Raw genomic sequence first — 144,179 nt, 5'->3', positions numbered from 1 at the left:
CAACATGTTGAGAAGTTGCTATTTTAGTGCTGCAAATCCACTTTGCATGGACTTCAAAAGAATGAGGACACACTGAAACATTGATACTGAAAAGTCGTCCATTGTTCCTGTTCGTAACACTGTGATGCCAAGTGGAAGCCTCTAAAGATGGTAAAAAATATGGTAAAAGGCATTTAGTTTCTGACATACACTGTAAGCGGAAGACCAATCACAACAGACTGCGCCATCTGACCAATCAGAGCCTATAAGCTCGGGGGAATGAAGGAGTTTAGAGGACATTGCGTTACAAAAAAGTGTTCATAGCTTCACTACTTAATAGGCAACCATCACCTTTTTGAGCATATATTATTGTAAATTCTTAAATGCTCTTTTATATTCACACATTATTTCACTTTAATACAGACCTTTGGTCTCTTTTTAAAGAAAATCCTCAATATTATTTAATATTATTGGACAAGGAAAACAATTTGTGTTCCAAATTTGAAGTTAAAATCACCTTAAGCCCGCTTAATTCAATTATGTAAAATACTGTTTCCTTTACGCACAGAGCCAGACAGTATGGAGTACATTTACTTGAGTACAGTACTTAAGTACAATTTTGAGGGATCTGTACTTTACTCGAGTATCCTTTTTGGGGATAGTTCTCATGACTTTACTCAAGTGCATTTGAGAGGTGAAATATTGTACTCTTTACCGTTTTCCCGCCAAAGTCAACTTCATGGTCAGATTTAGATAAGAGACGAAACAATGGATTAATCAATGGATGAAGACGCAGCAGGTCCATTTGGGGAATGTGCCGACCCATGGCCCCACCTCGCCAGACTATTTCAATTTTATAAATTTTTGGAAATTTTCTTAAAGCAACATGGTAAAAAGATGAAAATGACTTGATTTTATTTTCAATTCCTTTTACATTCTCTAAGGTATTAACATTTTTCATAACTCCATGTACGTTTCTGTGCAATAATGTAAGCACTGTGGCAGTAGTAATGAAATATTTAGAAATTGTACTTTTGATACACAAGTACTTTTAAAAACAAGTACTTCAGTACTTTTACTCAAGAAGACATCTGACTGTAGTACTTTTACTTGTACTAGTAAAATTTAGCAAGGGGTTTCTGTACTTTTACTCAAGTAATAAAGCTGTGTCCGCAATGTCCAATTTCAAAACGTTTTTTATTTTATTTTAATAACTAATTTATGATGATTGCTATAGTCACGTGAAAAAGAAAGCACACCCTTCTGTTTTATGTATCGAAACATAGTCAAAAATATTCTTCAATTTGTTTGTAAAAGGCCGTACAACCCTTCCCAGATTGATGTCTAAGATCATTGCTGATTCTCCCTGGCATTGTTAACACACATTTGAATGCTCCAGACCAGCAAACTGCCAAAACCTCTGCTTTTATAGAGTTGGTCACACTTGCCGATGATCAATTAATCAAAGGCATTTGTTTAGAATGGCCTGACTGCTACTTACCCTCTTAATTCCAATGGAAGCAGTAAGGGTGTACTTAGTTTGTCACACATGGCTTTTCCATTTTGACATAGTGTTTGTTAAACAAATAATGACACTGTGTAATATGTCATGTTTTGTTGTTGTTAATCTGAGGTTGTATTTACCTCATTGTAAGACCTGGCAAAGACCAGATGATTTTGTTTTATGCCCTCCTTACGTAAAACCATAGAATTCAAAAGGGTGTCTTTTTTTTTTTTTTTTTACACACTGTAGATGTGATTGGGCAAAAATGCAATAAAAAAAAAAGCATGCCAAGTGGGCATTATTGTAGGCCTACTTCTACTCAATAATAAATAGGCTATAACTTTCAGGAGAATATAAGGTCATTATTAGGTCAGTTTTGTGACTGTTTCGAGTAACACAGTCTCATCCCAAAAAGTCATATAACTGACGTTTTGGGACGTATTTTGACCATACGTCAATATCAGCCTTTTTAGGGCCCCCTTAAACGTCGGTAGATGGCGATCCCGGGCCGTCATACAACTGACGCTTTACCTTTAACGTCAGTTAGGTGACGGGTTAGGTTTAGGGTTAGGTTTAGGTATGGGGTAGAGTTAGGATCCCATAACCTCATCTACCGACGTTTAAGGGGGCCCTAAAAAGGCGAATATTGACGTATGGTCAAAAGACGTCCCAAAACGTCAGTTATATGACGTCTTGGGGTGAGACCGGGTTGTTTCGAGCGCATTCAACCATGAACGTACGAAAGCAATCCAGACCTGTATTAGAGTTTTCCACTTGTGATCGGCGTCTTGATACCAGGTATGTTGACTGCTTTTGTGATATTTTTCATCTCAACATCACTGAACAATTGTGGGGAAGAATACAACAACGTAGAGCTTCACTGCAGGACAATCCAGTGACGGATAAATAGTCATTTCATATTTGATAATCACAAAGGCATACAAAAATCAAGACCAAGGGTATATACAGTTTTGGTTCAAAGAGCCATGGTTTAAACCAACTGGGCCATTGGTTTGATTGATCTTGCATGCAAAAATCCTGAGCATCAAATACGATACAACTATGTTAATATGATGTAAATCGACGGAGAACAACCCAAACAAACAAGTGTCTCATGAGACATATCCTCTAACAGGCCGTGAGGGCTCTTTGTTAGAGTTCGAAGAAAAAGCAAACACTAGACTGTCTCTCAGCAGTCCAACAAATAAAGCAACACACACTTTCTCACACTTCCCCACTAGTCCAAGTCTCTCTCTGACTCAGCTGATCAAACATCAGCCCAGGCACATGTTCTAAAACAACAATAACATCACCTAATACCCTACAAATACATCATTTACCATCCCTGACTCCTTAAAGAACCGCGTAGGGCCGATCACTGGATGGATCAGGAACCATAAACACCTCCTCGTAATCCCCTACAGACTCAGCAGAGGAAGCTCATCAGCACCATTGTGGGCAAGCTCGTGCGGGCCACCCGCGACACGGATGGGAGGAGAGACATAAACGAAAGCTAGGGTGGGGTGAAACACACCATCACACACTCTCAGACATTCAAAGAGGGTTCATTAACACTCCCTGTTTGAACAGATGTCTCCCTGACAAGATATATGTCTGGAGATAATAAAGACTGTATAAAAAAATATCATCTTGCACCTGCAAAAAGCGACGATTTCACCCAGATTTTGTTTTTTGAATCCATCTTGTATATATTTTCAATGATACCCAATGTTGTTCTTTAAATCCCGTATTACTTTAAAAGAGAGAGCAATGAACTTACTGGATACGGATTCTTTCCGAAAACAAATAATTCAGTGTCCTGCAATGTGTGTGTTTTCTATGCAAACGGGATAAGTCAGTTGAAGGACATGAATACAGGTTATGACTGACGTTAGACCTGTGTATCCACTGAGGCATCCAAGGATAGAAAGGTGCACTCCAGACCTGATTTCCATGTCAGGTTCGTATTCAAATTTAATAAGTTCTTAGAAATGGCAGAATGAAGTCGACACCACCTTGACATTCTGTGGTTAGTCCCAGAATTGGTTTCAATACAACACTGACTGTGCAAGAGCATCCAGATTAATAATAATCTACAGTTTACAGTTGTGTTGAAACCAAGTACAAAATTTCATTGAGATCATTTGACTGTTTTCCCCTTGCCTTGGGCATTTGAATCAGGTCTAGCTCTCAGTGACACCCATGCACGTCTCCATTACAGTCCAGCTCTTTCCCCTGGCACACTGACAGTCAAGTTCACGTTCAGCCGGCTCAGCCTGCGGCTCTCAGGAGCGGGACTGATGGTTCTTCGTCTGTCATCTGCTCTCTCTCTCTCGTTGCTTTAGAGAAAAGGGAGGATTTTTTGAAACCCATCTACCCGTTACATCATTAGGACATTATTGTGACAGGTTTTAACATAATATATAGCCTACACTTAAAAAAAAAAATCATTATTGCATTATATGTAAAATATCAAACCAATAACGATTTTAAACATTTTCAAGGAAAGACCATATATATATATATAATTTATTCCTGTGATGTCAAAGCTGTATCTCCAGTCTTCAGTGTCACATAATCCTTCTAATAATTCTAATATGGTGATTTGGAGCTCAATTATTAATAATGCTTCTGATTGTCAATGTTGGAAATAGTTTTTGCTGATTAATATTTTGGCGTAGTATCAAATTTAAAACAAAATGTGGTGCCTTTATTTGAAATAGAGGTTTTGTAACCTTATAAATGTATTTTTTGTCTCTGGATTATATATAAATACAAAATTCTAACACACACTTTGTGATTGTCAAAAGTTAGCGGTTAATATGATATACCGGTAATTAATAAATAAATTACACCTGTGCAAACTTGAGAGGAACTGACTTCATGCATCTTGACAGCAAAACACTGAGAAACTGTGTTGATTAAGTTTCCAAATACTTTTAGCGCCACATCAGAGGCTGTCTCATAAAAAAGAGAAACATTTAACCCTCTTGTCCAGACATTAGCATGCAGGTAAAGTGAGAGCTCCTCCATGTACTCCCCTGGCAATTGTTCGGAAACTTGAAGTCAAAGGTCACATGTGCACCTGCGTCTTAGACCAAACACTGAATTTGCCACCAACAGAGATCTTTCAACTCTTACTGCTTAAGGGGTGCTGCTCCTTCATTCCCGAGGACACCGGCAGAGGAATTCCACAATCCAACCGAGGAATTCCAAGTCATGTATCTAAATATACTGAATAGCTTTTCAGAAGGTAATGACTAACTTATGAGCATTCAAGTAGGAAAGTTAACATATGAAACAAGTATTAAATCTGAATATATATGGTAACCGTGATGTGAGTGTGTGTGTATATATATATATATATATATATATATATATATATGAAGAGTTCAGATGCAAAAGCCTCTAAGTGCCATTTGAAATTTTCTTCTAGAATTATCATTTTTATCAAGCTTGTATATTTAAGTTCAGTAATTTCACTTAAATGGCAATTCATAGGTAATCTTCATTGTCATTTAAGTGAAATTACTGAACTTAAATATATAAGCTTGATAAAAATTATCATTTTAGAAGAAAATTTTAAATGGCACTTAGAGGCTTTTGCATCTGAACTCTTCATATATATATATATATATATATACATATATTATTTTTTTGTTGGTTTAACTTAAAAAAAAGTAAGTAACCTAGTTGCCTTAAAATTTTAAGTTTATTGAAACGGAAAAATTGAGTTAATACAATGAAGGAGATTGATTTAATCACCAGAAACTCAAAATATGATGTTATCTGAACTACATAAATTATTTAAGTTGATTTGACAAAAGAAAAAAATGTTGTGATTACAAATCAGGAAAACAGTGGAGACTATTGTACTAGATATCTAGATGTGTTACCATTGTAATCACTGTGGATTGATGTTTTACAATATATATGCTTCTTGATATCTTGAGCAGCAAATCAGTATATTAGAATGATTTCTGAAAGATCATGAAGATTACAAATTTAAAAACAAAAAACATTAATTTAGTTAGCAAATGTAACTGTATTTCCATCTAATAAATGTAGCCTCGTTGAGCATAAGAGACTTGTATAAAACATCCCCAAACATCTGAATGATATAGTGAGAGTGCAATTTTTTATATAAACCAGTCAAAAAAAAAAAAAAAAAAAAAATCCTGCTAACCCAGACCATTCATTTAACTCCCACCTTAAATAAGAGTTTAGAGATAAATAATTGAAATCACACAGACATCAGCGTTATGCATGCCAAGGAATTTCCTGCACTGCAAATTTATTGGAAGCTGAGGAACAAAATGGACCGGGGCAGTCAGACTGCTGTCGATCAAACTCCATACGTGTTCAGGTGCGTTTCAGCAGAAACTTACAAAAACAAGAGCTCAAATTCAGTTAAGAGCAAACCAAAATACATTCTAGTGTCCATCAAGAAATAACTCAAACCAACTCATACTCATTTAATTACTCAGAATAGAATCTGATTTAAATAACCCTCAGGCCATGTGATCTGCAAGTGTAAGGCATTGTTGACTAGATAATGCTGAGCAAAAAAAGGACTGGATGTCTTTCTAAAGCTCTCATACAGATCTATGCGGCGTCCCCTAGAGACCCCAAAACTATTTCTAGAAGATGTGGAGGGGCAGTGATCTCCAACCTCCAAAACTTTGGAACAACTGCAGGAATATTTCCCACAAGTGCTGACGAAAAGCCTCTGCCAAATCTTACAAAAATACCTCTAAAGATCTCCTTCATTATCTCTGAGTGCTATTCATTTAGAGAAGCCAATAAATTACTGTACATGTCTACATTCTGCCATAAACAATGATTTAAATGACATTTAAAATCACAATTTGAATGTACAGATACGTCGTCAATTGTGTGCGTTGTTTTCGGCTGGGCGTATTAAAAATTTGGTTTCAGGTTTGCTCTTCTGGGTACTATTTAGATGGGGAGGGAAAAAAAAAAAAAAAGGAAATGGAATCGGAGAAGTCTAGACTCTAATGCCCACCCACACATTTAAAAGACAGCCCCCTCATTAGCATATTAAGTCTGAAGAGGCCTCTGATGCCCTCTTGTGGGACTCACGGAGATGTTTTCTGTCACAGTGAAAACTTAGGTCATGATTATTAGCTGAATTATACAGGAAAGTATTAAATGCTGAATGAAAAGAAGTAAACAGACGTGAGTTTTCCGACTCTATATGTGCGTATCGTTTATTGAATCAGTCCATTTGCAGCTCGGGTTGGTGACGCCAGGGTCTCACTTCTCTCCGTCCCTCTGGATCCTGCGCTTCTCGTGCTGGTGTTTGGTGATAATGTACTTGAAGAACTCGTAGACGGACCAGCTGATGGCGGTTGAGGGCATCTGGTATATGACCCTGGCCTGAACGCCTTTGAAGTAAGCGGGCAGGCCGCCAAGCCTGTAGACAGTCCGGAAGGCATGGCCGAGGCCCGAGATGTGTCTTCCGCTCTGGCTGACGGAATCGAGAGCCAGAGACTCCTGCGTGTTCAGCAGCGTCTTGCAAACGTCCAGTGGTGTGGTGGCGGCGGCGGCGATCGCTCCCGCCAGCGCGCCCGACACCATGTGGGACGAGGGGTGGTATTGTCTTTGGGGGTTCAGCAGCTCTTGCAGGTATTCGTAGGTCATGAAGTGCAAAGCCTGGAAGGGCACGTTCATGGTGAGCTGCGTAGTGTAACTGCGATAAAAGGCCAACATCCCCTCCCGCTGCCACACACAGCGCATACAGTCCAGGACGCCACGGTATGGCGAGTTGTACATCTGCATCCTCTGCTTCACCACTGAACAAGGGGAGGTCGTCGGAGTCCGTCAGACAGGAAACAAAAGAGGACAGGAAGGGGGACGTTAATCACAAGTCATGATTGAAATACAGTAAGGCCCATCAAAGGAGAAATGTCCCGTTTCATCCGGACGCGAGCGGATCAAACGAGGCTCCTGTGTGAGCTACGGTCGAGCGGTCTGCTGGGAACAGACCAGAAGGAGACAGGTGTCTACGCAAGGTCTTAGTCTGGCACCTGCGCTGTTGACCTTGAGCCTCAAGAGCGCAGAAACAGACACTGCGCGGTCTGACTGAGACTCGGGACACTGGGGGATTACGGCTAATGCTGCCGTTTCAACAGCGCACAGCTGTTCATTAGAGCAAGGCCAATCTGCTCTCACAAGGATGTCTTTTGGAAATGAACTTTCTTTTTTGTTGTTAATTTAGATCTTTTCTGCCATCTCCTGGCTGGGAGTGCACAGATACCTTCCAGACCAAGGGGGTTTAGGTTTGCGGATCAGTTTGTGCATTATTTGGAGGGGAATTTTGCACAGGATGTGGAATAAAGTTTTTTTTTTTTTTAATAAAATACAGAAAACCGTTTTTTTTTTTCCTTCTTTTTTTCTTAACCAAACAAAACAAAATAATAGACTAGTTGATTACCAAGTAAGGGTTAATGCCCGACGAGGTGTCCATTGTCAGGTTTTAATGGACGACGGCGAGGCGTAAACCGGCCGACCATAAGTCCATTAAAACCTGACAATGGACACCTCGGAGGGCATTAACCCGCTTATACCATGGTCACTTGCCAAATAAAACATTAGTTTATATTTTAATTAGGCTAAATCTAGTTTTTACAAATAATAACTTGCCTTGCCTGCCTGACTGTTTATTTAGCAACCGGAGATATATATAGTCCGCTTAGCTCGTATCCCTTCAGGTTCACAAATGCATTTTTTTTTTCATGAAACACAAAGGTAGGCATAGTTTTTTTTTTATTACACATAAAACAATTAATCAAACAACAATAAAAAAACAATTAGCTCTGAGCTCCAGCGATTTGCGCTTAACGTTATAGAGGGCAATAAATTAATCAGATCAAAGAGAGGGTCATTTGCCTCAGGCTCCTTAGGCTTGAAACGCTGTAACGTTCAGCCTTCTCCTGCCTTGGTTGTCTGGACAGCTGAGTAAAACTCCCGCAGGGTCTCATTCAGGGGTGCGTGGATAAAGCATCGTTATCCAACTATGGTCGCAAGTTACGTCGTTACCAATAGAGTTCAATGGAGCAAAGCAGCAGCGGTGTAATTTTCTCCGTTTTATTTACATTTTTTCTTTCTTCAGCAGCATACCAGTCGTCAAAGTTGCCATATTCTCCATAAATGTTAAAAGAAATAGCACGAAGTCGCTCATTGTTGTATTAGGCTATAATATCTAACGTTAGATGATAGAGCATGTGACTGCCTGTTGCTATGGTTACTCACAGCTGTTGTAGGCAGCGCATTTATTTATTAATTTCGAATGGTAAACAGGCAGTTTCACCAGAACTACTTTACTAGGTGTCCTCTATCACTTTTTAACGGACACCCTGCAGCCAATCAGAATCGAGTATTCACCCAGACCATGGTATAAATTAATAATAATCCACAATCCTAATAATTAGAATGGGACAGCTACGTTATCTGGTTGAAAAATCGGTACGTGCCCCAAAAATGTTATTGCCATGACATAAAATAAATCAAACCAAATAAATCAAATCAAATCAAATCATAGATTTCAAGTATAGAATCAAACAAGTAAATGACATACCCATACAAGTAAAAAAAAGCCTTCATGTAAAGTAGAGACATATGCAAAGTAGAAAAATAAACATACAACCATTCAAAAGTTTGGGGTCATTAGTCACTTTCAAAAACATTTAAAAATGTTAAAGTATGCCTGTTGAGGCTGCATTTATCTGGAAAAAACAGTAATATTATGAAACATCACATAATATATATATATATATAGGGATGCACCAATAGGATTATTTGTGCTGATACCGATTTGGCTGAACAATTGGCTGATTACGATATTCGTCACTTGCTTTCTTAATTTAAACTTTCGACATTAACCTGTTAACTGTCACCCCCCCTTTTTTGAATAGACATGAAAATGCACATTTCGAACTTAAATGGTTGTAATTCAAGAATGCTTTGGAATATAGACATATGATTGGTCTTGTTTTAAAGAAGACATTTGGCAGATTTTTGTAGAAGTGAAATAAATTAAGTAAGTGAAACAGAAAAAAAGTTATAGAAGTTTGAGTTTATGGAAATGTACAATGTAAAAATATTAATTATTCATATTTTACATAAAATATATATTTTCAAAACCTGGGCTACTCTAAAATGACAGAAAGATCAAAGCCAAAAATCTGAACAAGTTGTGTTTCAAATTTTAGGTTGATATCTCAAAAAATGAGCTTTCAGTAAGATTTTGTTTGAGCGCAGTACCAAACTTTTTCACTAGGGCACAATCAGACTCCATTACTGCCCATATAAGGGCGCCTGCATTTCCATTCCTGTTTTGAGTGATATGAACCATTATTTTCACAATTTTCATACAATTTCTGAAGTAGAGATCCTATTCAGAAGTAGCATGGGAAGTTTGGCAGATTTTGATATGAATTGAACCTCTAAGAAACACATACAAAGAACACGCATGTAAGTCATAGCTAGCTGCCACGTCACAAATGGTGAATTTATTATTTTTTTCTTGATATTTCAAACTTTTCAGACCTTTTTTTTCCAAAATAATTGAATGGATTCTATCTTTTGAACTTTTGGCATGAAAACAAACTGAGGTATCTACCATTTTTTCATGATTTTTAATGTTTACTGCTATTTTAAAATAAAGGTCTGAACACGCCTTATGAGTATGAAAATATTCTTGTTTTATATTGATAAATTATGGCTCATCTGTAATATATTTTGAAAATCAGTCACCAAATATGGAAACTAGAGATTGTAAGCTTTCAAATGATATATAGTTTGTCAATATTATTTAAGGTATTTACTAAGATATTATTGTTTTAAAAATATAGTGGCAAACGTCCCACCTGTGGGACGGTGACAGTTACCGATGGAAATTAGCATTGTGCTAAATCTGGTGCAGCCATCTTTTTAATGTAACTGCACATTGTCCTGATATAAATAAATTATATATATATATATATATATATATATATATATATATATATATATATACATATGAAGAGTTCAGATGTAAAAGCCTCTAAATGCCATTTGAAATTTTCTTCTTTAATGATGATTTTTATCAAACTTGTATATTTAAGTTCAGTAATTTGACTTAAATGGCAATGATAATTACCTATTAATTGTTATAAGTGAAATTAATGAAATAAAATATACAAGTTTGATAAAAATCATCATTAAAGAAGAAAATTTCAAATGGCATTTAGAGGCTTTTGCATCTGAACTCTTCATATATATATATATATATATATATATATATATATATATAAATATATATATATATATATATATAGATTAGTGTTTTGATCATGTTTTAAATTAGCATGCATTAAGGAGTACTAGCTAGTTTATTGCTGCATCATAAATTTCTATTTGATTTCTGATAATTTCTATTGAACATTTATTGGATCAATTTAACATTCATCAGGCCAACAAAAACTCATAAATAAAACAGAACAAAGTGGCATATGAAATAAATTTTCAGGTACAGAAATTAAGTAATCAAATCCAAAATATATTATTCATCATATAGATTAAATATTATACATTAATCTTACAGTTATTTAGGTAATAGTGAGTGTATTTTTTGTCTTTTGCATTGGATGTGCAGACACAAAAAGTAGAATTATGTGCTCTTTTACATATCTTGCATTTGAATATTTATATTTACAAGGCTTAAAAACATGTACAAAGGATACATTTTCATGAAAAAAACCCCAAAAACTTTTGTTATTTTACCCAGAGAAAAATGTTGGATTATGCAACAGATATTATACAACTTATTGCCTTCACACAGTTAATTAATAAAAAAAATCGGTTTGTTTTATGGCCATTTTTCATGTTATAGCCGATGGTTCTAAATTGTTAAAAAAAAAAAAACAGTTGTCCTGCATAATATTTTTGTGGAAACCCTTTTTCCATTCTTTGATGAAGTTAATAAGAACAGTATTTATTTGAAATACAAATATAAACTACCAGAAAATACAATCTTACCGACCCAAACTTTTGAATGGCAGTATATATAGTATAGCCGTTTTTAATAGAAAGTGAAGATTAAAGCTAATATACCTTCAGCTGGATTCATGGCAGCATCATGAAGCAATGTGGCAACACATCCAGCAGTCCCTGTAACACAGACCCTCAGACATTAGCACCAACATTAGGGCATGGTCACAGTGGACAGTCACTGGAATCAAAATACAACAATCAGATAATATACAGATGGATCAGATCGCAGTCAAACAAAAACTGTTAAAAAAAAACCCCGAATAGCCACCAAACACCCCCCACGATTTAACAGAGAGATTAGGGATTGACTGGATAAACTGGAGAATGTGGAGTTAGGAGAGAAAGAGTCTTTTGTTCAGAATACTGGCAACTACTTCACTCATCGTGACCGTTTTACGGTAACAATCTAATCAATCAAAATACAGAGATGCTAACAGGACATGAGTCATTTTCTGGCAAATCATGATCAAAAAAAAATTATAATATGATGGCAAATAATTATTTTTATCCCCTTTCTGTGTATTCTACTGGTAAACGGTAATATGCCAGCAGTTACTTACCACCCTTTCACCCTGACCTGGAGGAAAGAGAAAGAAAAGAGACACTACACAGCAACACCAACAATGACTTTTACCATGAGCTCCGCAATGTTGAGTCAAAGGCCGAGATTTACTAAAAGCTTGAGCCAGCACAAATCCTCTTCTGGCGTTAAAAAAACTACTGTCAGGATTTACTAAAGACACGCTGTGAGAAATTAGCGATGAAAAGCAGTGGACACAGTTATACCTGTGCTTGACCTTATAGCATATGCATTTGTAGGAGTTTCCATGTCAGACCACTACATGGCAGAGAGTATTTAAAGGGATACTCCCCTTTTTTTGGAAATAGGCTCATTTTACAACTCCCTCAGAGTTAAACAGTTGAGTTTTACCATTTTCAAATCCATTCAGCCAATTTTCAGCCATAGTAGGATGGAAGTCAATGGGACCAGAAACTGTCTGGTTACTGATATTCTTCTAAATATCAGCAAATCGGCTGAATGGATTCGAAAATGGTAAAACTCAACTGTTTAACTCTGAGGGAGTTGTAAAATGATCCTATTGTCAAAAAAGTGGAGTATCCCTTTAAATACTCTCTGCTTATAAATGTAGTGGTCTGACATGGAAACTCCTACAAATGCATATTCTATAAGGTCAAGCACAAGTATAACTGTGTCCACTCCTTTTCATCGATAATTTCTCACAGTGTGTCTTTGAGTTGTAAAATATGCCTATTTCCAAAAAAAGAGGAGTATTCTTTTAAAAGAATCATGCAATGTGATTTACAAAGGTTTGCAGTAGTCAATTGTATTTGAAACATTTGAAACGTATTTATTCACGCTTATGTAGTTCAAATTTTCCTTTATCTTTGGAACACAAATGAAGATCTTTTTGATGAAATCTGAGAGCTTTCTGTCCCTCGATTGACAGCTACGCAACTCCCATTTGACTCTTTAAAAAGTTAAGAAAGAGATTGTAAAACTAATCCATATGAATTGAGCGATTTAGTTAAAATTTTCAGAAGAGACTCGCGATCCCTTTATGAACTGATTGATTTAGGCTTTTATTAACATTTAAACATTCATCAACTCATCATCAGTTGTGGTTAATGGTAGTACAAGCATGTTCGCTTGACATGCAAGAACCAATGAGGTTCATTCTCGTGTTACGCATCACGTTTGAGCTGCCAAAAGAACCAATGAGGTTCATTCTCGTGTTACGCATCACGTTTGAGCTGCCACAAGAACCAATGAGGTTTGTTCTCAAGTGTCAAGCAAGTATGGTTCAGCTTGTTTATGTTTGCTAATCAACAATGTTTATATGTGAATAAAAGCCTAAATTCGATCTGTTCTGTTCATCATATACAGCGATTGTCGAAACTAACCCTCTCGAATAATATAGATTAGTTTTACAATCTTTTAGTAAAATTTCTTCATTTGAATTTCGAAGATGAACGAAAGTTTTATGGGTTTGGAGCGACATGAGGGTGAATACTGATGGCAAGTTCAGCGAGTACTGAACCGAAGTGGTCGAAATTGAGCGAGCTCAAAAAGTTTTAGACCCCCTTTACACCTGTATTAAACGGTCCGATCGACCAAAATGCATCTTGATACCAGATGTAAACAGGGCCTTATTTACTTTAGTATGTTTAGTTACTTTGGACAGTATCAATGTATCTAATATGTATATATTTAATTTGAAAGGGCCTTATGAAAAAGCAAAAAAGACCTCAACATTTACTGACTTTCCTATGTAGAAATGCATGCCAACAAAGGGTCTAGAATTGTGGGTGTGCTGGTGAGAGGAAATCAGCAGTGCTGATGGGCAGGGAAACTGGTACCGTTCGCCAAATGACTGTTTGCTCCTGGATGGATGATATCACTGAGGACCTTTTTCAACCTTTCATAACAGGCAAAGTAAAGTGCGTGGGCAGGCCCCGCCCCTACAGCTGTAATATTCAGGCCCCTGATTGGCCTCCAGATTCCCTCTGTCCTCACGATTTGCCGCAAAGCGTCCATCACGTTACGGTAGCGGGCAGCTGGCTCTGGCTGAAGGCTCTGCATGCGTGTCTGCAACAAAAAACAACAACAATTGTTTACTTACAAGCCCCGGAATGTAGATTAAAGTTTTAGTTCACCCAAAAAATGAAAATTATGTCATTAACCCTCCTGTTGTTCCAAGCCCGTAAGACCTCCGTTCATCTTCGGGAACACAGTTTAAGATATTTTAGATTTAGTCTGGGAGCTTTTTTGTCCCTCCATTGAAAATGTATGGTATACTGTCCTTGTCCAGAAAGGTAATAAAGACATCATCAAAGTAGTCCATGTGACATCAATGGGTTAGTTCGAATGTTTTGAAGCATCGAAAATACATTTTGGTACAAAAATAACAAAAAATACGACTTTATTCAGCATTTTATCGTCTTACGATTCTGTTGTCAATCGGCGTTCACGAGTCCGCAGTGCCACTGATGACGTAAGGTGCTGATGACGTGTATCTGGTGCATCCGTGTATTCGGGTTCAAATAAATATGGCTGGGCTATATTTAAATCCTTAGACATGTTTGCGAAGATTGTTTTGTTTAAATCATGTGTCTCCCTCAGACTGTGAACGAAGCTCGGGTGCACTGATAACACGACATCGGCGTCACAGAACGCGGATTGACAACAGAACCGGAAGAGAATATATTGCTGAATAAAGTCGTAGTTTTTGCTATTTTTGGACCAAAATGTATTTTCGATGCATCAAAACATTTGAACTAACCCACTGATGTCACATGGACTACTTTGATGATGTCTTTATTACCTTTCTGGACAAGGACAGTATACCATATATACATTTTAAATGGAGGGACAGAAAGCTCTCGGACAAAATCTAAAATATCTTAAACTGGGTTCCGAAGATGAACGGAGGTCTTACGGGCTTGGAACGACATGAGGGCGAGTCATTAATGACATCATTTTCATTTTTGGGTGAACCAACCCTTTAAGGTATTAGTATAAATACAAATATTAGAAATGTAGATTTTGAATTCAGACCTGTTGATACTTTCTTTGTCCCACAGACCCACACAAAAGCAAAAAGACAAGTTTTAAGTAACTTTTCATATTTTTCATCTCAGCTACAACAAAATATACATTACATATTTAATCAGTGAAAATAGCTGGAAATAATACATCTCAATCTTCTCAATCCACGGCCCTGAGGGCAAGTGTCCCAAAATGTACTTACTTATTTTTTATTTATTATCTAAAGCCCGCAAAAAAGTTGGTAACACTTTACAATAAGGTTCATTAGTTAACATTAGTAAATGCATTAACTAACATGAACTAACGATGAGCAATGCATTAGTTACAGTGTGTATTAATCTTTGTTAATGTTAGTTAATACAAATACAGCTGTTCATTGTGCGTTCATGTTAGCTCACAGTCCATTAACTAATGTTAACTAATACAACCTTTGATTTTAATAACGTATTAGTAAATGTTGGAATTAATATTAACTAAGATTAATAAATGCTGAAGAAGTATTGTTCACATATTGTACATGTTAACTAATATAGTTAACTAATGAACCTTATTGTAAAGTGTCACCAAAAAGTGATATCAATGCAACACAATTTTTTTGTTAAGTACGTATAAGGTTTACAATTAATGTAAATCAATTTAAAAAAAGACCATAAAAACAGTAGACCGCAAAAAATAAAACAAACATGATTGAATAAAGCCTCGCAAACATGCATTACAACGAGTCATTGGATCTGTAGATCAGAACCGAAGTTTGTAGCAATAAGGTCACACAGGAACTTAATCTAACCTAATCCTCTTTTCCTGCAGCGCTACTGTATCACCTGATGTACATCCGAAACATGGATGCAAAGCACTGACTGAAACACTGGCTTTCAACAGGAAGAAAACAAAATGTTGGAAACAGCCAGTAATGTACATGTTCAGCAGGTTTACTTTGTGAACTTTAGACTACCACAGAAGTCATGTTTGTATAGACATGGTCAGATTTCGAGTAGCTGAACATATTAGTTCAGAACAGTAGCTGCAATGTGGTGAAATTTGAGATAATGGCAGCAGTGGTGCATGAATAGTATTATACCTGTGAGGAAACAGTACTGCCATTATAAAAGGCCCGGGAAATAATTATATTTGCCAATTAATGTGCGTAAATCATATCTAAAACCAGTTTCTTGTGACAGCAGAGTGAGGAACTGAAACCTCCGACAGGAAGTTCAAAGATTGCTCTTGAAATGCTCAGGATTGCAAAATAGACTAAAGTACAGAGATTAGAACTGTAACAGTGCAAAACAGAGAACTGATCTTTTATTACAGCAAAAGAAATTATTTCATTTCCATAAAGAAACAGCGTACTAAGATTAAGTAAAAAGAGAATTCCCTTTCACACATTTTTATTCATTTGTGATTACTGAATTTTATGTTTCTATAGTGAAGTATTGTCAAAAAAAAAAAAATAGATTCACACCTCACATTTGATGAACAAATGCACTTTCAAAAAAAGGAAAAGGTGAAATACATAATATTGGTTTAAAGGAATAGTTCCCTTTAAAAAAATAAAATAAACTTTTGCTGATAATTTCCCCATGTCATCCAAGATGTCCAGGTCTTACTTTCTTTAGTCGAAAAGATAATAATGTTTTTGATGAAAACATTCCAGGATTTTCTCCATATAATGGACTTCATTGGGAACCAAATGGTTCACGGTCCAAATGAGAGTTTAAGTGCAAACTGTTCAAAGGGCTTTAAACGACACCAGACGATGAATAAGGGTCTTATCAAGAGAAACGATCGGTCATTTAAAAAAATAAATAAAAAAGTTTAAGTTTTATAAGCTCAAATGCTCACCTTGCTCTGTTCTGTGATGAGCGTTCGTGACTCTCTTGTTCAAACTCGTTCATCAAAATGAACAAATCTATTTTCGAGTCATGACTCGAAGGGTCCTAGACAAGACCCTTATTCATCGTCTAGTGTCATTTAAAGCTGCACTGAAACTGTCATTTGGACCATGAACCGTTTGGTTCCCAATGAAGTCCATTTATATGGAGACAATCCTGGAATGTTTTCATCAAAAACCTTAAATTTCTTTTCGACTGAAGAAAGAAAGACGTGGACATCTTGGAAGACATGGGGGCGAGCAAAAGTTTTTTTTTTAAGTAAATCTCTGTACTAATTAAAGTAACTAACCAATTTAATGTTGAGGGGGGAAGCCTGTGCTATAATACATCATTCATTTTTAGATTCTTGTGCTGAAATCCTGTTTTTTTGTTTGTTTATTTAAATAAAAAGTCAATGATGGACTGAACAGGTGCTGTAGTTCCTTCAATGTTCTACACTATGTTGTAATTCTCTCTTCTAAACAGGGGCAATGTGCAGTGTGCCACCCTGTGTGTTCAGTGATTTAAACTTAACCTTTTCCTGAAGTGTGCTGTTAACCTTCCCCAATGACTCATACTGGTGTGAATCAACCTCAGCTTGGAATTTACATGTTTTGCAAAGATACACACACCAAAAAAAATTTAACAGGAAAATACTACAACCAATTTTACTACTAACATATGTCGAAATTAACCTATTCATCCAACATGAAAAAACGTGGTGTGAACTTGATTTGATGGATTGATATATTAAAAACTGACTGCACCATAATACGTGATCTCTGATCGGTAGATGAAGAGGTGACGAGAATTTTACATTTTTGTAAAATATGTGGCAGTTGGAGGAGCATTGTTGCATATGAAAATTTGAGGAAAAAAGCCCAACATGTAGGCTATTTAGGGTTAAAAAAAATACATATATACAAAACAGATTTGTGTTTGATTCACAATCTGGACTGGCTTACTTAGGAGAGAACAGTTGCAAAAGACATGACAAAGTGTCTTTGTCTGTAAAGAACCCTTCACATTATCCAGATAAGAGCAGCTGAACACTCAAAGCAACTGCCTTACAGTTTGCCAAAGCCATTCTGATCAGTGCATTCACAGGCTGCTCACTTAGAATTCAGTTTGCAGGTAAATGAGGCCCAAGCCCCCTAAATCAAAGTTTTTTGCTCATTTGTGACTCATATCTGCTTTTCTCATAACATTGTAAATGGCACAAACCACATAAAGTGTCATCTTTTCAATTCCGGTTTTGGATCACTAAGTTCACAGACTGTCAGTCGAAATCTGATTATTAGTCTACCTGGTCTAAATTATTGACTGTGTATCAAAACTGTTTGGGTCTGATTTGCATGTCCCATGGCACACTTTCATTTTCCAGAATATCTGCATTGTTTTCTACAGCAATGACCTTGCGTTAGTAGGCATATGCCATAAACAAGCTTATTTCTGCAGTGACTTTCAGCACGTTTACTATAACAACGTCTGACGTGTACGCTTCACGTGGCGTCATAAAGTGACAAACCACGCTGAATCCCTTTAGAGCGCTCAGACTGAAACTTGAAACCAGAAATGCAATTTGAATAAGATTTCAAACCAAATGTGAATGTAGCTTGAAACAGATTTGTAAATATCGCATTTTGTGTGATTTTTTTTTTACATTTCTAAATAGGGATGCACCGATATGAAAATTTTGGCCGATAACCGATAATTCTTTAAATTTGAAAGCCGATAACCGATATATCGGCCGATAAACTTAAATCCAAATTTTTATCTAATTTTGAGATCCTGATTACAAAAACAAAAGTCTTACAATTAAATCCATGTCCATGTTATAGTGTTGTATAGCCGATATGACAGATTTGCGCTGCATTTTCATTACCGAACTGTATTTTCATTTTTTGAAGAGATTTCAATCATATTTCAAGAAATTCAAAAACATAAACGGTGCTCAACAAGTGTCTCAGCTGAAGGGAATAATACATTATTTATCGGCTTTAATATATCGGCCACATTTTCTTACCAGGCCGATAACGATAACTTTAAAAATGAACATATATCGGCCGATACCGATATGCTGGCCGATATATCGTGCGTCCCTATTGCTAAATATGATCAGATTCCAATCAGATATGCACAAAAATCAGATTTGGACTGACAGTTGGAACAGGTCTTTAGTAGTCCTAGTAACTCTGATACAGGTCAGATGTTTTGCAACGTGACCTCAGCCTGAAGTTCTGAACGGTCAAATCAGAATTCATGCAACTTTTACATCACTCTAGATCAACATTCATCACAATTCATGAGTCAGATTTTACCCACCCAGTCAGACCAGGAACATGATCTGTTCACACTGGAATTTAAAACATTTTAACCACATTTAAAACAATGTCAACAACAGATACAAAAAGCTGGCAGTGTGAATGTAGCCTTATAGCATATGATGTGACAAATTAAACTGTCCTGTTCAGGGAAACAATGGTTTTTAAGTAGGAATTAGCACTGGGTATTGAAACAAATTTCATGACTTTTGATTCCCGAACTTTTGATTCAATACAATTCTGGGTACAATTGAATTTGATATAGATTCATGTAGATAGGCCTGTACGTCATCAGGTACAGTAAGGGTTTTTAAGTTAGAATAGGGTAATACATTTAATGACATAATTATGTTTCTACTCCAATAATTTTTTTTATATATATAAACATTTAATTGATGGCTGTCATAAAAACTTTTTTGATTTTCAAACATACATTTAGGCTATATAGAACAAGTTAGGTAAAAATATAATGAATATATAATACATATATTGAAAAATAATGTTTCTCTCCTCCAGACATTCATTTCTCTAGCTGACTATCAAGTTAATAGACATAAATGGGCTTTTCTGAGGTAAATGTAAAGTCAAATGACCCTGTTTTACATGAGTTTTTTAAAAATATTTTTATTGATGTCTCTTTGATTGAAACACTGACTGAGCGATTATATTAGATATAAAACGAAATGTATTTCGGCAAGCTAATTAATTTCATGCTATAACTAGTAGTAAATGATCAGTTTTCCACTTGAACTGAGGCTCTACAGCGATCTGCTACGCCACGTTAAAGGTGCATTGTGCAAGTCTCTAAGTTTTTGCAAAACTACGCCCCCTCTGGCGACAAGCGAAACTGCACATAAAACTGCACTGTTCATAACCAAAGGACCATGATCCGCACAAATATTTTGTTTACAGTAATGTCTTCTGTGTTAATAAAGTTATAAATCTGCAAGTCATTCTAAATATATGAAAGGAAAGGCATTTGAGTAAATTACACACTTATGTGTGTGTGAAGGGAAAACGGCGGTAGTAGAAAACTATTTTGGTTTCCACCTATCTCCATGTTGAACTGTTTTATGTGTTTACTTTATCCACTTATGATTGTATTATTATGGAAACAAGTTCATGAACAATATAAATTATTACTTTGTATAGGATCCCGTTTGAGCATTAGAGCAGCCCGGAGATCTCTCCATTTGTTGAAAGTCTTCCCGATGTTGACTCTCGTCTTATTCCGACCACTATCTGACTCCAATTTGGCCCTTTTGGTGGCACAAGACAAAAGTTTTATTTTCTTTGTCTTACGTGGGGTTTGGAATGAACTACAAGCCGGCCTCTTCCTGAATCTATCGTGTACTTTTGTCGAAAGTTGACTAAAGTTTTGTCGCTCAGGTTGTCTTCGCTGATATGGATAATGGCGGCGAATACACAAACCTGCCAGACATAGCCAGGGGAGCGTTATCGCGCATGACGTCACACCCAGTCTCAATTGCTCTTATTTGGTTTACAGTAAAGGATTATAGAGGCAATCGAAGTGATTAGAAAAGGGCTCATCAGCCCATCAGGCAATTGTTTAAGCATGCAGGGTTAGAACATTTTTTATTTTTAACATAAAATGTTGCGCAATGCAACTTTAAAGAGGGCCACACAATAGTTACTGTTTAAATTTTGTAATAAAATTGACAAAATTTGAAAGCTGAGACTTTGTTTCATTGCAAAATTAACAAAGCTTACTGCGATGCATTGAATGGAAGGTACGCTACAAAGTTGTGTACATTCATTTATCAAGTGAAAACAGCTATTCCACATCATGGGATCATCAAAATCTGAATTTATTAAAATCGAGAAACCCAGCCCAATGCAATCTGATATCGGGCTAGTCATTGAACTAAAGCATATCACAGATCCTGTGGTGCATAAAAAAACAGTTATATTTAGTTAGTGTACTGTCTCTATGGTAACCTTTAACTTAAAAGACAAACAAATCTAAATACAGACCAAGCACAGCGTAATCAATGCGCATGCGCAGTAGCCCAGAGCAGCGTCAACATGGTCATGTGGTTCAAGTGCGGAGCCACGTGTGACCTTCTAATCTCATGTACGTGTTTCATAATGACACCTCGCAGAAAGAAAGGTACTACAAACACTCCCAACGACAGGATGCAATTGCATTACACACACACACAAAAGGCAAGTTGCTGCTGGAATTACATACTAGGGACTTTAGTTAGTTATTACCAGATTAGCCAAGACAGATCTTGATGTTTACGAGATTACAGAACTACAAATGAGCATTACCAGCAATAACCGCAAGGACGGTGAAGTGCCGTAGTAAAGTTTATAAGTTCAAAAACTAAATTCTAAGAAAGGACGTGAGGGAAGTTACTGACTGAAATGTATGTAGTCTATAAAATACAGAGGAGATCACAGAGGGGAAACTAACTCGACCTTGCCATCTTGCTGGATCTTTCAAGGGCCCGCTGAACACATCAGTCCTATTAATGAATTATTTTAAGATTCTTTACAAAACGCTTATCTCTCATTTATTTACCTTCACACAATCAATAGGGAACATCAGGCAATGCTCCATGATTCCAGCCACTGCTCCAGCAAGCATGTGCGTGCTGGTGGAGGCGCCCTGGGGCAAACCCTCATAGTCCGGTTCCGAGAGATCAGTGGCCTCTTGAGAGCCATAGAAGTGTCCAACGTGAAGCTCCGGTTCTGCTGCTAACCGAGGTGCCAATGTGCCAACGAGACTATCCGAAACACCCCAGAACCTGCCGCCGAGCCAGTGTATCTCCGCGCCCGCGGAAGCACCGGCCACCGCGGCATCGCCGCCCGATGTGTCCGCTGTCATCCGCCGCCTGCGCACAAAACCATCCGCTTCCATTTGTTGCACCCTTTCCTTTAAAATCATGCGTCCCGCACTCGATGTTTACACGTTCCGTTCAGGCCTCTCCCGCCTGCGCACCGGGGAGAGGACGCGTCTCGTTCAGCGAGAACTGCGCAGCAGGAGGTGACCGACAGAACAGGCCGCGGAGGGAAACGGAAACGCCCTCTCACTCTGTCCTACTCTGTGATTGGAAGAAGCCGCTGTCATTCAAAACAGAACGCGCGCAGTGACATAAGCGAAAGCAACACACACACCACACATACGCACACAGTATACATAAGCATAGGCTATGCATATATATATATATATATATATATATATATATATATATATATATATATATATATATATATATATTTATATATAGTATACATGTATACACACACACACTATACAGGCTATCACTGATTCTTGAGATAAGCGACAAAACATGTTTTAGAAGTTAGTTTTTACTATTTAATGATACATTACCCTACCTTAAAAACTAATATTTGTAGACACGTCTGAGCTAAACCTTGCAAGGGAACAGGTTTTTTTCTGGTATTTTTTTCCAAAAATGTAGCTACATTAATTCTCTTCATACCTTAATCTATGTCAACTCCTTTAAGACACATTAAAAACAGTGCTATTTTAATTTGATTCACCCAACAACAGCATTACGTCTTAAATGATGTTATATGGTGTTCAGTAAAGGTGCTAAGTGGCAACAAATATATTTTCTACAATTTTTATTTTTCTGGGTTAGGGTTATCATCAATCCAGTTCCTAAATTCATTGAATCTTTACCAGACATAATATCATGTAGTTCAGTTGATGTTTTAATATTTTAACACAATAAATAAAAAAATAAATAAATAAAAATAAATAAATAAAAAAACTGACGGTGTTAAATACTGAGGCAGTTGACAAAAACTGAAGGAGTTGACAAAGGTCAACTGAAGCAACAACTGATTGACAAGACAACACATTAAGACAAACTAATTTTTGAACTAATATTTAATTTATTACATCATTCCATTGGTTTGTTTTTCTCCTTATAAAAGATAGGCCTACAGCTCATTCTGGGTAGCTCGCAATGTTAGGTTGAGTATAATGCTAGCAGAAATACTCCCACTGAGAATCTAAAGGTGCCTGTCTTTAAACTGCATCAATTACATTGATTTGTGCTGACCTGCATGACTTAAGCTGTGTTCACTTGTGAAGTCCATTACATCATGGTTAGCTATTGCTGTTATCTTGTGAGTGACAGGTTGCTAAAAAAAAAAAGAAAAAAGAAAGATGTGTATAAATTATTTATTTATAATAAGAACTGCAGTAGATGTAAAGATGTATATAAGGCATGTAAATATAAGGCAATATATATATATATATATATATGTAAATAAAATCATGATACAAAGATTATTTCCCCATATGCAAAAATAAAATAAAATCACAATGTAAAGAGTTTTGTGAGCACTTGTCAACTCTGTCAGCTTTCGGGTGAACTCCATCAAAACAGAATATTTGTCCAACTTAGCCACGTGTTCTTTGTTTTTACCGTAAAAAAATACCAAGATTTATTCCAGAAATCTACAGAAACTAGGCTATATTACACCGGGATGACACAGTTTTCTATTATATTTTATTATTGGCTATTATAAAAAAAGGGTGTTTTATAGTGTTGCAGCACTGATTCATTTCTTAAAATTCAATCAGACTCAAATGTAATTTGCATTTACTAAAAAAATATTAAAAATTAATTTACATGTCTTTGCTGAAAAAAAAAGGTATTTATTAACTCTATTTCTTATGAATGTCAATAAAACCGATCAAGTTAATTCGGATACTTTTAGATCATTCATCGGTTCTTCATCAGTTTTCTGCTCGGACTGATTCGTTGTTCAGAACAGTTGAATGAAAAGATTTGACTCACAAGAAAAAAAAGCAATTGTCAGGTTATAAACAAAAAAGTTGGGAAATGTACTTAACGTCAACCATCTTAAAGGGATAGTTCACTTTGAAATTAATTTTTGGTATGTTTTAGCTTACCTCAAGGGCATCCAAGATGTAGGTGTCTTTGTTTCCTTTCAATTTTGATATTTTTAGGTCAAACCATTCTTGTCTGTCAGTCATATAATGCAGGTCTATGGTCACCACCTTAAAGAGCATGAAGTCTAAAGTAAACATGATTTAATGACTCGTAAATGTAAGTACACATTGATGGCCTAAGACCTGAAACAAAGTATTTATATCATTTTTTCAAGTGATATGAGGGCGTGGGCGCTTCTGTCTCCGCAAGCGTCGGAAAGCAACAGATGTGATCTTCCACGCGGTTGCGAAAAAAAAAAAGTTGTCTGTTGATATATCAAAATCGTCTTCCATTGCGATTTCCTGTATATCTAAAGCCACTTTCACACAACCCGTAAATATTCCGGAAAGGCACATGACGTCAGGATGAGACGTATAACGTACGCGTCGAAAACATGTACACGCGCATACCGTTCCACAAAGCTGGTGAACGATCTCAGCTTCAGTACGGATAGTGAGGAGCTCCTGGTCTCTGCTTCGTTCCAGTTTGCAGACATTTGTTCGTTCTTTCTTTGTTGATGTCGAACACAAACTTTCTTCTAATAGCAACAGAGTCGCGCGATGGCACAAGCGTCATCACTATGACACACCCCTTATGGCATTGGTCCTGGCTTTTGTTCACACAGCGCGCGTTCCGGGACTGATTCCGGCAATGTTACTAGGTCCCCAACCCGGGATCGATGCTGGTATCAATCTGGCTTGTGTTTGCTTTCACACAGAAGGCGTTCTGGAAATTTCCCGGCAATTTTCCGGGATCAACGCGCTGTGTGAAAGGGGCTTGAATATGTTTAGAGTACATCTTCACAGTGAAAGGTAGCGCTTCTGAAATCTCTGTGTAAACAATGAGTGACGTACACGCGTGAGAGATCGCTTCTGGCGCTTGCGCAGACCGAAGCGGCCGCGCCCTCAGATCACTTGGAAAAACAATATAAATACTGTTCGTTTTCTCACACAAACCTCTCGTTTCGTGTCTTAGGCCATCAATGTGTACTTACATTTACGAGTTATTAAATCATGTTTAATTTGAACTTCTCTGTGCATGCTCTTTGAGGTGGTGACCATAGACCTGCATTATATTACTGACAGACAACAACGGTTTGACCTAAAAATATCAAAATTGAAACTACTGCGGAAACAAAGACATCTACATCTTGGATGCCCTTGAGGTAAGCTAAAACATACCAACAATTAATTTCAAAGTGAACTATCCCTTTAAGATAGCTTGCTGGTCCTAGCTGGTCTTTATTTTGTTTTAGAGGCGTCTTGGGATGAGACTAACTGGCCTGATAATAATAGTTCTGCCAGGTTCATAGACCAACATTAAGGGATCGTTCATCAAAAATGTTATATTCTGTCAATCAAAGAGTTAATGGACCCAATCGGCATCCATATTTCTTTCTGTTCAAGTCAATGGCTACCGTCAAGTGTTTGAAAACCAATACTCTTCAAAATATCTTACAAAGAAATTCATACAGGTTTGGAACAATGAGGGTGAGAAAATGAAATTTCATTTTTGGTTACCGTTATAGCCCTCTTTTCAGAAGAACTCCAAGACCGTTGATCTGATTTTCTCAAAAATTGTCTCAGATCATCTTCAGACCATGCTGACAAGGTGTGCCAGAATTCAAGTTGATAAGTAAACCGTTCCTGCATAAACACGTGAAATTATTTAACAAAGAGCAAAAACTTCTCCAAATGGTTTTTTTTTTAGATATCGATACAGTTATTCTTCTACATGCAGTTTTTATAATGAGATTTTGTATGCCAGCCTGTTTTATAGCACTCATTAGGCTATAAAAATATCAAAAATCTGATCAGCCTTCAGAGACTCAACAGTAAACATCAAAAACATCATTATTATCTTGACCCAAAGGTTCAAAATCATCTCTTTGGAAGAGAATTAATAAAGTTACTTAACAATGAGCTAATTATACTTTAAAGCAGGACCATTTTCAGCTAATTTCATTTCGGACGCGAGCCCAAGGTGTAGAATTTCTGCCGACGAAGGGAATGAAGTGTTAATTTTCGCTTACAAGAACAAAATTCCCTGGCCTTGATCAAATTAACGTTGACTGTGTGTCGACCAGATGTTCCTTCAAGGAAAGCCAAGCTGGCGTGCCTGTAGAGTATCTCTCAGTCTTGACCATAATTCCCTGATGATAGAGGTGTCGGGAAACCTTAGATTGTCTAATAGCAGCCTACTTTATTCCTTTTCCTTCTGAGAACCAGAATCAATAGGAGTTGTTTTTCACAGCATAAGCAAAACAAATAGAGATTCAATGATATCGCGTACCGAGTCACAGCAATTACACACCATACAGGCTCGAATCGAGTTTATAATTCGTTTAAGGCCTAAGCTTTGGTTATCTTCTGTTACTTGAGTGGAATGCACAAAGCCACACACTTCCTGGTTTTTATACTCTGAAAGCTGTCTGCAGTCCCATCGGCATGACGTCGATGCATCATCTCGTACGATATTCAACACTTATGATCTGAAGAGACGGGCTCTTCAGTCAAGATGATTTCTCTTAGCTGAAGAGAACTTTCTTAAGTATTCTTCCGATGGAATGGCCTTTATTTGATGCGTCTTATAATGTGAGGAGACAGTTTTCGAAAGGCTTTGAATTAACTATGACGTCTCAAATGGTCTAGGTCAAGTGAACAAGAATTAATAGAAAAGGCTGATACTGAAACAGTGAATCTCAGCTAACTCTTTATTTTATTGTTGCCATTATGCACTAGCTAACGTGAACTAACAACGAGCAATATTTTTAAAAGCATTTATTAATCTGGCAATGTTAGTTAATAAAATACAATCTTTATATTAGCGCATTAACCGGTGTCAACAGATATTGATTTTAAAACTGGTAAATGTTAAAAATGACATTAAGATTAAGAAATGTTAGAAGTGTTGTTCGTTGTTAGTTATGTTAACAAATTAAACCTTATTGTAAGGTGTTAAAGTTCACTTTGAAATTAATTTTTGGTATGTTTTAGCTTACCCCAAGGGCATCCAAGATGTAGGTGTCTTTGTTTCCGCAGTATTTTCAATTTTGATATTTTTAGATCAAACCATTATTGTCTGTCAGTCATATAAGGGAGGTCTATGGTCACCACCTCAAATCTGTAAGAATAAACCCCATTTCACAGACAAGGCTTAAGATAGTCTTAAGAGAGCCATTTTAACCCAAAGTAACTTTGGCATACCTTAAAGGGATACTCCACTTTTTTTGGAAATAGGCTCATTTTACAACTCCCCTAGAGTTAAACTGTTGAGTTTTACTGTTTTTGAATCCATTCAGGTCCATCTCCGGTTCTGGCGGTATACCACTTTTAGCATAGCTTATAGCTTACATCATTGAAGTGGACAAGACCATCATTTCTCAAACAAAAAAAGAAAAAGAAAAGTGTTTTGATATTTTTCCTATTTAAAACTTGACTCTTCTGCAGTTAATCTCATTCCTGCGTAATAATCAAGAAACTTTACTGCCGTACCATAATAACATACCATACTGCGTAATGATATGACACAGCACCTGAAAATAGTCCCCAGCTCGGTAACGGTAACTTCTAATGTGACCGGGACTAAGTTTGTGCAGTTATTTTGGCGGAAGGTAGCCTATTTCCAGGCGCTGCGTCATATCATTACGCCTGCTGCACTCATGGTACGGCAGTAAAGTGTCTTGATTATTACGCAGGAATTAGAGTAGTTCCTAGACATATCAGCCTAGAAAATCGCAACTTTACATTTTCCGTCGGTCTTAGTGCACGATGTAACTACAGAAGAGTCAAGTTTTAAATAGGAAAAATATCGAATCAATTTTTTATTTTATTTTTTGAAAAATGCTAATGGTCTTGTCCACTTGAAGGATGTATGCTAAGCTATGCTAAAAGTGGTATCGCCATGAACCGGAGATCGGCTGAAAGGATTCAATAACGGTAAAACTCAACAGTTTAACTGGGGAGTTGTAAAATGAGCCTATTTCCCCCCAAAAAGTGGAGTATCCCTTTAAAATAGCCTATGTCAGTGCCATTGTCTCAAGATCACATCAGTAATGTTTGTTTCTAAAGCATGTTTATAAAAGCTTCTCTTTACTGCCCAAATTTCTCTAAGGTCTAATCCTGGCTTAATCTAAACCCTGGCCTAAATTATCTGAATTCTAAATGAAGGATCCCGAGGACAAGAGTCCTGGCCCTGACATCTCAAAGTATTTGCTGCCACCTACTGGAATACAATAATGTGGCTTTGTGAAAATCTCATCTCTTGTCCTCCTCCTTCTTTTTCTTCTAAATACTCTTTTTTTAACTGCTAAGTCTTTAAGTGGACGAATGCGTCTGTACAACATGCAAAGATATTCCTGTTTCCAAATAATTTTGTTCATATTATGTTAAATAATTAGGCTATTATTTTATTTAAAAAAAATATAATAACATTTATCCATTTGTTTGAATGTTAATAAAAAAATGATAAATTCTACATAAACATACGAAATAATATATATATATATATATATAAAAAAATTGAATGCTATAATTCAAATTAAACATGTGCCCATGGTCGTTTATATAATCATATGAAGAGTTCAGATGCAAAAGCCTCTAAGTGCCATTTGAAATTTTCTTCTATAATGATAATTTTTATCAAGCTTGTATATTTAAGTTCAGTGATTTCACTTAAATGGCAATGATAATTACCTATTAATTGTTATTCAAGTGAAATTACTGAACTTAAATATACAAGTTTGATAAAAATCATCATTAAAGAAGAAAATTTCAAATGGCATTTAGAGGCTTTTGCATCTGAACTCTTCATATATAAAAGGGAGTTATGTATGAAAGTGAATTGATAAAAAGCTTGTTTTTGTTTCTTTTGTATGTCATTTCACCTCTCATTTTGGATGGTTCACCCAAAAATGAAAACTTCATTACTTATACTCACCCTCATGTTGTTCCAAACCTGTTTGAGTTTCTTTCTTCTGTTGAACACAAAAGAAAGAAATTATGAAGAATGTTGGTATAGAGTGGGCGGCAACAAATGCTATGGAAGTCGTTTGGTGCCGTCAAACTGTCTGGTTACCAACATTCTTAAAAATTTGTGTCCAAAACAAGAAAGAAACTCAAAACAGGTTTAGAACAACAAGAGGGTGAGAAAATAATGACAAAATGTTCATATTTGGTTGCACTATCTTCTTAAATGAGATGAGTCAAAGAACACAAGACTTCTAATATATAACCATGCGCTTCTAATTTTGTTTGCAAAGTTTTATTATTGTTGATCATCACATGGGTTGGTCAGACAGCAAGCTCTGAGAAAGCAGGCCTAGGTGATATATCTGTTTATCTTATAATCAGTTGTCACACTGCTCTCATATTTGGTTTAAGAAGCAGCAGATCAAGACAATGGAGCTTCTGTGGCTCTGATCTGAGATCATTTGGCTCCGTCTTGTGATTTTCCCTTGTGCCTGGAGTACCAGGGTATTAAAGGACAAAGCTCTTTCAAATAACTAATTATTATGTGCTTCAATGAATGAGCAAACACTCTCTCACTTTATGTTCATATTGAGGCAGCCATTAGTAGATTATAAAACATGGTTAATGCAATCTAAGGTTAATGTAAAGACCTCACCCTTTGGCCATCAACATTTCTATTGGACCTTGAACTAACACTATCAACAAGTTAGATGTTCAGTGTGTGAATAGTTATCCAGACACGCATGCAGTTAACAATGAATAACGATTTACCACGTTGAGAGATTGGCGATTTTACAATGAATGCAACTGACTTTTCGCTTCACTTTTGTAGTCTATCCATTTATTAAATTAAAAATATTCTGCACATTTTTAGACCTTTGAATAATTTGAGTGAAACAATAAAAGTGCCAGCAAAAGAAATGCTTTACAGCAGAATCAATTCAAGGACTGCATGTAGAAAAAAAAAAATCTGATTTTGCTTGGAAAAAAGTATTGTGGACTGTTAGAAGTTATATGAACAATGAGTTGTGACAACATTGCTTTAACTCATCAAAATAAGTTAAGCAATTTATACTAGATTCAACTAATTTTTAAGCCAGTTTTATGTAATTTAAGTGGAAATGACTTAAACATCCAAGTTGACTGTACTTAAATATTTAAAGCAGCAACTTTTTTTTTTTTTTTTTTTTTTTTTTTTACAGTAAAGTAAAGTCACCATGCACCAAACTTGAATGTGATTGCAGCTCTGGTTCAAAAAAACATGGTGCATGGTATTATGTCCAAAAACATGATATTTGTTTATTTCCAAATAGCCAAATGTGACCATCCTTGTTTTTTTACATGCTAAAATGTAAAAAATAGAGATATATAACATTATAATAAAAAATGTATTATTCAAATATTAAATATCATTGGCTACAATTTGGAAAATAGCCTAATATTTATTAGGCCAACATTATTTAATTATTACTGTTATATCATAACCGTTATTTAATTATTATTATTATTATTATTTGTTATTAAACAATTTAATACTAGCCTATTTAATTTAATGTCATTTATTTTTATAATTGATTATTTTTACATTTTTACCCTGCTCTTGTACAGATCCCCATAGAGCGGGCCACTGATCTTTAGCCTCTGATTGTTCTTGAGAATGTTTTACATGTGGGGGGCGGGATGTTCTCGGAGAAGCAAAACAAAACCTTGCACTTGAGGAGTTCTTCGGGTTCGGGTTTGAGGGCTGTCAGGAGTCGTCATGGCTGCGGCTCTCGGGGCATGCCGCGCGCAGAGAGGGGTTCTTTCAGTGACACGGCGCGGTAACCACAGCTGCACTGCCCTCAAACCTCAATATGATGCGATTGTTATCGGCGGAGGTAGGCTATGACATTCATGCACGGCCTAAAAAAACAAACAAAAAAATAAACCAAAAACAATAAAAATCTAGCATGGCATTGTGCACGAAATTGAGTGCTTAAGTGGGCGGGGCTTATGCGCGTTTTTCCGATTGGTCACATGTGAAATAATTATTATTTTATGTGCTCCTCATTGTGTATTTGTTTTATTTTAGATATTCCAATGTCTTTGGCTAAATTAACATAAATTTACTATTTATTGACTATTTTGATGATTCTGTCTGTAATGGAAGTAACCCATAGTCACATGGGACCTTTTACTTTTCTCATCGCTCCTCAGAATGGGCCAATCACCGTCGTGTTTGAGTTGTTGTGAGGATTGTTTTTGTTAAAATAATTTCACAGAAACTTGAGGGAATTTAAATGTGTATGCCATATGCTAATCTTTGGGATCGACATTTTTAAACGATTAAGGGTTTCTGTTTACAAACGTCCCCAGTGAGACAAAAAAAACGTCCAAAGATTTTAATGTGCTTTAATATGGATTTCGCCTTGCTGAGCCCCCATGCTCCTCCTGCAGGAAAACAAGTTTGTGTAGGCTACTACTGTTAAACATGAAGTGTTCTACTTTTTTTCAATCATTTCTAAAAATGTTTTGTTCTAAAAACCCATACTTGCATACTTGAACCACACTCACACTCTGTTTCACAATCATCATGTTTCAGGAGAAAATAATGCTACATTCATTGTAACACTATAGCTACGGAATCTCTATTGTCTCAAATGCAAAACTTTCAAGCATTCAAAACATATAGTGAAGGATTGTAGAATCTTTTGAACAGCCTAAAACCCTTTTTTTTCCTTTCAGGTCACAATGGCCTTATCGCTGTAAGTAGTATAGCTACACGAGATATGTTCTCAATATGTTGCTGACCAATGATTGCACAACAGTTTAATCTCAAGAAACGTTCTGTTTTAATTTGCCCAGTCAGCATATCTGCAGAAGGGAGGGTTGAAAACAGCAGTCCTGGAGCGCAGAGGTGTCCTTGGAGGAGCTGCCGTATCTGAAGAGATTGTTCCAGGTGTGAGTTTGTTCCACACAGACCAAGGTTGCCTGAATCCCTTAGGTCTACATACTGGTGGCCAAAGTTCTGGTTCTCAAAACACTTTTGTTTTCATCAGTAATTACAAACTCAGAACTCATACAGTATGTAGTCTAAACATTTTAGGTTTAAGTTGATGATTGACCCTAAAGAAATATTAAAGAGTGTCTGTTTTGGATCACTGTAGTTTGCGTGACTGTATGAGCTGTTTATTTTTATGTTCAGGGTTCCACTTTTCCAGGGCCTCGTATCTGCTCAGTTTGCTGCGTCCACACATCTACCAGGACCTGGAGCTCAAGGTGTTACATGCCCCATTCTCTTCTTCCTTTTTTGATCATCTCTAGTGTTGCGCTTTACACAGACCTGACAAACCTTGTAAAAAAGAAGTACACTTTAGCACACTTTTAAATGGAATAGCCTACAGATTACAAAAATAATATAGCCTGCTTTAAAATATTAAACTTAAATGTGAACTTAATGTAATGTTTTAATTGTAAAGATTGCAATTAGATGAACTCAAGTTTGCAAGTTTACTGAAGTAGGACTTAAAGTCTCCAAGAAATCCAAATTGACAATTCTGGTTTCTTTATGGAATATTGCAGTATTTACTATAAATGGTTTATCTGTGAACATAATTATTATTATTGTTATTTTTTAATTAATGTGTTCTGGAAATCTTTAATGAAATAACTTCCGCTACCCTTGCAGTGACTTCTCTTCTGTGATGATGTGTTTCTGGCATATGTGCGTGGCAGCATGTCACTCACATGACATCACAGCAATAGCAAACCACAACCATCCATTCAATTCCCAAAGGACAAAATCAAGTCCCATCTTACATTTTTTCTTGTTCGAAAAGCAGCTTCACTCGGATATACGTCACAATAGGGAAGTAAAGACTATCACAACTTCGGATGTATGCGGATAATTTCATAATTTCTCCTGGTTTCTTTGACATATGATTTTATTGTATTGTTGAATAAATCGACAAGCATTTATGGTAAACTAAAATATACTTTAATGCTATTTCTATTGAAACTTGTAATTAAATACATTTGTAATGATGAAGTTGCAATTTAATACATTTAAAATGTATTATCTTTAAATGTAACATCAAATAACATACTACTGTTCAAATTTAGTTTAGTATGTTTGCCAATATGTCAAATAAGCGTACTTAAAGAATGATAAACAATGATTTAAAATGTACTTTAAAAATAATACTTAAGTGAGTTAAGAAACGGTCCAAAAATTGGGTAACACTTTATTTTACAGTGTCATTGTTACATGCTACATGCAATTACTATAGTAATAACTGCTAAGTATGCATAATTACAAAACTAAACCTAAACCACACCAAACCCTAATCATAACCCTATGGTAAGTACGTATAGTTACTTAATATTACTCCGTACTTAAATATATAATTACAAGTGTAACAAAGACACCTTAAATTGTAACCTAAAATTGTGACCTTTTATTTCATTATTTTTTTTAAAACATACTTTGAAGATTTAAAGCAGACTACAAGTGCAAAATTCAATTTAATATGCACACTTCTTTTTCACAAGGCGAAGAAACGAATGTCCCACTTTATATGAGGTGTCTTTAAATATGGACTAACATTTAAATTAATAATTTGATACATTGCACTTATTGTGTACATATTTTACATTGTACTTACATTAAAAAAAAAAAAAAAACACCTGCATGCCATTACAGCTGTAAACAATTTCTGTAATTACATACATAATTACACTGTCTTCCCTTAAAGGGATAGTTCACTTTGAAATTAATTTTTGATATGTTTTAGCTTACCTCAAGGGCATCCAAGATGTGGGTGTCTTTGTTTCCACAGTATCTTCAATTTTGACATTTTTCAGTCAAACCGTTGTTGTCTATCAGTCATACACTGGAGCCTAAGGGGGTCCACCAAAAAGCATGCACAGAGAAGTCAAAATTAAACATGATTTAATGATTCGTAAATGTAAGTACACATTGATGGCCTAAGACACGAAACAAGCGGTTTGTGTGAGAAAACGAACAGTATTTATATCGTTTTTACCTCTTGTAATCACAGTGACGTCCAAGTGATCTGAATCAGTTGTGCAATGTCCAACTGAACTGAACTGAATCAGTTCAATGTTACGCCGGAAGTGATCGCTTGCGTGTGACGTCACTCAATATTTACACAGAGATTTCGGAAGTTTTACCTTTTACTAAACATATTTAGATATACCGAAATTGTCTTCCATTGCGGTTTCCCGTACATCTAAATATGTTTAGTGAAAGGTAAAACTTCCGAAATCTCTTTATAAACAAAGAGTGACGTAGGCACGCAAGCGATCACTTTCGGCGCATGCGCACACCGAAGCGCCCGTGCCGTCAGATCATTTTGTCATGGCTATGATTACACGAGGTAAAAACGATATAAATACTGTTAGTTTTCTCACACAAACCGCTCGTTTCGAGGCGCTGAGTCATTAAATCATGTTTAATTTGGACTTCTCTGTGCATGCTTTTTGGTGGACCCCCTTAGGCTCCAGTGTATGACTGATAGACAACAACGGTTTGACTGAAAAATGTCAAAATTGAAAATACTGTGGAAACAAAGACACCCACATCTTGGATGCCCTTGAGGTAAGCTAAAACATATCAAAAATTAATTTCAAAGTGAACTACCCCTTTAAACCTTCCCGTTCCACTAAAGAGGGACTTTAATAATAGCACACTTATTTTTCGAATAATTGCTTTTTTCTTTTAATCTAAGATGACAGCAGTGTGTCTTTCTGTGCAGAAACACGGCCTGAAGGTGTACATGAGGGACCCCTATTCATTTACACCCATGCTGGAGGAGGGTGTAGGAGGCCGGCCTCCACGGTCTTTACTGCTTGGAGCTGACATGGCAATGACCCAGAAAGAGATTGGCAAATTCTCAGAGAAAGATGCCAAGGTTTTTATGTCATTGTCAAGAGGACTTAGATTTTAGTCTACACTTGCGTGTCATAGTAAAAAGCAAAAACTCAATATGGATTTTATATGTATTTTTTCTCTCTTTCCTATCACTAAAGGTGTATCCTGAGTTTTTAACCTATTTGGAAACACTGGCCTGTGCCATCCACCCTCTTTTAGATTCTCCACCCGTTGACATTCCAGGACTGACTCAGGGCTCTTTGAAAAAGAAAATATCTGCCCTGAGGAGCTTGAAACCTTTGGTGAAGTCTGGTAATGATGCTTCGTGCTTATATAACAGACAATAAACCAGATTTTCCCCTTTTTTCTGCTTCTACTGCTGAAATAAGTCAGAAAGTCTTGTAAAACTAGGGCTTATAAAACTGAAGCAATAAAGTAGAATGCATGTGCTTCTGTGTTTAAAGGGTTGAAGTTGGGAAAGAATATACCAGATTTCTATGAACTTGTTACAGCTCCAGTTATGAAGGTGGGTTATGTCAGGTCTGTTGTCCTTGTCTTCAGATTGTTGAGATTGTTCTCAGGTTAAAATATGTGTGTGTCTGTGTGTGTGTATATATATATATATATATACATATATACTAAGTAAGTATGCATTTTCCCAAACTTGAAAATACATACAAAAAATACAGATCAAAATATGCATCATTTATTTTGAGCATTGTCTGATAAATTAGTTACAATTCAAGGATGTTTCCTGAAATGAAAACAGCTTTTTTTTTGTTGAAATTTCAGTTTTTGTGTGTGTAGGTCCTCAATCGCTGGTTTGAATCAGAGCCGTTGATAGCCACATTAGCCACTGACTCTGTGATTGGTGCAAACACAAGCCCAAATAATCCTGGAAGTGGGTGAGGAGGATAGTTTGACATTTATGTGTTTGAACTGACTCAGAATATCCTGTAATTGACGTTGTGCTTAATCTTGTAGATATGTCCTGCTACACCATGTGATGGGTGAGCTGGAGAAGGAGAAAGGTGCCTGGGGTTACGTGGAGGGAGGAATGGGTGGGGTGTCTCGATCAATCGCCAGCTCCGCCCGATCTCTCGGAGCAGATATTTTTACAGACAGAGTAAGTATTCAGGTAGAATGTGTAACCATTTCCTTGAGCTATTGTTTCCGGACAAGCCATATTGATTCAAAGGAACCGGTTGTCCCACGGATATTAATCTGTCACTTTTCTTGGGGCCTGTAGGATGTTGAACGAGTCCTTATCGGTCAGGGCGGTTCTGCCAAGGGTGTTGTGCTGACAGATGGAACTGAAGTCCGGAGTAAAGTGGTTCTATCCAACGCCACTCCCTACGTCACCTTCAAAAAGCTCACCCCACAGGTACAGCCCTGATGGTATGTCCCGAGATCATGCCAGTAAAAGTAATGAAGAACATTGGTTTTTACATCTGTGCATTTAGATATGGTCATGACCTCATAACTATAGAAATTTCTAGGTCATTCCTTCCACAGTTACTGTCATCCCATTCTGTAATCTTCTGTTGTTGCCTTGTGTGAGTCACTTTATCTGTTTACTCAAGGAGTGACCTTATTCTTTAACTGACAACACTGTGTCCACATGCAAGTGTTAGTTCGGTTTACAATAGAAAAAACAAAAAGAGAAAGAAAAAAAAAGAATATATATATATATATATATATATATACACTAACCTAAAGTATTATTAGGAACACCTATTCAATTTCTTATTTATGCAGTTATCTAATCAACCAATCACATGGCAGTTGCTTCAATGCATTTAGGGGTGCGGTCCTGGTCAAGACAATCTCCTTAACTCCAAATTGAATGTCAGAATGGGAAAGAAAGGTGATTTAAGCAATTTTGAGCATGGCATGGTTGTTTGTGCCAGACGGGCCGGTCTGAGTATTTCACAAAAGTTACTGGGATTTTCACGCACAACCATTTTTAGGGTTATGCGTGGTCTGATGAGTCTCGATTTCTGTTGAGACATTCAGATGGTAGAGTCAGAATTTGGTGTAAACAGAATGAGAACATGGATCCATCATGCCTTGTTACCACTGTGCAGGCTGGTGGTGGTGGTGTAATGGTGTGGGGATTTTTTTCTTGGCACACTTTAGGCCCCTTAGTGCCAATTGAGCATCGTTTAAATGCCACGGCCTACCTGAGCATTGTTTCTGACCATGTCCATCCCTTTATGGCCACCATGTACCCATCCCCTGATGGCTACTTCCAGCAGGATAATGCACCATATCACAAAGCCCGAACATTACAATGAGTTCACTGTACTAAAATGGCCCCCACAGTCACCAGATCTCAACCCAATAGAGCATCTTTGGGATGTGGTGGAACGGGAGCTACGTGCCTTGGATGTGCATCCCACAAATCTCCATCAACTGCAAGTCAAGATGCTATCCTATCAATATGGGCCAACATATCTAAAGAATGCTTTCAGCACCTTGTTGAATCAATGCCATGTAGAATTAAGGCAGTTCTGGAGGTGAAAGGGGGGGTCAAACACAGTATTAGTATGGTGTTCCTTCTAATCCTTTGAGTGTCTATAGGCAAAAATAGGCAAAAGAATCCCATTGAATCTAGTTTTTATTAATCCAATGTAAAAATAATATTAATTATAATGTAACAACTGTTTTACTTAAATCTTAATGAAAATTCTGAATAATTGATGTCTGTGGTTGTCCTGGTAAAGGGTGCCCTGCCAGAGGCATTCATCAGAGCCGTAGATCAGATCGACTACACCTCTCCTGTTACCAAGATAAACGGTATGATTACAGATAATTTAACGCCTCATTTCACTGAACTAAATGTGCATTTTCTCATTTAAAAAAACCCTGTTTGCAAGGCAGCAAAAGAAGAGTGTTGGTTCTGTGTAAATACTCCAGAAAGCTTTGTCGTTATCTTGACTTAGCAAGCAAGCAAGACAAGACCAAAGATACTTCATTATCCAATAGAAGCATGAACGAAAACCAGCTGGAATTCATTGTTGTTTAATTTTTAATGGTGATTATTCAGTCACTAATTTAATTTAAATAATTATTAATTAAATAAGCAGAGCCGGACAGTAACGAAGTACATTTACTTGAGTACAGTACTTAAGAACAATTTTGAGGGATCTGTACTTTACTCGAGTATCATTTTTGGGTAGTACTCATGACTTTACTCAAGTACATTTGAGAGGGCAACATGACATCATGACTTTTGCGTAAACATACAGGCCACTTTCGAGTCAAGTGGCGTGTTATCTCTACGCATTTTGAGCTATCCGCGTGTATGTCTACGCCATTAACATCCGAGTGATTCCGCGTGTCTGTACACGCCGTCAAATGTCCGCGCGAAACGAAGCAAAATGTAGATCTACATCTGGGGAGCGATCTTTTCCTAGGATGGTAAGGGAACAGTCATAAATGCCATTAACCCCAGTGACGGTTAGGTTTAGGGACGGGGTTGAGGTAAGTCATAGATTTATATATACAGTAATAACGTTAAGTCAACAGCGTTCATAAACACGCTGAAAAGCGATTATGCATGTTGATAGCACGCCAAAAATGGAAATACGAATTGGCGTGTCATACACACGCTACTTCATGAGATCAGTCTGGAGAGGGAAATATTGTACTCTTTACTCCAGTACATTTCTATCCATAACCCTGAGTACCCGTTACTTCTTCTAAAAAAAACTAAAAAAAAAAACTTTTTATTTGTTATTTCCCTCTGAAAAGTGATTGGATTGTGCAGGTGCCACTGATTGGGACAGCCTATCAGCAATCACTTTCAGCTTTCTCGCCAAAGTCAACTCCATTGTCAGATTTAGATAAGAGATGAAACCATGGGCGAAACAATGGATGAAAAAAGCAGGTCCATCCCGGGAATGTGCCGACCCGTGGCCCCACTGAAATTTCTGAAATTATATATTCAAATTAAATATTCATATTCAAATTAATATTATTCAAAATTAAATGACCGGATATTCAAATTAAATGACCCATCATGCCATTGATCAGCTCTACCAAACATGATTGTCTTTTTTCATGAATAAACAAACACTGTGATGTTGTCTTGATTGAGACTGTGAAGCAGCTTTCACAGATACAATCTGTATTGTGAAAAGCCCTATATAAATATATTTGACTTGACTTGAAATTTTCTTAAATGTTAAATAAAGCAACAACAGGGGCATCTGTACTTTTACTCAAGTAACGAAGCTGTGTAATCTGTCTGCCTTACATACTTGTATGTTAAGCATTTGGGTCTAAATAAGTTGCAGTTTGAAATGTAGAACACATTTCTAAGCAGAATATTTTAGGAATATAAACAGCGCTGCCTTGCAAAAGCTGTCGATTCCTTACAAGATATTGTTGATTGGGATTATCTGACCTTTGTTTTTGCAATTGCACAGTGGCTTTGGACAAGCTGCCTAATTTCTTGGCTGCTCCGAATAGTGCGGATGGCAAACCAGGTCCACATCATCAGTGTTCAATCCATCTGAACTGTGAGAGTGTGCAGGTTCTGGAGGAGGCCTACATGGAGGGCCAGCAGGGACGCCCATCCTCCAGGTCAGAAAAACCTGCAGTGCTGCGTATAATGGAAAAACTAATATTTGCACATTACACACACATGAAGGCTTCAGGATATGTGAATTTGCAAGTCATGACCAGGGTTTCACAGACAGCAAATCTGTTGCTCTGGGTTCGGGGTTTATAGTGATGGTTTTCCATTAATTTCACTAAACCAGAGCAATTTACATTATATCCTGATCGTCTTCTGGTGTTTTTGTTTAGGCCTATGATAGAAATGACCATTCCCTCAGTGCTAGATCCGACTCTAGCGCCCCCCGGCTGTCATGTGGCATCTCTCTTCATCCAGTTTACGCCATATTTGATGGAGGGTCGCCGCTCTTGGACCGAAGAGGACAGGGAGAGATTTGCTGAAACAAGTACTTATTTGCATTCTTGTTTGCCGTTTGCTGGCACAGGCATGATACGGATTGTGTATGTAAAAGGTCTTGAATGTCTTACATAGTGTTGGAGAAAGTTACCTTTACAGTAATGTAGTACATTATTGTAGCCTGGTCCCACCAGACTTTCGTACATTTCATTTGTACAGAGAGTCTGGCCTCGCTCCATTCACAAGCGTTAACTTCTTTATAGTCGGATACTCTGTTGAAGTCTAAAACTGCTGGATCTGCCCAGAGCCACTCTGATCTGCCATAACCAATCGCTAACGTTTGGCCGTGACGTATGGCGACTCAAACTAGCGCACACTATGAGCGCACAACATCAACGTCATCGTTCTCAGCCACACCCTCTGTTCGCTGATTGGACCTGTAAAAATTGACTGGAGAAAACCAAAGAATACACCACAAGTTCAGACGTAGTGCTGAAGGAAAATGAAAATTGAGCGGCAGTACGTTACGTAGGTGGGCGGAGCCTGGCTAACAATATTGCGCTGCACCTTAAAAAAATTACTAATTATGTTATTAAGTCCACATTCACACAGCTGCAGAATACAGTTGTCAATCCTGTATTTAAGTCCTTAATATGGTTATTTTCACACAGCTATATACAAGAGTGATAATAACTGCATTATATAACTGAATTCACACCTGTAAATTTTAAACTAGTAGTCTGTCATACAGAGTTTTCCGTACAGCGACTTTACATGCTGCTTAACTTCTATAGTACGATGCATCGTTATTTGTTAAAGAAATCAACTAGCTTGTCATGACTGTTTTTCGAAACCGTATTGTCGCAATACTCTAACCCAGACAGCAACACAGTGTTGGCCCAGATCCGGCCTACTGTACATCTGGTATGTGTGCAGGATTTCATGTGTACCACATGTGGGCCGGATGTGGACCGACACTATGTTGCTGTCTGGGTGGTTGAGTAATAACTTCTTTCAATCGATCCATTTAAGAATTTAAAATTAAATTACAGACATGACTACTTCTTTTTCTCTTCTATTTTGCTTCATTTCCAGATTCAATCATAGACTCATTTTTACGTACTAGAGCACATACGCATATGCGCACTCCTCAGAAACGGTGCTTCTTTCGGCATACTAAAAGACGCAAAAGACATTTGTATGTTCGAAGTGAAAGATGTAGATTGTACTGAAAGTCAGCGTTCTTATTTTGCGCAAGATAAGTATTTATTAAAGGATTAGTTCACTTTTGAAAAAAACTTTTGCTGATAATTTACTCACCCCCATGTCATCCAAGATGTCCATGTCTTTCTTTCCTCAGTCGAAAAGAAATTAAGGTTTTTGATGAAAACTTTCCAGGATTTCTCCATATAATGGACTTACATGGGAACCAGATGGTCCAAGTTCGAAAAGACAGTTAATAACAGTGTCAGATGCAGCTTCAAATGTCTTTAAACGACACCAGACGATGAATAAGAGTCTTATCATGCGAAACGATCGGTTATTTCAAAACTTATTCCAAAAATGTAACTTTTCTAAGGACAAATGCTAGCCTTGCTCTATTCTGTGAGGCGCGTTTGTAACGTCACGTAATACGTAATTACGTTCAAAAGGTCACGGGCGACGTAGCCGTAAGTACAGAGTCAGTGTTTACAAGTTGAACGCATAGGTTGAACGTGCAAACTAACTCAAACGTCGTTTACAAAAAAGGATTTAAAAGGTAAAACAACGATGTCGGACGATTTAGATTCTACGTCGCCCGTGACCTTTTGAACGTAATTACGTATTACGTGACATTACAAACGCGCCTCACAGAATAGAGCAAGGCTAGCATTTGTTTCTAAGATTCTAAGAAATGATTATTTTTACCATATCATTTAAAAAAAAAAAAAAAAATCAAAATATTAAGTGAACAGAAAATCTTGACTAGATTCTTATGTGATATTTTCTGCATTTTAAAGACCGCCCCAACTTTCCCACTCTAATAGGCGGGCATGAATTACCTACTTTTTAAATGCAGTGACACAGCTTGTGCTACCACAGTGATATCACATGCCTATGCCTTGAAGTGTAGTAATAGGTTCTTTGTTTCCTGTTTCGCAGCATTCGACTGGGTTGAACGTTACGCACCTGGATTTAAAAAGTCAATAGTGGGCAAAGACATCCTGACCCCTCCTGATCTTGAGAGGGTCTTTGGTCTCACTGGAGGGGTATAAACATATTTAATTTAAATTGACATGGACTTTTTATAAATGTATTGTTTTGTTAGTCATTTTCACACTCATACAGAATCTAATATATAATATTGTCTTTAAATCTCAGTTAATTGTTGTAAATGTGCTTGTCATAGCATTAATTACATGCGTTTTTATTTTTATTTTTATGCAACAGAATATATTTCATGGCTCAATGTCTTTGGATCAACTTTACCTGGCGAGACCTTTGCCCTCTGTCGCAGACTACCGCTCACCCGTCAAAGGATTGTACTTATGTGGCAGTGGCAGCCATCCAGGTATGTGCCTGAATAAATAAAAGCTTAAACAGTACGTATTGGGTTTAGAAATGTCATCTGTGTGATATCACGTATCATAAAACCAGGTCAGGTAAATGTGGAGCTTGACGTGCATGACCTCCCCTGTGTTCTCCAGCATTTATCTGAGCTTGTCTCATTCAGGTGGAGGTGTTATGGGTGCAGCCGGCTGGAATTCAGCTCTCAATGTTCTGGCAGATTTCAAGCGACTGTGATCTCGGCCTTCGATGGATGGGGAATATCACTTTTCAATGGGATATTTCAATGAAAAGAGAGATGAAGACAAATAGTAAAGGGATAGTTTACCCAAAAAAATGAAAAGTCTGTCATCATTTACTCACCCTCATGTTGTTTCAAATCTGTATGAATTTAAAGGTTCTCTAAGCGATCCTGGGTGTTGACGTTCGGAATATTTTTAAACAAATCGGAGGCTAGCTAGACCCTCCCTCCTCCGCATCTCATCTCCTCCCCCTCCCTTCCGTGCTTCCTGAAATAATTGTGAACGTGTATTTCTAGCTAATTATATCCTTGTGTGGGTTTGGCGAACATAAGCGTCAATTTAGAAGAAAAAAACAATTTAACGTTACCCACCTGTCCAGCAAAAACAGAGCAACCTGAATGTCGGACTGGAAGCCCTTCTGCCGCCGGAGTTCTCACCATCGTTCAAAAGCTTTGCTACCGATGTAAATTCGGAACTTCGCACGTTCTTTATCCGACTCCTTCTTCTTTTTAATTTGTTCTTCAGAACGACGTTTCTTTGGTCGTGTCGGCCATTATTCAAACTTCCCTCTGATGCTTCTATCTCCTTCACACACACACCCCCTTCATGTGCACGCGCACTAACCCCTCCAGACCCACCCTTAAATACTTCTTGCCAGTGATTGGCTGGAACACTGTTTGTTAGGTTTCGTGGTCCGGGTGAGACATGATTGTTTTTGTTGCCGTTTTTGGAGCCTGTGGTGTCTACAGAGACCACGTTTTTTTTACAGTGTGTTTAGGGGACAGGCAGCTAGCCGATAGTGAGGAGACATTTGATGTATGTGACAAAAAATTTTTTTGGCCCCACATCGCTTAGAGAACCTTTAAAGAAGATATTTTAGAGAATGTTGGTAACTAGACAGTTGAACGCCAGCCATTGACTTCCATAGTATTTTTTTTTTCCTACTGAAGTCAATGGGTGCCGTCAACTCTTTGGTTGCAAACATTCTACAAAATATCTTATTTTTACTGCAGTACAGGTTTGGAACACCTTGAGGGTGAGTATGATGACAGAATTTTCATTTTTGGGTGAACTGACCCTTTTAGCGTTGTTGACATTGTGTGATTTTTTGTCTTGCAGTTTTAATACACTCCCAAAATGTTGCCCTATTCCATCTATTTTTTTTTTTTTTTTTGTAAAATTTGAGATCATGTAGTCAATTATAATAAATATAACTGAATCCATTGGCCATGTGTTTTTTATGACCTGAGATAGGACATGTGAGTAGGTTCACATTGAATATTTCTGACAAAAAGCTATGACATTGTTTTATAATAAATTCAATTATATCATTTAGATAATTGATAATAATGGAGGTTCTATGAAAGCAAAAGGTCTTTGAACCTTTGAAGAGGCTTTATTGTTTACCTCTAAATTCTTATTTTTTGCTGTGAAGCCAGTGATGCAGGACTGTACTTCATCTCAAATAAAGTAATTACATAAAATAATCCAAAATTATTTATTTAAAGGGTTATTTCACCTTAAAATTAAAATGATGCCATTAATGACTCACCCTCATGTCGTTCCAAGTTCTGTAAGACCTGTGTTCATCTTCAGAACACAGTTCAAGATATTTTAGATTTAGTCAGAGAGCTTTCTGTCCCTCCATTGGAAATGTATGTACTGTAGACTGTCCTTGTCCTGAAAGGTAAAAAAGACATAATCAAACAGACAATAAATAAAGTATATGCTGAATAAAGTCTTAGTTTTTTGTTATTTTTGGACCAAAATGTATTTTCGATGCTTCAAAAAATTTGAACTAACCCACTGATGTCACATGGACTACTTTGATGATGTCTTTATTACCTTTCTGGACAAGGACAGTATACAGTGCATACAGTTTCAATGGAGGGACAGAAAGCTCTCAGACTAAAGCTAAAATATCTTAATATATTTTTGGGTCAACTATCCCTTTAATGCATGTCATTTCTCAGTGTACATCACAGAACATTGGCAAGACTTTAGGAAAACAAATATTCATTTAAGGCTATGTTCGTTATAACTTTCTAGCATGAGTACAACTCTTCCTATTTCTACAGTTTATATAGTATGCAAACTAAAAAACAGTATGGAAATGTCCTGTATGCTTGAAAATCCAAACAGTACACATGCATGATCACGAAGCACGAAAGTAATTCAAGTGTGATTAAAATTTAACCTGTTTAATTGATTTGGCAAAATCCAAATCTCTCTCGCTCTCTCTCTCTCTCTCTCTCTCTCTCTCTCTCTCTCTTTTTTTTTTTTTTTAAATGGTAACTGGATTAAAGTCAGCATAAAATGCATGATGCAAAATTGTCTTCTTTCCTATTGTGACATAGAGTGAAACTGCTTCTTGAACCAGAAAAAAAAGTAGTCTGGAACTTGATTTTGTCCATTGGTAATTGATTGTATGGTAGTAGATTGTTATTGAGACTTCTACCTCAGTAGCCTATAGGCCTATTCGTACTCGTATTCTTATTATTATTTTTTTTTTACCCGCCACTTTGTTTATTTGTGGTTAGGTACTAAATTTGTGTATGGTCCTGTATTACTGTAAGTCTGAGCATCGTCACAAGCATTTCGGTGCCTAGTGTAATTGTGCAAATGACAAATAAAAATGCTCTTGACTGGATGTGAAGTGTGGCTCCAGGGCACATGGCCCCTGCGGCCCTTTAAGACGCTTGTTCTGGGAGGCGCCTGAGTGCAGTTCAACTCACCCGCCTGACGTTCCGCTCGACGCCCAGGAAGAGAAACAGCTGCATATCGCCACAAGTTTAAAGATGTCGACTCATTTGTTGTTTTAACATGTATTCGGTCGTGTATTTGTTCCTGTGGTGTTATTGAGGGTAATAATGCTGGATGGTTGGTCTAATGAAGTTCAGTTTGGATTTCGGCCGGTTACTGGGGCTCAGCGGTGAGTTTCACGACTGCATGGAAACTTTGCTTCTGCCTGTCCGAGTTATAAAGTTAGTTTTCCATGAATCGGAGCGTAAAACGAAGTAAGGCACAATCCGTTTATCTCGCCGTAACGCACGTCAGTGACCGCGATAAGTTATCTAATGTGAGTCAGATTTATAAAAGCGTAACATTAAACAAATCATGATGCCGCTTATGCGATTGTTTTGTAACTGCGGTTGTCACCCGGCTATCTTTTTATTTGTCGAGGGTAATTATGTCTAAAGCTTAATAGTCAAATCCTTATTTAATGTTAACTTTTAATATGCCTATTACAAAGACTAGCCAAAGAACTGTAGTTAAACGTTGTTAGCTTAATCTCTCACATAATCTGTAATTTAGTTACATTAATTTAAAGAAATTAAATGCATCCTATTTACCACATTATTTTGGCTTTTATTTAATACTAATTCAAATGCTAGAAATCACATGCAACAGGCCTGTGAATCACAGGCACATAAATGTGATTTCAACTGCTGATGATTTCCTGTTTGAATGTTTTTTTTTTTTTTTTTACGAATGAACATTTTCAGACAAACCCATTAAGATGCATGATGATTTAGTTATAATTTGTAATGGTTTTAGCCTTCTTGTAAATGTAGGCACACAGGAGTTAAAGGCTGCCTCAAGTCTAATGGCAAAAATTGCCTTTTCATACAATATAATACACATAAAGGTTCTTCAATGTTTCTTTAGGATAACCAAAAATCTTAGTTACCCATGATTCTTTAGAGATTTAAACAACAGTTCTTGATCTATGTTGGAAAACCCTAGCTGGTAGCTGCAATCGGAACATGATCTCTGGTTCCTAGTTTTTGGAATGTGGTAGCTGGTTGACCCATAGTGTGTGTATATGTGTGTGTGTATATATATATATATATATATATATATATGCCTCTTTAGTGGCTGTTGGCCGATATACGTAAGCCGTTCTCCATATTGGAACGGCCAAGCCGGTTTGTGAAGATTTAAGAGCAAGTTGACTGTAACCATAGTTGCATGTATTAATATCTAAATCTGTAATAGACTTCACCAAATGAATTTCACATCCAATTTCAAATCTCAGTGGTTTTTACAACCAGAGGGTTAGAAATTTTGTGGCAACTGTGAGTGATGACAGCATCTGAAAAGATGGCTGCCATGTCGATGACATGTCTGGAACGGTGGCATCTACATGGGAAGGAAGGCCAGCCAATGATCTGATAGAAACATCTTAATGTTTCAAAACAGAGCTACCAGTTTTAAGGGTTAGTTCACCTAAAATTGACAATTCTGTCATTGATTACTAACCCTCATGTCATTCCAAACCCGTAAGACTTTCGTTCGTCTTCAGAACACAAATAAATATCTTTTTGACGAAATCTGAGAGCTTTCTGGCCCGTGCGTTGACAGCCACGCAACTGAAACTTTTCTCATTTTACGCATCACGTTTGAGGTTCAAGAACCAACGAGGTTAATTCTTGTGTTACACATAACATTTGAGCTTCTTTGAGAACCAATGAGGTTAATTCTTGTGTTACACATAACATTTGAGCTTCTTCAAGAAACAATGAGGTTCATTCTTGTGTTGCGTATTACATTTGAGCTTCAAGAACCAATGAGATTCATTCTTGTTACGCATTACATTTGAGCGCTTCTTCAAGAACCAATGAGGTTCATTCTGGTGTTACGCATTACATTTGAGATTCTTCAAGAACCAATGAGGTTCATTCTGGTGTTACGCATTACATTTTGTGCTTCTTCAAGAACCAATGAGGTTCATTCTTGTTACGCATTACATTTTGAGCTTCAAGAACCAATGAGGTTCATTCTTGTTACGCATTACATTTGAGTGCTTCTTCAAAAACCAATGAGTTTCATTCTTGTGTTCCGCATTACATTTTGTGCTTCTTCAAGAACCAATGAGGTTCATTCTTGTTACGCATTACATTTGAGTGCTTCTTCAACAACCAATGAGGTTCATTTTTGTGATCCGCATTACATTTTGTGCTTCTTCAAGAACCAATGAGGTTCATTCTTTTTACGCATTACATTTGAGTGCTTCTTCAAGAACCAATGAGTTTCATTCTTGTGTTCATTTCATTTTTGGGTGAACTAACCCTTTAAACTGGATTCTTCAGACCAGAGTTCTGGTGGCTCTTTAAAGAACGAATACATGGATGGTTTTATAAAAAGCTACAGAAAGAAAATTCTTTAGGGAACTTGAAAAGGTTCCCCAATGACATCAGACTGTAAAGCCCCTTTAGATTTTAATTGGAACCGTTTTTCATTGAGGTTTGTGTGTGTGTGTGTGGGCGCGCGCATTGTCATTACATGAAGTACTGCTAGTTTGAATTGTCTAATGTTGGGCTCTACTCAAAGTGTGTGGTAGAAATGTAAATATGCTTAAGAGCATGATCCATCATTAAATGCATAAATGTATAGTTTGTTTTCCCTACCAGCGCTGTTGCTATATTTGCCTGTCAGTTGCATTCACAGTAAAATGTTCGGAGATGTGGAAGTTTGACAGGGTATCGCAGTTTGACAAGTAGCGTAAATAAACATCTTTGTTAACATTGTGACACTTGATCCTTACAGTCCTTTTCTGCATGCAAGTCCACTGCTGTTTTAATCAAACGGATTCAGCATTCTGAATGGTGTCAGTAAAAACCGTATCAGTTGGGATCTTTTGCATGGAACAGTTTGCATGATCCAAGGAAGACGTGACTAGCCAGGGGCCACCTGCGGTTTCTGTATCTTACCAAGGTAAAATTGTCACAAGGCCATCGACGTGTGAGATGAGTCACTAAAGGGGAAGTCTGCTGGTCGATATACATCACTTCTCTGCAACCGCAGGACTCGTCTCAGATCATGGCCTGCTTCATTTGCATTTGCCTGAGATTTGTGGTGCTACTTAGCTGTGATTTATAACTGAAATCAAACTGTGTGCATCTCTTTGCTGTGTGAGACAACTTATGTGAGATATTAAGAGTGTTGCAACAATTAATAGGAGTGGTTGAAGGAGTGGTTTTTTTTTTGAACGCCTAATGTGTCTTCATTTCAATGTACCAAAGGAATCAGTTAACAAGCTTGTAAAGTTCTGTCTCTTTCTGAAACAGGAATGTTATTTTTTGGAATGTGTTTATGTAGGTTTCCGCCCGGACATTGTGTAGATGGTTGCGTATTATTATCATCACAACCCTGAGCTGAATCAAGGATAAAACCATCTCTGAGCTATCATGAATCCCATAAAAGAAAACAAAGCCTGAAAAATGAGTCTGAAAACCATTTGCTTAGATTAGCTAATGGAAGAATCCAAAAATCTGTTGTTGGACGGTCTTCAGAGCAAGTATTGTTTTACTAGGACGTTGTTTAAATGGCTTTCTTGTGGAATATTTTGAGCTGTGTAGTTTAAGTTTATGTGAGGCTGTGTAGCTTGGAGAAATGTCTGCAAGGTCTAATTTTACCATTGCAGCAAGGGAATTTTAAGATAGCTGACAAATGAATTGCAATCCTGCAGGGCTTTAGGTCCCATGTTTGTTGAGGGAGTGTGTCGTTTTTTTTTTTTGCTGATAACTTTTTTTTTTTTTTTTTTTTTCCCATGGGTTTAGGTGGCTTTTCTGTGGCAGACATGATGTGAAATTCTTTGCACAGCTTTATCCTTCAAATGGCAATTGAACAAAACCATCTGCTGTCAAGGTTAAAAATATATTTGACATGGTTTTTAGTGGCTAATGCAATTAGAGAAGTAAAAACCAAGACTTTATTGTGAGGAAAGTTGTTATGTGTTTGACTGAAATGCCATTGCATAGTCACAAATGAATGGGATTTTCTTATTGAGAGCATTTGGAGTGAATGAAGAATTAGGAAAGGGTAAATATTGGGATTTGACAACATGATACAAAACAAGTGGCTTGTGTTGATTCTCTTTCCTGCATTATTAAACGTTTTAATTCTTAAAAAGTATGATTTGGCTAAGGCTATATGGATTCTCTTTCTTCGAATTGGGACTTTGGACTTATGGATTGTTTTCTCTGGATTTTTCCACAGGCTCCAGTGATGAAAGGCCAGAGGAGATGGACACCGGTGCTCTCCCCGGGCAGAATGACCACATGCTGACACAGGTACAAGAACACTGGGTTTTTTTCACGAGTCGTTACATTAAATCAGAAATGAGGTCAAAAGACCTGCATGTTCTCCTGTTGTTTTTGAATACTGCTTGGCTTGCATATGTTTTCTGACCATTAGTTTGTCTGAAATTGAAACTGAAATTGAAATTGCTATCTTTTTAACTATTCCTGATCGATTCCCGCATAGCGACATGTATAGTGGCCTTAAAAGTGTATAGTTCAGATGCAAAAGCCTCTAAGTGCCATTTGAAATTTTCTTCTAGAATGATCATTTTTATCAAGCTTGTATATTTAAGTTCAGTGATTTCACTTAAATGGCAATGATAATTAGGCGTAAAAAAAAAATTGTTTGTTTCCGGTTTCCGACCGACCCTGTCAATTTATGTGCGACCCAAAATTATTTTATGAGCTTGGGGAAGAAATAATAAAAATTAAATAAATACACAAATAAAAAACTCTGAGGCGAACTATTAATTTACGTTTTTGTACAGCTCCGTCTTTTTATAGCACGCGATGTAAGATGCATCTTGTCCTCCAGCAATCTATTAACAAACGAGGCAGATATCGTTCGTCAAACTGAACTATAATACATATTATACAAGTCTTTTTTTGTAATTTAGGATATTTTTATTCATATTCGCACACATACAAATACATGCATTCATAGGCATGCACACACCACATACTAATACCTCCATCCGCCTAGTTTTATTAAAAAATCATCCTATCATGATCCATCCAATCATGATCCCAATCCTATCTTCTGCTGTCTAGCACTTCTTTCGCCATGTATTTGTTCGTTTCTAATGCAATCCAAAAAACACTCTAACCTGCCGCGGTTCGTATCTCTAGAGCCCGTCTAACTTGTCCGCTTTTCCGGGACAAATGGATTTTTGAAGGACAAGTAAAAGAGAATTTTACTCACCCCAACGGACAAGTAGCCTGATTAGAACATCAATAACAAACAAAAAAATAACTAGGGAATCACTAAACCGAGGGAATGATTCTGATTTTAATACATTTATTGCAAGTTGCGATCGATTGTGGATAATAAATGTAGCAGGCCTACTGTATTACTGATGGTAAGGTTGCGCTGTTGACGCTCGCGCAGAGAAATCTACACACATGAGCGGAGCACACACACACAGTTAACAACATACTCTGCCTATAAAAAAATCTAAATATGGAGTTTTTATATTTTAACATATGTTAAGCACTAAGCAGCCTCAATTATTTTTCCTGAATACCATGACGATTGAAAAAGTGACATTGATTTCCTACAACAGTTCAATAAACAGTTAAGATTAAGTCACTTACTGTTTATAAGCAATATTGGGTGTTTTTGTTCCATTTCAGCAGCGAAAATAGTTCCAAAGAAAAGTCACAGCAGAACCACGACGCATCTCACAGGAACTCATCCTGTTTTCATTACTGAATGATTCAGCATTTTGAACGAATCGGTTGAGTCAAGGATTCAATGACCCATTCATAAACATCAACATCTGTCTCATTCTTGAATAAATCAACCATTTGAACGAATCGTTTGAATTAATGAATCAATAACATTTATACGGCCTCCTGCAGCCACCTATTGGCAGTTTAGTGTTATGTTTATAAGTAGCCTAGTATAATTCTTTCCAATATTTCTTATTTGCACATTTAAATCAATTTCATAACATTTATTTTATGAAATTGTAATTTTTCAGTGTAAATGATTTAATTTCATCAGCCCTACCTAGGGTAACAGTATGCTTCATCTTTCATTTTAAATTCCTAAATTTGATCAATAAATTAAATTATTTAGAATAATAAGACACTATAGGGCATTTAAAGGAACACTCCGACTTTTTGGGACTTTAGCCTATTCACCTTACCCCCCAGAGTTAGATAAGTCCATACATACCTTTTTCATCTCCGTGCGTGCTATAAGTCTGTTTGACGCACCCACCGCTAGCCTAGCTTAGCACAAAGACTGGATGTGAATGGTTGCAGCTTTCATACTAATCCAAATGAGTGACAAAATAACGCAAACGTTTTCCTATTTACATGTTGTGGTTTGTATAGTCACAGAGTGTGCAAATATCAAGGCCATATGAGACACAGACATCTTTTGACCGTATAAATACTATATTTTCTGAAGGGGAAGCACTGCTACTTGGGCAGAGTGATAACAATCACCTGAGACGCACCGTGACGAGGAGCAGAGAGTTCGCTTCGCTCAGCGTTGGAATAAAGAGTCAGCAATTACTAACGTTAGATAGAAAAGCATAGTTTATCATGGGTGTTTGCTTTATTGTATGAGCTGTGACAATAAACAGGGGAGACCAGGTTAATACAGTACCATGTTTCATTGATTTCCAACCAAAAACGCACCCAGATTTATAAATATCACATGAATAAATAATTATTATTACAGGAATCAATATATTTTAAATGCAATTTATTAGCTGAACCAAATGTATTCAACAGTAGCCTATATAATATACAGTATTGCATTACTAGGATAGAATAAGGGGAAAGTAATAGCACAAATTGTTTTTGCACAATGAACTCACAGCCTATCGTACCCTTTTGCACGCTCAAGTTCGTTATTTCCATGGTTATTTCAAATTTAGGCTACTAGGCGCACCGCGCGCAGGGTGCAAGTTCAACGCGGTGAACGCGCTCATTTTTTTTTTCCCAAGCGCGTCCGCACCGCATCAAGATAAAAACATATTCATACCCTAATCATATAATAGTGTCACTAACGTTACATTAGCTCTGGCTAAAGGCACTGTTACAGTAGGTCATCTAAAAACATAACGGAACACTTACCTCAGCCGCAGGTGATCCACTTGTCCTGTCTGTGCTATAGATGGGATGGCCGTATCCTTCAGCACATTATGGTCCGTGTGGCAAATTCCATTTTTTCAAAATAGTCGTCCTCATTGAAATGTACCGAGCAAACATAATGTCCCTTGATAATCTTATGGTGTGTTTGGATAAATATCCAGAGTAAGTTAGCCATTTCTTCATCCAGTCAGCGTTTTTAATTGGAATTCTGTGAAACATGGTATTACCTCCCCTGTTTACAGTCGCAGCTATTTACAATAGAGCGAAAACCCATGACTCTAAACTACGCTTTTACTATTTATAAATTGCTGACTCTATTACCCAAACACCGAGCGAACTCTCCGCTCCTCACCACAGCGTGTCTCCGGTGATGCGGTTATTACGCCGTCAAAGTAGCAGTGCTTCGCCTTCAGAGAATAGTTCCCAGGTTTTATACGGTTAAAAGATGTCTGTGTCTCATTTGACTTTGTTATTTGTACATTATGTGACTATACAAATCACAACATGTAAATAGGAAAACGTTTGCGTTATTTTGCCACTCATTTGGATTAGTATGAAAGCTGCAACCAGTCACATCGAGTCTTTGTGCTAAGCTAGGCTAGCGGTGGGTGCGTCAAACAGACTTATAGCACGCACGGAGATGAAAAAGGTATGTATGGACTTATCTAACTCTGGGGGGTAAGGTGAATAGGCTAAAGTCCCAAAAAGTCGGAGTGTTCCTTTAATAATATTGGTGGAGGGGATGCCCTTAAAGGTGCAGATATTACAATTTGCCTTTTTAAATATCAAAGCTGATTGAACACTGATGAGAATATTGCTTCAGAATAAAAAATAAATAAATTTAAAAAATCCGGACAAGCAACTTTTTTACTCGGACAAGTGATTGACAGATTTACTTACTTGTCCGGAGGACAAGCACGTGAAAAGGCTTAAGGGGATAGTTCACTTTGAAATTAATTTTTGATATGTTTTAGCTTACCTCAAGGGCATCCAAGATGTAGGTGTCTTTGTTTCCACAGTAGTTTCAATTTTGATATTTTTAGGTTTGACTATCCCTTTAATGTCGAGCCCTGAATAATTTCCTACCCATCCCTTGCTGCCACTGAAAAAAAAAAAAAAATTCCCGACCGACCCATGACCTCAACTGACAACCAACCGGAACCAAACTTTTTTTTTTTTAGGCCTTACCTATTAATTGTTATTTAAGTGAAATTACTGAACTTAAATGTACAAGTTTGATAAAAATCATCATTAAAGAAGAAAATTTCAAATGGCATTTAGAGGCTTTTGCATCTGAACTCTTCATATGTAAAGTTTAAGTGTGTGTGTTTTATATTCTATATATTTATGTATACAATATATTGCAATGGGAATATTTTTTGGGAAAGTTTACTGAAAGTTTTACTAGTTCAAAGTTCAGTTTATACATTTTAAAATGTACTTGTTCAGTTCATAATTCATACTTCAAAAAATGAACTAATTCATACATAGTTCTTTTTTCCATATGTTGCAAGCTTTTTTTTTTTTTCTAATTATTATTGCCACAGCCCATATACAAACACAGCCAACATTCGGATGCCCAACATGCAACCCGAAAATAGTCATATAACCATTGCAATAACTCCGAAGCTATTCCGTTAAGGTAATAAAACTGCATAGTGGTGCTTTAAATAGAATATCAAAAGGACAAACAATGCAGATTTATTTTTTACAGCCATCTTTGATCATATTTACCAAGGGGGCAAATAATTATGACCAGCACTGTGTTTTTATTGCTCTCTCTTTATTTTAAATTAACTTATTCAGCAAGGACTCTTTAAATTGGTCAAATCTGACGGCAAATACATTTTATGATACATTAGAATGTAAAAAAAATAAATAAATCTGTTCCTTGTATTTAAAGAATAATTAAAAGTTTTTTTTCTTCAATGTTTTCTACAAATAAACAAGCAGCACTACTGTTATCAACATTGATTATAGATGCTTATTGAGCAGCAAATCAGCATATGATATATATTGATACAATTATATATATATTGGTACAATTATATGATATTATATGATTTCTGAAGGATCATTCTGACACTAAAGACTGGAGTAATGATGCTGAAAAATCAGCTTTGCATCACAGGAATGAATTGAATTGTAAAATATATGAAATTAGAAAAATTATTTTAGATTGTAATAATATTTCAATACAATATTACTGTTTTTATTGTATTTTTGGCCAAATAAATGCGGCCTTTATGTGCAAAAGAGACGTTTTATGTGCAAAAGTGTGCGTTTTTTTTTTTTTTTTTTTTTTTTTTTTCAAAAACGTAGAAAGGAGTGAATGAACTTTATCTAGTCATGTCTCAACAAATCAGTTGGGTCAAGGTCGGGTTGGTGTGCTCCAAAAACAGTTACTCCCAGCATTGCAGTGTGTTAACAATGTGTTATTTTGGTGAATGAGTCACATTCATTGCTGAACATTTCAAATGGTCTTATCTACCCATGATAGTGTGCATTCTGATACAGACATTGTAAGAGTTGTCTGCTCACACAAAACTGTTACCCTGCAGTCATCTTTAACAATTTAAGCTTTGAGTTCCATTTTATTTGGTTAACCACTCATAGTGAGCGCAACAATGGCTTCAAACATTTATATTGAGGCCAAAGTCCTCCACTGTGTTTTTTTTTTTTTTTTTAACATTTTCAAGCTTGTTTTAGCGCCTACAACTAAAGAAGTCTTTCTCAAATAGGGTACAATTCCTTTCTTAAACCTCTTTGATGAAGGACATGCAGTACTCTGAAACAGACCTCTGTTTGTGGCTGTTTTTCTGAAACAAAGTAAGTACCTGCATGTCTGTCTTTTCCTGATACCCTGTGTGATTCGGGTTTGTGTATGTTCTACAGGATGTCTTAAATGGTGAGGAGGGTCTTAGCGAGGAAGAGAAGGCCAGACGGAAAGCAGAGAGACGCAAAGCCAAGAGGAAGGTGAGAGGAGATAAACTTTGCCACACTAAGTATAAGAATGAATCACCTTTAACATATTTTACTGTCAGGGCAGCTCTATTATGCATTGTTTTTTTTACGTTTTGTTCTTATTGTGAACGGAGCCATAAATAAGATGGATTTTATTGCCTGCATTGTGTTGCTGGCCAAAAAAAAAAAAAAGATTTATTTTTCTTTTTAGCGTCAACGGCAGCGGAAGAAACTAGAACGGGTTAAAAAGGATGAAAGTACTGAACAGGTAAATTGAAACTAGTTTAATGGCTAGGATGGTGTGAGAGGGCTTTGACAAAGGATGTGCTCCTTTTGCACTGTTTTTTTTAAACATTTCTGCAGATCGGTGCATCTCATCTTTTCCTCACTTTTAACCACGGTTATTGGGTATTAATAAATGCATGTTAAAAGTAGTTTTTGTATGTTAAAAAAAAAAAGTATGTTTTTATTATGCAGTATATTACTATCGGTTTTAAAGGGGTGATGAACTGAGAAATCAATTTTCCTTGAGCTTTTGACTTTTGAGCTTCTGTAAGTTTCTGAACTAAAAACCTCCTTGTTTGTCCAATAAAAGCTTTTATTGACACCAGCCTCTGCAAAAGAATTGTTTTTAAAAGTAGGGAACTAAGACGTCAAAGAGGATAAAACACCACCCCCGCAGAAGATCAACGCCTACTTCAACACGGCCGGTTTAGCCCCGCCCACCGATTCGCATTACATGCATAGCTAAATAACATAGGCCTACCTCATGATGACAAACCGTATCGAGCTACCGAGCAATACAAAATATTGCAGTGCCTGGTTGTGGAAGAAGACAGTCGCTGCATAAGCTTCCTTTGGATTCCAATAGGACTGCATGGATAAACTTTAGTTCCCTTTCGAAGGGAACTCAACAATACGTCGAATGACGCTATGGGGAACGCCTCAGGCGTGACAGGTGTCTGAAATCAAATATCAACTCACAGTAATCAGGTTGACCGGCGACAGCCCGTGCATCATCAGCTTGAATGATGAGCGCGTCAATCTGGATGTATAAGAAGGGCGCCTTGAAACCGTGACAACATCTTTTCGTCTTCAGGGACTGTTTGTCTGTGTGATAGTATCAACGATTAAACGCGCAGAGACGTGGAGAAACACTTTGCGCGAGTGTGCCGACTTGTGTCCAGATATTTGACACCGGAGGATTCACACGATCTGTGCGTGTTCTGCCTGAGAGAAGAGCATTCGCGGGAAGCTCTCGAGGGAGTTTTTTGCGCGAACTGAGAGTTTTTCCTTTCAGAACTCTCTGCTCTCGTCTGACCCACTTCTCGAGGGAAGTGGGCGCGGAATCTGAACCCCGCGGTTCCGGTTCCCGCTCGGGCTGAGGCTCAGTGGCGGTTGAGCTCGTGGAGCTTTCAGATGGAGCTGGCAGATTATCGGGAGAGGGGCGTTAACCTCGCGGATGATCTACCAGCTGACGAGGGTGAGTTACAGATTAATGTTGAACATCTAAGAAGAGAGAAAATGAGCGCTCTCTCTCTTTGGTGAATCTGTAACTGTTCTCTTTGGGCAGGGCAGGAGTTGGCTGTAATATATATATATATATATATATATATAGAAAAGGATGTCAGTTTGGTTGAGACCGAATCATTTCAGCCCTCCTGCCCAGTGTACGCTGAGCTGGTTGACATTATGGGGCGCGCCTCAGACAGATTGCTGTTGCAGTGGAGGCGCGTCTGGGAGGAACCCGCTCATGGTATTTTGGATGGCTGGTTCCTCCCCACCCATAAGCCACCAGCCCGGATGAGCCTTCCATTCGTTTCCGATCTCCACGCTGGGATCGAGAGGGTATGGAAGAATCCGTTCTCCTCACGTCTCTATCTGCATCAGCGGGCTAGTTTCGCTGCTGTGGAGGGAGCCGTGGAGAACGGATAAGTGTCGAGGCCGCCAGTGGACGAGACGTTGGCTAACTATCTCGTCTCTGGTTGGTCCTCTTCACTAAGAGCTCTGACCCTGTCATCCAAGCTGCTCAAGACATCTTCATGCTTGAATGACAGAGCGTACACGGCAGCAGGTCAGGCAGGTGCGGTTCTGCACGCCCTTGTGGTCCTCAGGCCTACCAGACCGATCTGTTGCGGGACTCCGGGCCACCAAGCAAGCTGCTGTTCTGTCGGTGCTATGGTGGCCACGGAGAGACATCTGTGGGAGCTCCCACATACTGTGGTTGCCAGGTTACAGGCCTCACCAGGCCTTCCTGGTTATGAGCTCCCACTGATTGTGGTCACCGGGTTACAGGCCTCACCAGGCCTTCCTGGTTATGAGCTCCCACATGCTGTGGTCGCTGGGTTACAGGCTTCACCAGGCCTTCCTGGTTATGAGCTCCCACATACTGTGGTTGCCAGGTTAAAGGCCTCACCAGGCCTTCCTGGTTATGAGCTCCCACACATTGTGGTCGCCAGGTTACAGGCCTCACCAGGCCTTCCTGGTTATGAGCTCCCACATACTGTGGTCGCCAGGTTACAGGCCTCACCAGGCCTTCCTGGTTATGAGCTCCCACATACTGTGGTCGCCAGGTTACAGGCCTCACCAGGCCTTCCTGGTTATGAGCTCCCACATACTGTGGTCACCAGGATACGAGCTCTCACGTACTGTGGTCGCCAGGTTAAAGGCCTCACCAGGCCTTCCTGGTTATGAGCTCCCACACATTGTGGTCGCCAGGTTACAGGCCTCACCAGGCCTTCCTGGTTATGAGCTCCCACACATTGTGGTTGCTAGGTTACAGGCCTCAAAGGGGCCTTCCTGGTTATGAGTTCCCACTTTCTGTGGTGGTCAGGTTATAGGCCTCACCAGGCCTTCCTGGTGATGAGCTCCCACACATGGTGGTTGCTAGGTTACAGGCCTCAAAGGGGCCTTCCTGGTTATGAGTTCCCATATACTGTGGTAGTCAGTTTACAGGCCTCACCCAGCCTTCCTGAATGTGGGCTCCCACATGATGCGGTAGCCAGACTACAGCCTCACCACCTTCCCTGAGCACTTTGCTCCCACTCTGTGGTCACCAGGCTTCAGGCTTCATTGGCCTTCCTGGTTGTGAGTTGTCACATGTCAGGTTGCAGGCTTCACCAGGCCTTCCTGAATGTGAAACCCCCACTTTTCGTGGTCGCTAAGTTGTAGTGGTGAGTCTTCACATGTCAGGCTGAAGGCCTCAGCGGCCTTCCTGAATGTGAGCTCCCCATGCATTGGGACTATCGGGTGTTAGGCCTTGTCAGGCCTTCCTGATTATGGGTTCCCACTTGTTGTGGCTGCCAGGTTACAGGCCTCAAGTTCGGCCTTTCTGAATTCAGAGTGAAGTACACTAACCCCTACTTCACCTATTATTGTGGTAAATCACATGACGGGATGTCTTGTGTACTTTCTAAAATCCATTTTGTATGGTAAGGGTCACGCGTGGTATGCTTCGGTCCCTTCTTATGTGGCTCAGACCCCGGTCTTCCCTTGGGTCCCACTTTAAGTGGCGTCCTGTCACTGGCTACAGGGACGCCCTTCTCTGGCTAACTTCTGGAAGAAGTAGCTTCCACTTGGTGGAGTAAGCTCCCACAGGTTGTGGTCACCAGGCTGGGTCTCACTGACCTTCCTGAGTACGAGCTCCCACCCAATGTGGTCGCCAGGTTACAGGCCTTACCAGGCCTTCCTGGTCATGAGCTCCCACACACTGTGGTCGCCAGGTTACAGGCCTCAACAGGCCTTCCTGGTTATGAGCTCCCACATATTGTGGTTGCTGGGTTACAGGCCTCACCAGGCCTTCCTGAATTCAGAGTGAAGTACACAAACCCATACTTCACCTATTATTGTGGTAAGTCACCCGACGAGATGTCCTGTGCACTTTTTAAAATCCATTTCTTATGGTGAGGGTCACGCGCAGTATGCTTCGGTCCCTTCTTATGTGGCTCAGACCCCGGTCTTTCCTCGGGTCCCACTTTAAGAGTTCTTAAGAGCTAACTTCTGGAAGTAGCTCCCACTTGGTGTGGTTTTTCAGGTACACCAGGCTGGGTCTCACTGACCTTCCTGAGTACGAGCTCCCACCGGATGTGGTCGCCAGGTTACAGGCCTCACTAGGCCTTCCTGGTTATGAGCTCCCACATACTGTGGTCGCCAGGTTACGAGCTCCCGCATACTGTGGTCGCCAGGTTACAGGCCTTACCAGGCCTTCCTGGCCATGAGCTCCCACACACTGTGGACGCCAGGTTACAGGCCTCAACAGGCCTTCCTGAATTCAGAGTGAAGTACACAAACCCATACTTCACCTATTATTGTGGTAAGTCACCTGACGAGATGTCTTGTGCAGTTTTTAAAATCCATTTCATATGGTGAGGGTCACGCGCGGTATGCTTCGGTCCCTTCTTATGTGGTTCAGACTCCGGTTCTTCACTTTGGGTCCCACTGTAGATGTGTCTTTGTCGCAATACATTACGACAGGCACTTCCCTTGTTCAAGCTATCTCCCACAACTGTGGTTTTAGGTCTGACTAGACCTTTTTCGAGGTAGCCCAACATTGTGGGTCTGTCAGGTTTCTAGCCTCTGGCTTTCCTGAAGGATGAGCTTCCACATGCTGTGGTCGTTGGGTTTCAGGCCGCACAACGTACGGCCTTCCTGACATGAGCCCTCATGTATCGGAGCTCCCCACACATGGGGTCATCAGGTCTTAGGTCTCTTTGACCTTCCTGATTTTTGATCCCTCTCTTACTTCCTCAGTGCTCAAAAGCGAGCACTGGGTGGAAACTCGTGGATTGAGTGTACGATTCCCATTGGTTCGAGGTTGAGTCACACTCTCCGGAGGATCCCGTCTCTGTGATCCGAAACTCGATGGTTTCCGCCAGCTTCGCGGGCCTTCAGTTTTTGGATGCCTTTTCTAGGCAATTTCCAGAGGCTCTGTCTTGGACGGACAGGCTATGGCCAGACTGTGTGTCTTAGTACAGATCACCAGGCCAGCCTGGGGGCATTTCAGGAGGAGTGTTCTCCTGAATAGTGACTGGCTGGGGGTCTCTTTGGCCCCCTAGCCACACTCCCTAGAAGGGACCCCTTCTATTTTGAAGTTGTGGTCCTAAAGCCTTTGAGCTGGCCCTGATTTACTCACGTTATTACGTTCTGGTTTTTCTTGGTTCATTAGCTTGGGCTATGACCGGTAGGGAGTGCTGTCACTGACAGCCCGATGTAACATAGGGTGAGTGGTTTCAGTGTTTCTTGGAATTACTGGTTCTGACAGTTGTCACTGCCTTTCGGCATGCACTCCCCTCAGCATGGCGGAGTGGGTATTTCGTTCCCCATAGCGTCATTCGACGTATTGTTGAGTTCCCTTCGAAAGGGAACGTCTCAGGTTACAACTGTAACCTATGTTCCCTGAGAACAGGGAACGAGACAATACGTCTCGTTGCCATGCCTCGGGGCCTGCCTGCAACAGTCCCTTCAGACGATAGGATGTTGTCACGGTTTCAAGGCGCCCTTCTTATACATCCAGATTGACGCGCTCATCATTCAAGCTGATGATGCACGGGCTGTCGCCGGTCAACCTGATTACTGTGAGTTGATATTTGATTTCAGACACCTGTCACGCCTGAGGCGTTCCCCATAGCGTCATTCGACGTATTGTCTCGTTCCCTGTTCTCAGGGAACATAGGTTACAGTTGTAACCTGAGACGTTTTAATGACGTTCCAGCTGATGAGGTAAAACATTGTCCGTCTGTTCGCTTCTTTTCACTGAGGATTGTTTTGTAAACAAAACTGGATTTGCAGACCGATTAAGGTTAAAGAACGGTGCTATGCCATCTATATTGGACCTGAGGAATTTTGCAACACACGGACTCTGGGTTGAATCATTTCGGTTGCCATTTTACAACATTGGACGTTTTCAAAACAATTTCCTCCAAGTGAGTTGAAACTCATTATAATATGCAAAACTGTTATCCACTTACAGCAGTGGGCGTTTACTTCCAAGTCTTCAGTGCGAGACGGCCGTAAAAACCGAGCGTTTTTCAGCTAGGCTCAAAACATGGGTGCAAAATAGCCTACTACTTATTCATTTTGATGTTTTTGAATGCCAAAACCAAGCGAACATCATAAGTTGACCTCAGACAACAATATAATACAATTTATAAAGCCAGTTTATGACCTCTTTAAAACAATGGACCAATCAGAATTAACTGGGGATGACACGGTAACTTCGTTATAAACTAATTTCCTTACACATACACACACTCTGATTCTCATCAAGTCTGAATCAAAAATACAGTAAAATAATATTACCATTTAAAATAGCTCTTTACTATTTTAAGATTTTGCGATGTAATTTATTCCTGTGATTTATAAAGCTGAATTTTCAGTGTCGCATTGTCCTTCAGTAATCTTTCTAATATGCTGATCCTCAAGATGAATTTCTTATCATCACTGTTGTGCTGCTTAACATTTTAGTGGAAAATGCTACTTTTTTTTTTTCAAGATTCTTAAATCAAGCTTTAAAATGCATTCAAATTGTATTGAACTTTAGCCGTTGGCTGAAACGGGATATTTTAGAAGGCCAGACATTTGCATGACACTGATGCCTTTGAATGCAGATTGCTAGTTCTATAACAGAGGTACTTTGTCTATTCTTTCATTTTTGAAACTTGAACACACACTTTTAAAAATGTGATGTGATATTTCTTTTCTTTCAGGAGGAGGATGAGAACGCTGGAGCTGATTCTGAACTCGACGAGTCTGAGGAGTCTGAGCCAGAGGAGGTGGACGATATTAGCCTTTCAAAGGTGGAAGAGAAGCCAGTCGCTCCTCCTAGTAAAAGTCTTTCTGAACCTCCGCTGGCTTCAGGGAACAAAAGCAACCGGCAGCCGACGGCGCGTTCTAGTGAGGAGGTATGAAAATGGAGATAACCATACTGCCATAGCTGATGGACTTCCAGAATTTGCTCTTTGAATGTTTTATTGTTTAAATTGCTGACTTTGCCACACTGTTTCCTCATGTTCAGGACCCAGGGTGGGATGTGAACAGTGCTTTTGTCGCCAATGCTGTCAATCACATTCGACCCAAAGCTAAAAGTAAAGGAGCTCACAAATCGAAAGAGAACAAGGAAAATGAGAGCAGGACTGGAGAAGTGAGTTTAACTGTTTATTCAGTGTCCTCTGGTTTGTTGCCATCTGTGGGACTTACATGCTCTTGTGTTTTAAAGGTGGACCTGGGCGTTGGGATTATTGGGTATTAATGTAGTTTACAAATCTGTAAGGTGCTGTCACTGTGGACTTATATGACAGCTTTTATTGTTTCAGCTGATAGAGCTGCCACTTTTATGACGGATTGCATGTTTCACCATACTGTGCGTCTACCCAGAAAGCCCAGTTCATATGCTGGATTCACACTGCTCTCGCACTGCTTTTCACATGCTACAATATAGTCTAGTGTCTGTTTAGTTTCTGCTGTGTGCACATTACACGACAGATCGGCGACAGTGGTCTCACAATACACAACATTTCAATTGGAAGAATCGCAGAAAACTCTGTCTGGTCTACAAACTATGTTTCATAACCACACATACAAATAAGAATTGACACATGAAATAGCATTAAATCATGTGTGGGACAGGTTCTTGTGCTGGATTTCTTCTTGTTGAAATGAATTGAAAAAAATAATTCTTTGAACATACGTATACTACACAATTGTCACTCACATGAACAATTTTGCACATTTGTTTATTTCCACAAAACTGTCACTAAAATGGGGGCTAAAATCGTGCAGTCTCTTCTTGTCATCAGTCTCATTTCTTTCATTTGCGTTGTGTTCTTAAGACATTGAAGACATTGTTGAAAATAACCCCTAATTAATGTATTATCCTTGTATATTATTGTAATATCATTAACCTGCAATTAATATATACTTTTTTTTAGCAGGTCATTGGCTTATCAGATGCTAAAACTAAAAGAAGTGCCTTACTAGTAGGTGTGTAATTCTTTTCTTTCTCACACACAAAAAACAAATTACTTCAAGTTGTCAGATTAGACAAAGCAGGTATTTCCAATGTGAATATATATATATATATATTTTTTTTTTGTAGTTCAGCACAAAATTAAAATGGTAATTATTTGCTTACTGTTATTTTGTTTCAAACTTCTATGGTTTCTTTCTTCCATTGAGCATAGAACGTGAGAATTCGAAAAAGTCCTGGACAGTCTTTGGAATTAAATTTCAATTGGCTTCAGAAGACTTTTGCATTCTCCTGAGAAACTTTGGGTTTCCTATGAAAAACCTTGTCGTTCTCCCGAGAAACTTTTGGTTTCCTCAAAACCTTTGCATTCTCCTGAGAAACTAATCAGTTACCTAACGTAACCTCAGTTCTTTCTAGATGAGGGAACGAGTATTGCGTAAGTTTAGCTCACGCTACGAGAAAGATTCATTTTCTCGAGTTATTGAAGCCAAAAAATTATCCTTAATTTTGTATTCATTGTCAACGCAGTGTAGCAGCTAGCAGGCCGTCTAGCGTGCTCATATGCTCCACTGCGGGAACTGCACAGCCTACCAGCGAGCCCAATGTGACGTTACGTCCAATCATGGGCGCTCGCGCCCTGACCGCGTCCTAGGCCGCCAGAATGGGTGTGGCTTAGTGTATATAAGCAGGACTCGGAGGCTGTTTCTCTGGTTTTTATCGACTGAAGCGAAATGGCGCTCGTGGCACGATACACAATAGGCAATACACGTTCCCTCATCTAGCGAGAACCAAGGTTACATTAGGTAACCGGATTCGTTCTCTTACGAGAGGTTCTCTCTTATTGCACAAGTTTAGCTTACGCTAAGGGGAACCCTTTGTCAACACCATACGTGCCGACATCCACTTCATGAGTCCCGGAAACGTTCTGGGAACCCAGATAAGTGGGAATAAGCGAATGAGAGCTGTGTCCTTTCTCAGCGGCGCCGTCCACTTGGGAGAATGAAGCCTCATGGAGAAAGGAGTGTTCAACGATTTAGCAAGCTCAGCATGCAGCTCTTGGAGAAAGGGTGGAGGTCTGGTAGCGGGCGCTTGACGGCGGCGTCTTTGAAGGAAGCCGCCGTCGAGTCTGTTAGGCCCGGGCTCCTTAGGCGGCGTCCACTCGAGGCCGAGGTGGTCAACGGCCTCTGAGAGGAGGCACATCAGCCCGGCATCCACTACAGCGTGGGTACTGCCGGTCTCCTGGATCGACGAGGAGGCGGAGCGTTGAGAGCTTGACCACTCCTCACTATCAGAAGCTAGGATTGAGCAGCTGTCTCCTGCGGCGGGTCCTTCCGCCTCATTCTCAAACTTGACGGCAGGGCGGGCCGTAGCCGGCAGCTGCACGTCGGTGAGAGGGGGCGGAGAGGGAGGTAGAGAATTCGGCAAGTGCGTCGCAGTGGCCACAGGTACCGGCGGCTTTTGAGAACGGGGTTTTTTTTTCTCTCTGTCCAGTCCTGGAAAGGGCGGAGAGAGCTTCATCGAGGAATGCTTCCGCCTCATTCTCAAACTTGACGGCAGGGCGGGCCGTAGCCGGCAGCTGCACGTCGGTGAGAGGGGGTGGAGAGGAAGGGAATCAGGCAAGCGTGTCACGGCGGCTTTTGAGAATGGCGTTTTTTTTTCTTTCTGTGCAGTCCTGCAAATGGGCGGAGAGAGCTTCACCGAGGAATGCTTCGAGTAAAGCCCGCAGGGTCGACATCGGAAGCTCCTCACAGTGCTCACATCCTCCTGAAGAGAGCAGAGAGAGTGCAGATAACGTGGCGGTCGCCGACACTGAGCGGGGCTCTGCACGAGCCACAAGTGAAATGAGGCATCCATAAAAAGACACTCGTACTCTTTTAGATGCTAAGATATGCAATAGTAAAAAGGATAGGTCTCCGGATAGCGTAGCTCGCTTCGGAAGGCTGAAGGTGGCGAAGACGGCCGGTTTCCTCAGTCACTATCCTAGCTGGCTTGTGGCTGTTTTGTGCAGCTTCGCTGAAGAGATGGAAATCAGAGAAACATCCTCCGAGTCCTGCTTATAGACTAAGCCACGCCTATTCTGGCAGGCTTGGATACGGTGACGGCATGAGCGCCCTTAATTGGACGTGACGTCACTCCCACAAAGCAGCCTATGAGCACGCTAAACGGCCTGCTCTAGGTCTGCTAGCTGCTGCACTGTGTTGACAATGAATGCAAAATTAAGGATATTTGGCTTCATTATCTCGAGAAGATGAATCTTTCCCGTAGCATAAGCTAAACTTATGCAATACGAGAGAACCTCTCGTAAAAGAACTTTGTGTTTCCTTGCAAAATCTTTGCGTTCTCCCAAAAAACTTTGGGTTTCCTTGCAAAACCTCTGTGTTCTCCTGAGAAACTTTGGTTTACTTTGCAAAACTTTTGCTCCTGAGAAACTTTGGGTTTCCTTGCAAAACTTTGCTTTCTCTAGAGAAACTTTGGGTTTTCTTGGGAGACAACTTTTTCAAGGAATTCAAAGACTTTCTGAGAAACACAAAATTTATCAGGGGGGAATGCGAAGGTTTTGCAAGAAACTCTGGCTTTTCTTGTTCTCCTGAGAAACATGGCGTTTGTTCGCCAAACCTTTGCGTTCCCCCAAGAAACTTTGTGTTTTTCAGAAAGTCTCACAAAGTTTTCTTGGGCAACACAAAACTTTTGCAAGGAAATTCAAAATTTCTCTGGTAAACGCAAAACATTTCACCCCCACCATCACCATGTCCCTTTAGGGGCTCCTTACTTGACAGCACCTTGACAGCACCAGTCCTCATTCACTTTCATTATATGAAAAATATATTCTAGGATGATCTGAAATACACTCTGTTCCATGGAAGAAAGTCAGTTACAGTCAGTACAGATTTGGAATGACATGAGGTTAAGTTAATGACCTACTTTTAGTTTTTAGTTAAACTCACTTTATTTTTTTACTAATCCAGTCTCCTCCATATAAGTCTGTCTGTCTTTTCACTCCAGAAAAAGGGATTCGATTCGTTCAGGAGGGCCAGTACGCAGAAGCCGTTAGTCTGTTTACAGAGGCCATCAAATGTGACCCGAAAGATCACAGGTGACGCTTTGAGTTGACTGAAACCAAATTGCATGTATTTTCATTTTTGTTGGTTTCATGAATTCACTCTTATATTTTGATAACAGGTTTTTTGGGAATCGCTCCTACTGCTACTGTTGCCTAGAGCAGTATACTCTGGCCCTCGCAGATGCTGAGAAGTCGATCCACATGGCTCCTGATTGGCCCAAAGGCTATTACCGTAGGGGAAGTGCACTTATGGGGCTTAAGGTGCGACCCAATGGCGTATTTGTTTGTTTTTCTCCCTGTATATGGAGTTAATCTGCATTTAGGTGAGTATCAATAACTTTGCATGTGGTTTTGTTTGTAATAGAGGTACAGTGAAGCTGAGAAAGCCATGGAACAGGTGCTAAAACTAGATCAAGATTGTGAAGAAGCCGTCAATGACCTCTTGTACTCTAAAGTGCAACAACTTACGGTAAGGACTGGATCTTCTATTGTTGAACTATTGAACCATTAGTAAAGGTTTTGGATCAATTCCCATGTAACACTACCTAACGTACTGATAAAATGTGATCCATAAAAGCGCAAGATATTTATTCCTAAATCATTTACTTATTTTTGGTTCTTTAAGTGGAACACAAATAGAAAAAAATATTTTGTCTGTATGACTAATCCAAATGTAATTTTTAGAGCTGCATACCTTTGGTTGAAATAAAAACAACTTTTCTTCCAATGAAAGAAAATGAGTCAAACAGGTTTTGAATAACAATAGGATGAGTAAATCATTTTCATTTTTGATGGAATTATTCTGTTTACAATGGGATTAGCTTTAAAAATTCTAGTTTGAAAGCAAAAATTATGCAATCCAGGGCAGGAATAGTGCATAAGAAACAAATATAATTTCAGGATTTTCTTTCCTTTCTTCTTATTAGGATCTTGGATATGATGAGGAGCAGAGTATTCAGTTGCTGGAAAAATACAATACAGTGCAGGCTGTTGTTGCAGCAAAGGGTGAGAGCTCATTGTCTTCCTTCGTTGAAATGAACCACTTGAGGGTGCTATTGCTACAAGCCAATTTAGTTTAAAAGTAATGGGCCATGAATGACCAGAATTCACAGTACTTGAAAGTCATTTTATCAAAGTACTGTAGAAACTGTTCTATTATATTACAATTTAAAAATATCTCTGTTTTAAAATATTTTAAAAGGTAATTTATTTCTGTAATAATCTCATTATTAATGTTAAATAGTTGTGGTGCTTATTTTTTTTGTGTGTGTGTGGAAACCATTATATATATTTTTTTTTCAGGGTTCTTTGAATCGATTCTTAAGTCTTTTGATCAATTCAATGTGTCCATGCTAAATAATAGTATTCATTTCATTAAAACATAACATATTATGTTTTACACAGTACTGTGTATGGTCTTATATACAAGTTATTTAGCCTGTAAATAATAATAAAAATCTTAACAAATAAATTCTCTTTATTTCAAACCTGAAGGATATAAACCAAAAGACAATAATTATTCATAACAAATGATTAATTAGTCTGGCTTTATTGCAAAAGAAGCTTAGCTTTGTGCAACTTGGTACAACTAAAATGGTCAAAACAATTGTTTTTTAAATCGTTCTATATTATGAACAAGTCGCCATGTTGCTTCACATTATACATAACACCCCTCTAATAACTCGGCAGTTAAACAGTTAATTTATCAAAGCTAATTTGTCATGTTGTAATAAAAACAAAAATCCATATTTTACAGCTTCAAATCAGGACTGTGCTCTCCTCCTGCCGGGGTAAGCTGATTGCAGTATTTATTTTTCATATTTTTTAAATGTTTTTCTTTCCCTCTTATCCTATCTCTGTATTTCTCTTTGCCTTTCTCTCACTCGCCTCCACAAGTCCTTGTAATTCCCTGTGGGTGGGCAACGTGACCACAGAACTGACAGAGAAACATCTGCGGGACCTGTTCAAATCGTGAGATCTGACGCTTTTGCAATCTTTTAGTTCTAAAATGATTTCCCATGAATTTGTTTGTAATTTTTGATGATGTTTGCCAGTTACGGAGAAATTGACAGCATTCGGGTTCTGCATGAACGTTTCTGTGCATTTGTTAACTTTAAGAATGCCAACATGGCCTCCCGTGCAATGGAGAACCTCAATGTGAGTGAAACACTTATAATTCATTATTATTTATTCTGTGTTGTTAGTATTATATTGTTTGTAGTTGTTGTAGTAAAGACATTTGTGATCCTGAATTTGTTTAAAATACTATTACAATTGTAAACAAGCCTTTTTTTTTGCTGTATATTTTATAAAAAATATTGTATTATAATAGATGGAATGCTTTGATCTGCTGCGTGACTGGATTTGATAGGGGAAACTGCGAAAATGCGACTAAAACTAACAATTTTATCAATTTAAACTAAATGTTGGACTCAATATAGTGTTCCTTACAACTTACTAAAGATCCAGTGATCCATGGATATTGACATGCAGCCAGGAATCGTGTTGCATGACATTTATGTTTGCCTGATTTCGATACTGGGGAAATAAAAGCAATATAGACCTAAACACAAAGCAAATTTGCCTGTGAACGCTTTATAGAAATACAATATAGGTAGGTCTAAATCTGGGTGATCACTTATATCAGTGTTATATCTAGCCTATATATACCATCATATCGTCCAGCCCCAAAACTTTATAGTTTTTTTTTTTTTTGGTCAGTGTTTATTAAAAAAACATCCAATAATGCAGAATATGCAATGATAAATATTTAATTGGTGAGTTGTTAATATATATATATATATATATATATATATATATATATATAACAATACAAAATATATGGGTATGGACACAAAATGATAACTGCAAATCCACCTTTCGCTGACTGGAGTCCAGTTGTTTCTGTGAATTGCAGTGATCCATTTGCTCCTCTTTCTATAGCAGTCTGTAAATATATACCTCCGATTTTTTTTTTTTGTCAAATCTAGTTGTACAGTCAATCGCAAAGCTCTTTCCCACTTTATATGTGTCGTCTTTGTTTTCGCGGCATTAATACAGCAGCTCAGTCTTTTTGCCACTCACTGTGAGTAATTGCAGGCACTCCGGCCGACGGTGATGTCACGCGCATTCCCTCTATTATTATTAGTATTTTAAACAAGCTATTTTTGAGCCCTATGTATTGTTTATATACCTGAATGCAAATCCTTTTGTAAAACAGGGACATTTTATTGAGAATACCCGGCTAGTGGTTAGATATCCAGATCGACGGATTCAGAAAGTCCTCCCGACACCTACCATTCAACAACCTGCAGGGGCTGCTGGGTAATTTAGTCTCCGTGCTATTAAAGGGATAGTTCACCCTAAAATGAAAATTTTTAACCCTCATGTTATTGCACGCCTGACAATTTTCTTTCTTCTGCTGAACACAAAATAATATATTCATAATGTGTAACCAAACAGTTGATCGTTCACTTTGACTTCCATAGGATTTTTTGTTTTCTCTCCATACTAAGAAAGTCAATGGGGCCCAATAATTGTTTGGTTACACATAATATTTTTTTTTTTGCGTGTGTCCAGCAGAAGAAAGAAATCCATACAGGTTTTTAACAACTTGAGGGTGAGAAAATGATGACAATTTTCATTTGTTGGTGAGCTATCCATTTAATGAGAAAAGTAATTGAGGTTTTAATGTATAATTGTTTTAATGTGTTAATATTTTCTTCTTCAAGAAGATTTGAAAGAAATGTCCACACCAATCTGTACTACTTCCAGGCCAAGACGCAGAGGTCCTGTCAACGGAGATGAGTGTTACTTCTGGAGGACCACCGGCTGTCATTTTGGAGATAGGTGTCGCTACAAGCACATTCCCGATCATCGAGGCAAAGACTGGCAACCTTGAGTCAACACTAGCCTCTCTTCCTCTCCCTAAGAACTCTGGGAGTTGACTGCATGACTGTAGGGACTCTAATCTTCACTTTGATTATCTGTAGGATTGTGGATCAGCATTTTACGAACGCTCTCTTGAGGCCAGAGTGATTCGAACCTCACTGGATTTCAAAGCAGACGGGACTATGGGAAAAGTGTCTCTTTTGAGGTGAGGTTTGGGTGGTGCAGAGTGCCAGAGATCCGCTGCACCGCATCACCGTCTGCTGAGGTTTCTCTTCTCTCTTCCTGTGCCAACACCACCAACCCCAAAGAAGAGCCGTAGATCTGGTCTGACATTTTGAGTTCATCCTGAGAGAATTGACCGTCACACTGCATTTGAGGTCACAAACCCCTCAAAATGAGGAGAATCGTACCAAAGAATAATACTATGCCATATGTGGATTTAACGTTGAGAGAAAGAGCGGGAGAGAGAAGGGCATTCAAGGGAAATTAGTTTTGCGTGTGTGTTTTGATTTGATTCCACCACCTCAAACACACTCTAGCTGTTCATTCGTCATGTTTGTAGTCATTTCTGATTGGACTAAAGATGTTTTCCCGGATTCTTCTCTCAAAACGGCCCTAAATTCAAGACCTGTGAGGGCATATCAGTATTGCAATTTTTTTTGAATCTTTCACAAACTTTTCAGTTCTCCTTTTTGTTTTTCTTGCAGTCTTGCACTTTACTATGGTGGATGTTGTCCCCCCTCCCCAAGAGTAGATGTTTGAGTAGAGTCAGTCACGTTGCTAAAGTATTGACGATTTGTGGTATTTTCTGATGGTGTGTCATCGTCATATAGATATTATTTGCATTTATCTATAAATGTGTACATGGTTTTACATTCATGTGATCACAAACGCCGGTTTCAGTTGTAGATTGTGTCATGCTGCTCCACACAATGCAGAAAATCATGTGGTTTTCTGTGTATATTATGCAAGAGCTCTGAGACACAGGAAACTCTTGCCTTGGATTTGGCACTTTTCATGCCGTCAGCTGAAAGTTGATCGGACAGTTTTCATCATTTCCTCTTTTTTTAATTTTACGTTTTTGCTCTTGGTTCAGTGGAAGAGAAGGAAGTTGGCTATTTGAGACGGTTCGTCATGTCTTCCACCTCATGACATTTTCTTGTAGAACAGCCTGCACATTTCTGTTTATAATATTATTATAAGTATGATAATGATTTCATCAAGCAATATTCTCGTTGCAATGCATTTGTAAACTCGTATGACCTCCTTGTGCTGTTCTGACACACTTAACCAAAGAAACACTAATGTTTACCTAGTGGACCCCAGACAAACACATCTGCTACCTTTGTACATTACTCTATTTAGGACTTTTTCCTCAGTTTTAAGTTAAGACTGTTTAGGCTTTTATGCAGTCTGTAGTCACACTAGTGCTGTATTGGGCTTTAAACGTCATTACTTTTGGTACCTTGACAGTCCAGAGTGCCTTAAAAGCATTTGCTTTCTTATCAGACGGGTTATTTTAGCATTAATATTTAAGCGGAGGTCCCCCATTAACAAAAAGTCATGTTTTTATTTCATTTTTAGGCTGTGAAATGGGGGACAAACTGAATAATAGCGAAGTTATGTGTGTGTGTGTGTGTGTCGCATGTTGATTTGGGGTTGAAGATTACAGCTGTGGTTGTCATTTATTCTTGTTTTTATTTTAGTTTTAATACCTTGTTTAAATGAATTTGCCTGGCAGTCACAATTCCTCATTTTTGTGCTGCTCAAAGAGCAGTTAATAACTCAGTCGTGCGTTAAAGGACATTTATCACTCAAATAGAGGATTTTCTGTCATTTTGCTTGATTTGAGTTTTGCTGATCTTCACATTCTCTTCGGTCCTATTTTTAAGTCACACTCATGCTCCATATTCTAATCATGTTTTCTTTTTACCCCTATTTAGCATGGCAATGGAAAGAAAGGTATTGTAATAAATGTATTGAAAGCTGATTTTCTTCATCCTCTGTTTGTGCAATTCAATGAGTTTGTAGCTTGCTCCATAGTACAGTAGCATGTGGAAAGAAATGCCATGTTCATGTTTAATTCAGCAATTGCTGTCCAGTTGTGATAGACATAAAGTACAGTTTAACTTGTAGCAGTCTGAAGCTTCCATTACATTCGCCTTTTACAGTATGCCTTGTTTACACTATATCTGTTTGGCCACTGGGATTCCCCTGCAGAATTGTACTAGCATCATGAACTAGCAATGAACAATAACTGTACAACACTTACCACTCTTAATGTTAAAAGTACACTTTTACTTGTGGTTCTCTAGCGGTTAAAAAGAACATTTCCAGAAGAACGTTGTTTTGGTTGTGCTTTGGCTCAGTCTGACTGGGCCTTTGGTTCCTTTGGTTCAACATTTGGTTCACGGCACCTGTGAAAACATTGAAAACCAAACATTAATTTTAGCATAAGTGCAATATTTTATGCTGTTTTGACTAATTGGAAACACTGATATTAAAGGGTTAGGTCACCCAAAAATGAAAATTATCTCGTAATTTTCTCACCCTCAAGCAATCCTAGGTGTGCATGACTTTCTTTTCTTTGGCCAAACACAATCTGTAATAGAATATATATATATATATATATATATATATATATATATATATATATATATATACTGGCTCTTCCAAGCTTTAAAATGGGAGTGACATTACTATTAAAAAAAAAAAAAAAAAAAAGATAACCATGGTTTTAGTAGAAATAAACCCCCAAAAAGTAACCTGGTTGCCTTAATTTTAAGTTGATTGAACTGGAAAAAGTGAGTTAATACAATGAAGGAGATTAATTTAATCATTAGAAACTCAAAATAATAAGTTATCTCAACTAAATGAATTATTTAAGTTGATTTGACAAAAGAAAAAATGTTGTGATAAATCTTGAAAACATTTTTTACAGTGATGTGTACGTGAAACATTAAAAACGCATCACTGTAAAAAAAATCTTTTCATGATTAGTAATCACATTTTTTCTTTTGTCAAATCAACTTAAATAATTTAATTAGTTCAGATAACATATAATTTTGAGTTTCTGATGATTAAATCAATCTCATTCATTGTATTAACTCACCTTTTCCATTTCAATGAACTTAAAGTAAGTAACCTGGTTGCCTTAATTTTAAGTTAAACCAACAATATTTTTTACAGTGTGGTATTTGGAGTAAAAATACATGCAAATGGCAATCTATCCACCCAAAAAAAAAAAGAACATGGTTACTACACTTTTACTATAAACCAAGGTTAATTGTTACTTAAAAGTTGTATCTGTTTTAACATTGTTTATGTTAGTTTACAGTGCATTAATGAACAAAGATTAATTAATGCTGTAAAAAAAATATGGACTAATCTGTTCAAATGTTTTGGAGTCTGTTAGATTGTTCAACAAAGGATGCATTAAATTGATAAGTTACAGAAAAGACATACAAAGATTTATATTTCAAATAAATTGTTCTTTTGAGAATGCTGGGGAAAAAATATCATGTAAGAGTCATAAATAATAATAAGAAAAAATATTTCATGAGTAACAAAACACCAAATAGGATGATTTCTGAATGATCACGATTCATTTGACACTGGAGTAAATGGCTGCTGAAATTGTAGCCATGTCATCACTGCAATAAATTACATTGTTAAATATTTTTTTGGTCAAATGAATGCAGCTTTTGTGAGCTTCAGAGACTTACCAAAATATTACCAACGTCAAACTGTTGAACGGTAGTCGGTGTAAATGCAGGGTCCTCTTCCACCTTTGAATAATAACTCCAAAATCACGTCTATATATCAGTTGGCACTAGGGGGCGTTCTTGTGCAGGATTCACAATACATTTTAAGTACACTCAAAAACAAATAAGCTCCAATATCCAACTTAAATGTTGATATAATATGACTGAATATTACTGTCTTAATTTCTGTAAATATCTAGTATCTCTAGAGCGTCAGACTATAAATATCCAAAACAACTGTAGCATCACAAAATGCTTTTCTTTCATCAGCAGATCTTGAAAGTGACCTGTGGTTTGAGTGATCACAGGCGTTCCATATGAGCACATTGCAAATCAGAACCATTGGAATCAGGCAAAATTCTTCTGTGTCTAAAAGTAAGTCTGTCAGGGAAAATAAAAGATTTATGCGACCTACAGCATATAACCAACCACCAGCCTGCTGTTGTGGCCTGGAGCGTTTGTGGTCTGTATGTATTGTTTATGAAAGTCTTCTGATAATACAGTTGTTGGTTAGAGGCCTCCCTTAAACCAAGTCAGACCTTTCCAGGAAATTTGTGTTTCTTATGTCTGAGCATTATAAAGCATTTAATCAGTTAACTTACATTTCAACTGCATTGAGCAACAACCTCAATGAATACACATTATTTCAATTTATTCATTTTTTTTTTTTATGTGTTGCTCTTCTCAATACAATTAAATGCATTGTTTTAATTAAAGGCATCATGAAAACAAAATTTACATTATTTACCCAATTATATTTTTTTCACATTTGCTCTTAATTGTCCTGTTATTACATGGTTTGTCAGCCTCAATCAAGCACAATTAAAAAAAAAAAATAGCTTGTCATAATCTTTAATCAAAATAACTTCCAGTCCTGCGGCTGCCTCACATTTTTTCTTGTGAAATGCGTTTCTCTCTGAAATGCAATAGATTATTGGATTATGGAAGTAAAATGGCTTGTGGATATGTCAGCTCAGATTAGTTTTTGAACGAATTGTATGAAAAATATTTGGGTTCTTCTTGAGATTTCAGAATTGTGATTTGCAGGCTTTAGAATCCTTACAAACTTGAGAGAAGATATTGTTAAGATTTTTATTTTTATTTTTATTTTTTAGCCGAATCAGTCATCTAAGTTTTGAGAGTGAAACCCGCATTTATATGCGGCTGGGACTATGTATGGTCTCTTGTCAAGCATGGCAAACAAAAGAAAAAAAAACAATTAATTATTATCTTATGGCCTAGACAGTGCAGAAATTATGCTCCTTTATAGTCACTAAAAAGCTGTGACTCATTCAATGACCAAAGCTTCGTTATACACTCACCTAAAGGATTATTAGGAACACCATACTAACACTGTGGTTGATCCCCTTTCGCCTTCAGAACTGCCTTAATTCTACGTGGCATTGATTCAACAAGGTGCTGAAATCATTCTTTAGAAATATTGGCCTATATTAATATTATAGCATCTTGCAGTTGATGGAGATTTGTGGGATGCACATCCAGGGCATGAAGCTCCCATTTCACCACATCCCACAGATGCTCTTGGGTTGAGATTTGGTGACTGTGTGGGCCATTAGTACAGTGAACTCATTGTCATGTTCAAGAAACCAATTCGAGCTTTGTGACATGGTGCATTATCCTGCTGGAAGTAGCCATCAGGGGATGGGAACATGGTGGCCATAAAGGGATGGACATGTTCAGAAACAATGCTCAGGTAGGCCGTGGCATTTAAACGATGCCCAATTGGCACTAAAGGGGCCTAAAGTGTGCCAAGGAAACATCCACCATTACACCACCAGCAGCAGCCTGCACAGCGGTAACAAGGCATGATGGATCCATGTTCTCATTCTGTTTATGCCAAATTCTGACTCTACCATCTGAAAGACCACGCACAACCCTAAAAATGGTTGTGTGTGAAAATCCCTGAACAGATAGTGAAATACTCAGACCGGCCCGTCTGGCACCAACAACCATGCCACGCTGAAAATTGATTAAATCACCTTTCTTTCCCATTCTGATGTTCAGTTTAGAGTTTGTAGAGATTGTCTTGACCAGGACCACACCCCTAAATGCATTGAAGCAACTGCCATGTGATTGGTTGATTAGATAATTGCATTAATGAGAAATTGAACAGGTTTTCCTAATATTCCTTTTGGTGAGTGTATTTTTCAAAGAAATGCACCCTTTAGCGTCAATATGAGACGCAGATATATCTGGGCCAGAAGGCGCCTCCTAGTGGTCTAACCCTAAACCTACCCTACAACTAAAACCTACTACCGAACAAAACTCTGTGCGTGTTATATTGACGCTAAATGGTGCCATGTGCGTTGGATTTAGACGAAATTTCACTATATGACGCCCTGGGATGAGAACGCGTTGGAATCTTTTATTTGTGTAATGTCGACACTTTGTTTGAGATGATTGTCCGTTGTCTTATGCCCTTTAAGCATCACTGCCAAAAACGAGAGTAGGGGATGAGCATGCATTAATAAAGCTCTATTTGCTCAAAATGTGGTTTCCATTAGGGTCGTCTGTCATAGGCATAATGTCCGCTTGAATGAATTTAACATGGCAGCTGAGAAACCATGCCGCAAAATGGGCTGATGAAGCAATTCTTCATAGTTAAATGGTGGTGATGAACAAAGGAAAATAGGTTATAGTATTAGGTTTTATAAACTGGAAATTGTAACCCATGTTACCATAGTTTTTTGTTATTTATTTATTATTATTATTATTTTATTTTTTTTTATTTTTTTTATTTTTTAAGTACTATACATTCTAAACATTCTTCCAAATATCTCCAATATCTTCAGCAGAACAAATATATTTATGGTTTGGAAAAATTTGAGAGTGAGTAAATGATGGCAATAAATTCTTATTTTTAGGTGAACGATCCCTTTAAAGGCCTACTGAAGTGCCTTGAAACAGCAACATAATTCAATGTGTTGACCTAACTTCCACTAAAACAGAAAGACAGGGCGGGACACATCGAACAGCTCCTCCCCTTTTTACTAGTGTTTAGTCTATATCACAGACAGCTCGCCAGAGCCGTTCTCTAACCGTTTCTCCTCCTAATCTCATATCGCTTTACAATAAAATTATGTGCAAAATTCAAATGGGTTCGATAGGTTTTCTGGTCCGTACCGAATCTATCCTCTTTTTGAAGTCACATGTTTTAGACCGGAGCAGACTGTGTACACATGACACTAAACCAGACTTCATTCGCCCCAATGAAAAGCATATTTACACTGTCTGAATCGTTCCCTATCCCCTATGTAGTGCACTATGTACCAGTCACCATAGTAAAATAGTAAATGTGTTAAGAGACCAATTGTAACCTTCAGCGTCTATTAATAATGTTGGGGGCGGGACACTTTAGATTCTAGAGAGCATTTAATTGGACAGAAAATCTGATGAGAAAAGCTGAAGTGCAGAGTGATGTCATCAAAATATTGATCCATATTGGTGGAGGTGAGAATTTTGAATGCTTATATCTTCTAAGTGTGAATTTTGTCATTGTTGTGGAGAACACAAGCTTATAGATAACAGTAAAGCCAAACAACTTTAATTTTGATTTCATGGGGGCTTTAAATGCGCAACTTCGAAGAGAAACTTCGAAAGAAATATTTTAAAGTAGTGAAGATCTTAAACAACTAAAATTGTGCTCTAGATTTGTCACATCAGCAATATTGTAATTTACCACTTTGCTCTGAAAGGCAGTACATTTACAAGACAAACTCCAGTGCTTTATGCAGCGTTTCGTGAAAACCATGGCAGTATTTTCTCAGACAGTGGTGCCCTTCATGGACGTGCGAGGCCTGCGTTATGAAACTTGCGACTCATGAGAAGAGAGAGAAAACAGGAGGTGACGGTGGGGGTAAACCGGAGGAGGTGCTATAATTTGAAAAGGCAGTTGTTTATTGTTGAAGAGCATGTATTTATTTCATGACACCGCAAATTGTGGCTAAGGGCAGAGCCGGGTCTCGGTGGGTAATTACAGAGCTTGAGGCAGCGCCCCACCACAGCAGCGTCTCTTAAGAGCCTCTGCTTTCCCTTCACAGGCTCTCACACACACACACACACACACACACACACACACGCAGAGTCAACAAGGACTTGCCATCTATGTCCATTAGACATTCTTCACAGTGCACACACTTGCTGAGGAGACTCAAATCAGATAATGATGCTTCTACTAGCATTGTCTTATATTATAGGTGAAGTATGCTAACAGTCAACGTTTGGATGCATTTGTCTGAATTTGTTTCTCATGGTCATATAAACATCAAAACGGTTTATATAAATGCTTGAAAGTTCACTGTAAAAATGAATATGATTTATCTAATCAATAAAATTGTGGCAACAGATTACAAGCAATATTATTAATTAAATTGAACAAATTAGAATTGAGTAATACTTAATCAAAATATTCCTTAAAATATCAATCTTTATTTGATATTGGCAACATTGAAGACACCTGATGTTAACAAGCAGAATCACTGAAGGAGAAAACCGTTATTTTAAAACAACCAAAAACAAACACTGATCACCATAATGGTGACTTAAACATACTTTCTAAAAAAAGTTTTACTCATTTTCAATGGTTAACTTTTAATGAATTAATTTGATTAATTATTACTCAATTCTATTGATAAATTTAATTAATAATATTGCTTGTAATCTGTTGCCAAAATTTTTTTATTAGATAAAGCGCATTCATTTTTACAGTGTACATAGCAGACAAACCTTCAGTAAGATTTTTAATAATACAATAAATGTGACTGTCATCTCTTATGCTCATCAAGGCTACATTTAGTTGATCATAAATACAGTAAAACAGTAATATTGTAAAATATGAAACCGTTTCTAACTTCATATATTTTATAATGTAATTTATTCCTGTGAATGCAAAACTGAATTTTCAGCATAATTACTCCAGTTGTGTCACATGATCCTTCAGAAATATTTCTAATACGCTGATTTTCTGCTCAATAAATATTTCTGATTATTATCATTATTGAAAACAGTTGTGCTGCTTAAAGTTTTTGCAGATATTTTTCAGGATGTTTTATTTGAAATATCATTTTTGTCACTTTTGGTCAAGTAACTGCACACCTGCTTAAATTTAAAAACAAAATTAATTTCTTTAGATTGTTAATTATTTTCTTAGTTAGTTGATCCATATGACTTTTAATTAGAGTAAAAAAAAATTGCCACTTAATGTTACAATTGCCATTTTATATTATGTTATATATATATATATATATATATATATATTTATATATGTATGTATGTTTTAATAGCGAATCTATATCTCAATTTTACTAAAGTCACAGTTGGGACTTTGTAAACTTGTTTGCTCGATGTACTCGTTGTAACAAAATTAACTCGTTGTTAATTTTGTAAATTCTCACAAAGTTGATTAAGTGAGTACAGCTATAATCTACAGTATGAATATATATATATAAATCAATATCTTATTCAGTTTGTGCTATTTTATAGTTTGTACGACTTTGCCATTATTATAAAATGTGGAAAAAAATAGTAATAATAAGGATTGCTGGGTGTGTCCAAACTTTTGGCTGCCAGTGTGTCACATACAGTATGCCACCCATGATGAGTCACATATAATGTATATGTATATAGGTAGAAATAGCAATCTTGTTGATTTGAGGTGCTGATGTATATTTTTGGCTCTTTTTCTCTCTCTTCCAGTCAGTTGGCAAGATTTCTCTTTGATTCGCTATACCCCCCCTCTTCCTCTCTTGGTTTACCCAGTGGGAAGGACCTGCATTCAAGCACTCACACCAACTTTGGCACAAAAACAACTAAATTGCTACTTTTCAATTGACAGCAAATATGTGAACAGAGGTTAGGTAATTAAGGAAATTGTTAAATATTTCCTCTTGATGGTAGGCCATTTTTTCCCCTGTGGGTGTTTTAAAATTTCTCTTGTTTGTTTCTAAATCTGTGGAAGTTACGGTAATTGTTTCTGAGGTGCAGCCCACCTTGCGCACAGTTATGGATGTGATTTGCTAGAAATATGCCTGTGAATCTAAAACAGTCCTTCTGAGGTTTGTTAAAAACTGAAATACTCTATCAACAGAACAGGCTAATTTTGTCACAAACTTTACACTCATAAAGCTCACAGACATGTAAACATTTAAAGCATGCACAAATAAAAACAAGTAGCTGTCCGGTTTATCTACAGAGTGACCAGACGAAGTGTGGATGAGGTGAAAATGCGTCTTGAGATATTTAAGACAATCCTTGCTGTGGTTTTAAAGAGAAGGATGTCTTGCTTTTTTGGGAGTGAGGTTTGTGGTCAGCTCACTGAAGAAACATCTACTATGTGGTTATGCAGCTTCTTTTAGTTCCTTGGAATCGTGACATGTGGAGTTATTCAGGACACGAGATCTTCCTGTGGCTTTGTGTTACAAAGTTGGCCATAAAAAGTTGTGAAATGATAAAAGATTGTCAAACGATAGCAACTTCTAATTTAATGTGTTATAAAACCCTTTCTTAAATGTAATAGAATGAAGTTCAGATGAGTCTCCTTGACCTAAAAAGCAACATTACAAGCATAAACGTTATAGTCAAATAATTACAAATGCCATGGTTTATTTAGTAAATCATAAGTTATTTAAAAGAAAATGATCACACACGTGTATATATGTAAACACTCAAAAAAAAGGTTCAAAAGCTGCAGGGGTGGTACACATATTAAATATTAGAACCTATGAATGTATGTATAAAATTGAGTGCAAATATACTACAAAGCGAACAACTGCTAAAAAAAATTCTGCTGTAGAGCCATTGATGTGAAACACATTGAGATATAGATGGAGACATCTGTGGGAGGGATGTAGAAGTGATGGAGAGAGAGAGAGAGAGAGAGAGAGAGAGAGAGAGAGAGAGAGAGAGAGAGGGAGGGAGGAGAGGGACAGAGTGTATGTTCAACTTTCTCCTTCATTCATTTTCCTCCAGTCCGTGACTGACGTGACTTACGCGTGGCTGCCAGGTGAGTGAAATTTGACTTTTAACTCTTTGGTGCGTCTGCTTGGGCTGCTAATGATGTGATTGAATAGGTTTATTCTTCTTCTTTTAGTACATGCTTTATGTTATAGTGTGTTTTATTGATTGATTCATGAATTAAGCCCATAATTTCTGGCCACTTACCTGGATGAGGTTGAAATGTTATGTGCATCTGATATACATTGATATCGATTTGTATCTCTAATAATGTGTCTCCATAATGAAATTGAGAAATAATAGCTTATTATTCCTGTTTGCTGTTTGGATACTTATAAAATCATGTTGCTTCTTAGGCCTACATAGACAAGGTTACTGTTATCACACCTCTAATTGAAATTTCCGTCCATCTAACCATCTAACACACCCAAAGCAACATGTACAAATCGGTTATTTCAACCTCACTAAACCTGAGCATGTCTGAGTCATAATTAACTCCAAAATAATAATAATAATAAAAAAAATAAATAAAGAATAATATATAAAATATAATATTTGGGATATTAAAGGTGCGTCCCAATTCACTACTAATATGCTATATGACGTTTTGTAGTATAAATAGTGCGAGTAGTGTTTGCTCAGAGAAAATCCCCAAAAGAAAAAGTGCACTTTAAATATCTTGAAGATGCACTTAATTAATTGAAAAAGCAATGTTGGAATGTTGGGCGCTTCACGCATTCAGTTGACGCAGCTTTAGTTACGTAGCGGAGGGGGAGGGGCTACACTCTAAAAAATGCTGGGTTGTTTTAACCCAATTTTGGGTAAAATATGGACAAACCCAGCCATTGGGTTAAAAATGTAATTTAAAAATATAACCCAATGGCTGGGTTTGTCCATAGTTTACCCAAAATTGGGTTTAAACAACCCAGCATTTTTTAGAGTGTATCAGACCTGATGTTGATTGACAAGAAAACCTTATAAAAATTCATACAATACACGGTTGAGTACATAGTTGCAGAACATTTCCAACTTCCCACTTCATGAAGTTGTGATTACGAGCTTGTCACATTAAGCTTTGTTGTCGGAAAGAACAGAAATCATGGAGAACATTATTGCCTATTTATTGGGAAAATGACAAGCAATTTCAGTCAATGGTTATTTATATATGTAAATATGCACTACTCTAACGACATGACAATGCGATGTAGCTGTTGAAGAAAAAACTAATATATAATTCCAGTCACAGCTGCAAAGGTTCTCCCCTCCGCCATGTTTAAAGTTTGTGGCCCGCCCAACTTGTGAATTTGGGTGTTAAAATTATTCCCAAGCTTCCCAGTGATAAATATGATTAAGAGAGTGTAATGTTTTTTGGACTTGAAGACTTGTATTTACGATAATTCTGATTGCACATGAAGACAGCATAAATTCACAGTGTGTAAGTGCATAGTGTTTAGTGTGTCATTTGGGATGCAACCTAAGATTTAAAAATGTGAAATAAAATGTATTTTAGTTTAGTTGAAAACAATGAAAAAAAATCAAATTGATTTGTCTTAAAAACTCTTTATACAAAATATATTATGTTACATTTTAGTTTTGACGTTGAAGTGAAAGGTGGCCTAGCACACTAAGTCTAAAATTCATGCATTTTGTCGTTTTCGTCATTCGGTGGCTCTGTATTGTCAACACGCCTCTCAAAATGCTTGCTAGTTGTTACGAACACAAAAAAAAAAACACATGTATGAAAGTTTCAGAGGCAGTCATAATTAACAACAAAATAAAAAAAGAAAGAAATCAGAAATAATATTTACACACGGAGGCAGTGTGTAAATGTGATTGACACAATGTGAGGTCGTATTTATTTTTTAACGTGTGAGAATTTCAGACTCAAAAATTAAAAAAATTGCTTTTGCAAAACATGTTTAGACAAAGAATCATTTTACATGTAGTGGGTCACCTCATGGAGGCTGCCATATTGAGATCACGTGACCAGCCGATAGTTACAACTCAATTTATTTCTATCACTCACTATTACTGTTAATTTAATTTAGTAATTAATTTACTAACATGGACCCTTATTGTTTTCTATTCCAGAAGCCTCATCTGTGTGTAGTCATGATTCGGGCCATCTTTCCCTTGTGTGTTTTTACCTTCACACTCCTCTTTTTGAGGACGGATGCACGTCCTGAATCGCCTGTCCGGTCAAGGCGTGCTCCCGCTGCCAAAGTGCGACTGGCCGGTATCAACCACGGAGAAAATGAGGGACGAGTTGAAGTCCTGCACAACGGGACGTGGGGCACAGTTTGTGACGACGAGGTTGACATTAAACTCGCTAATGTGGTTTGCAGGGAACTGGGTTTCCAAAGTGGCATAACATGGGCACACAGTGCCAAGTATGGAGAGGGAGAGGGTGAGTGAATTTCTCTATTAAAATACATGTGGGTTATGAATCTCTTTTGACTCTAAAATTAAGATTTTGTCATCATTTACTCACCTTCATTGTTGTCCCAAACATATAAGATGTTTAGCAGCCGCCATGCTCCAAATTTGAGTTTATGGGTGAACTATCCCATCATTTTAAACACTTGCTGTCTGAATAGCTGAGGTTTAAGAGTTTTAACTGTGGATTATGTGAAAGGCTTGAGTGCAATTGCATATGAAGGTGCATTGCTGTTTTAAATAGCTGTTTCACACTAGTGCAAGTGCACAGAGCTACTGTTCTTTACATCGCCCAAATCGCTCCCTGTAATTTCACTTTAAGGCAGCTATAAAGACAGCCACTAACCCAAAGCATGTATAACATTTAGTTGGCAGGACAACGTTGTCATTAAAACTAAAACAAACCCTTCAGACAGCTTCACCAGAGCTCTTTTGTAATGCTTTTGTTGGTGAAACTTCTCCCATATTAAAGAAGTATTGTGTAAATGAAGTCTGCAGACTTTTGCTGTATACTTGTGTACCTTTTCTTAAAAAAATATTTTATGACAATAAGTGAGCTATTGGTTGTGTCTCGCTTAAAAGTACAGTTAATCCAAAACTTGTCAGTATTTACTCATCCTCATGTCGTTCCAAACATTTATGACTTTCTTTTGAAGACAAAATAAGTTTTAATAGTGATTGCTTTATTGATTTAAGACCGAATCTTTAAACTTAAAAAAAAAAAAAATGTGTCAAAAGAACCATACAGGTCTCACAGAAGTGGTCGGTGCAACTTGTATGTTGTATTTCAAGTCTTCCAAGCAGATATTATGAACTTTCAAATATCAGGGTTTCCAGTGAATAACAACTTCAATTTTGATCTGTTTGTCACACAAAACGTATATGACTTCAGAAGTAATATATGAGTTGTATGGACTAATTTTGTCATATTTTTATTTTTCAAATTCACCTTTTGTGTTGAAACAAGAGCTATTCATGTTTGGAATTATTAAATTTTTAATTTGGGTGAGCTGTTCCTTTAAAGTGCCTATATTATTCCTACTTTTGTTTCTGGGGTCCCATATTATAGGTTTACATGCATCCATATTTTTCTCTTAATATACATTGCAGCATCACCTTTTGTCTCACAGTGTCTGAAATGGTTCGATGTTCAAGAGTCTGGTGTCTCTAAACCCCTCCTTTCCAAGAGATTAGATTGGCTCTGGCTCTGATTGGTCAGATGGCCCAGTCTGTTGTGATTGGTCTACAACTTACAGTGCATTTTGGAAACAAAACGTCCTTCACCATATAATGATACCAGTAGTGATGCCATCGATTTTACCATATCAATTTGAGTCCACATATTTTGGAAGGGCATGCAAAGTGGTTTGCTTTTGCAGTGCAGAAAACTTTTTTTTTTGACATGTTGACAACACGAACCAAACTTTTGACGCTTTTGACAATGCGTATACACATTCAATGCACACGGCACCCTTTAGCGCCAATATAACATGCTTCGATTATAAGTAGGTAGGTTTAGGTCTGGGGTAGGGTTAGGGTTATACCACTAGGAGGCGCCTTCTGGCACATACATATCTGCGTCTCATATTGACGCTAAAGGGTGCCATGTGCGTTGGATGTATACGCATTGTCAAAAGCGTCACTATATGACGCCTTGGGATGAGTATACGTTGTTTGTGGCAGCCAATGAGGACCAACAGATGGCATTCTGCAAATGTGTTACAAACGTACAGTTCGTAGGTTCAAGTAGGAAGTAAGGTCCTGCTCACACCTGAGATTAAGATGCGTTTTGGTTGATCACAAGTGGATATAAACAGGGTCTAAAACATTTTGAGCTTATCCACTTCAACCACTTCCTGTGGTAGTCGAAAACGCATTCACTTTCATATAGTCTAAACGCTCATGTGGTTGAATGCGTTCGAACAGCCACAAAAGACAGCCTTCTGACCTAATGCGTAAACATGGTAAGCACACTAGACAGATAGGATTGAAACTTTGTCGGATGAAGACCCAAGTTGGGTTTGAAGCCGAAAAATGTACCAAGCACAATGTTCTCTCACCATTTCTGATTTCTAACACACACTCGCTGCGTTCGGTGTGGGCTTGTGGCTATCTAATCAGAGCAGAAATGAAATTGGCTGCTCTCCATGTTTTTTTACGTCATCTCTTGTCACATTATTATATAAATTGCGCAAGCTTATTTTGTCCATTGGATTGAAAGATCTGAAAAAACCAACGCATAATAAGGTCACTTTAAGACCCATAAACTGATGTTTTATTCATCTAGTGCTTTTGTAACCTGTAACATCTGTCACAGGCCCCATTTGGATGGATAATGTGAGGTGTGAAGGAACAGAGAATACTCTGAAAGACTGCAAGTCGAACGGATGGGGTGTTCATGACTGCAAACACACTGAGGATCTCGGGGTGGTCTGTAGTCCAGAGAGAAGGCTGGATCAAGTGCATCCTGGAGTCACCAGAAGAGGGCACACCATCGCTCTCAGACCAAACGCAGTCACCTCCAACCGTTGGCAGGACATTTACTCCAGTTCAAGAACGCATGCACACCTCAGGCAAGGCAATGGACACTCCCAGGATCATACCGGATGGGATCAATTCTCCAGACAGCAGCTTCATAATCCGGTAAACAGAGAATGAAGTAGATCTGAAATGCTTCTGATTAACTCTAAACCGAATCCTGACCTTGACGTTTTAATCCATGAGTAATCTCATCTGCAATTTTTAGATTTAGTTGAAAATTAAAAAAAAAAAAACATTTATTCATGTTCAAGTTGCTCCAAACTCATCTTACTTTCCATCCTCGTTGGAACGCAAAATAATACTTTTTAAAGGGGTCATAAACTGGCTTTTTAAATTTTATTATATTGTTTCTGAGGTGAACTTATGACGTTCGCATGGTTTTTGCATTCAAAAACATCAAAATGAATAACTAATAAGCTATTTTCTACCCTAGCTTTGAGACCAGCTCAGAAACACATGGTTTTTATGGGCGTTTCGCACTGAAGACTTGTAGATAACAGTTTTGCATATTATAATGAGTTTTTGAACTTACCTCGTCGTTGTACATGGGGAAAATTGTTTTGAAAACGTCCAATGTTGTAAAATGGCAACCGGAATGATTCACCCATACATGTTCGACCCAGAGTCCGTGTGTTGCACCATTCCTGTCAGATCCAATATAGACGACACAGCACTGTTTACTCTTAATCGGTCTGCAAATCCAGTCTTGTTTACAATCCTCAGTGAAATGAAGCGAACAGACGGACTGTGCCGCCCATTGATTGATTGCGAGACTCCGGTTTCCTTAACAGATGTTTATTAACACCGTAGAACTAAAAGTTCAGATAAACAAACAAAAGACAACATAAAACATTGCAATCAATTGCATGGATCACATGGCTTGCACTGAAGCTAAAGAATACAGAAAAATACTGACCACTTTAGCCTGCTTCTCAATCAACAGCAGAGTCATTCCCCAGAAGCAATCTTCATAGTCAAAATATGATTCTTCAACTTGTACACATTTACAGCAAACACCATGAAAAATTAAGCAACAATAAAGAAAAACTAGAAGATGCCATCACCGACACATGTGCGCGCTAACCTCGTCTGCCGCACACTGCGTTTTCTTCGTCTGTAGCTCACTGTGCAACAGACCTTCCTTCCGGTTTTACTCATGTCAAAATAAAAGTAAGTATTTTTAAAATAAATACAAAAAAAAACAAGACGGCTGCATTTACACTCCAACCATCACACCTTGTGATTCACATTACAACATTGTCAACAGAATCTTGTAAAACATTGATGTAAATACACATACACCTTCAATTATAAACAAAACGATATTGAAGAACTAACCTACTTACTCAGCCTCAAGCAATAATACTGTTTTGTGTATTGACCTTTCTAAGTAAAGTGGCTTATTTGAGCGTGTGCCTTTACTGTCTAGCGTTGTGTCACTAAGTAACAGCTTGAGTTTTCGGACTCTTCCGTCAGCTCCTTGGAAGACTTCAACTACCTTCGCAAGCTTCCACTGAGTTCTTGGTGAGCCATCATCTTGCAACAGGACAATGTCATTCACTTTAGCATTTCTCCTTTCCTTGTTCCATTTGCTCCTCTGCTGCAGATTCAGCAAATACTCCTTTCTCCACCTGGTCCAAAATTCATTGCACAAGAACTGTACTCTCTTCCATCTTTTCTGAAGATAGAGATCTTCCCTTACAAACTCACCAGGTGGTGGAGCGATTATTGACGATTTCATCGTCAATATGTGGTTTGGCGTTAGGGGTTCAGGTCCTGAAGGATCATTGAGATGTTCTGTGGTCAATGGTCGACTATTCACTATAGCCATCACTTCGTACAGGAATGTTCTTAATGAAGAGCTGTCTAATCTTCCAGCAGACTGGTCTAGGATAGATGTGAGGACACTTCTCACGGTCCGAATCTGCCTCTCCCAGACGCCGCCCATGTGACTGGAAGCAGGTGGGTTCATGACAAAGTTGCATCCTAGCTCTTTCACATGTTCTCGCTCCATCCCTTTCATTAATTCTTGGAATTCATTGCGTGCTCCCACGAAGTTTGTGCCTTGATCACTTTGAAGCTGACTTACATTGCCTCTTATGGCAATAAAACAGCGCAACGCATTTAGGAAGGCATCAGTGGAAAGGTCATCCAGCACCTCAATGTGGATGGCACGTGAACACATGCAGGTGAATAGAAGCCCATATCTCTTCAGGTCTTTTCTTCCATCTTTAACATAAAATGGTCCGAAGCAATCCATACCACTATAAGTAAATGGAGGAGTAGCTTCCATCCTCTCTGGTGGAAGGTCGGCCATTTTTTGTTCTTGACTACACCTTCTGAGCTTTCTGCATTTGATGCACTTGAAAATGAGTGATGACACTTCACTACTACATCCAAGGATCCAAATCCCACTGGAGCGTAGTTCATTGATGGTCATTCCACGACCCTGATGCTTCACCTTCTCATGATAGTGTTTTATCAACAACCGAGACACATGGTGTCCTTTGGGAAGGATAGCTGGGTGTTTGACATGAGGGTGAAGCGTTGCTTGTGTCAATCTACCTCCCACCCTCAGGATATCTTGGCTGTCCATAAAGGGGTTCAACTTATGCAGTTCGGTTGACTTGCTCCTTTGTACATCATCCTTTTGTTTAAGAGCCTTGATTTCATCCTTGAACGCTTCTTCTTGAACTGCACGGAATATGAATTTTTCAGCATCCATTCTCTCATCAAGTGCCGTAACTTCATTGGATCTTATTTTAAGACCTTTCACCTCCTTTGCAAGACGCTTAAGTCTTGCTATGGCTCTTATTACCCTCTTCCAGTCTGAAAACTTCTGAAGTCGGTCTGATAGGGACCTTTCCTTATTTGCTATGGTTGTGTGAACATGTGCTCTTCTGATTTCTGGGTCATCCTCATTGAGTTCTTCCACCTTAATCTCTTCTTTATGGAGGTCCTTTTGCCACAAGAAACTAGGTCCAGTGAACCAGTTAGACTCTACAAGCTCCTTTGCGTTGAGCCCGCGCGAGGCATGGTCAGCCGGGTTACTGTCAGATGCAACATATTGCCATTGACTTGGATCCGTGCTCGACTTAATCTGCTGAATCCGATTGGCTACAAATACATGAAATCGCCTTTCATCATTGTTAATATAACCAAGAACGACCTTTGAATCAGTCCAAAAGTATTCTTGCAGATCTTTAATCTCCATTTCTCTCCTTAGCAGATCACTTGTCCTTGTGGCCACGACCGCAGCTGAGAGTTCCAGCCTTGGGATAGTTGTTATCTTAGTTGGTGCAACCCTTGCCTTGCCCATAACAAGAGCGCAATGGACTTCTTCAGACTTCGAAACAACTCTAAGGTAAGAACACATTCCATAGCCAGAGACACTGGCATCGGAGAAATGGTGAAGTTCACACTGACGAACATCCTTGGCTGCCAATGGTATGTAATGCCGTGGTATCTCTACCGAGGACAGACTATGAAGGTCTTGGAGCCATGCTTCCCAATGTGGCCTAAGGTCGTCAGGAAGTGGGTCATCCCATCCTACCTTTTCCTGGCACATCCTTTGTAGTATCTGTTTACCCTTCAAAAGAATAGGTGCCACAAATCCAAGTGGATCAAAAATTGAGGCCACTGTTGACAGTACTCCTCTTCTGGTAAAAGGATGCTCTTTTACCTTCACTTTGAACTGGAACTTATCCGAGCTAATGCACCATTGGACCCCGAGAGCCCGTTCCATCTTGTGCTCACCCAAGGCCATGTCCAGGTCCGCTACAACTTCAGCAAGTTCTTGCTTTGGAATTGTGGCAAGAACCTTCTTGTTATTGCTGATGAACTTGTGTAAGCGGAGTTTACCGGTGCTGCAGAGGTCTCTTGCTTCTCGAACAAGCTTGATAGCTTCTTCTTCACTGTCCAAACTTGTTAGTCCATCGTCAACATAAAAGTTGCGTTGTATAAACCTTACAGTAGCTTCACTGAACTTGCCTTCTCCTTCTGCAGCAAGGTGTTTGAGCCCAAAGTTTGCGCATCCAGGTGACGATGCAGCGCCGAACAAGTGAACTTTCATGCGGAACACTGACGGTGGAGCTTCCATATTGCCTCTTTCCCACCACAAAAACCTGAGATAGTCTTGATCCATTGGTGCAACATGAAATTGATGGAACATCCGCTCTACATCACACATGATGGCTACTTGTCCTTTGCGGAAACGACACAAGACCCCTACAAGGGTATTTGTAAGGTCTGGGCCGGTGAGTAGATGCTCATTCAATGATGTATTCTGAAACTTAGCTGAACAATCAAATACCACACGAATCTTTCCTGGCTTTTGGGGGTGGTAAACCCCATGGTGAGGGATATACCACGTGTTCTGATTGATCACCTCTGACTCTGGAACCTTTTCAGCGTCACCTCTTGCTATTACGTCCTCCATAAAGGCCACATAATCCTTGTGATATTGACTGTCTTTCTTAAGACGCTTCCCCAGACATTTGAGTCTATGTTCTGCACACACCTTGTTGTTTGGCAGACTTGGCCTCTCTTCCTTGAAAGGCAATGGCATTTCGTAATGCCCATTTGCCTTCTGCTTGATTCTCTCCTTTAGCTTCACCAAGAACTTAATATCTTCTTGTGAGATTAGAGATTCTTCACTGAACTTCTCAGTAAAATCTGACTCAAAGACCTTGAGTATATCTGCTGGAGTGATCATTTCCTTCACTTGAGTCCTATAAACAAAATGAACCTCAGACTTGAGCTCAGAAGAGGGCTTAGTGGCTGGCTGAACTTTCTTTATGATGATCCGGTGACTCACACCAATTTCATCTTCATCAGCATAGTCAATTACAGGTCTGCTGTAGCCAATAATGCTCCAACCCAACACAGACCTTTGTGCATATGGCTGGGTTTCATTGCCCATGATGACCTCTCTGGGAAGTAAGGCTTGTGGACAGTTATAGCCGATTAACAATCCCACTTCACACTCAAGCTCAGGAGACATCTCATCCGCCAAATGCTCTAAGTGAGGCCAGGATCTTGCAGTTGTACTTGTGGGTATATGGGATCTGTTTGCTGGTATGTAATCTCTGGTATAAGTTGTTGGGAGTTTGATTTTAGTGTCAGAGCTGATGCCTCTTACCTGTAGTCCTTGCACCTTTTGGCTATTCACCACCTTTGTTTTTGATGTTATCGTGGACACTTTGAGTTTTACTGGCTCTCTCTTGGCACCCAATGTTACAGCTGCCTCCTTCAGAATGAACGTGGTGTCGCTCTGACTATCAAGTAAAGCATACACTAAAACTTCCTTGTCTGGTTCCATTGTCGTGGAGACATAGACTGGAACGATAGATGAAGTATAGGTGGTGCTCTTCTCTTGCACAACTCGATTAGAAGTAGCTTGTTGTAGTTCAATCGGTTCAGACTGTTGGTACTTGTTTCCTTGCTCTTGGTCTTTCTTCTCACGATCTTGATGCAAGCAAGTGGGGTGACGTTTTCCACATAGGTCACATACACTCCTGGATGTACAAGCTCTGGAGTTATGGCCAATCCCAAGGCAGCCAAAACATAATTTCTCCAATTGTACAAACTTAACTCTTTCTTCAACTGGTTTTTCCCGAATCTTGAGACACCTATGGAGAGTATGGCCTTTCCTTTTGCAAAACATGCACGTGCTGCTTGTCTTCTCACTTGTATTAATGGTAAAAGTCTTAGCACTCAAGTTTTGATTTCGTTGATACTTAAACTGTTCTCGTTCGGTTGGCTTTGATCTTTCTTGTTCAGTAGGCTTGACAGCATATAATGATGTGATGGGGTTACATGCAATTCGAGCCTCCATGTTGAGAAATCTTACGAAGTATTTGAAGTCAGGGAACATTTGGTGTCCATCTTGATAAATCGTGGCTTCTCTATTCCAGCGTGAGCTCAGCCAATCCGGGAGCTTGACAGTAATCCTTTGGTTTTCCACACAGTCGTTGAGAGATTGTAGACCTTGAACATATGGCATAGCTGCTTCAACACTGATCAAGAAATCAACAAACTCACGAAGATTTTCACTGTCTTTGGGGGCGATTTTATGCCATGCATGTATCTTGTCCCGATATGACTTGGCAACTATGAATGGATTACCAAATCTTTCTTCAAGTACATTCCAGGCAGCACGATAAGCTGCTTCTGTTCCTACAAGGAAATGGCCTTCAATAGCTCTCTTGGCTGAGCCGCCGACATACCTGCGTAGAAAGAAGAGCTTTTCTTGAGTTAGCAGGTTCTTGCGATCAATCAGAGTAGCAAAGGAAAGCTTCCAATCGTTGTACTTGAGAGGATCTCCTTTGAAAACTTCAGGTTCTGGAATAGGAAATCGATTAGCTGTGATTGCTTCAGCTAGAGTTCTCACAAGATCATTGGAAGTTTCATGAGAAGTAAACAGAGCCTGAGTGGTTGGTGCTTGTTGCATAAGTGGAAGTGCAGTTGGAGTGATGACTTGACTTACAGGGACTTGAGAAAATGTGTCTGGCTGTGGAGCAGAACATGAGGTATACATGGAGGGATATGGGATTGGGTTTTTAGCGGCTGTGACCTCATGTGGGTGATGGACTTGACTGGACTTGGCTTGTTGCACAGGAAGAGCTTGGGAGACTGGTGCTTGATAGGAGGGGAAAAATGGATCCATTAAAGGGTTAAGTGCAAGTGGTGGATCGACAGATTCTGAATAAACCTGCAGTCTTGCTTGAGCTGCAACATGCCCTTTAAGTTCTTCTAGCCGCTCTACTTCTCTTCTTTTCCCTTCCAGCTTTATTTTTCTATCAGCACTTTCTGCTATAAACTGAGCTCTTTTTTTAGCACTTTCTGCTTCAATTTCCCTTTCTTTAGCTTCTCTTTCAGCCTTCAAGATTTGGTCTTCCACCTCAAGTCTTTGAATTTCTTCTTTCTGCTGACGTTGTGCATTTGTTATCTTTATCACCTCTTGCGTAGCTACAACTTCAGCTGCCGCTTGTTTTGCATTAAGGGACAGGATGGAAGAGTGTCTGGATACTTTGGAAGAAGCCTTTGACTTAGCGGTTTGAACTGAGGAAACACTAGATACGGTGCTGTCAAACACTGACTTAGCATCAGGCCAAGATATGAATTCTGAATCATCACCACTGCGGAAATGTTGAACATTTGTATTTGCAATCCTAGTGAATGCCTGGCATGTATCATTCATTCTTCGAATGTCAGGTTCAGGACTTGAAATGGCTCTTATTTTGAGGTAAGTATTGTCCATGTCAACTTGGATGGTATTGATTGCATTTATAATCTCATCAATCAGATCATCAGCATCATTATTCTTAATGGACCGTTTTAAGCCATTGATGTGATACTTCCACCTTCTGTACATCTTTACAAAACTCGCATTTAGATCCTTCGTTTTTTCATCTAACAGAGCCTTTCCCTTTTCAGTTAGCCTTTGTGTACGTCCAGATTTCCTAATTACAGGAGGCAGTTGTGTGTCATCTTCACCAACCTGAGATTGTATGTCCTGCACTGTGTCTTCAACTTGCTTAACAGCGTCAGCTTGCTGTGATAGGGTCGTTTGCTCTGCTTCACTGTCCTCTTGAAGGTCTCCATGACTGACCTTTTCAGTTGGAGGAAAAGTGTATTCTTTTGAGCGCGACATATTGAATGTACAGCTTTAAATGTGTCAAAATTTGAATAAATGTATTCTAAACTCTAATGTGTGCAACTATAAAATAGCATAAAATGTTGAAAAATAAAATATAAATCTCTTTGATTACCTTAACTTTACCTCTGAAAACTGCACAATAAACACTACAGTTTCATAATAACACACTTCAATGACCGAGTAATAAAGAGGCAATTAACAGTGTAAAAATAAATACCTCTTGGCAAAGTCTACATATGAAAACTCACTTGTATGCAAAATACTTTGATATTAACTTAAACCATCTTAGATTCAACTGGGGGAAGGTTACATTTACTTATCTACTTAGTTTCTTGGATTCTTATTAGATAACCAACTGCAGGAAAAGGAATGTCCAATGCCACTTTAAGAAAAAAAAAACCCACATTAAATGTCCGTGAGCAATTATGGCAGTACTTGCGCTACTATCGAGACAGTTCTCGTCGACGTGCTCGCTTGTGTAGCCTTGTCTGCTTGCCCTTTGAAGTCACACGAACAGTTCACGTGGCCTCTCCATTACCGCACGTGGCCTGCAGCTAGTCCGTCTTCATCCGCTCGGAGCCTTTCCCGAAACAGTAGTGTTCTACTGTGCCGCCCATTGATTGATTGCGAGACTCCGGTTTCCTTAACAGATGTTTATTAACACCGTAGAACTAAAAGTTCAGATAAACAAACAAAAGACAACATAAAACATTGCAATCAATTGCATGGATCACATGGCTTGCACTGAAGCTAAAGAATACAGAAAAATACTGACCACTTTAGCCTGCTTCTCAATCAACAGCAGAGTCATTCCCCAGAAGCAATCTTCATAGTCAAAATATGATTCTTCAACTTGTACACATTTACAGCAAACACCATGAAAAATTAAGCAACAATAAAGAAAAACTAGAAGATGCCATCACCGACACATGTGCGCGCTAACCTCGTCTGCCGCACACTGCGTTTTCTTCGTCTGTAGCTCACTGTGCAACAGACCTTCCTTCCGGTTTTACTCATGTCAAAATAAAAGTAAGTATTTTTAAAATAAATACAAAAAAAAACACGGCTGCATTTACACGGACAATGTTTTACCTCATCAGCTGGAATGTCATTAAAAATAAAGTTTATCCATGCAGTCCTATTGGAATCCAGAGGAAGCTTGTCTTCTTCCACAACCAGGCACTGCAAAATATTTTGTATTGCTCGGTAGCTCGACCTGGTTTGTTATCACGAGGTAGGCCTATATTATTAGCTATGCGTGTAATGCGCGAATCGGTGGGCGGGGCTAAACCACCCGTGTTGAAGTAGGCGTTGATCTTCTTCTGCGGGGGGGGGGGGGGGGTTATCCTCTTTGGCGTTATAGTTCCCCATTTTTAAAAACAAGTCGTTTGCTGGGGCTGGTGTCAATAAAAGCTTATATTGTACTAACAAGGACATTTTCAGTTCTGAAACTTACAGAATATTCTTATAATATGACCTCTTAGATGTCAATTGAAAATATGAAAATTTGAACATTTGATTCCTCAGTTCATCACCCCTTTAAAGAATATCCTACTTTGAATCTTGTGCACTTGTTGCGATTGTCCAATACTTTTATAGTACATTTCTGCCATTTTTATGCATGACGCATGAAAGAATACAGGGTTTGGAATATGAGGTAAACTATTGGGAAAACTTGGAGGTATGCTCATGAGAAAATGTCGTGTTTTCAATCTTCCTCTAGTCTGCCAGTAGGGTGAGGATTGAGGAAGTCCGTCTCAAGCCAGTCTTGATGGTCACAAAGAGGCGCACTCTTGTCACGGAGGGTGTGGTGGAAGTAAAGCATGCTGGGAGGTGGAGACAGGTGTGTGATAAAGGCTGGAGTTTGAATAGCAGCAGAGTTGTGTGTGGGATGCTTGGCTTTCCTGACGCGGAGCAGCCCAACATGAACACCTACAAGTAAGTCTTGCACTTCTAATGAAAAACACAACATGTGCACTGGCTTTATTCTCTGAGGTTTTGGTCCTGAGATAATTAGTATTATATTAAAATCCAACATTTAGTGCTAATTCACTGTTATTGGATGATATTAGTTTTGTGAATTTCATTGTGTTAGGGTTTCCCAGACTTTTGACTAATAACATTAAATCTAGTCCAGACTGCAGCATATTCTGTCCAAAAACTGCCCACTTGGACAGGAAAAGACTGTCTGGTTCACATGTAGCAGAACTGTATCAGCCAGCAACAGTTTTATTTTTACATGCTGTTTAAAGTTAGGGTAAATACAGGTACAATTTGGTTAAATATTGATGTTGAATAAAACATTTTAGGGTTTTGTTTTTGTTTTTGAACTTTTTTGAAATCTCTTATGCCTGGTTCAGATTACACGATTTTAGCCTGATTTTGGCACGATCCATTTGACGTAAGGTGTCGTGGGGATGCGTAAACAAAAATGGGCGTTGGAACGCAAGATTCGATCGTATCATCTCGTATAGTGTGTCATAGTAGGCTACAACATACGCTGTGTCTGCGATGCCTCACGACATCACGATAAAAAGACTAGCATGTTTAATTTTTTCAACGGTCGTCCACGACGGTTCCGTCACATGTATGAGGTTGACCAATAGAAGCACAGAAGCCTTTCCGTGCACAACTTTAAAAAAAAGTTGGTGCTAACGTTAAATGCTAACGTTAACGACGATGGTGCTAACGTTAAAACTAAAAGTAAAAATATAAAAGAAAACAATATTTTACCTCAAGTTCTCTTTGGAGGATTGACAGCCCATACTGTCCCAGACAGCAAACTGACATTGAATCAACGTGGAAATGACATCTCTCATGACATTGAAACAACGTCGATTTTGCTCATCGAATTAACGTTGAACCAACGTCAGACGCGGCATTCTTCAAAGCTAAATGAAAATCGAAAATTGGTTTGCTTTCATAACGTTGAAACAACGCGTTGATTTCAAGTTGATTTTGCGTTCGTTTTGAAAGAATGACGCGTCTGACGTTGGTTCAACGTTAATTCGATGAGCAAAACAATGTCAGATCAACGTTGTTTCAATGTCATATTTCCACGTTGATTCAATGTCAGTTTGCTATCTGGGTGTCCTCTTCGAGCAATCTAGGAACATGTCCATGTCGGGTTTTCTTTCTTTTTTTTTTTTTTTTTACATTTTTCTGAACACAGGACAGCCAATACAACACTTAGCGCTTCATCCATTGTTTGTTTACGTTCATTTCCAGAAGTCACTCGTTTATTCTTCTTGATGACATCATGTGCACCGTTAAAAATGGCATGCGATGATGACTGGTCAGGAAGCAACGTGTAGTCTGACATGTGTCTTGTCCACGACACGACAATATTTTAGGAGTCAAAATTGTGTAATCTGACACAGTGACTATCGTAACAGACAAAAAAAAAAAGTGTAATCTGAACCAGGCATTATGCTCACCAAGGCTGCATTTATTTAATAAAACAATTCAATAAAAAAATTCAATAAAAAGAATAACATTGTGAAATATTATTAATTGTAACTACAATCCCTTGAATAACAGGTACCAGTCTTTCTATGTTTTTTCATTTCTTAAAATATACAGACATTTTTTCCCATTGTTTTGTTTGTTTTTTTGGATTTGCTTTGTTGGACCACACAGGATGATGCGATATTGCAAGTAGAAAAGGTTCATTTCTAAGCACAAAAAGATGTTTGTCTCTGCATGTAGTGTAAAGTGAAAGATTCGCCTTCGCTGTTGGTTGGAATAGCCCGTCTGTTTCCCTTATCTCTGTTCCCCAGGCACCTTTCACAAACTTGAGCACTTAAGCAATGATTAAAAGATCTTTCAAACGTACTGATGCTATCTTAGACCCCAGTGCTAGTGAAATGAACGGTCGGTTCCGAACGCTTAGATTTAAGTAAGAAGTCTAATATTCCTGCTGATTGTTATTGGAAAAGGACATCAATTTAAAGCCTTCAAAGTGTCTGTTGTTGGAGAAAGAGTTTCAAGTTTGTTTAATGATTTTATTGACATTGTCACCCTTGACTTTCTCCTGCCTCCTCACAGAGTGTTTCCAACCAAGCTGTACTTTCAAGCTGTCTTGACTTTATTGATCATTATTTGTAAAGAGCAGATTACTGTTGGGAGTTTCTGGGTTATATTTCACCTTTAGCTCTTATTCTAAAAGGACATTTATACAGGTTGTCTATGTGAATAATGGGTTTATACACATGGATCTTGATTCCTACAGTCAGGATACAGGATGATATATTGATATGGAGCATAAATACTGAATCAGTCCATTACGGATCTTTTTAGAAAACATTAATTTCTTGGAGCAATTATGTTCTCATGTTTGTCTTTACCTACATATCTACCCATCAACATACCTACCTTTTTACCAACATATACTACTTATCCACCTATCTATTGTATATCCATCCATCCATCCATCATTAGTTTACTCGCATTGGGTTAGACCTACCTACCTACATAGGCCTACCGTCACTTTCACAGTTTAGTTTGTCTTAGTTATTATAGACTTTTAGTTTGTTTTCATTAATTCTCATGTCCCTTTGTTTGATTTTCCCGCCGCTCCTTTGTTACCATCGTCACCATCATTATGAGTTTCTTTGGTTCAGCTGTATTCTATTAATCATCTTGTTTGCATCACTATTTAAATTGTTTCCTCGCGTTCATTCTCCATCTGGTCTGTCGATTATGTGTGATGCCACCTTCTGTTCACCTTTTGGATATTTGGATACTTCTTATCCTTTGGGGTGTGGACTGTTGGGGTTGTGAACCTAAGCTTACCCCTTGAGTCAGTCCTAGAGCTCCTCCTGTCCGATTTTAGGGATAAATCGGATCTATTGGACACATATTTATTAGGCGCGCCAAAAGAATACCATAGACACACTGTGATCACCATGGGAAAATCTCAGAGTAAAATTGGGAGCTGAGAAAAATATTATACACTGGTGTTTATGCCAGATGAGAAGTCTATCTATGTATCATCTTTTTACTCTTTTGATTCCTTTTATAACTGTATCATCTTTATATCTCTAATTCCTTTTATAACCGGTTTAATTTCCCTTGCTTTTATTTTGATTCCTTTCTGTGTAAAGCTCTTTGAATAATGACATGCTATATAGCCTAAATAAACTTGCCTTGTCTTCATCTGTCTCCCTGCAACCACTTGTGACAGTCAGCCTATAATTCACCTACTCGCCCACCTATCTTTTCACCTTCCAATCCCCTCGCCTACCTACTTTTTTAACCAACTTTACTTCTCCATATATCCACCAATCAACTCTCTGTACTTGCCCATCTAAAATATCTATCTACCTTCCTAATCCTATATATCTTCTTCCCCTGATACCTGCTTACTTGGATAACCTATCATTTACCTAATTGCCTACATATACCTATTTTTTTTTTACCTTCCTTTGTACTTACCTTCCTACCTACGTATTTACTTGCTTCTATAAACCTATCAACATTATCCATCTGCCTGCCTACATATTTTTGTCTCTTTTTTAGATTAGTTACCTACTTTTACCTACTAGTTACCTACTATCTTTTTACCATCCAGTACTTAGTCAACTACCTATCTTTAACTATACCTACCTGCCTACTTAGGCAACTGCCTACTTACCCATCTATGTACCTACCTTTCTACCTATTTTTTACACTCCTACCAAACTGCCTACCTACATTTTTACCTACCTAAGTAAATACTTATCCTCCTATCTACCTTACTACTTACACTTACCTAAAGAATTATTAGGAAAACCATACTAATACTGTGTTTGACCCCCTTTCGCCTTCAGAACTGCCTTAATTCTATGTGGCATTGATTCAACAAGGTGCTGAAAGCATTTTTTTTAGAAATGTTGGCCTATATTAATAGGATAGTGTGGCGAGCAGGACGAGGCCGTGAGAGCGGTGCGAGGCCAGTGGCATTGAGTTGTAATGAGCGACACCTGTGAGACGCACCGGTCTCGCATCTCTCACGGAGGAGCGGAAACATAAACAAGGAGTGACGACAGTGCAGAGAGAGAGGAACAGGTCTGATTTTATGTTGTGTTTTGTTTCTGTGGCCAGCAGTCGCCCGTAAGGGGCTGCTGACTTTACTTTCATTTTGTATTTATTTATTTTATTATTAAAGTCTTGGATGTTCCCCGGTTCCCGCCTCCTTCTTCTCATTACAACGAACGGCGTTACAGGTAGCATCTTGCAGTTGATGGAGATTTCTGGGATGCACATCCAGGCAACGAAGCTCCTGTTCCACCACATCCCAAAGATGCTCTATTTGGTTGAGATCTGGTAACTGTGGGGGCCATTTTAGTACAGTGAACTCATTGTCATGTTCAAGAAACCAATTTGAAATGATTCGAGCTTTGTGACATGGTGCATTGTCCTGCTGGAAGTAGCCATCAGAGGATGGGTACATTGGCCATAAAGGGATGGACATGGTCAGAAACAATGCTCAGGTAGGCCATGGCATTTAAACGATGCCCAAATTGGCACTAAGGGGCCTAAAGTGTGCCAAGAAAACATCCCCCACACCATTACACCACCACCAGCAGCCTGCACAGTGGTAACAAGGCATGATGGATCCATGTTCTCATTCTGTTTATGCCAAATTCTGACTCTAGACCAGGCAACATTTTTCCAGTCTTCAACTGTCCATTTTTGATGAGCTCCTATTTGTATTGGAGATGCATGATACCCGGTGGGGTGTTCTGCTGTTGTAGCCCATCTCCCTCAAGGTTGTGCGTGTTGTGGCTTCACAAATGCTTTGCTGCATACCTCGGTTGTAACGAGTGGTTATTTCAGTCAAAGTTGTCTTCTATCAGCTTGAATCAGTCGGACCATTCTCCTCTGACCTCAAGCATCAACAAGGCATTTTCGCCTACAGGACTGCCACATACTGGATGTTCTTTCCCTTTTCACACCAGTCTTTGTAAACCCTAGAAATGGTTGTGTGTGAAAATCCTTATGAATTATAACAGCACAATCATTGTAGAACATACCATTTCTAGCCTTTTCAATTAAATACAAATGATCAAATCAATTAAAAAAAACCTTCTAAAGAACAATTGTAAGCAGGCACACACAGACATCATTTACCGAATTAACGTATGAATCTCAGCAATGGTGACAAACAGATCACCTAAGCTCATTATTTATTCATGCAGCAATGCATGATGGGAGCCATGAATGAGTTTTGATTGGTGGCAGCCAGAATGCACTGCAACATGCTTTATAAGTTTCACCATTGTTGAGATTCACAGGCTGATTCTTGATGTCTGTGTGTGCCTACATATTATTTTATTTTATTTTATTTTAGAAGTTCTTCTTTGTTTACTTTTTATTGATTTGATCATTTTGATTTCATTGAAAAGGCTAAAAAGGGTATTTTCTACAATGGTAGTACTGCTACAATCCATAAGGTAAACTTAAGTCACAAATTTGGTTCTATATGAGTGTGATATAATGATTATATTAAAACACAACCAATACCATCAGATCACCTGTTCTATTTGATCATCTGGCTGTTATAACTTGAGTACAGCAGCCAACCATAATCTAAAGTTAATAATGTGAGGGTCAGGAGCCCAGCTAAACCAAAACACTGATCACCATAATGGTGACCTAATATTATTTTTTCTTCTCCTTCAGTGATTCTGCTTGTTAACACCAGGTGTCTTCAAAAATGCTCAATCTTCACTAAATTATTCACTTAATTATCTCATTAACTTTAACACTGTTTCAGTGTTCATTTAACACTCTGCTCAGAGTTTAATTGGGTTGCTTAAAATGACTTAATTCCATGATGTTGAAGTTACATGAACAAATTATGTTTGTTTAACGTAACCCAGTTATGTGGAACCTGTGGACATAAAAAAAGTTATTTAAAGCCAAGATATCAGAACCTGTTGACATTAAGTTAATTAAAGCCAACATGTCATTTTTTTTGAGTGTACCTCCCTTTTTATTTTCTTCCCCTCCTTCCTACCTACCAACCACCCTTCTTATTTGTCTGTTGCACACGCACATTTTTATTTCATGACCATGCTCATTCTTTCAGCATGGTCATGAAATAAAAACGTGCTTGTTTGATAATTCATAATTTGGTTTGAAATAGGTTTCCTAACAGTTACCACTTTTTGTTCTTCTCACTTCATTTTCATTGTTGCCTTATTTTGCTCTTCTTATAGAATCCTGTAGTGGTTCAGAGGCATTTTTTTCTTGTTTTTTTGAGTTACCACACTCGCAGCACAAATATTTTATTCCCATCGTGTGAATAGACTTTGGCCGTGCTGGCATGCCATCCCATGTGCTCATTATAAAAAGCAGCACCTTAATCTTATGGGTCTGCGGCCTCCAAGTTTTTTTAGGTTTATGCTGGGGCGTTATAAGTGTTGTACGTGCTTTCTGCTGAGAATTCTTCTAAGGTCTGTCTGCTGCTGCTTTACAAAATGCCCCAATAAATGTGCTTGAGCGTTGAGGAATTTGAAACGTTTTATGCTCTAAAAAAATCTCACCTAGCAGATAAGTTCACTGACAGGTTTTTATCTTTTTTTTTAAGGCTTTGTACCTTTTTTTTCCCTGAGAATCCTAATCTTGAGGTCACAGGAACACCTAAGCAAGCTTTTGTTTATGCATGACTCAAAGACATGCCGCAAACAGTGCCTTGAAGATGCTGTTTGAACTTAAATTAGAGCTTATAAAGCTAGCTGTGGCTTTCGTGGCTTAAGTCCTAGAAAATCTCCATTTGGCTCTTCCTCGTCTGTGAGTGTGCCCAGTACCTGACCTCACCATGTATTACGTGCATTTTGTTAAGTCTCCAAAGAGCACCAGACTTGGCAGATGTACTGAAGAGCACTCCCTCACGTTCCCACTCAGCGTCTCAGAGATCGCGAGCCACCCCACCCTGACACTGCTTCTTCTGGATCCTCAGCTAAAGATGCTGTAATTAAATGTTGGGTCCCTCAGAAGATTTCCACGTTTTTGGCGAGTAAGGGAAAGGCAGATTACAATTATAGCTGCGCCCCAGAGGCTGCTGTGTCAGCAGGACACAATCTGTCACCGAGGAAACTGCAACACTTAAACCACAATAAGGATCAAATATCTTTAGACGAGCATCTCAAGAAATGAAATACAATGTTTTAATGGTTTGGATTCTGTGCTTTCAGTCTAAAGCAGTGCCCCAGTCAGACTGTGTTCAGAAAGAAAAATCACCTTCTATATTTATGGAGTTTGTACTGTAATATTTGTCTCAGTGTCAATTAATTTCAGGATTTAAACTTATTTTAAACTAATTGTCAGTGCATTGAGAATCACCTTTGAGGGTCAAGCACAGCGGTGTTGTGGTGTGAGAGACTTTTCACTATTTTCAATATTCATATGTTGTATTTTATCACATACATTGCACAGGATGAGGCACAATTATTTTTCTTCTAATCAAAGGCGATGGCCAAATGTATGACCTGCACTTTGGAAATAATTGCTAGTTTTCATGTTTTACACAAGTTTTACACTTTTTATATATATAAAAGTGGATTTTTAAGAACAATCAACCCTGGGGACATAAAAGTGGCTGGTGTTATAGAAACCTTTTCATGAAAACATGCGTCCATGTATTCCCAGACAGCAAACTGACATTGAATCAACATGGAAACAACGTCTCTCATGACATTGAAACAACGTTGATTTGCTCATCGAATTAACGTTGAACCAACGTCAGACGCGGCATTCTTCAAAGCTAAATGAAATCGAAAATTAGTTTGCTTTCATAACGTTGAAACAACGCGTTGATTTCATGTTGATTTTCCGTTAGTTTTGAAAGAATGACGCGTCTGACGTTGGTTCAACGTTAATTCGATGAGCAAAACAATGTCAGATCAACGTTGTTTCGATGTCATATTTCCACGTTGATTCAATGTCAGTTTGCTATCTGGGTTGTTTTATATCATGACTGTAGAGATTGGTCTTTAATTATTTGAGTGCCCTATTGCTTAAATAAATGCTTAAACAGCATTTCTAATATGGAGAGAGAGAGAGAGAGAGAGAGAGAGAGAGAGAGAGAGAGAGAGTTTTGTGTGTATGTGTATAGACTAATGCTTAAAACAGTGGCATGATTGTTGTCTCCAAACAGACCAGTTCTCTCTATCATTAAGTTTTCTTGGTTCAGCAGTAAACCAAGGGTGGAACTCTTGGGCTAATTACATGAGCAGGTGGGTATTTCAGTGCCAGCCACTGTAAGACTGAATATGTATATTAGTTATTGTAAAGTGTCTCTTCATGTTCAGAGAACTACATCTTATAGCCTATATAAAAGCACAACGTATCATATAAATAATATGAAATTGTTTATGTGAATTCCAGCTGTAAATGATCATTTTTGAGATTTACGAGTTACTAGAATGTTACTCTGCTACAGAATGTCATGTGGTAGAAACATCCAGAATATTTGATGAGGTCATTAAACTGGAGATTCCACACAGCAGTTGACATGTTTCTTTTCTGTTGACTGATATTATCTCTCTAGTTTTATTCGTTAAGACGCTTCTGTCAGGAAAACGAGTTTATTAAATCTGTATTGAATTTACATATTTTGAAAGTCCGCATTAAAGTAGATATTTGATAAACTATTTTGTGTGTGTAGTCAGAAAAACAGATTCAGCTAAATCAGAGTGAAATACTTTGGGTTTTGCCAGCACAAATCTTTAATAGCTACCACATTTAGTTGGACAGACGGTGTATGATGACAGTGATTATATAATGTGTCACTGTGATGACAGGTGCATTAGAGGGCAGGTGTTCATTAGTGGATCTCTCTCTCTCTCTCTCTCTCTCTCTCTCTCTCTCTCTCTCTCTCTCTCTCTCTCTCTCTTGCTCTCTCGAGTTTGTCTCAGTTTGTTTTTTGGGAAGTCTTACTGTGCCCATTCCGGGATACCAACACACCAGTGGAAATATCTGTTTATAGAATGTACATATTTCAAAGCCAGTTTAGTGGTAGATTAAGTTAAAACATATGTTCTTTGATGTCTGTTTCTGTGGGCCATACATTTTATTATTATAACAGCAATGTAAACAGATGAATCTTTATTTGAAAGTGATTTGAATAAAGACACATTGGTAATGAACCGGTCAAGACTTGGAATAGGCCTATGTGAGGTTTTACTCACTAAAACGGTCTCTTAACGGCAAAATCTCATGTGGTTTATGGCTTTCTGTACATTTATTGTGCCTTATTTCCAGTGATGTTTTATATTATTAAAGGAGTAGTTCACTTTAAAAAAAAAACAACAACAACAACAACAACAAAAAAACTTTTGCTGATAATTTACTCACCCCCATGTCATCCAAGATGTCCATATCATTCTTTCTTAAGTCGAAAATAAATTAAGGTTTTTGATGAAAACATTCCAGCATTTTTCTCCATATAATGGACTTTAATGGTAACCAAACGGTTCAAGGTCCAAAAGACAACGATTCCAGACGAGGGTCTTATCAAGCGAAACGATTGCTCATTTAATAAATAAATAACAAAGTTTAAGTTTTATAAGCTCAAATGGTTCTTTTCGACTGAAGAAAGAAAGACATGGACATCTCGGATGACATGGGGGTGAGTAAATTATCAGCAAACGTTTTTTGAAAAGTGAACTACACCTTTAATAATATGTTCATATTATTAACAGCATCATGAATTGCATCACTTGTCAGATTTTTTTTCAACATTTCTTTTTCCATTTACAGAAAAATATGGGATACAAAGGTCAAGGATTCAACAACAAGGTGAATTCAGTTTACTCTTCTTTGCCGAATATCATATGCACACTAAAGTGTATTTATTTACATCTGAACAATGTTGTCTCCTAGATTGAGTCAGATGACCAAGAAGAAGGGATTCTGGGTTGAGAAAGTACATTGTCTGGGTACAGAGCCCAGCCTAGTGGATTGTCATGCCCAGCTGTCAATCCCGCGAAGCCCCGTCCCCTGTAAGAACGGTCGCCATGCTGTGGCCCGCTGTGTCCCAGGACCGCAATTTGCTCGTATGTCCTCTGGCAGACCCCAGGCACCTCACCCTGTGCAGGTAACCCTTGAAACATTTAGACTTTTCAGACTGCTAGCATTTTTTTTTTTTTTTTGCATATCCAGATTTTATCTAGATCTTGACAGGAAAATAAACCCACATGAAATCTGAATTTTTCAATCCTTATTCAAACAACATTTGGAGGTGGTTTGAAATGTGATTTCAATCAGAGTTTTACAGAATGCGTCTCAGTCTGGACACTCAAATCGGATTTCAAATTGTTTCCCTTGTTGCACAAGAAAACTCAGCAATGGTAGAGACTAGTATATATTGTGATTCAAGTCTGCACCACAACTCGACAGGGCACTTATTTGAAGAGTGAGATGATGCACCTCCATGTTTTCCAGCATCCGTTTTGAAAGCCTATGTCGTTACCAAAGCATCCTATGCAGATAGGTTGGTAATGTCTGGACAAAGACATCTTATTTGATCACTTAAAATGAATAGTGCGGACAGTCTGCCTAAAAAGATGCATGCAGTCTGAACATACCCTTTGTTATTTATTTTAGATTAATTGACTGGCTGTTATTGACCAGCTATTTGATGTTTAGTGTATAATATTAAATAGTTTTAAAATGAAAAATGTATATGTTTTTATCTTTGTATAATCAATAAAAAATATATGTTTTTAATGTTTGTATCAGAATAACCAATTTGTCCACACTCATCATCATTACATTTGAATGGTTATACTGAATACAAACTCAAAAACAACAACAAAAAAATAATACTAATATCTAATTTGACCCTCATTATGCTGTTGTTATTATTATTATTAACAAAATATATTAAGGTTTCCACTAAAATATTAAGCAGCAAAACTGTTTTCGATGTTGATAATAAGAAATTGTATTTGAGAAAAAAAGCAGCATATTAGAATGATTTCTGAAGGATCATGTGACATGTTTTAAGTTGCAATGTACCATTTCGTCATGGGTTGTAAACAGATATTTAGGGTTGGAGCTCTTAGAATTAACCATTAAAAAAAAAAAAAAAAAACACACACACATTTGTTGCCCACTAATCTGAAGCTTTGGGAAGGCAGTCCCACTGGTGGTCCTCAAACGTCAAATGTGGTTATAATAACCGTGGTACTTTGGGATTGAGGTGGTAAAATATGATTTCCTGAAAGTAACCTTGTTAATCTGTTTTCTCCTCTCATAGCTGTCAGTGCGCCTGAAGTCAGGGCCACGTCTGGGAGAAGGCAGAGTGGAGGTTCTGCGCGAGGGGAAGTGGGGAACTGTGGTTGACCACCGGTGGGACCGTATCTCAGCCAGCGTGGTGTGCAGAGAGCTGGGCTTCGGCTCTGCCAAAGAGGCTCTTTCCGGAGCATACATGGGTCAAGGTGAGAAAGCTTAAAAAAATAGTTGGCCCAAAAAACACCCCACGATTTGTTATTATTTACTCACCCTCATTCTGATCCCAGTTGGAACTACTTGAGGGTATAAGTAAATGACAGATTTTTCATTTTTGGATGAACTATTCCTTTTTACTCTGCCAATACGGTGTTTTTGGGAAGAAGGTGATTCATAACTACAAACATGGTTATTATACTGAGTGTGGCACATGATTCCAACAAAGTCTGAGTCTGAGCTTAATTGGAAAGCTCTGCTTATCTGTGGGATACGCCTGTCTGCAGCTGAATATAAAAGCGGTCTATGACGTGACATGATGTCTTATGCAAAATCACACTCGATGTACTGTATTCTTTAAGCCAAGGAACTTTCCCTGAACTTTCCCTGCCTCAGATCCACACTGCATGTGAGTTTATTTAAGCTGACTGAGACTGTATTCCGAGCGGCATCTTCTCTCTTTGGCAGAGCAATTATCTCATCCGGTCAGAGTGAAGCCATGACAGTAGCAATTTGTTGAAGACTTCCAGATATCACACTGATTAAAAACACAGCCACTAACGTTGTGTAGATTTTTATTTTATTTTATTTTTTTTAAAGGAAGTGAAATGACGTTTGACTCATAATGCTGTTTTATCAGGTGCTACCATTCAAAGAGCTAAAATGAGGAAATGTTGATTTATGGATTATGATAATTTTAGGGGGTCTGTTACTTTAAAATATAAGGTGTTATGCACCAGTAGTGACTCATATGAAAGTGCAGACTTGAAATGAACCTGTCTAAGGTTGACTACTTTCATCTAATGAAAATAATCTAATCAAGGTTTTAATTTAACACTCCCTGAGTGCCAAATTCTGTAAGTACAAATAGGCAGGCTATGAATTTTTTTTTTTTTTACATATGTTTGTACAACAAATGTGGCAACTTTAAAATTAAATTCAAAGCAACCAGTTAAGTACCTGTTAAGTGGTACCACTTTAGGCTTATTTTTACACATGGATGGAATATTTCTTGCAGCACCCTTACAAAAAATAAGTATACTTCAAGTTCATTTTATTAAGTATATTTAAGTAAAGTTCAAGTACATTTTAAGTATATTTTATGTAGTAAGTATACCAATGTCAATGTACTAGAAGTATTATTGTAAGTGTACTGTTTCATTTCTACTTGGGACTAAATTGGCCCACTTTTTAGAGTATAAACTATACTTTTAAGTAGTAAATGTTGAGTACACATAGTTTACAACTACGTTTTTCGTTTGTGAACTTATAATACTGATAGTTTAAATACTTGTAACACACTTTTTAGTTTATGAAAGTAAACTTTGAGGTATACTCTCAGTAAACTACTGTAGTTTAGTATACTGCAAGTGTAATTAAAGTGCAAGTTTACTTATAGTTGACTATTTATATATTATTTTTTGGCACTGAATGAGTATACTACTATGTTCCTATTCGTATTCATTTTTTTACTTGAAATTTACTTGATGTTTTTAACCATACTTTAAGAAGATCTGAAGGACATTTCTATGCACGCTACCACTGGAATACACAAAAATCCACATACTCCGAATTAAGAACATGTTTTATTTTGTTAAAAATATTGATTTATAATGTAAGAGACAGTATATACTGTACGAACAAAGTATTAGGCTACTCAATCATAAGAGTAAACACAACTACAAGCCAATACTTAGAAAACTTAAATTATACTTTTGTGTATTTCTTGATCAAAAGATTGAGTAAAAGTAGAGGCCAAATATCAAATTCTATAACGCACAAAGAAAAACAGGTAAATCTCATTGTCATTGAGACAAAAATACAAAAAAAATATATATGTAAATTATGGTTTAATGTTGGTTAATAAATATTTTTGGTTAAACTTTCATAATCACCCTTCATCGGCAGGTGTGGCATAAAAAGAAGCTATTTTAGAAAGTGACCACACTTGCTGATTTTTGAATTCACCCATTCGGATGTAAGACTACTTTGGATCAAAGCTTATGATTTCTGTCCATCTATAACAAGGTCCAGGTCTTTAGGTATTTAGATCTCATGTATAATTTGCCCAGTGCAGCCGAGGCCACAAAAACATATAGTGAGTGAAAAGAGACACAAATTAGTGTGTCAATGACAGAACAGAGCTGGACTGTTTGGGACAGGCAGTAAAAATAGGAAATCTGTTGAGATGGGCTACATGTACCAGACTGTGGTTACCACATTTAGAAATGATCCTGAATAATGGTGTTGGTACAGTGGTTATTGCACTGCCAGATTTTCCAGACATTTAATATAACACAAAGGGATAGTGCACCCCAAAATGAAAATTCTGTCATCATTTACATCATTTTGGGGTGAACTAGCCTATCCCTTTAATGTGCTTAGTGGTGGAAACAAGTTTGAAAATTCAATGTCATTGTTGCTGCATTGTGGAGCACATTCTTACTGTGGATTTTTTTTTGTTGTTGTTCAAAAATAGTTTTTTTTTTTTTTTGCTTGAGTTAGCATGAACATGTATGAGGCGTTCTCTAAGTCTGACCTCCCAGTATGAAGTAAGTAAGTGTTTCTGAAGTCCCTCGATGACTTCAAGCTATAAGATTAGTTTGAATGCAGTATTAGCTGGTTTTACTTCAGTCAGACACTATAGACAAGGAATTTAAAGTCACGTTCGCCGGTTCATCTCTTGCTTTACTGGCAAAACGTACAGTATAAGGTGAGAATATATTTTAGTATGCAGTACACACTGAGTTTTTCCTCTGGCTTTGAAGAGATATTTCTTATATAGCAATTTAATCTGCTCTTAAAATAGGGATTATAGACATTCCATGAAAGGAAAACACCATTAATGCGGAAAATATTTTGTTTTATTTTAGGGAGAAGAAAATGTCCATTTTCTGTAAACCACACTCTAGTGAAACTATTCACAGAACCACTCCCTTTCCTTCAGCCACTTCTGAAATACTTGCTTATTTACTTGCTATTTTGTGCATATACGGTTTTATATTTATGCTAAGATATATATTCAATATATAATTCATTTCAGCAAGGTAGCATTCAATTTATTAAAAGTAACCATAAACCCAATCACAGTAGGCCTATAATGTTCATACATTATTTATTTTTTTTAAATGTCCACATAAATATTTTGTTTTTTCAGCACTAGTAATAACAACAATAAATGTATAATAATAACAATAAGAGTAATAATAACAATAAATGTATTTTGAGCACTAATATGATTTCTGAAAGATCATGTGACACTGAAGACTGGTGTAATGATGCTGGAAATTAATCTTTCCATCAGATGCATAAATTAAAATATATATATATATAATACAATATTACTGTTTATTATTATTATTATTATTATTATTATTATTTATTAAACAAATGCAGCCAGTAAGAATTAGAGGCTTACTTCAAAAACATTAATAACAATAGTAACCCCAAATTTTTATGATATTGTAAATTTAACAATACTTTCCTTTATCTATATTTATATAGTAGCACATGCCACAAAGATAAAGTTTTTATTGGGCCATTTGAGTCCAAATTATGATGTCATCGAACAAGAGAACAATAATTAGACATCTCTTTCGTTTCTTCTTTTTTTTTTCTCTAGTCGATCAATGGGTTTTTCAATGACTCTTAACTTTTACTTTTGGTCTCCACTCTTTGCTTAAATCCATGATTATATATAATAGTCTCTGGGTGGGAACATTTCCATATTAATCCTCATGGTTTTAGCCAATCTCTAGCAATTAGCTTCAGAAGCGAGGCCAAATCGGATGCTGTGTTTGCTTTTGTGCTCTATCATTTTTGCTTCGAAACTAAACAGCTGGTCATTATTTCATTGCTCTGTTAGAAATCGGTCTTTTTTGATCAGTGCGATCACCAAACTTAGCCGGGAGCAGCGCAATAGCACATAATCACTGTTTTTCCACAGCAGTTTATACAGCTCTCTACTTCATTTACCCTGATTTTCCCCAGCATGCATTTCTGAGATGGGGGAAAAAAATGATATAAATACTCTTACACTAATGTTGCTCGGGTTTATTTATGCTGCGGATTTCACATCCTTGTGAGATTCATATCTGGAGTTTTAGCACACTGCTCACGTTGGACTCCGATGTTTTGACGTCACAGTAAACAAAGATTGAAATGAACTGTGACATCTGATGCTTTTTATCTCCATAGAACCTCAAGAATGTGATGATAATGATTTCACATGAACAAATCCACTCCTCTGTATCTGATCAGACTCATGTGTGGCCGTCTGGTGTGCGAGGAGTTTTTCTTTAACACCACACATCTTTTAGAATTTAGAATGTCCCGTCCCCGTTTTGGGGAAAGATACTCCCTAAAAAAGTATCTAATTGCGTTACTTGGTTACTTTTGCATCATCTTTTCTCATCTTTCTCATTTCAAAAGTGAAAAGCCTCAGGTTGAAGGAAATGTAATTTCATGTCTGTACAGGCTCGGCTCAAACAAACCGCTCAGCTGTGCTGCCATTCTGGATTGCAGGAGAAAGTTGGACACTTACCTCAACCATTAAAATAATAATAAATGAAACACAAATTATGTTTATCAAAAATAATTTTTACTTATTAGTGTTAGTATTGAATCATCGAAGGTCAGCAGCAGAGACATTGAGATAAATTGAGATTAAATATATATAACGTACCCTATATTTTTGTTATTAACATTTCATTATTGCAGGTTGGCAGAGTTGGCATTGGGACAGGAGAGGTGTGTGTTTATAAATTGGAAAACAAAGTAACATGCGTAATAAGTAACTCAGATATTTTATTGTAAATTTAAAAGTAATGTGTTACTTTACTAGTTATTGAGGGAATGCGCGTGACGTCACCGTCGGCCGGAGTGCCTGCAGTTATTCACAGTGAGAGGCAAAAAGACTGAGCGGCTGTATTTGTTTACAGTGTGAATGCAGCGAAAAACAAACACAACACTTATAAAGTGGGAAAGCGTTTTGCGATTGACTGTACAACTAGATTTGACAAAAAATCTGAGGTATATTTTTACAGACTGCAATAGAAAGAGGAGCAAATGGATCAGATGGAGAAACAACTGGACTCCAGTCAGCGAAAGGTGGATTTGCAGTTGTCATTTTGTGTCCATACCAATATATTTTGTATTGTTATATATAATAACAAGTCACCAATTAAATATTTATCATTGCATATTCTGCATTATTGGATGTTTTTTAATAAACACTGACCAAAAAAAAATAAATAAATCTATAAAGTTTTAGGGCTGGACAATATGATGATCTACAGGGGTTGGACAAAAAAACTGAAACACCTGGTTTTACTACACAATAATTTGTTAGAATGGTGAGGGCCTCATTTTGCATCCAAATACAGCACCAATTGACAGATAGAAGTCCTTCACAGTGACCAGAGGGATTATGAGCCGTTCCTCTTCCAGAACAGTGTCCAGGTCACTATATGATGCTGGTGGACTCGCTCCTCCAAAACACCTCAATAATATTCAGATCTGGTGACTGTGCAGACCATGGGAGATGTTCAACGTCACTTTCATCTTCATCAAACCCTTCTGTCACAAGTCTTGCTGTGTGTGTTGGTCAGTGTTGTGCAAGTTACTTCCAAACTGTAATACATTAGGTATTACTTGTTACTGTTATTTAAAAGTAATTCATTACCTTACAATATTACTGTCTCAGAATTGTAATGAGTTACATTACTCATGTATTACTTTTGAGTTACTTTCACCAAAATAACTAAGTAGAACTTAACTTTTGGGCTGTAACGATATGCAATATGAAAGCGAAATCGCGATTCGCCACACGACTCAGATCCACGAACCTACAGAATCGCGACACACCTCTTCCAACTCCAGCGTTATTCTCCTTACCGTCCAGATCCAATGCTGCCTTATCTTTAAATTAGGCTATTAGTATTATTTGAAGTTAACATTATAAAATAGGCAACGTAGACCTACACCACAAAACTAGTTGAGGATAAATTATTTAAAATTGGGGAAGTCCAGCATTATGGACATGACATTTGCAGTCAAAACTTGAAATAAAAATTCTCAGAAAATACATTGAAACGTATATAGGCTACTTCCTTAAAGGACTCCAGACATTAGACAAATATCAGTCTATGTTTTATTTTTAATATTAGGGAAAAGACAAACATTCACGCGTGACAAAAAAAAATAGGAGGCAAAATATATTTTTTGTCATTCTGTTAATTACACTGCGCACATCGGATGAGGAAGGGCTGGCTCTCCAGTCTCCATGGAACTCAAAATATTCATTTTATTTTAGTTTTCTTGTTCGCATTTATGAGGAAAAAACAATGTTACAGACGCGACCGCTCTGAACAGGCACTAAAAGACTGCTTTAAAACTTTCACATAGTCTGTTGCGTTTAAGAAGTAAAAGCAGACAATACACTGTAATACAACTGTAATACAAGCCTCACTGAACATGTAACGAGTAAAATATTACTGAAAATTGATTAGTAATGCCTTACACTACTGCGTTACATCAAAAAGTAATATGTTACTGTAATGTATTACTTTTGTAATGCGTTACTCCCAACACTGGTGTTGGTGCATGATCATGCTGATACACGGTTTGAGCATCAGGTGCTCATGATCCTCCAGAAGGGTTTGGTAGTCCTCGGCAGTGTCGTGTCCATCAAATACAATCAGGATTGTCATGATATTGGAGCTCAAACCATCACTGATCCACCCGTGACTCACTCTGAAGATTGGCCGCCAGGCATATAGATGTGAAACCTCCAACATTGGCCAGTGTTTCAGTTTCATTGTCCAACCCCTGTATATAGGCTATATATAACACTATAAGTGATCACCCAGATTTAGACCTATCTATATTGTATTTATATAAAGCGTTCACAGGCAAATTTTCTTTATGTTTAGGTCTATATTGCTTTTATTTCCCCAGTGTCAAAATCAGGCAAACATAAATGTAAGGCAACACGATTCCTGGCTGCATGTCAATATCCATGGATCACTGGATCTTTAGTAAGTTGTAAGGAACACTATATTGAGTCCATGATAAAATTGTTCGTTTTAGTCGCATTTTCGCAGTTTCCTCTATTAAATCCAGTCACGCAGCAGATCTTTTGCCACTCAGTCAGGCTGAGGGGGGTTGTTCCGGCAGGAAAGTGACAACAATTCATTCCCTCTATTTGAAAGTAATCTGATTACATAATCAGATTACTCGCATTACTTGTAATGCATTACCCCCAACACTGCTCATAAGAAGGAATCCATTTACGACATGGTTTTCGGTAATAATTAATCGATATTATTCTTACATGGGCTGGATGAGTTATGACGATGCAAAGCTTATTTATCTGCCATGTTTATAACAATGAATAGTTTGAGAAAGGGACAAATGGCAGCAGTTGGTCAGTCATTTTTTTAAGGCAATTTCTGGAAATGGTCGGTTAGAAAGTGTCTAGTTTTCTCTGTGGCAGAAAGAACTCAAACAGACTTGGTGTTTGTTATTTTGTTTTATATTTGAGACTTTTAACTAGCGATTCCCCAGTGACATTTACTGTTTGTTTGTTCTACAGGGACGGGGCCAATCCACATGAACTCTGTGCAGTGCACTGGCACAGAGCGCTCTATTTTGGATTGTTTTTTCCAAGAAGTCCCTCCCTGGACATTCAAACACACCCAGGATGCTTCTGTCAAGTGCTACGTTCCTAAGACAGGCGTTGACACCACGGTGAGCAAAAAACGATCACAGGTTACTTTGATATTTTTCAGATAGCTCATAACAGTCATGTTATCTGCACGGTTAGTCCCTCGAAATATTTGGACACTTAAAGTGTAGCTTTGTAGATTTTCAACCCGCTTTGTATTGTTACAATGTCGGTTGATAGTATACATACAGTATGTAAATGAATAATGATGACTTCTCCATGTTACCTGGAGAGAGTAATTCACGTTTATTTGCTATTAGCAAAAGGACTTTTTACAGAGCCAGAGCTTTTGTGAAAACTACAGATTATTCTTCTGGATTATTTGCATACCTGGCCATAGACAGTCTTCAACATATGGTTAACAAATTAACAAAACCAAAACTACTCTTTATTGTATTGTCTTACATTATGCCGCATTATGGTAAAAAATAGCTTTATTACCTGTACGAGACAGCGTTTTGGCTTGATGGGTTGGGCGTTCTTTCATTTTTTTCCCCCTCCTTTCATGCTCATCAAGTTTGAAATGTTGACTACAAACATTGAGGCTTTACAAATTTTCCGTTGTGTCGTTCTCTCCATATTTACGATTCTTTGCAGCCTAAAATTAGCCACGGTCTACAAGACGCTGGATCTTTCACTGGAAACTGAATATAACTCACTCCTACTAAATGTTTACTCTTTGAATTCTTGCATCCAGGAGCAATACAAGTCAAGTGACTAAAAGATTGCTAAAATGTATTTCCTACTAAAGTAAAGTGGTATTTGACTCTCATAAGCAAATTCATAGCAGATTGGTGGGAGTGGCCTTGGTCGCCAACATGCCCAGTGCATTATGGGTGTTAAAAGTTTCCTTTGCTATACGGCAAAAGTGAAGACAACAGCACTTTAATTTATCTATTTTCTATAGTCAGTAAGAACTAATAATAATAATAATAATAATAAAAATTACCTTTCTGCTGCATAGGAAACACATTTTTATTTAAAGCTGATTTTGCCAGTGGTGAAGCACCCCTTTTAGCCACAGTTAAAATGTCTTTGCGTTATATAATCCACAAATAGATGTTATTTAAAATGTCTTTGCATTTAGTGCATTAAATGATATTTACTTTAAACAAATATACAGATTTTGCTTTTTATATTATGTATTATATGTTAGTTATCCATTCCTGTATCTCAAACAGTAGAGCATGGCGCTGGCAACTCCAAGGTCATGGGTTCGTCTCCCAGGGAATACACAAACTGATAAATAGATATGCTTTTAATGAAAGTTTCTCCCAAATGCTACATGTAAATATGTACATTTAAATGCATTATGGCATTTATTTTAAATATACACTCTCAACCCACTAAATATTACCTTGGAAAGTTAAGTTAGTTCTGAGAAAAGTTTGTTTGCAAAAGTGTTTGTATATTATTTGAGGCCACTGTACAGTATGTAGGTTTCACTCCTGTGAGCATGTTTGTGTTTCAGGTGCGGTTGGCAGGCGGCAGGGATTCGGCTGAGGGTCGTGTGGAGGTGCTCATGGAGGTGGGGGGCAGGAAGCGTTGGGGGACGATTTGCAGTGAAAACTGGGGAATAAATGAAGCTATGGTGGTGTGCAGGCAACTGGGCTTTGGTTTCGCCGCACGTGCCCATCAGGTGAGGCTGCTGAAGAATGTTGTGTTTTCCAGGAATCGCTCTTAATATGTTGATTTGGTTGCGTCAGTCTGTGTGCATTTGAGAGCTTCCTGTGCATGTTTAGGGGTTGGGATACTTCTGGGAAACTTCTGTATAAGTGTTATTTATTATAAGGGTTATTTATGTTCATTTTCAGCATTCACTTCATTAAAAATCTGAAGTGTAATTGAAATCATGTAATCTTTCTTCCCCCAAAGAATCTGCATTAAATACATTCAGGATTAGTGTGTGTTTTCTGCATAATTTATACTATATTTTGGTGGAGAATTGGACAATTAATGCACTTTTTTTCTTGCAAAAAATTGAAGAAGGGTAAAATTTCTGGTAATAAGGAATAATGACTAAGTTCTGGATCCATAAATAAGTAGCTTAACATCATCATGTAGATTTTAAGTTAATTAATATAGGTGTGTGTGTATCCTAAGTCTTGTTCATTCTTTCATTTTCTTTTGTTTATCTTGTTGGCTTCACCTTGTTACTCCACTTAACTAGTAAATGCTGCATACATACAGAATAATCATGTTAATTAAGTACAAATGAAGAGTTCAGATGCAAAAGCCTCTAAATGACATTTGAAATTTTCTTCTTTAATGATGATTTTTATCAAACTTGTATATTTAAGTTCAGTAATTTCACTTAAATGGCAATGATAATTACCTATTAATTGTTATTTAAGTGAAATTACTGAACTTAAATATACAAGTTTGATAAAAATCATCATTAAAGAAGAAAATTTCAAATGGCATTTAGAGGGTTTTGCATCTGAACTCTTCAAATCATAATTAGGTATAAATAAGTACTGTAGGAAGTACTGAATTAAAATAGTTAAGATTATTTATATCTTGTGAAACTAGAGGGCATATCATCTTCCCAAAAGTATTTCATGTCAACTACCTACCTATACTTAATGACTTCCATATGCAGACAAATAAGAATAGGCCTTTCTGTGTATAGGACACATATTATTGGCAAGGAGACCCTTCGGCAGAAGTAGTGATATTGAGTGGGACTCACTGTGTGGGAACAGAAATGTCCATCCAGCAGTGCCGTCGGAATAATCACGTCCACTGCCCTCGAGGAGGCGGGGCTAAAGCAGCAGGTGTCACCTGTTCTGAAAGTAAGTGATTGGAATGACACAATCTGATGCATATTATAATTTTATCTGCACTGAATGATCCCAATGAGTGAATCAACATCTTGTTTTAGCGGCACCTGACCTGGTTTTGGATGCACAGCTCGTGCAGGAGAGCGCTTACCTGGAAGACAGGCCTCTGCACCTGCTCACCTGTGCTCATGAGGAGAACTGTCTGTCCTCCTCTGCCAGCCGTATGCAGTGGCCCTACGGACACCGCCGGCTTCTGCGTTTCTCCTCTCGTATCATGAACTTGGGCAGAGCCGACTTCCGTCCACGCTCCTCAAGAGAGTCCTGGACCTGGCACCAGTGCCACAGGTGAGGGTTTCCTTCTTTCTTCTGTTTTAATGTCTAGACAGAATGAAACAGAAGCCTGAGAGCTGCTGGGAAAACATAGTTTGGTCATCTTGTTTTATAAAAAGCTCCCCTTGCTAAGAATACAGTGTGATGCATAAAGGAAACTGGACTCCAAGACCACGAAACATTTGCACAGATGTGCAACATCTATTTTTTTTGTATTTTCTTATTAGTTATTTTTTCTTTTCCGTCTATCTGTTATTTTTATATTGTTTTTGTTGCATATTCTTTTAAACAGTTAAAGGGTAATTCCACCGGTGGAGACATGACTATGTCTAATTTGGGTCCTACTTGGCCGATAAAAGGCAGAAAATGACTTTTTTTAGTGGTTGTGGATTGTATTGCCAATGGATTGGAGTGATTCTATATGGGCTTCAGACAATCGCCACATTACTCTGACGTGTAATTTTACACGTGAAATGCAGCCAAACCTTGGAGCGTTTTGTCTTCGGCGTCTTCATTAATCCCCTCGCTATCAGACATTCCGGGAGTCTCCTGTATATTGATAACGGCTCCCTGATGCCCGCAAATTAGTAAACATCTCCCTTTACCCAGAGCGAGTGAGCAAGAGCGCGCATGCGAGACAGATCAGACTGTGCTCCAAACCATATAGTGCGCGCACGAGGGAGATGGAGAGGGAGAGAGCGAGAGACTTTGGGTCATAGCTGTCAACATTGATAATAAGGGAGATTTCCCGGATTCCATCCCCCAAATAAGGCATTTTTATTTTATTTTACATGATTCTTACCCTCAAAATTTAAAAATAAAGCGCTAACCATTAAAAGTCTAAAGAGTTTATTACTAGCCTACATATGTGTGATGTATTCGCATGGCTGTGTACACCTTTTTTTTTTTGTGACAGCGTGCGCGGTGTTGCGTCTGAGGATGAACGTCGGAAAAACCCGGAAAAAAACGGGAGAGTTGACAGCTATGCTTCGCGTGTGTGCGCCTCATGACACAGAGACTCAGACACTGAAATTTTCGTTCATATTTGGTCTGGTTATTACCGTTTACGTTGGAACCGGTTCCCTATTGGCACCGTGTTTCGGTACCCCACCCTATCTATAGGCGCTTTTCCACTGCATAGTACGGTACGGTTCGGTTCGGTACGTCTCACTTGTGGTGCTTTTCCACTGCATGGTACGGTACAGTACGGTTCGCTTCAGGTCGCTTTAAATGGTACCTGGTCTGTTGAGGTTCCAAGCGTACCGTACCGGTACTAAAATGTGACGTGAAACACTGCAGATCACTGATTGGTCAGACAGAATCGTCACTACCAGCGTCACTACCAGCGTCATTGGATTTGCGACACGAGACACGAGACACTTTTTTAGCAGTATTTTTGTTTTGCTGCCATCAGCCTCATTTTAAACACATTTTTCCGTCTAGCAGTTAAAAACAACCACATACCGAGAATCAGGAACACCATCCCCTCGATAGTCTCCATTGTTCCTGTGTTGTGGGTTTGAAAATGTGGCGCTTTTAAGATGATGTCATGGCAGTAGAGGTGGGCGCAAATAACGATCAGTCCCACACACTTTGAAGGGGTACTACTGCAGTGGAAACGAAAAGCGATCCGAACTGTTCCGCGCCGAGTCGAAGCGTACTGAGCCGAACCGTACCGTACTATGCAGTGGAAAAGCGCCATATAATGCATCCGTCTGCGTATTCAGTACCTTTGTCCATATTTTCAAAAAGTTTCTGCCGGTGAAATCAGACACACTGGCACTGATCTGTGATAGGTCTGTTAGCGCATTAGGTCCAACCCCCTATAGGTGGGTTTGAAAGGGTGAACTAGTGCTTGTAGTCTTTACAGAAGTCCCCTCCCTTACACTTCCTCCTACATTGACGTAAAATGACGATTTTTTGCATCATTGTAGGAGGAAGTAAAAAAAAGCAAATAGCGGATTTCTCTCGTCTCCGGGGAAAATGAGAAAGTGTTGAACGACCATTCATAGTATGACTGGATTTCTAACAATGGAAATCTTAATGCAAATGGGTGGAGTGTCCGTTTAAATTGATTTTTATATGCATTTTATATTTCATCCTGATCATGACTATATCATTTCAACAGCGGTGTGTAACACAGTCACTTCTACTAGCCACTTTGGTGCGTTGAATTTCATATATAATATATATTTTTTAACTGTAGTCTTTTAAATAGGTATCTGAAATAAGAAACCAAGTACAATGTAGTGTTTTCAAAAATATAGATTTATACATATCGATACTGAAATATCTGAAATGCTTCCAATACTCATTTTCCACATAAAAGATAAATGATACCAGCTGCGTTTGGTAAATTCAATTTTAAATGAAATTTGTTTTCCTTACTCTTTTTCATGACAATGTAAAGTCTTATAAGTGCAGCATATATTCATCCAGACATGTGGTGTAGTCAAACACAGTTTTTGGTGTACATTCCCAGTACATTGATTATATCATGATAGTCTTCTGCATCCTCCACACCTGGGACAATAAATACTAAAATAATGCTGACAGCACATTAAACGAAATAATGTAGGAATAACCCTCACGTATGACAATCTTTTATTCTAGAAGAGTATTTGTGGGTACATTTCCTTAAATAATGTAGGAATAACCCTGACGTATGACAATCTTTTATTCTAGAAGAGTATTTGTGGGTACATTTCATTTCAGTTGAGTTCACACAGTTATTTCAATGTGCAATGAACATGCACTCCTGTTTATAAAACCGGTCAAGGGTGGTCAGAAAGCTTGCCATCATCTTTCAGATTAATTAGTTGCTTTGAGCACCTCCACTCCCTTTACATGTGTTCTGAAAATAATTGCAAACCCATTCTGTGGGAACAAGGCACTCTGTTGTGGAGGAGTTGTGGGCTTTGCGTGTTCGCAGGCCAAGCCTGTTTTATTAATCTTTTAAAAACACCAGAGAAGTTGGCATTTGAAAGCAGTCTATTCAGACGAGCTGAATAAACAACTCCGCAACCGTAACTCTGTCAGCATAACAACAACTTCCTGTAAAGGGTGTTACCGTAGCAGCCAACACCTTCATCGAGCAGTGAGGTCATTCGACAGTGGTCCATAGTGAACCTTTGTTCTGCCCATGTTCACGAGCCAGCATGAAATATAAGTCAACTACATTTTTACATATTCTGGAATAGAGTCTGGGAAAATTCCCGCCATTTTTTCTAGGGTGTTGTGGGTAAGCGATATCAAAGTCTTTTTCAAGGAAAGTCTGTTCACTCTGCGCCAATATTTGCAACGCCTATTCCAGAGCGGAAGCAAATTTTCAGATTTCGATTTAAGATTACCATGAAAACCCCCCCAAACAATTATGTATTAACTTATATAGCCTACATAGCCTACGATTCAATTAACACAGTCTCATCCCAAGACGTAATTTAATTGACGACTTGGGACGTCTTTTGACCATACGTCAACAGCCGCCGTTTTAGGGTACCCTTTAATGTCGGTTACATGACGATCCTGGGACGTCATACAACTGACGCTTTACCTTTAACGTCAATTAGGTGACGGGGTAGGTTTAGGTCTGGGGTAGGGTTAGGATCCGATAACGTCATCTAACCGACGTTAAAGGGTACTCTAAAACGGCGGATGTTGATGTATGGTCAAAAGACGTCCCAAGACGTCGGTTATATGACGTCTTGGGATGAGACTGCGCTGATTCATTAGGTCAATCATCATACAATCTACATACATGTTGTACAAAGTTTATTAGATCCATTTTGTACAGTGTGATTTGTAATGATCTTATATGATTGACGAAATCGTACAGTCAATACAAGAAGTTTAAAGTTTACAGGATTCCTCCCGCAACCTCTCCTGGGATTTCTAACGGTTCGATTCTCTCATTTCTGCATTCGATGCATTCTCAATATCGTCCGCGAACAATTTGCATGATTTCAATGATCTTTTATGTGGTTAGCATGAGCAGTGAAGGTATGTACAGTATGGGCAATGGTAATAGAGATTCTTGCCTTGGCAATCACTTATTATACAATGCTGCTTGTACTTACATTATTTTTTAATTTTTTTCAGGCATTATCACAGCATTGAAGTGTTCACACATTATGATCTCCTCACACTCAACGGAAGCAGAGTGGCTGAAGGACACAAAGCCAGTTTCTGTCTAGAAGACACCTTCTGTCCTGAGGGTAAAAGAGTAGTTACATTAAAGCGGATACTAATTGGTTTACGAGAGCAAACAAAACAGTTTTTGTGTTTATCTCCAGGACTTCACAAACGCTTTTCATGTTACAATTATGGAGATCAAGGCATTTCAGTGGGTTGCTGGGACACGTACCGCCACGACATCGACTGCCAGTGGATAGACATCACCGACGTGAGACCTGGAGACTACATCATGCAGGTGAAATGATTCAGAACATCTGAACGGTGGAAGAGGGCAGTCACGCGCAACACATTTTTCACTATTCTTTCAAGAGTAGATTCTCTTTTCAGGATGCAGTTTTTCTACGTTTTCCTCTGTCATTAACTTTGGAAACATGTTAATCATCCCAAATCACTGTGGGCACTTCCGCAGCTGAGCTTCACACGCATAACCAGCCAATCAAAGAGCAGCTTTAGGGGCCAATCAAGAGGCCTTTTATACATCCCAGTTGTAAAACATAGGTTGATGTGAAGCTTTGTTTTAATTACAGTGTACCTTCGGGTTCTCTGACCTTTTTGAAGATTTATTTGCTCGACATGTCGCCATGATAGATTTGCATGTATTTTAAGCACGTTTGGCAGATGCTAATTACAAACCGGCATCGGGCTGCTGCTATATATGGCACAGCAAGGAGCAGTGGTGATAGTCAAAAGGTCAGTTACCATCTCCATGTAGAATGATGCCAGCTACCCCATGCCAACCCTGTCTGAGCAAAGACGCTGTGTAAAAGAAGCATCTATACTTCATGAACCAGACAAACTTGTTGCTCTTTCCTTGAGTTACTTGTCTTTAATTCTACACCAAAAATAACCCAATGCTAAGCTTTCCCTGCTGGAGGAGAAAAGCAGGCTATATCCCCCTCTATTAGACATGGTCAATTAAGTTCAGAGTCATTTACTCCCGTCAGTTTTACAGGCACTTTCTCACTCAAGCATATGCTCAGACAGACCCATATCTCTACAGTCCAGAGTTAAAGTTGCACACTTTTAATAAAAGTGCAAAAAAAAAAGAAAAAAGAAAAAAAAGAAAGAAAAGATAAGTGAGACTTGAATGTGTTCACAGAATAATTACCCTTTGGCTACTAGGAATAGTATTTCAACAGTGTTGAAAATAAAAGTACTGTTGTATCAGCGTTTAAAAAGTTCTCAAGCCTAGTAGGCATAATCACATTCAATGTATAGCGTACTATTGCTCAAACATGCTCTTTTGACTTCATACCCTGCGTACAGCATCTTGTTGGACTATTAAATTATTATATTGTGATTTTATAACTGTAATTTGTGAGTCTGGTTTGGTGGAGCCAATTTGTAAAGTGGTTTGATGAGTGATCTGTTTGCATAACACTTCCTTACAAGTTCCATGTCCTTATTGGTTCTGCATGTCTGCAACTTTGAAATTTTTACAATGCCATAATGAAATTATAAAAATAGTATTATTTCAGGCTGGCATTGTAAAAAAAAATAAAAAATAAAATAAAAAAATAAATCTATATTTAATACAGTTCTAATACACATATTTAATTTATTATAATTATTAGATAAGTCGATATTTTGATCACATTTTTTCCCCAAGCACATTTTACCATTTCCAAACCCAATAACTACTTTTTTTTTTTTTTGTATAAAATAATTTATAAGTGATATTTTATTGTTAGCGAGGGCTGTAAGTGTAAAACACCTTACATTCATATGTGAATAATTATTGAGCAGTGTGCCAAAATGTGCCAAAAAGGAGAATGAACAGAAAAGTCAAAATGATTAAATGCCCACGGGAAGGATTCTGTAGAAATTGCTAAATTAAAGGAATAGTTCACCCAAAAATGAAAATTTTTTTCATCAATTACCCTCAAGTTGTTCCAACCCTGTATGAATTTCTTTTTTCGGTTGAACACAAAAGAAGATATTTTAAAGCATGTTTGCAATTAAACATTTGACAGAAGCCATTGACTAGGAAAACAATACTACTGTAAGTCATTTGTCTGGTTACTAACATTCTTTAAAATATCTTCTTTTGTGTTCAAAAGAATACATTTTTTTAAATAGAATAAATAATTGTTTTATTTTTTGGTGTCCGTTGGAAAGAAATCCTCATTGGGGCAGCAGGGTCACCAACACTGTAAAAAATCCAACATTTTGTTTGAAAAATTCGGTTTTAAAGTTTAATCAACAATTTAACATGAAAAAGTGTGTACAACTAATGACCCCAAGTTGAGAACTCAAAGATGTCCTGCAGCTGGTTGACTTAAACTTTTAAGTTTTTTTTAACTTTTTTTTTTACAGTGAAAAACAGGTTGAGAAGAAAATATACTGTATTAATTTGAAAGATATTAACCATAAAGTCTCCAGTGCCACCATTTTCCAGAACTGCATACCTGGAGTCTATAAGTACAAAAAGTACAAGACCATAAACTGCTCAAAAAAAAAAAAAAAAAATCCAAAGAGAACCCATGGTAAATTGTCCTGCTGGGTTGGCCTACAAATTGACATAATTACTGAATGGTTCTATTCATTCTTGTGTGTGTTTTGTCAGGTTGAGGTAAATCCGTCCCTGGATATGGCTGAATCAGACTTCATGAACAACGTCATGCGTTGTCGATGTAAATATGATGGACACAGAGTGTTTATGTACGGCTGCCATGCAGGTATGATCCCCATATCAATGAATGATTCACAACATGCTTGCACTAGTGCCTTAAATTCCCTGTCTGATGCACTCTTCTTTCACAGGCGATGCCTACAGCGCTGAAATCGAGGATTTATTTGAACATCAGCGTCAGATCAGCAATAACTTCATCTGAGCCTATAGGTGAGAGGAGGGGATTTAGTCCTGGAGACGTGCCTTTCTGGACAATAAACTGAGTGAAAGACAAAGACATCTTGTCAACTGATCTCAGAACAGTCTACCAGTAGCACCACAGTGGCAGAGATCTGCTACATTTTAAAGGGGTCATGACACGCATTATTTTTATTGTTTATCTTGAGGTTCACTAATAATGTTAAAACAGTTTACACACAAAAACAAATATATATATACAAGAAAACAATTATTTTACCACCTTTATTCAGACCCATGTCTGAAGTGATCAGTTGTTAAGGGGCGGCTCCTTTAAGGTTTGTCAGTAAATGGCCACTGTCATGATTGGCTAATGTCATTGCATAGGAAACAGTATCAACGTCTACTCGCTATGACATGCAATGAAATGTTTTGAAAACTTATCCACATAAAACCGTAATTTACAGATAAAAAGCATTATGAAATCTTTTACTTACGGTTTGCGCAGCTGCTGTCAATTTCAAAAACGTTGTCCGCTTCATCTTTGCGAATGATCCATTACATTGTGCCTTGTTTACTAAACAAAATGCATCGGACAAACATATAGCCACTAAGCGACTGAACGCCAGTGGCTGAGTCCTATGGTGTGATGATGTATAACCATATCAATGTCTTCCCCTGGAGTCAGGCATATGAAAATTTATTTTCTTGTGTGATGCAACAAATCCCACAGTATCCAAATGAGCCTTGATTAAATAAATGCTTTGTTTTTTTAACTATGAAACTTGCAGGACTTTTTAATGGTAACAAGACCTCTTATATCTCAAAAGATTTGATTTCTCTTATCATGACCCCTTTAAATGGTTTTCTCTGTGGAATTGAATTTAGTCTAGCAGATGTTTGAAAATCAATCAAAAGAATGGAACTTTAGGATCAGTTCACCCTAAAATGAAAATTCTGTCATAATTTGTCTTAGTCTTTTGTATTTGTCTTTTCCCACTTTCTTTATTCTCAAAAAAAGTAGTATCCAATAATAAATAAAGTCAGAATTTGTATTTTTGGGTGAACTGATGATTTAGTTAGTATCCATTGAACTTGGACATTGCTTTAAAGAGACTAAGTTGCAATTGTTGCGAGTTTAAAATAAAACATGCAAAATGTGTAGTTCTTGGGACCATAAGACTATTAGAAAATAACTTTTTTTATTGTTGTCTACATGTACACATATTTATTTACTGACATTTTAGAATAATTATAGAATAAAAAATATGTTGTTCTAGAATAAATGCATCTGTATAATTTTAATTTTTCATCCCATTTACCCCCATTACATTTAGCATAATGATTTTATATGACATCTAAATGCATTGTGTTCACTTTTTCTGACCATTTAATGAGTTTTATATCTTCATGACTTTTATAGTTTTAGCCTATAACTTCAATTCTTCTGTTTGAGTTAAGCACTTTATTGATGAACCGTCAGTATTCTGGCAGAAATGGGTCCTTCACTACCATATTTCAACACACATCTCTTTGTTTGTTTGTTTGTTGTTTTATTATCAAATTAGATATTATATACCTTCTTTTAATTTTTTTATAGATTTTTTTTTTCATTATTTTTCAGTGACTCTAAATCCTTAAAGATAATAAAGGATGTTGTATATGCTAAAGATTAATTTATTTAATGCATTGTTAAAAACAAAATTTCTGGATGAGAGTGTTATTAGTTTGACAATTCATAGTATTAATAAAGGCTTGCTAAACGGTTGACTGCTTTAATAGTCATTTAAAGCTTTGATTTGTGGATGAATGGAACGCGTTTTCTTAGCGTAGCGTGTACTTGAAGCTTTTTTAACATCTATGAATAGAAAGGTGTATGTTGTCACAATGCCACAAGCTCACTACAGCATTTATTGATGAGTTCAAATCTAGCTTGAATAATTTTATGGGCCAGAATATGACATTTTTAGTCTATACATCTAAAAAGTATTTTTATTTTTTTTTTAGCTGTACTGTATCAGTCTTTATGTTTGTAATTATTTGCACAGTACAAGACGCTGTTAAACAATGGCTATTGTGCATGTAATTAACTGATATGTAATTTGTTCCTACTGTCAATGTTATTTGTCTTAAAGTATAATCCATAATGGTTGATTTCATGAACACACAAGTGATTTTTCTTAAGTGAATCATCTGTGCCAACTTTGTACTTTTCTTTTTCACGAAATACTGTTTTTGTAAAATCATAAATATGACTTATTCTGTGTACCTTTACGTTCATCATGTTACTCTTTAACTGTTATTTCATCTATACCTGTATTTATGATTTGCATGTTACCATATGATCTTAATATTATTTGTGCATAAATTGAGTTCAGTCCATAATTCACAGCAAACCTTTATATATATATATATATATATATATATTATCTGCTGGTGCTAATTGTGCACTTTTTCTGGGAGTTTTTCATGGAGTAGTTGAGAGTTTAAGCTCTTATTGTAATTTGCAATACCCTCAGGGATGAAATATGTGTGTTCAAAATGATTTAAGATCACTTTGGACAGCCATGACACAAATAAATTGGGAAAAGTAATACCAAAATCATTCCAGAAACTCCAAACGTGATGTAAAACTCTTGTTACTGTTCTGTGATGAGTGGTCAATGCAAACAACTGATCTCAAATGTGAATAAATATGGCGTATCAGGTCTCATTTAGCTACCTATACTCTGTGTTTCTGCTCACTGTGTACCGTGATCCATTGCACAGGGAATCCATTATCAATAAATGTGTGTTTGTGAAAGACTGTTTTTGTTTTCAAATCAAATGCGAATTTTAAAAAGACGATAACATGGTGTAGGCAACACTGATTTTTGTCGTTTGTGTCTGTACTGACAGCAAAATTGACCAGAGTTCTCCTTTAAGTTGATCAAAAGTGACATTAAAGGGATAGTTCTCCCAAAATTTTAATTAGGCCATGAGTTACTCACCCTGAAGCCATCCTAGGTGTATATTACATTCTTCTTACAGACAGATACAAATTTATATGTACAAAAATGTCCTGGCTCTACCAAGCTTTGTAATGGGAGTAAATAGCTGTATATTTTTTAAAGCTACACTTAGTTCTTTCAAAAATATATGTGGTTATTAATGTATTTACTTTGTTCAAGTAATAAAGTATTATCATGAGTGTATAATATGTCATTGAAAATACATACGGGTAAGGGGTTCTAATGTCGGTCGCCATGTTGCACCTCCATCTTGAAAGTACATTAGCCAAAGAGGGACATACCCGTTAATTCAAGCTTCGCCTTTCGCGTTTACATTTGAGTTAACACTCATGGACGAGGTCGAACTGGAAGCCATGTTAATCTTGGACTACATTGGCCACCGTAGGAGTTAAAACGAAATCGGAATTGAGAGGAACAGAAACTAATATTCACTGGATGGTCATATAACTTTTCACCACTAGATGGGGGTAAAAATCACACAGTGTAGCCTTAAATAAGTTAATTAAAGTGCATTCATTCATGATAAAAGTATTCCACGCGGCTCTGGGGGGTTAATAAAGGCCTTCTGAAGTGAAGAGATGCGTTTGTGTAAGAAAAATGTGTTTAAAACTTTACCGACTAAAATAACTAGCTTCAGGCAGTGAATAAGAAAATTGGCAGAGCCAGGACATTGTTTTATATAACTATTATATTCATCTGAAAGAAGAATGTCACATACACCTAGGATGGCTTCAGGGTGAGTAAATCATGGGATAATTTTTATTTTGGGGGGAACTATTGTTTTTAAAGACATTCATAATGTTACAAAAGATATCTATTTCAAACAAACTTCCTCTTCGTTAAAGAATCCTTAAATATATCTCCGTTTTTTAAAAGCGAAATGGTTTTCAACATTGATAACACATTTATCTTAAGCATCAAATCAGCATTAGAATGATTTTCTGAAGGATCTTGTGACCCTGGAAACTGAAGTAATGATGCTGAAAATTCATTTTGGCCATTCACAGCAGTGTTTTGGTGGCCTGAAAATGGTAACTTTTCATTCATTGTCATACACTAAATTTTTCCTGTATGGGTCACCTAGTTCCTGCAAGAGTTATGGAAAATGCTTATCCAAAGTCGCAACTGCCACTTTTGGACATTGCGCACATTCAGCATGTCTCATGTCTGTCTAACTGAAAGCACTGAACACTCACAAGACATCCCACAGTTCAGCCCTCATATCAATGCATTTGTCCATTCTGCACTTGGCACAAGTATAGGTGACACATTATATTTGATCAACAGATGTGTGACACTTTTATGAGAGCGTATGGCAGTTCTTCAGTCATTTGTGTATGGCTTTGTTATGTTCACTGGGAAGAAACTGTTGTATCGAAGAGGAAAGCAATAAAACCAGTGCAGCTGAAGTCAAGAATATGTTACGAACTGTTATACATTCAGTTTCAGACTAGTTTATGAAGCCCAAGTTATTTTATCAAATCTGAACTGAATCATTATAAAAGTACGTCAGGAAAAGCTAATAAATGAATCTGCCACTATTTTTGAAAATATTTATACTTTGGAAATATTCAGAGATAGCAATCATTTTTACCATTTCATTTGATCAAATTATGACATAAAGTAACCACTCACTTCTTCTGAAACCATTTTTTCAGTCTTCAAACCACATCATATTAATGAAAAAAACAAAACAAAAAAATATATATATATATACATATACATCAGGTAATATTAATGCAGAAAAGTGTCGTGTTCTGGCTTTCTTCTTTATTCATATGTTTGACATAAAACACATAATTCTCTTTGTGAATTACACATACTCATTCTTATTTTATATATATATAAAAAAAATGTTGGCTTTCTATGATTTTCCTCCGCAAACATACTCAGCTGACATTATTTAGCTATTCTGTAGCTTTTGTGTTATACTGTGTGTGTGTGTGTGTGTGTGTGTGTTTGAGGAAATTTGTCTGGTTCCTCACAGTATTGCTCTGAAATTTACTGCCGAACATATGCATTGCTATGGGAGTATTGCCTGACAATTACAGTTATATATACAGCAGAAAATGAGAGCTGTTAAAAGCACTGATTATAGGGTGGGATCGGGACAGAGCCGTTTTTCTGCCCATGCCACAGAGACGAGCCAGGAGGCTTGTTCCTCTGAGAGCTCCACAGACCCGCACGGCACAGAGAGATTTCGGGATAGTACGTGCAAGGACTGAATGGACTCTAAAGATGTGCCCATAACCTATCATTGTTAGTATAGCTAGGTGGATTTTGCAACACTATTAGGGATCCAGCAGGGGGCATGAGAAAGAAGAGAAGCTCTGTTAAAAGGTCTATAATGGCCCCGTCCCAAATGGCACCACATCTGTGGCTCACGTGACCCTGCTTGCACAGTCTTTGGGAGCCTCTCTGAGCTTCCAAACCTGTCCCGCTGGGTTGCACGAGCCATCAGACTCGGTTTGCGATTCAGTTCGCACAGTCTCCTCCCCGCTTCTGGGGAGTCTGCTCCGAAATGAGGTCCAGGTTTCACAGACCATGCTTCATTGTCCCGGAGAAGCCGGCGGGTTATGACCAATCCTGTTCCTGCATATCTGGACCACTCGCCTCACAAGCTGCTGTTCAAGATGCAGCCATGGCAATGCCACTCAGATTGCTTCATATGAGACCGCTTCAGCTTTGGCTGAGGTGGGCATGGCAACACGGCGTGCTCCGAGTACCAGTTACTCCAACTTGCCGTTAGACCTTCACCCCGTGGTTGAACCTCAGTTTCTACGGGCTGGAGTGTCCAGGCACGGGCTGGAGCGCTATGTGCAATGGACATGCTGCCGCGGGCCCCTAGAAAGGACCACAGCGCCTATGGCATGTAAATTGCCTTGTGTTGCTGGCAGTACGTCAAGAACCAGCACGTACTAGTCCGATCAGATAATACTGTAGAGTACATCTCCAACAAGGTGGTCTACACTCCTGCCGTATGTCGCAAATTACCCGCCACCTCTTATGGAGTCCTGTCATGTTACGGGAGTCCTGAACTGTGCAGGTGACGAGCTCTAACGGCTTCAGCCTCTTCCTAGAGAATGGCGACTCTATACCCCGTCAGTGCAGCTGATTTGGGATCGGGACGAGTGGGACTCGTCCCACTGTGACCAGTTTTACTCCCTGTCCGAGGGCACGCTTGGCAAGGATGCACTGGCGCACAGCTGGCCACGGGGCCTGCACAATTATGCATTTCCCCCAGTGAGCCTTCTCTTACTGACCCTGTGCAAGATCAGGGAGGATGAGGAGCAGGTCATTCTGGTTGCACCACACTGGCCCAACCGGGCCTGGTTCTCCGAACTTGTACTCGCGACAGCATCTCCCTGGCCATTTCATCTGAGGAAGGACCTCCTTTAACAGGGACCCTATGGTACCCTCATCCTGATCTTGGAACCTCCACATATGGCTCCTGGACGGGACGAGGTAGGTTTGAGTACCCTACCATCAGCGGTGGTGGCTACCATCACTTCCGCTTGAGCGTCGTCCACTAGACACGTCTATGCATTGAAGTGGAACCTCTTCATCAACTGGTGCTTTTCTCACCGAGAAGACCCCCGGAGATGCTCGATCAGTGTCGTGCTTACCTTCCTTCAAGATGGTTGGAGTGAAGGCTGTCTCCCTCCACCCTGAAGGTCTATGTTGCCACTATTGCCGCACACCACGACCCTATCGAAGGTAAGTCTGTGGGGAAGCATGACCTGATTGTCAGTTTCCTGAGAGGAGCAAGGAGACTGAATCTTCCTCTCCTCCTCTCATTCCCTCTTAGGACCTCTCAGTGGTTCTAACTGCCATGCAGAGTGCTGACTTTGTGCCTTTGCAATCAGTGGAGCTTAAGTTCCTGTCAAGAAGACGGAACTCCTGGTTGCATTGGCCTCCATCAAGAGGGTAGGGGACCTGGATGCATTCTCCGTTGTTGAAGCGTGCCTGGAATTCGGGCCGGCCTACTCTCACGTGAACCTGAGACCCCAGCCTTGACATGTGCCCAAGGTTCCTACCACTCCCTTCTGGGACCAGGTGGTGAACCTGCAAGTGCTGCCCCCAGAGGAGGCAGACCCAGCCTTGGCACTGCTCAGTCTAGTACACGTTCTTCGTGCCTACGTAGACAGGATGCAGTGTCAGGACCTTAGACCAGCTCTTTGTTATGGTGGGAAGCTGAAGGGAAAGCCTCTCTCCAAGCAAGATAGTGGACGCCATTGCTTTGGCATACCAGCAGCAAGGTTGTCCATGCCCCCTTGGAGTGACTGCCCACTCCACCCGGAGTGTGGCAAGCTCTTGGGCTCTAGGCTCTGGGTGATGACCCCCACATGTGTATTTCCACTGTAAGTCTCTATGAGCATGTGCCTTTCCCTTGGCAAGCCACTTTGCCACCCCTGGGGTTAAAATATTCCACCTGCAGCTGGACACCCCAGTGTTTCTCCATACGCTTCCTTCGGGTCATATGTGTATTTTTAAGTCCCCCCCTTCTGGGTTGGCAGTAATTGCATATTTCCTCTAAACTATGGAATAGGCTCCCCAGTGTACCTTGGTATTCCTGTGCTAAATATGAGTCCTTCGTTCGTGCCAGTCTAACGTCAGGGATCTCAGATTTACGCAGGGCACTGGAAGAGAGCAACAACAAAAGGGAACGTCTCGGTTACGTATGTAACCCTCATTACCTGAGTACGGAACGGAGACATTCCGTCTTCCTGCCACCTTCCGCTATACTGCTGGAACAGCCGAGTTCAGTCTTGCCTCCTCAGCGAAGAATCATACCTGCATATTGCCGGTGTGCTCCTTTTATACCCACGAGGTAAGGTGGAGATACGCTATGCAAAATCCGCAGACCCATGGCATTTCTTTGCCATTGGCTCATTTTGTAATACTCAAAGTCTTTCTAAGCGAAACCCCATTCGTCATTATCCGACGGAACGTCTCCGTTCCCTACTCAGGGACATACGTATCCGAGATGTTCTTCATGGGACCATCAATGCCAATAAAGAACCTTTATTTTTTAAGAGCGAGTAGGGAAGTATGCATATTTGGATGCAGCCAATGATATCTGGACGCTGGTGTTTTTGAGCCAATCACATGAGCCATAAACTGCCATGTAACCAAGGGGGTAATCCACCAGCCGGAAACTGAAGCTACCATGGGGGCTGCCATTGGTTAGCAAGCCTTCACCTGCTGTTAGCATTCCATTGACTCCCGTTCACTTTGCCGTCACTTTGACAGCGAATTACTGATATGGTTCTATTTAGCCACAGATATGGTTCTATTTAGACCAGTGGTTCGGACCCAGGAGGTGGAGACAACACACTTCTGAGGGAGTCTCAAATTACTTAAATTGTATAAAATAAATCAAAATAAGCATTCAATTTAGCTAAAACAACTAAAACTCAAGACATTGCTTAGTATTTGGTTATTTTTAGGTTCAGTCAAACCAAAATATATTGAGACACCTTCAAGATTTCTCACATTATCACAGTTTAATCGCGATAGTTTAGAAAATGAAAATACAATATAAGAACTTAGAGTTATCAAATCAGTTGATATTTCACTGGTTTTGGCCAAACTTCTATTGTACTGTCTCACAAATGAATTAGGTTGAATGGTTGTCTGAACACAATTATATAATACCAATTTACAGTAGCTCAACCAACTACCAAGCAATGTTTAATTTGGTTCAGTCTGTGGTGTAAAAAGGTTGCATGGTATAATGTCACAGTTTACTTTATTTTTCTATCCTCACTTACATAAATGAACAATAGTGCCCTGCACCCACTAGTAAAAACATTTTAAAAATAATATCTGGTGTCTGAATAATGTTTGGTTTGACAATAGATCTTTCTAAGCAAAAGCAACATATATGTGAGAGTGTGGTGAGGATTGAGATCCACTGATTTAGAATATTTTAGTGTTGATAATGATCACTATCCCTATGAGCAAGACACTTAACTTCTGGTTTCTTTTCTTTTAGTTCTTTCTTTTTACCATGGTGTAAGTCATTACTACAGTACTTGATTTGCATACTGAGAACTTATTCAGATGTGATTGCTGGTTATCTGACAGTGAGGCATACATTAAAAGTACGATTATTACAAATATGTCTCCACCTAGTGGTCAATTATTCACAATTCAAGCACCTGAGGGCAAGCAGAGATGTGTTGTGCTGGATGCACATGCCATGCACATAACCCCTTATTAAACTACTAGATTTGTATATGTTATGAAGAAATGTGCCTCCACAATTCTAGGGTATTTTAGTGGTTGTCAAAACAAACCTATGCAGTTGCTAAGGTGTTCAAAGTGATGTTCAGTGCATTGCTATGCAGTCTGGATGTTCTGCTTTGTTGCTAAATGGGTGTTATAGATTCTGATGTGACTAAATGTTCCCTAAAATGACAGATTTCACCAATATCACACATTTCTTGAGCTTGGAATTATAAGGTTATATCTCCGTTTAGGGTAGTTCTGAGATATTGAGCATCAAAGTTTTTGCATCCCAGCTGGCAAAACTGTTATAGTATAATCTTCTATTATAGATTTATCTATTAATCTTTTTTTTTTTTTTCTTCAAAAATAACACCACACAGGCATTAATAAGCACCTAATGGATCAGATTATGTCAAAAACTCAATTTTGACCAAAAGTTGAGAAAGAAACTTATAATTCTAAGCTCACGATTTCGAGACATTATTTGAAAAGAAAAAAAAAATTGTGTGCAGAAATACCCAAAATAGCCTACACAAGTGTAAAGAGAATAGTGGGTGGTATTTCCTTTAGTCACGGTCTGTCACCTACAAAGCATCACTACAGCAATATGAAATGACATATTTTCTCTCGCAGGCTTCCAAAAGTCCTGTCTCATAACCCTACTTCATCTCCGAACCTCACTCAGTGAAAGATAATGGAAGCGGCAGCAGTGGAGAGATCTCCCCTTTAACCATCTCTCAAGTGTGAAACTGTTCCCTTTAGGGTCCTGTAGGAACACGTTTTGTATAGGCTGGGCTTAAACTTAGGAAACGTCACACTCTGTCTCCCTCCACTGGCCTGCATAATTGAAAGTGCCTATGCATGAAGATACAGCCAAGATGGCATATCGATGGTAAATTATTTCAAGGGCAGATTTCTTAGAAAAGGGCTTTTCAAACACTTGATGTTAAAGGTGAAGTGTGTATTTTTATTTATTTATTTATTTATTTTTTGATGCTAGAATACTTTAGTATTCCAGTTTAATGTAAAAGACAACTTTAAAGAAGCAATTCATAAAGATCTTGACCAGCCCAGTGAAGTCATGTGCCTAGGTTTGAGCATGTGGTGAGCAGGACGGCCGAGGGACGTGAGAGAAAGTCGCGAGGCCGGTGTTGCGATTGCTAATGAGCAGCACCTGCGAAGCACACCGGTCTCGCATCTCTCACGAAGGAGCGGAGCCATAAAGGGGGAGCGACGGAGTGGATGATAGAGAGAGGAACAGGCCTGCTTTTGTTTGTGTTTCATATTTTATTTGGTAAGCCAGCAGTCGTCCGCGAGGGGCTGCTGGCCGGTATTTTGTATTTTATTTTCGGTAGCCAGCAGTCGTCCGTGAGGGGCTGCTGGCAGGTATTTTGTTTGTTTATTTTGTTTAAATAAAGTTTTATTTTTCATTATTATCCGGTTCCTGCCTCCTTCTTCTCTGAACCTTGTTACAGAGCAGAGAGTGGTTTGAGAGTCCTGTTTGAAAAAAATAAATAAATACATATACTCTCCCCACGGGTTTATTGGGTACACTTATAAAACTGCTTGTTAACGCAAATATCTATTCAGCCAGTCACATTGCAGAAACTCACTTATTTTAGGTAAGACATAATTAAGACAATCTGTGCATCAGACTGGGGAAGAATTATGATTTATGTGACTTTCAATATGGCATGATTAAGTGTCAATTTCTTCTGTGACATTCAGATGTCAGGGTCAGAATTTGGCTTTAACAACATGAAAGCATGGATCCACCTCACCTTACATCAATGGGTGCTTCTCAATATCCCTCCTCGTCTCCTCGCTCCTCCGTCCTCCCTCCTATGACCCGGAAACCGATCGAGCTCAGCCATCTTGAAGGACATCTCAATTCTCTAATTGCACCGTGAGGAGTCGAGGATCGAGGAGTGAGGAGGCTTCCTGAGGAGTCATAAGCGAGGATACACAGGTGCATCCTACGCGGAACTGTTATATTGACTAAACGTGACGCACGTGTCAATTCTCCTCCCCCCTCACATCGGTCACAATCATTTTAATTTATACTTTACCTTTGCAGTTTATATAAACCACACATCTCATATATTTCAACAGTATAGTCTATCTTTATTATTATTTATTATGAATTTATTAAATAACCAAACTTCAACATCATGAGGGCAGATCCTTTTAGCGCTGCTGATGACACTGTGGAGTGACGCTCGAGTGATCAAGTATTCCAATGGATATAAAAAAGCTTTTATTCGATTCCTCTGTCCTCCTTTCCTTTCCTCGCTTCCTTCCCTCGTGTCCTACAGGGGGTGGAGCTGAGACGCAAGGAAAGGAAGCAAGGAAAGGAAACGAGGATGCACAAATAAGAAATGAGAAGCACCCCATGATTCAGGCTGCTAGCTAGAACCTGCATGGCTAGAACCTGATGGCTAGAACCTGCAGGATATCGTACCATTTCACAAAGCTGAAAATAAATCATTGCTGTAAATTGCACTGATTAGATTTAACAATCACTGATCATATCATGTAAAACCGTGCAAATTATACCTGTTCTCAAATTGTTCATGTTCAATATCAGCATTGCGTGACTAACGTCCTTCCGATATTTATCCTTGTTTTCGCATGGGCCCGGTTCCAGTCTTTTTCTGTAGCCACTCCGAAGTCTTTTGCATTTTACAGCAGGTGAATCTGTTGTCACTGGTGATTGTCGTTTGAACCTTTCTGGATCCGCCATCAAATTGCTAAGTTTAATTATATCAAGTAAGTGCTGTGAGAAAAGTCTGTCAATCTCCACCTCCAACAACTTCACTCGCAATATAGTCTATAGCCAAGACTCCTTTATGTGTAATGATGTGACATAATGACGCAAAGACTACCACTGGAATTAAAAACATTATTACAAGCTTACCGTTTTGAATCGAGCTAAGGCAATCAGATAGTTTTGAACACTGGCTGGTTATGTATGCTCAAAAATTTAATTTGGATAATGTTTAACCCAGAAAAGCTAAAGACTGCAGCTTTGAACTAAACAAACAAAGATGCCAACAAATGAATCCAGGAAAATTCTACAGTTTACAGATTCATCAGACTTCTCAAGTATATGATTTACTGTTATTGACTTGTAATTTCCAGCTGGGCATTTATGATTGATAATTGTGGAGCTGTCACTTAAACCATGAGAGGGCGGGGTCTTCTTAGCCCCTCCCCTACTTTTTGTGAGCTCCAGTTGTGTTCTGCCTTGCTGCCAGACTGACCTCTCCCACACTAAAATAAAACTCATCATCACACAGCTTTAAAACCCTCCATCCTTGCCAAATGACTTATATCAATATTTTATTGGTGGGATCCTGTCACTGCCCCCACCTGCCTCAGATTACTCCTGCTGTTTCCTCTTCTTTCAATTAACTTTGCAATGTGCCCACCAGCCCAAACATATTACAATTACATTAACTACACTGGGTATACCAACATTATTATAACTCACTATACCGAAGGTCATTCAGGCCCAATACGTTTTAGGCCTTTATTATTATAGTTTCAGTCACAAAATGGCCACAGACCATGCATTATCTGTTCACTGATTGTATGGTGCATATCATGTATGCAAGAGCAACTAATCACTGGGTTTACCCAAGTTTTCCAGTGGCATTAAATCTTTACAAGATTTGGTGCATGAGAATTACCGATGCATAAATTTAATATAATCTATGAGCCTTTCAAATTAAAGGTGCAGTAAGCGATTTTGAGAAACAATGTGTGCCCCTTCCCCCAAAATGCACGAACACACAATGCTAGAGTGGATGTCTCTATCATATATGAAACGAAGAGGAATCATATATGAAAGACAAGGAAGAACAAAATATGAACATACTGTAGTCCTAAACAAGAGTTGGCTATATACAAGCAAGAGTTGGTCATTATTCGCCAGCAGTACACCAGCTTCAGACAAACAATGACACTCAAAACAGTCCTGTTACAGTAGTACAACAACAACATATATTGGTTCTATGAAAAAAAAAAAAAAAAAAAACCCAAACAATGTTACTGGTTAATGGAGCAGAAGCAACAACCTTTAGCATCTTTTCTCTTTTGAAATGTCTCTCAGCCATCTCTCTTTCTACAGTCTTTCTTCAAATCTCCCTCCTGCTCACTCTTTCTCTCTCCTCTCTCATCATGAGTGGACACGCCCCCTATTGCTGATTGGCTACAAGTGTGTTGTGGTGCTCGGTCTGTTCCACTTTCAACAGTGTTTCTGAGGGGCTGTTTACACGACATCATTTTCATAACGTCATGTATGCATGTATGCAACGTCTATAGTGTTTCATCACCATCTAATGGTAGTCGTTTTGGTGGATCCGTCTGAATGGGGATCGTTATGACAATACAAGTTTGTCTGTACGTGGAAAACTCAAAGGAAAAACTTTTCCGTTTTAAGCATATCATTGCCCTCAGAAATCGCTGAAGGGTGTATTAATTCTTGAGTATCTAAAATTACTGTGGCGTACTAAAAATAGCTCAAGCAGACATTGTTTTATGTAAAAGGAACCTGTTCTTGAAACCTAAACGTTTTAAGATGGGGATGATGCTGTCTTCTATTCTGCAAGGATAAGCGTGCCCTCCTGGCCAAGATAAAGTACCGTTGCTCTGCGTCTCAATTCATCTTGAGCACTGATAAGCTTAACTGTATGCAAACACTGAGAATAGTGACACATGGCTTCCTGCAGCCAGTATTTTCTGCATACCAACTAAACAGGGAGCAGAAACCCTCTGCTGGTTACTGTGAGCAGAGAGTGGAAAACAGATCCAGCAGTTTACTCTTTGGAAGGCTGCCATTCAGTTTATGAGCTAGCATTTTACAAGCAAGCTGAAGATGACCTCTGACACTTTTCGGGTATGAATTAGTCATCTCTGCATATTAACCTGGAATAGAAGAAAAGGCTACAGATCAGTCACTCCCTTTTGTCCTGCACGTTTATATTTCTATAAAGACTTCAATTACTGCATTTTTATATAAAAAATAAAATAAACATTACCTATAATTATCTGACAAATTTATGAAATTATATCTGTAGTTTTGAATTGTAGATGCTTTTAAATGCATGGCACAATAGCTTGCACTGTGTCAGGATACTCACTGAGCAAGAGGGTAATTATTCCATACAAACTTTATTGGATCACACATTGGGTGGAGGAAACAAACAGGTGATGACATTGGTTGTGACAGTTGATGGATGGTTGAATGATGTAAATGAAAGTCTTTGTGTCACAGATGTGATGGTTGACAGTCCAGTGGAGCACACACCTCTAAATAATGGTGGAGTATGGAAAGCAGGTTGGTAACGCTGAAGAGAACAACAAAATTGGAAAAAGTACACTGGAGATCATACACAGATGATCCTTGTTTAAGGCCAGATGCTGAGGGAACTGAAGAAGATGGGGATCAGGTGAGGTTAGGAACATGAGGGATGATGGGAAATGTAGTGTTTAAGGTGACTGTAGTTCGTGACACACTGATTCCCACCTTTTAACTTCAGGAATAATCATATTAATGATTTTAACAAGCAGTCAACTGATGAATTTAAACTGCGGCAAATCCCCACAATCTAATGTGTTCTTAAACAAACAGATATCACACAGGGGACGGCAAATTTATGGCTGATGGAGTGGAATCCATCAAGATCAGGGAAATGTGTAATTAAAGCGAGGTTATGAGAGATGGACTCGAGTTCCCCTCCCTCGCTCCCCTTCCTTCCTTCCTCCTGCTGTCTTATTAATCTCCACTGTCGGTCTGTTGTTCTGATTATGGATGTCATACAGCAATAAAGCGAGTCGAGATCAATAATCCTGAAATTAAAAAATGAAAGTGAATTTCCCCAGCAGGCCACACTGCTGCGGTTACGGTGCATGAATATTCACGTAGAGCAAACCGAAGTAAAATACACACGGAAAGCTGATCATTTCCTGCAGGCAGGTGGCAGGAACCTGGAGGCATCATTACATACTTGTAAACATAGAGGAAAATAATCATCAGATCCATTACAAGGTTCTGTCTGGTACTATTTTCATGTGTGCTTGTTTTATATGTTTCTGATATTTTACACCTTTTTTCTATTCTATTCTATTCTAGCCTGACTTCATCATACTCATATTCAAGAAAGAATATGAGTCTGAAACTCCTCCATTGGGCTTTGATTATGAGGCGTGTCATAACCGAACCAGGACAAAAAAAAAAAAAAAACCTCTGCACTCAATTGGATAGTCGGTAGACCTACCAACCAATCAGAGCAACGCATAAGTCAACTCCTTTGCATAGCGCAGTTTTCAAATACAGAACGTAGCCTAACTTTATTTATTTAAACAAGTGTTATTCTTTTACTTACTTCTCCATGAGTGCCACCAAAGGAGAAACCACAACGACCACAGGCTTTTCATTACGTCCCATCTTCTTAACGACCGTCAGATTCAGCTGATAAGTTACACTTTTCCCGAATCATGTAGTAAGGACGCCAAAAATATCTGTCCGATCGACAAATGCCTTGATTGCAGTTCTCTGTTTGTCTATTAAAATGAATGCGCTGTCGATTTTTTTTTACAAAAGACGCGACAGCGGAATCTATACATCTCAATTCTCCAGCTGCAGTCATCTTTGACAAGCGCTCTTTGATGACGTGAGGATTACGTTACTGAAGACAATCATCGTATAAAGCCCGCCCTGGCAATTTGATTGGCCCGATGATTTCTGAACCGATCATAATTACTCCTCAATGGATCGAGTCCAGACCGAACTTCCCGTCCAAAAAATGTTGTGGGCGGAGTTCGGGCTGGCATCCAGGCTAATTCTATTCTATTCTATTCTATTCTATTCTATTCTATTCTATTCTACTCGGATTCATCAAATATTGTAATAGGTATATTGTCATACTGTTTTTATTACCTTATTTATTTATTTAATGCCCAGAATCTAAAAGAATAGGACAGATTTGCTAGACAAAACTTGTAATGTATTAATTGTGCATGTCCTCTCACAAGAAACTTGTGCTGATATAAAAAGGTCAGCAAAGGTCTCTGTAGACACTCTTGCTTTTCTACTCATCTTCTGTGAAAGACAGAGATTACAATGATTCATCATTGTCAAGGATTCCCTCCTCCAGACTTCACATCCCGTGGTATCCGTACGGATATCTAGCCTGCTACTGCACCGCACTCCCCTTTCCCCGGAGATGGACATCATCCCCCCGTTTCCTCTCCGAGACCTCTGCAAATCGATGGAAAATTAATTTGCAGGCATCAGTAGAGAGATGACATGCTAGAAAGTTCTTTACCTCACGCTGACAGCCCGCTTTGTCTAAACACAACAAGTTATGTTTGGTTTAGGAGAGGGCGGGTCCATCGGTATGAGTTCCCATCAGTAATTGCACTGATTTATCTGTACTGTCCCGCCCACCTGTTCATGCCCTGCACGTGAGCGCGTCTTCCAACATGTGCTATGTAGAAAGATGTCACGCTCATACTTCCATTTTTAATGCAGTACATATTGTGCTAACTCATGTTTGATTTCTACAATACAATACACATTTAAAGATGGCATGAAACGGAAATTGGCATGATGGATAAATGCACTTTTTGGGCCTCAAAATCTCCATTCACTGCCGTTCTAAAGCTTGAAAGAGCTAAGACATTTTTTAATATAACTCTGACTGCATTCGTCTGAAAGAAAAAAAAGTCATATACACCTAGGATGGCTTGAGGGTGAGTATATCATAGGGACGTTTTCATTTTTGGGAGAACTATCCCTTTAAAGCCAAATTATACTTCGAGTTTTACTCGTATGTGAGGGTCCGAGTACAGTGCATGTGATACGAATTTCGGCACCAGAATATCTGATTCTGATTCTAACCCTGCATACTTTGTATACATCACTTGAGTTGAATGTAATGATGAAATAGCTGCACCTTTAGTAAAAAGAAATAAGAAAGAAAAGAAAGGCATTTTTACCGATAATAACTTCTAGAGAGAACTTTCAAGGATTCCCTTTGTCATGGAACTTTGCAGAGAATGTGTCGAAAGGCTACGTGTTTGCTTTGAAAAATATTCATAACTTTACTGAGCAATATTGCAAAACGTTCTTTGATTTCGCACACAAATTTGACATGTGACTGGGTTGTATTTAACGGCCAGGCTCTGTGGTGGCATTACACGAGGTGATAATAAGCATTTTGTTTGTGTACCTACTGTACATATCCAAGTGAAACGGCTTCACGAATCAGAAATATTGTAGGGTGGGCCTTGATTTTGTCCTTGGAATTGATTAGATGGTTGTGGTTTGCTATTGGTCAATCTCATATGAGTGACAGGTTTCCCCGCCCTCACGGCAGTAAACACATCGTCAGAAAAGAGATGTCATTACAGAGTGAGGGAAAGTTAAGGGCACACACATTTAAAATAAATAAAATAATAATGTGCATGGATAAATCATTTATAATAAATACTGCAATACTACAAAAAAAAGAAAAAAAGAATTGTGTTCATGAATTTTGAGTTTGTGGTGACTTTAACAATCCTTCTTCCACTGGTCAGCAGCAAACAGACAGTTTATCCTTACTATAATTATTTTATTTTAAAAACATTTTGTATTATTATATATAAACAATATATTTTGTTGGGCTTTGGTCAGGATGCTCAAACCAACAGATCCACAGTGTTAATCATTTTGGGGAAATTAACGTATGAATAGCTTACTTGTAGTCTCTGAATATTGAGCTGCATGTGATTGTATTAATATAGAACAAAAATGACACATCACCTTTAGGGCATTTCACACATGGTTTATCTGTGATGGTGATGTGCTGAGACATCTGGAACATTTCTATTCGTCACCAGCTTGCCTGTGCCATGACTGTGGGAATCACTATTTGATTTCTCTTATTGATTTGACAGATCCTCAGGCCATGGAGAGCAGAGGCAGAGTGATGGCCTTGTGTGTTTTGCTCAACAAGCAAGATTTCAGGCAATTTAGCCAATGCAACAAACACTGAGAAAAATAATTAGGAAAGTTAAGAAGCTTATAGGCCAATGGCAGAAAACTTTCTTCATCCATTTGTCAAGCGCATGATTGTATAAAACCACAGTGATAGATACAGTGTTCAACGGAGCAGGTATCTGCCCTGGAATAAAGTATTTGTCAAAGACTGTTTTTCAGATTTAGAGATAACTAACGAACACACAGCAGAGGTTGCTGTTTTATAGCTTAGGGAGACTAGGGATGTCACGCACTTGTTTTTTGTTTTTGTTTTTTTCTTATTCTGCTCTCTCCCGCTGCTTATGTGTATTTGTTATTATCGGAGCCGGCCAACTCTATCGTGTGGAGCTATGTCTACCGAGGTGTGTAATACATCATACACAGTATCATACAATTATGTCGAATTGCCATAAAGTAGTTTGTGGTTCTCGCTCGTTCTCGCTTCTCACGAGAGTTCCTATTTCCAACTTACCGGGACGTTATGGTGAGTTCAAGTGCTATGGAATATATGATATTTTATGATATGAACCGGTATTTTCAAGTGCTTTTGTTGTCGTAATGTGGTAAAAAGATGGAGATCCATACCTGTTATTTAGCTAAAACTATTTTAGATTGCTTAAGTTATCTGCTTCAGCAAGAAAATGAT

General features: G+C 38.2%; 5 protein-coding genes across 10 annotated transcripts; 3 read left to right on the top strand and 2 right to left on the bottom strand.

The window, feature by feature from the left end:
* Positions 1–5,737: 5,737 nt before the first annotated feature.
* On the bottom strand, positions 5,738–22,366 carry slc25a28 (solute carrier family 25 member 28). The gene is made up of 4 exons (XM_039657087.2): positions 21,851–22,366; positions 13,919–14,147; positions 11,600–11,656; positions 5,738–7,299 (listed from the first exon to the last, which is right to left on the bottom strand). Exons 1-4 carry the CDS (start codon positions 22,214–22,216, stop codon positions 6,761–6,763), a joined length of 1,191 nt encoding a protein of 396 aa, XP_039513021.1. The 5' UTR covers positions 22,217–22,366; the 3' UTR covers positions 5,738–6,760.
* Positions 22,367–30,960: 8,594 nt separating this feature from the next.
* On the top strand, positions 30,961–44,038 carry pyroxd2 (pyridine nucleotide-disulphide oxidoreductase domain 2). Its single transcript, XM_039657149.2, has 16 exons — positions 30,961–31,110; positions 31,958–31,977; positions 32,078–32,171; positions 32,418–32,491; positions 34,990–35,145; positions 35,264–35,417; positions 35,570–35,631; positions 35,913–36,010; positions 36,090–36,231; positions 36,355–36,489; positions 37,832–37,904; positions 39,539–39,695; positions 39,921–40,075; positions 42,169–42,275; positions 42,457–42,577; positions 42,740–44,038. The coding sequence occupies exons 1-16, from the start codon at positions 30,993–30,995 to the stop codon at positions 42,808–42,810; spliced, it is 1,737 nt and encodes a 578-aa protein (XP_039513083.1). The 5' UTR covers positions 30,961–30,992; the 3' UTR covers positions 42,811–44,038.
* A 1,477-nt stretch (positions 44,039–45,515) lies between these two features.
* LOC120468588 (uncharacterized) lies at positions 45,516–72,598 on the top strand. Of its 5 annotated transcripts, none has more exons than XM_039657100.2 (16): positions 45,517–45,747; positions 49,818–49,891; positions 55,625–55,705; positions 55,905–55,961; positions 62,398–62,592; positions 62,706–62,831; positions 63,622–63,670; positions 66,660–66,750; positions 66,837–66,978; positions 67,082–67,186; positions 67,644–67,722; positions 68,474–68,507; positions 68,614–68,688; positions 68,772–68,874; positions 69,938–70,041; positions 70,492–72,598. In XM_039657100.2, the coding sequence occupies exons 1-16, from the start codon at positions 45,693–45,695 to the stop codon at positions 70,616–70,618; spliced, it is 1,497 nt and encodes a 498-aa protein (XP_039513034.2). In that variant the 5' UTR covers positions 45,517–45,692; the 3' UTR covers positions 70,619–72,598. The 5 variants fall into 5 exon arrangements, with proteins under 5 accessions (XP_088973331.1, XP_039513034.2, XP_039513036.2 ...); XM_039657102.2 differs by having other exon boundaries at positions 63,619–63,670; positions 70,452–72,598; XM_039657101.2 differs by having other exon boundaries at positions 63,619–63,670; positions 70,449–72,598.
* An 8,731-nt stretch (positions 72,599–81,329) lies between these two features.
* loxl4 (lysyl oxidase-like 4) lies at positions 81,330–128,046 on the top strand. The gene is made up of 15 exons (XM_039657151.2): positions 81,330–81,393; positions 83,436–83,751; positions 86,098–86,423; positions 95,705–95,919; positions 105,730–105,768; positions 105,853–106,066; positions 107,231–107,411; positions 115,013–115,167; positions 116,616–116,783; positions 117,777–117,939; positions 118,029–118,272; positions 122,356–122,471; positions 122,550–122,686; positions 125,018–125,129; positions 125,215–128,046. The coding sequence occupies exons 2-15, from the start codon at positions 83,457–83,459 to the stop codon at positions 125,283–125,285; spliced, it is 2,436 nt and encodes an 811-aa protein (XP_039513085.2). The 5' UTR covers positions 81,330–81,393; positions 83,436–83,456; the 3' UTR covers positions 125,286–128,046.
* Positions 87,101–95,029, bottom strand: LOC120495184 (uncharacterized). 2 transcript variants are annotated; one of them, XR_016145583.1, is made up of 2 exons: positions 87,238–95,029; positions 87,101–87,133 (listed from the first exon to the last, which is right to left on the bottom strand). XR_016145583.1 is itself a non-coding variant. In XM_089117204.1 (2 exons), the coding sequence occupies exon 2, from the start codon at positions 93,973–93,975 to the stop codon at positions 87,664–87,666; it is 6,312 nt and encodes a 2,103-aa protein (XP_088973330.1). In that variant the 5' UTR covers positions 93,976–94,652; positions 94,757–95,029; the 3' UTR covers positions 87,101–87,663. The 2 variants fall into 2 exon arrangements, 1 of the variants encoding a protein (XP_088973330.1); XM_089117204.1 differs by having other exon boundaries at positions 87,101–94,652; positions 94,757–95,029.
* Positions 128,047–144,179: the final 16,133 nt, after the last annotated feature.

This window comes from Pimephales promelas, chromosome 11 (genome assembly GCF_988280905.1).
Source record: "Pimephales promelas chromosome 11, fPimPro1.hap1.1, whole genome shotgun sequence".
Classification (NCBI taxonomy): Eukaryota; Metazoa; Chordata; class Actinopteri; order Cypriniformes; family Leuciscidae; genus Pimephales; species Pimephales promelas.
Note: the sequence above shows the minus strand (reverse complement) of the source record. Positions and strands in the feature narration are given on the sequence as shown.

What these genes read in the sequence shown, in the direction of transcription:
- slc25a28 (XM_039657087.2), bottom strand. Translation starts at nt 22,216, where the DNA reads ATGATTTTAAAGGAAAGGGTGCAACAAATGGAAGCGGATGGTTTTGTG. An exon ending in AAACAGTCATTTGGCGAACG is followed by an intron (nt 11,657 to 13,918) that starts GTACCAGTTTCC and finishes TCTGTGTTACAG; the next exon opens with GGACTGCTGGATGTGTTGCC. An exon ending in TGCCATGAATCCAGCTGAAG is followed by an intron (nt 7,300 to 11,599) that starts GTATATTAGCTT and finishes CCCCTTGTTCAG; the next exon opens with TGGTGAAGCAGAGGATGCAG.
- pyroxd2 (XM_039657149.2), top strand. Translation starts at nt 30,993, where the DNA reads ATGGCTGCGGCTCTCGGGGCATGCCGCGCGCAGAGAGGGGTTCTTTCA. An exon ending in TGCGATTGTTATCGGCGGAG is followed by an intron (nt 31,111 to 31,957) that starts GTAGGCTATGAC and finishes TTTTCCTTTCAG; the next exon opens with GTCACAATGGCCTTATCGCT. An exon ending in TGGCAGTGGCAGCCATCCAG is followed by an intron (nt 42,578 to 42,739) that starts GTATGTGCCTGA and finishes TGTCTCATTCAG; the next exon opens with GTGGAGGTGTTATGGGTGCA.
- LOC120468588 (XM_039657099.2), top strand. Translation starts at nt 45,693, where the DNA reads ATGGTTGGTCTAATGAAGTTCAGTTTGGATTTCGGCCGGTTACTGGGG. An exon ending in ATGAGAGCAGGACTGGAGAA is followed by an intron (nt 62,832 to 63,618) that starts GTGAGTTTAACT and finishes ACTTTTTTTTAG; the next exon opens with CAGGTCATTGGCTTATCAGA. An exon ending in TGTGACCCGAAAGATCACAG is followed by an intron (nt 66,751 to 66,836) that starts GTGACGCTTTGA and finishes TTTTGATAACAG; the next exon opens with GTTTTTTGGGAATCGCTCCT.
- loxl4 (XM_039657151.2), top strand. Translation starts at nt 83,457, where the DNA reads ATGATTCGGGCCATCTTTCCCTTGTGTGTTTTTACCTTCACACTCCTC. An exon ending in AGGCACCTCACCCTGTGCAG is followed by an intron (nt 106,067 to 107,230) that starts GTAACCCTTGAA and finishes CTCCTCTCATAG; the next exon opens with CTGTCAGTGCGCCTGAAGTC. An exon ending in CGGAGCATACATGGGTCAAG is followed by an intron (nt 107,412 to 115,012) that starts GTGAGAAAGCTT and finishes TTTGTTCTACAG; the next exon opens with GGACGGGGCCAATCCACATG.
- LOC120495184 (XM_089117204.1), bottom strand. Translation starts at nt 93,975, where the DNA reads ATGTCGCGCTCAAAAGAATACACTTTTCCTCCAACTGAAAAGGTCAGT.